Source organism: Ziziphus jujuba, chromosome 4, assembly GCF_031755915.1.
Source record: "Ziziphus jujuba cultivar Dongzao chromosome 4, ASM3175591v1".
Classification (NCBI taxonomy): domain Eukaryota; kingdom Viridiplantae; phylum Streptophyta; class Magnoliopsida; order Rosales; family Rhamnaceae; genus Ziziphus; species Ziziphus jujuba.
Window position 1 is genome coordinate 3,563,094 of NC_083382.1, and position 136,242 is coordinate 3,699,335.

Sequence of the window (136,242 nt, forward strand, 5' to 3'; positions counted from 1 at the left end):
CTTATTCTAAAGCTAATGGTCACTCACTAGCCCCATGTGAATTGGGCTCTCTTTTTCTAACACTGTTAGAAATGATTAATGATATGTATGGTAAATAAGGTGGATTTATAATTTTTTGTTGAAGTGGTAAATAATTGGACATATCTATATTTTATATGATAAATCCATTCTGCTAAATAATTTTTCATCAATGTACAGACAATAAAAGTATCATAGTCAACAAGAATAGCTTCCAAATGTAGCACATAACTAAAGTCCTTTGGATTATAATCATTCTATAAGTAGATAGAATTAGGGCTCCCAAAGAACCATGAAAGTACTAATGAATTTGTTAATGTTGCCTAGTTTTCATTACCCAAGATATACAAAATACATACACGTATAGAGATCTCAAATATGGAATGATTGTACTGTTAGAATGCCTATGAAATGGATTCTGATAGGGCTATATTTGGAAGGGAATGCTAAGCAACATTATTCAACTCCAACTCAACCTAAACACTAGAAAACGTAACCATTTAACAAATCTTGCATGCTTATGTATTTTCATGTTGTTTGGGGACAACCAAATCCAAAATCACTATTTCTTAAACATTAATTTTAAATTCAAATTTTAATATAAATACATATATAATTTTACTATAGGATATGTACACATCTATACACGTGATTATCAAATTACATTTAATGTAATATATATTCCATAAGTTATATATAATCAAGTAATATATCTAATAAATCACATATATTTTAATATTTACATCAGAATAAAGTGGACATATACAATACATACGCATCTATTATAACAAAACTATATATATTAGTCCTACCTAAGTAAAGATATCTTTTTATTTTTAAATTGAAAATATATAAGTTTAACTATCTACAATATTTAATTATATATCACATCAAATATATATAATTTAACAATAATGAAATCTACTAATATTCAACTTAAAAAGTTGAGAAAGTTTTTTAAAGTCTTTATCTCAACAATAATATTTTTTGGTAAATATTATTTTAATAATAATATATATTTATATATATATATATATATATAGATAGATGTTCACATCAACAATATTTGATGGGTTTAATATTAATTATTTTTTTATTATCATTTTAATCACAATAAACATTAAAATTTAAAATTTATTTAATAAATTTTTTTTAATTCGGATGATATGCTAAAAATCTAATTATAAAAAATAAAATTTATTAAAATTTAATAATTAATAAAAATATTTTTAAATTTAAATTTTGATCCAGTTTAAAAATTGAAAAAAGAAAGTTTTAATGTTCAAACCATTAAATTAATCTGATGTGAACTGATGGTGACTAGTGTAGTATCAATTAAATTAAAGTACGGATTGATGGAAAATGGAGTCGAACTCTTCTTATACTCAATCAACACTTGTTCGGCCATAATAGAAGAGATAGGCGAAGCTGCCAATAGTAGTCTGTTCTCGCCTATCCGTAGATAGTCGGTGGTTTCCAATCAAAATTTTAATGATCAATAAGTGATGACAATGTGTAAGGGTGTGTATAAAGATTTGCAAATTAAAAGGGCTGTATAAAGATTTTATGATCCGAAAAGAAACGCCAATCCAACATGTAGATTCGAAAGTTAATGGATCACTTACTAGCCTCATCTGTCTTGGGCTCGCTTTTCTAATCAAGTTTAAATGGGCTATTAAAACTGTAAAGCTGGTTCAAATTAAAATAACAATACAATTTTGGTTAATATTTTTCTACTTCAAATCAATAACTATCTAATTAATAAAAATCATTAAATCACGCCACAAGCGTGCACTAAACAGATAATAAAAATAGTTAATAAAACGTCATAACCGAAAATAGTCGTCTCACCTAAGAATACGAACGATCATCTCTAAGAACTAATCGAAATCTCATCAAATTCTTAATTGTCCAAAATTTTTTTTATAAAAAAATAAAAATAAATTAAAAAGTGAAAAAGACATGTCCATAAGTATTCGCTCATGGCAAACGCAGAGAAAAGTAACAAATTCAACAATAAACTTTCAACGGTTAGAAAAAATCAGTGTGCTTGTGTGAGAGAAAAAAGAAAAGAGTGAGTGACGTGGCAACGTTGCGTGAAAGAGGCGCCACTCTTTTCTCAGATTGGACGAGGCCACATCGCGTCATATTCCCCTGCATATTCTCTCTTCTCTTCCTAATTCTCTAAAAAAGCCTTCCAAAGCTCGAAGCTTCTATGGTTGAGCTGGCAGCTGTTATGGACTGCCACGTTTCATTATGGACCCGTACTATGCCACGTGTTTGACTGTTGATCTTTCCAGCACGTCCTTGAAAACTTTTCCTACCACACAAACAAAACCCAAACCCAAACCGGCCACCTGATCTGGTATCCGATGTTTCTTACCAATTTTTATTTTATTTTATTTATTTATTTATTCATTTTCAGTGGTGCAATTACTTAAATGGTATTAAAATTGGGAGTGTTCCAAAATCTGTTTTAACGTCCTCTCCATTCCTTCGCATTCGCAGAAGTGATTGTCATCATCGATATTTTATATATACACTCCCAAAAAAAAAAAAAAAAAACACTTTCTTTTTATATCTCGCATTCCATTTCTTTGTTTTCTCAGTTGAGGAACTCTCTCTTTCTCGCTCTCGATTTTCTTTCTCTCTCTCTATATTCAAGTTTTCTGTTCTCTGCAAGTTGAAAATGGCTGCTGCCGCTGCTGCTCTTAGCCCTGCGGATGCCGAGAAGCTCTCCAATCTCAAATCTTCTGTGGCTGGACTTAACCAAATCAGGCATTCGTTCATCTTATTCTTCTTCTTCTTATACTACTAGTGCTTTCTGTCAATTATAATTACTTCGGTTTGTTATCGTTGTGTTCTAGAGTTCGATTCTCTACTCTGTGTTTGAGATTCGAATCAGTTTGTTCGATCGGAGTTTTTGGTGTCTGGATCGTTTCTTTACCGTGTTTTCTGCTCCATCCGGAGATCTGAGATCTGATTTCGATTCTTTTTTGATGTTTCTCTTTTGCAGTGAGGATGAGAAGAAGGGATTCATCAACCTCGTTTCTCGCTATCTCAGGTTGATCGAAAATCCTTTCATCTCTTTTACTGATTTCTTTTTCTTGTTGTTGTTTGTTTGCTGAGAAACTGGCGAAAAAGGGGAAGAAAATGACGACGTTTTATTTACTGGTTTATCATTTTATGGATTTGAGACTTGGAACTTTCGTCAAGGATGATATTTGCTGATTAGTTGATTTTTTTTTTTAAATTTTTTATTTGGTCGTGATCTTGTATATTAAAGCGGCGAAGCGCAGCATGTTGAATGGAGTAAGATCCAGACACCTACTGATGAGGTAGTCGTTCCTTATGACAGCCTGGCACCCGTTTCTGATGGTAATAAATCGAAATTTTTTGAGCAGATTTGTGTTCTTCTACTGTGTATTGCATCGTATTTCAATCTGATGATCCAAGTTTTTATAATTCTGTTCATTTTAACCAGTTTCTGTGGTAAATGACGAAATGTTGTAATCAAAAGAAAAATTTAAGAGTGTAACTGTAAAAAATTGAAACTTTGGAATCAATTGAAATATAATTCAAAATGCATTGACCTTTTTTTTAAAAAAAAAAAAAAAAAAAATTCCTGTTATTGTGCTGAGCTTAAAATCTTGATCAATACAGATCCTGCTGAAATCAAGAAGCTGTTGGACAAGCTTGTTGTGCTAAAGCTTAATGGAGGTTTGGGGACAACAATGGGTTGCACTGGTCCCAAGTATGCATGATATAATTTTCAAGACATTTCTAATTTGTTGTTTATTTTATTACATTAGAAGCGTCTATTAAAAAAATGATTGCTGGTCTGTCTGTGTAATATGACTTCCATTCTAGGAGTATCTTCTTCCTATGATTTCATTGATTATTGTATAAAATATTTTTGATGTGCAGGTCGGTCATTGAAGTTCGTAATGGATTGACTTTTCTTGACTTGATTGTCATTCAAATTGAGGTTTTGACTCTTGATCCTCTCTCTCTCTCTCTCTCGCTATCTCTTTCTCATTTTATATTTGCTTAACCTTCCATTTTTGTTGCAGAATCTCAATTCTAAATATGGTTCCAATGTTCCCTTGCTTCTAATGAACTCGTTCAACACTCATGATGATACATTGAAGGTGAATGTTAAATTTATGTACTAGCTTTCAACCATTGTTATCCTCCAATCAACGAATCTAAAATCTTATTGGTTTTTTCATAATCCATCTTTTGTTAAATATGTTTTAATATATCTGTTACATGGTGAAATCTTAAAAGTTGCCTACTTATTGTTCTATTAGAATCTTTAGAATCATGTACTTAACTTCGTATTTTACTGTTCGATTAAATATTGCAATATTATTGTTGAACTAATTAGTTCTTTCTTACTGTAGATTGTTGAGAAGTACTCACAGTCAAGTGTTGAGATTCATACTTTCAACCAGGTCTGCAGTACTATATGTAATTAGCTCTTTTAGGATCTGCATTTTGATAGAGTGAGAATGAGAATTAGAAAAAATGAACTTATTCTTCTTCCCAATTTTATGAATTCATTTAGAGCCAGTATCCTCGTCTGGTTGTTGAAGATTTTTCACCACTTGCATCCAAAGGAGTGACTGGCAAGGATGGATGGTATGATTTAATTTTAGTATTTTTCTTTGACAAGTCATTTCGTTGATGCTTGTAACCTCTTGCTGTTCTGTACCTGGATGACACATAATTTCTGCCTCATGCTTTGTGGTTTTATTTTGATGGCACACCACTTTGGTATTAATGCGTATATTTTTTATTCTCTTGGTGTCTACTTTCGTTTTTGGTTGTTTATGTCTCTATGTTCTATTGAGTTTGTGCCTTTTTACATGTATCTTAAATAATGCCTATGTTTTATATGGTGGAAAGCATTCTCCAGTTGTTGGATTTTGCAAATTTTCAATGCTAATTGTTGTCAGTATAAGTGGTTATAAACTTTGGGTGGATTTGTTACTTGTACAACACAGATCTTTAAGGCTCTTACATTTGCCTTTTCAAATTATTTTTTATAACTTATGGTTTGTGATTTTCTGTATTTATGATGGCAAATGAGTACTGTATCTTGCTAGTGGTGCTTGCTCAGAATGGCAAATGGAAATATATATTTGTCTGTTACACTACTGTGTTTCTTAAAGGTAGGAACCATTGGCAGGTGCCCTGAAGTTGTTATTAACTATTAAAGAGTAGTATGAATGAATAACCATATCCACCATCTTTATAGAAGACTTGTAATTGACTCTTAACAATCTTAGTTTTGCACAATATTTTATTTCTTTCAACTCATGGTTATGGTATGTAATGAAGGTATCCTCCTGGCCATGGTGATGTATTCCCCTCCTTGAAGAACAGTGGCAAACTCGATGCCTTATTGTCCAAGGTTGGTGCTATGATGCATTTATGAGCATTATAATGTTTGCCCATGTCCCAAATTGTGATAATGCTTTTATCTGTTACCCTATATTTTTGGGTCCTTTGCAGGGAAAGGAGTATGTGTTTGTAGCCAACTCGGATAACTTGGGTGCCATCGTCGACTTGAGTATCCTTGTTTTCTTTCTTGTTGACTCTGATTTCTAGCCTATAGTTATTAAGTGCTGATCATATCCTACTGTGTTACTTGTGACAATGCTGCATGAAAAACTACTATTTTTAGCAGTTGTTATACTTGACCGGATGCAACAGAAATATTAAATCATTTGATTCGAAACAAGAATGAATATTGCATGGAGGTAAAGGAAGATGATTCTTAATATTAATATTTGTTGCCATCAAAGTTGTTTCTAAATTTTTTGTTCTCATTTATACAGGTTACACCAAAAACCTTGGCTGATGTGAAGGGTGGCACTCTTATTTCTTATGAAGGAAGGGTTCAGGTACATAATTTTTATTAGAATTTATTGTTATTATTATTATTATTATTATTATTATTATAAGGGGTATGCTGCAAATTTTCTTGAGACACTCTAACTGATAGACTAAATTTTCTAATCAGCATGAACAGAAATAGTGCTTTAGATTTTAGAATGATGCTGGCTGTGTGCATGGCATATGAAATGTGAGATGTGTTGTTAATTGCATTATAGGAGAAACGAGCCGGTATGTTGTTTATAAGAGCGAATGCTGAAGTAGGTATCATCCATTCTTTAGGGTGCGCACGTTTTTAATAATTTGACATTATTTAGCTTTGCAAAGGAACTTTTGGATCAGAAGTGGCCTTAGTTGATATGTGGAATAAGTTAGAACTTTTGGATCAGAAGTGGCCTTAGTTGATATGTGGAATAAGTTAGAACTTTTGGATCAGAAGTGGCCTTAGTTGATATGTGGAATAAGTTAGAACTTTTGGATCAGAAGTGGCCTTAGTTGATATGTGGAATAAGTTATTATGAAATATTGAAGTTCTATCCACATAATGAGTAGTCATGGTCGGGATTAATTACAGCAGTTTGTCTCTGTATTTGCCAAATTAGGTGAAAAGGAAACATAGTTGTTTAGCATTCCTGCCACAAGAAGCCTAAAGTTCTGATATAAAGCTTGGTTATCAGATTACGTTAGTGTAAATTTTTAGTATTTCAGATCGGATAATAGCATAGACAGAATATTGTTGAAATGTAACAGTTGAGCACTGCATAAATGATTAGTGGTGGACAACCTGATGTGGTTTTACGTGAGGTGAAAGTTGCATTAATTTGTTTTAGTCTGGATGATTTGACTTTTTGCATCTTGTTCTTGATATTTTGCTCTCTGGGGAATGCTAATTTCTGTTATGATTGTAAGAAAATATTCTGGAGGTGAGACATAATTTTATCTTCCTGGCTAACAGACAACCTTGATTCTCCTTCCTTTTCTTGTAAGCAACACCTTTGACAATTGTGACAACTAATAACATTATTTTCTTTTGCCCCTTTGGATGATCTTTTGCAGCTTCTGGAAATTGCTCAAGTCCCTGATGAACATGTAAGTTATGACAGAGTAAATGATTGTTTTGGTGGGGGGGAGGGGTGAAAAAAACATTAGAAAATGGGTGTAGTTCCAGATGAACATGTGCTGTACCCAAGCGCATTGCTAATTGATACAAGCAGACTGCCCTTGACAGAAATGGGTTGTCATACATGCATGCAATATATTTTGAGAATACTCTTGGTTAGTTTGTAGCTGATGTGCCGTGTTCCCTTTGAAATAGGTCGGTGAATTCAAGTCAATAGAGAAGTTCAAAATTTTTAACACAAACAACTTGTGAGTCAATACTGCCTTAAAAAGTGTTTGGGAACATACTGCGGTTTTGTAGTAGTACTAATCTATGATAACATATTACTCAGGTGGGTGAACTTGAATGCAATTAAAAGGCTTGTGGAAGCTGATGGACTTAAGATGGAGATTATCCCAAATCCAAAGGTTTGCGTTTTTCTTTGAGAAAGTTGCATCTTCTTGTTAAGTTAGTTTTCTGATGTTTAGACATTCTTATAGGAAGTGGAAGGATTCAAGGTACTTCAGCTAGAAACTGCAGCTGGTGCAGCAATACGGGTATTCATGCAGTACATAACTCAATTTTTTAAAGATACATTTAAAATTTGAAACTTTATCAATCTAATGTTTTAATTTAATTATCTGTGTTCTATCTCCTAGTTCTTTGATCATGCTATTGGTGTCAATGTGCCTCGATCTCGATTCCTTCCAGTGAAGGCTACTTCAGATTTGCTTCTTGTTCAGGTAACCTTTTTTTTGTGATATTTGGTGTAGGATTTTGTATATTGTTTATAACTTGTTTAACACTACTATAAATTCTTTTTTTTTTTGTCTTTTTTGCAGTCTGATCTTTATACCTTATCTGATGGCTTTGTCACCCGCAATCCGGCAAGAAAAAATCCTGCAAATCCTTCTATTGAACTGGGGCCTGAGTTCAAGAAGGTGAAAACTTTATTTTAGTGTATTGATCTGATGCTTTTCGGTGGTTGCTGCTTCTTGATGAAGATGATGATCTTTTATTATTCTACTTATAGGTTGGCAACTTCTTGAGCCGATTCAAGTCGATCCCTAGTATCATTGAGCTTGACAGCCTCAAGGTTGCTGGTGATGTGTGGTTTGGTTCTGGAGTTGTTCTCAAGGTACAGATTTGCTACATCACTGTACAACTATACATTGATGTTTTCAATAATGTTTCTGCTAATGAAGCGTGATATTTATTTACTTCTCAATGTAAATTATCAAAAATTTTAGAAGTGATAATCTCATAATTATTTTATATTTTTGTCTAATCATGCTGCGTATCTATCATGCAGCATACATGCACTAAATTGTTTTTTCTTTTGTTAACTTTGCTTGTTGTTCTGGTTTCTTTTGTCTGTGAAGGGGAAAGTAAACATCACAGCAAAATCTGGGGTGAAGGTGGAAATTCCTGATGGAGCTGTGCTTGAAAACAAGGTAAGACCATTGAAATATAGTTCCATCAAATATTGCAATGAGGTAACAGCTATGTATGGTGCTAAAATTATGTTTCTTCTTGTCCAGACCATTAATGGCCCTGAGGATCTGTGAGTTTCTCAACGAAAATATTTCAGAAGAACACGTATCCATTTTGAAGATCAGGTCTATTTGTCAATTATGTAATGCTCTGTGTATGCTGAGATGAGATGAGATGAGATGAGAGGAAAATAATACTGAAGGTTGTTTCGCATTGTGTCTAATTTTGGAATGCTTGTAGTGCAACTAAATACGCCCTTTTTGTCTAATGAAAATTTAATGCCAAAGTATAAATTAGACTTAACATTTTTTGCATTGTTTTATGCGGATTTTCAATTTTTAAATTTCAATGGACCTTTTACACATCCGTTGAGACAAGAGGCTTTTTTATTTTTGGTTTATTTATTGGATTGCTAAAGCACATGTTTGGTTGAGACCTATTGTGAGTCTCTAGTCGCTTCCGATGGACATCTAGGTTGCATTAAATTTTAATTAAGCTAGTATGATTTCAAGGATTTCAAGTTATTTCAAAGAGTCATTTCCAATGAGTTTCTATTTGAGTTGGTGTTTGCAGCAACAATTTTAGTTATATTTTACTTTTACTTTTTGGTCTATTAAAATGAAGTGTAAGCTCATAAGAGATCCTGATGATGCAAATAGAATCGAGATCAAAACATGAACCAATGTGAATTTATTGATCCATAAACTATATTTTCATTGGATCTAACATGATGGATGAAGTCATGGGGAGTTTTAAGAAAACCCCAATTCATCTTATATAATATTCTCGGACTTTCGAATTTTGATTTTGCGTGGACCATTGAATACGCAATTTCAGCTTGTGAACGCAACAGCTGGATCGATGAAGCTTATAGAAAGGTGTCACTGCCATTGGCCTACCTAACTCTCACAAGCACAATATACAAAAAATGTGATTTTTGCTTGGATACTTATTTCTAGACACATCTACGAAAGTTAAATCTCTAAAATTTCATGTTGTCTCTAAATTAGTAAAAATTTTAATTGTTGTTTTGAGTTGAACAGAACCTTTGGCATTGATGGTAATAATAATTGCCAAATTTGCTGAGACTGAAAGCAGTGTGATAAAAAAAATATTTGTTAAATTACTGAAGATAATATATACTCGATGAGTAGTGGTGCATGGCACATGGGGAATGTATGTATAAGTGGGGGTGGATAGAAAAAAAAGGGTAAGAAATTAAAAGAACCAAACAGCAAAATGATGGAAAGAAGATGACAAATTCAGCAATTGCGGATTCACGGGTCATCTTACTGTTCCCTCTACCAATCCAAATTATTAAATAAAAAAATAAAATAAAATAAAAGAATTAAAAAATTCTGCTCTGAGACGTCCCTGCCAACAAGAGCAGAGTAATTCAGGCACTCAGACTCCACCTCCAATCCCAGCTCTCCAAAATTTTCGTCTCTATTGGCAGTGAACACAGGGAAACAACTGTTTTTGGTGTTTGAAGAATAGTGAGAGCGGTTCGAATTTGTTGTTTTGTTTAGATAGCAGCATAGCATATATATATATATATATATATCTATGGCATTTTCTTATGTTATTTGTAACAATGGTGGTGGTGGTGGAATAGTAGTCAAAATCTTGTTGTTGGTGTTTTTGTTTGAGTTGATTGAAGGAGCTTCAACTCCGGCAGTGGAAGTGTTGGGGAACATATCCAAGGTGGAAGATGCAGTGTATTTCCATATATATTATGGACAGACCTTCAGAGTCATCAAGAACGCCATTGATGCCAATAGCTACCTTCTCATCCAGGTACCACTCACTCACTTACTTCAGCACATAATACATAATATTATCACACCACCTGATAAGAGTATTTCCTTTTCATAAGAAATTAATCCTCTTGTTTTACAGATAGACAGTGTGAATTTTACACCTCACTTTGGTTATGCTTAAAATCCTTGTAAAAACAGCGTTTGAAGAGACCGAGAAAAACCTTCTTTTTAAAAAAAAAAAGAAAAATTATAATTAGAAATATCAAAATGTTTTGGTTCCACAAAAGACCAATTATAAAATGTTTTTGAAAGAAATGTCAGTGTAATAAAATGCATTATTATTCGAATAAATGTGTTATCAAATTATATTGATGCATTAAAATGTACAGAGTGATTCAAGGATGGCAGGAAGGACAAAGTATTGCACCTCAAGAATCAAATCCTTTCTAATCCCACTTTCAAACTATTCAGTTGATACCCAGTTCTTTCCAGGTACTAATCACCACCTACCTAATTTCTATCATTTATATGCTGAAGTACATATTATTGAGTACTTCTTTATTATATAACTCTTTATGGGGTACTTCTTTATTATATATAACTCTTTATTTATCTATATATATTTTTTATTTGGATGAATTTTCAGTTTCCTTTTTTGAGGTGAGGAAGATCAGCAGCTTCTGTAAGATTTTACATTTTTTGTTCAAAAATTTCAGATGAAATTTATCATTTTATTCTTTTGCACAACCTTTGCCTTCTTATGTATATGCAGCTTCTAGGCTCACTACAGAGCATGAAGGGAATGACTTCGGATTCAGTGGCTTCTCAATGCGTAATAAAACTGTATGAAGCTGGAGAAATCCAAGTGATTGATAAAAGTGATCCACAACAATTTTCACAATTTGGAGCACATTTTATTAGTGACATCGATCAACCTCAAGCATGCAATTTCGCATCTTTTGTTCCTTTTTCGGAGGATACCCCTTTGCAGGTAATTAATTAATTAATTAAGCACATATAACCAATTGTTTTCAATATAACCAATTATTATTATTTGGTTGGGGTATCTTTGATCTAATTTTATCTTTGAATGATAGAGAGCTGAATGGATCAAGTACTTGGGAATTTTTGCAAACCTTGAAGATAGAGCAAATTGGGTCTATAATGCAGTATGTTACATGTATATATATTATTATATAATATAATATGATTGTACACTCAAACTATGCATCAAAGTCAAAGATTTATAAATTTTCCTGTTAATAAATGCAGGTTAAAGCGAATTATATATGCTTGAGTAATGCTTCTTCCAGCAGGACATCGTTCAGACCAAATGTAGCTTGGATGGAGTACTCGAATGTAAGTAATTTCTATACGCACAAATAAATAAATAAATAACAATAAAATGAAATGAACTGAAGGAAAGACATGATTTTCTTACCTAAAATATAGATTCTGTATTATTAGCAAAAGAGTAATTGAATCACATTGCATGTAAATTCCTCTTTGCAGGGTATATGGTTGTTTACCAAAGAAACATACAAGTTAAAGGTACTAATCAAATTTGTTTTTATTTTTATTTTTATTTTTTTAGTCATTACTAATCAAATTAGTTATAATTGTTTTTATTTCTTTTGAATTAAAAACCATACATAGTAAACATGTTAAATTGGACGTTTAGGTTTATGTGGTTGTTGATTATTTAATTAAACTTTGGAAAATGTACAGTATGTGGAAGATGCAGGGGGAGAAAACATCGACAAATCTATAAACAAAATCACCTATAATGTCTCCGATCCTGATGAATTGGAGGCATTCCATGCCATTCTATGTGTAAGTTTAATTACAATCACTTAATTAATGATGAAAGAAACTTACATGCTTAATTACATACAAAATAGGATTTACTTGTAGCCTAATCCTCTTTTCCTTTTTTTTGGGGGGGGAACTTTATCATGTATATAGACTGTGGAAGTGATTATTGATGAGACATACACTTCAGACCCAGCTGCATACAATCTATCAAACTTTCTCCAAAATGTAAAAGTGGAAGATCATTCTTGTTTTGGTTTTCTCTCAAACAATAGCTTATGGAGATACGATAAGAGAATTCAAAACTCTACTGCTTTGGGTAATTATTTACTACCTCATCTCTTTGCTACTCAATTCTATTTGTCATTCATTAATATTCCATGTTTTCCTTTAACCAATTAATCTTTTCGTTATTTCTGAATTTTTGCATGTGAAGACTGGTATAATGGAGCGGTTTCCCAACCACAACTAGTTCTAGCAGATCTTATTGAGGCATTGTTTCCTACAGGAAACTACACTACAACGTACTTTAGGAATATTGCAAAGGTAGGTTCATATCATATACATATTAGAAATAATATATTTTATACAAAGTTTTTAATTCATAGAATTCTAATACATTACATATATTATTTCTATCTCAATATGCAGAATGAAGGAGTTATAGCAATTGGTCCTGAAATGTGTGATAGGAATGTATCCTTGGCAATGGAGCCTACCATATTACCTTGTGCATAACTTGTTTTTATGAGCCAAAAATAATAATAATAAAAAAGGAAATTATGGTTCAAATTTTTTTTTTTTTTATATATATATATATTTTTCCCTCTATCTGGTTAAGTGTTGAAGTATTCATTCAAATATATGTACAATTCCATTGATTAATTGATTTTCTATAAGTTCCTCATGAGCTATGCAAAGAAGGCAAAACATTTATATATATATATATATATAATAATAATATTGTTGACATAAACTTATTAATATTATTTATATAAAATACTATTTTAATTAAAAGGTCCTATTGTTCTCTCTCTTTTGAGGAGTAACTTTCTATACTCATTGAAGGGAAACTCTAAAAGTAACTTAAGATGGTTATCTCTATCTTGTTCTATAAGGAGAGAGAACATCTACGAGTGTGTGTGTTTGTGTATATATATATATATATATATATTGTAATACAAAATACTGGAACCAGGAGACAGCTGCGGTGCTTTATAACACACAGTCGAGTTTGCAGTGGTTTCCATACAGAAAAGCCTCAATTTGGTTTGCCCAATGGTTAAAAAAAAAAAAAAAAAAAAAAAAAAAAAAAAAACTACATTTTCCGGACAAAAAAAGTAGGATGTAAGACAAAAATATCCCTAGCTCTTCAGTCCTGATGGATTCTTATTCCAAGACAAGTAGGATGGATCTCCAAGAGGCCTGCATTAAAACAATTACCCAAAAAAAAAAAAAAAAATAAAAAAATAAAATAAAAATCAAGCACATCATATTAAAACTTTCATATCTCTGTTTCTGGAAAACACTAAGAATAGATAACTGAAAATAGAGACATGCCTGCCTTTAGTGAAAGGAAAAATGGATGATATGATAATGAAAATTTGATACAACATTCAGTGGGACACTCTTATATGAATTTCACATAGACAACCAAATTTTCAGATGATTTTTTAGAAAGAAGTTCCTAATCAATAAATAAAACTTGCATATCTCTGTTTCTGGAAAACATTAAGAATGATAAATGAAATGTAGAGATGCCTTTAGTGAGAGGAAGAGTGAATGAATAGAGCTCGAAAATTTTGATACAGCATTCAACTAAATCCTTTTTCTTTTTTTTCTCGAAAACTTTTCCTTTTGTTCTGTTATTATGTGAATTTCATATAAGCAACAGAGTTTCAGATGATCACTTAATTAGAAAAAGAAATTGTCAATCTGCTCACCTTGGCCTGAAGACGTACACAAGTATGAAGAGTATAGCCAAGAACAAGTTCATTCCGCCAACAATAAGATATGCAATGCCTAGGAAATCATTCTTACCACCAATCCAACTAGTGGTTGAAAGTACCAGCGTTTTTTTGCCTCCAAAACTGTAAGTGTTATAATTATTCTGTATAGTAACTGTTATCACATCATTAGCCGAAAGGTCCACATTCAGCCTTCCATATAGCTTTCTGAATGTCGGCAATGCTGCAGTTCGCATCCAAACAATAAGATCTGATTGTTCACTCAACTGTCACATGCAAAACCAGTATCTATTTAGAAATTTTAACTTAAAGAAAAAAGGGATAAGGCAACAATATATACAAATGGAATATCACGAACAAGATAGAAAGGAGGTGCCGATTAATTACAGGTATGCTAGCGTTTAGTTTTGCACCACCGATCAAACCTGTAGTCTGGAAATTCTTAGGAAAAACATCAGAGCCAAATTTATGCTCCCGGTCACTTTTCCATGCAATATTTTTTTTGTCAACATCAAGTCCAATTGTTTTCACTGCAAATGAATAGGTGTCATTAAACAAACTCCAGGCAATGAGGCCACAGGGAACAATTGGACGGTTATTTGCAGAATCTTCAGGTTTACACTCATCGATCTCATCTTCATCCTCCTTGCTACGCAATTGTTTGTCGCTTCTATTTCTAACATATCTAGAAACAATATTTCACATTACAAATAAGGAAAATAGTCAACAAGTATGTAATATCTGGATTTAGGAGATACAGCAGTGCAAGAAGATAAAAATAAAATAAAAGAAAATTTTAACACCAACTAATTATGTCCCAAATCCTATGACAAAAGAATACACATTAATATGAGAGCTTTTTTACACAATAAGTTGTGAAATTTTGTGCTCTTAGAAAACAAATTATAAAATATGAGAAGCTGGGTAACCTGACAAATAACTTCAACCTGAAATCTATGCTAAACTACATATAAAAGGATAAATGGGAATCAAGGAAATAATACCAGACTTTCAAGCAGAAAGTTGAATTATCACTTTATTGTATTATCAAGGCAACGTTACATCCAAGCAATCATAAGACTGTGTGTGCCTTCCTAATTTTGTGGTGGACCTCATTTTTATGAATTGGACATCATCCTATCCTCAGGGACACCTTGGTGGATTGCTGCGGTGTGAGGGTGATTGTATGATTATATGGGTATCTTAAAAATTTCATTGACTGACCTACATGATTTTTGTAAAATGAAATTTGAGAAGTATGTCACCGGTTGCTCTCAAACCAGCTGCCAAAGTGATTGGCAATGTCCAATAGTACCATATTCATTCATCCATTTGTTATTCATTCATTCATCAAATGGCTTAATGGTAAAAAATTATGAGAAAATTAATTTTAAAGAGCGTAGAGGCCTTTGCTGATAAAAGAAGATTGGTCATTTGAAAGGATGTATGGAACAAGATATACATAAAGATAGAGGGAAACAAAAAAAAAAAAAAGTGCAGATAAGCCAGTCTGCTTGAAATTTTTATCTGCCTATTCCTCTAAATCAAACCCCCTGTCTTGCAGGACAGTTAAAAGGTCCACATTTCAGACATTCAATTTTCTTCATAAAGAGGACGCCTTAGCCCAAAAGCTAAACAGAGACCAACTGAGATCTTGCAATTCCAAGTGTATCATCTAAAAGTAACATCCAGTTTCAATATTGAAATAAAATACTATACACTTGACGGTGAAACAATCTGGCAGTCTAAGCTGTAAAATAACAGGTATACCAATAAAGTAACCCTGCCAGAATGTGCAAATCCACAGGTGACATGCACTACTGACTCTTCAATTACAAGTGGTCTTTTAGATTTTCACAAATTCGAAACTCCTAAATGCATAGCCAATATCACATGGTCAAACATGTTCAATAATAATCAAACTGAAGCACTTGGTCCAAGATTTTATCAGCATCATATATAGCTCTAAAAACACTAACAGGTCCAAAGTACCCTTGAGCAAAACAGAATGTTTTGCAATTCTAAATATCATATTGGCCCATCTTAAGCCAAGGATAGTATAAAACATGTGATTCACTAGCTCTAAAGACAAATAATTAACAGATACAAAATAATGTTGTCAAGGCACAAGAAAAGGAGGATATATATACCGGCGATGATTCTGATAGAAATTATCAAGTTGATAATAGATATAAATTGGACTTCTCATATCCTTTGGAACCTGAAAATAATAACCAATCCATGCACATTTTCAGAACTCCATATTTGGAACCTAGGTAGGCAACAGCGTTATAAAAATAAGAATGCAATCATCAAAAATGCTAAAGTCTCTGGACTAACAGTCAAGCTCCTAGTACATGACTTGTCAGATTGGTTGTTCTGAATAAATGAAATCTTCATACTTTTGGTAAAATTAGAAGGAACACAAGCTTCATCATAGCGGTCCACTATTTCCACCACCTACATGGTCCAAGAAAGGAACAAGCTAAATTTATTGATCAACAATAAAGAATTCCCAACTACCAAACAAACTTCAAAACAAGGAATTAGATACATCAAAGGAGAATAGATACATTACACGCTCAGATGCAAACAGGGAAGAAAGGCCAAGAGGGATGAATACAATGCCAATAGAGATAAATGATGATATTACCTGATACCCAGAAGAGAAATAACATTAAAAGATGAAACAAGAAATAGAATTCCTACAACTAAAAATTTAAAAAAAATAATAATAATAATAATAAGATGCGAAATAATCCACACCCATCCAGGAGTTAAAATTGGTTTGCAAGCAGGAAGCTCTTGCTGCGAGAATTTAGAATCTGCATGCAATTAAAAAATAAAAAGAATGAATTTTGGCATTCATGAAATCTGCCGAAACCCAAAACATACAAATAATAATTTAAAAATAAATAAATAAATAAATAACCAAGACTGTCATTAACACACCGTAGCAAAGTACTCAAACCAAAAACAAAAAACAAAAAACAAAACAAAACAGAAAATAGAAACAGAAAACAGAAAACAAGAAGAAAAAAAATTTGTAAGGAAGATCCGAAATATATTCATGACAAAAAAAAATTGAAAACAGAAGTAATAACTAAAAACAGGGAAAAATGAGGGGGAAAGATACAGACATTTGGGTTTCCTGGAATGATGCTTTTTGGAATGCGTTGATCCTTCTTTGCCACCTGAACTCGATGGTCCGCTCATTTCGTCCCACTCTCACAAAAACACAAAATGGATGGAAAAATGATTATACGAATTGTTTTGTGGGTTTAGTTTTATGAAATTAAATACACACCCACATTTCCAAAATCAAGAAGAAAAGAATAAGGATTTGTTAAAAACGAGTTGTTTGGTTGGTGAGAAAATGGAAGAAAAATCCTCAAAGAAACTTTTGGAAATATAAGTAATGCATAGCAATGCGGGTTTGTCTAGTTTGTACGACCGCATGGAGCGAAAAACACGAAAGCTCCATATGCGTAACGCCCGCTTTTTGCTTACTTTTGGTACACGTGTCATTTACGGGTACAAGTTTCAATCCATCGACTTGAGAAACCATTGGTTGACCAATTTTTTTTTTTTTTTTTTGGCCTTTTCAATAAAAAAACACATTGTTCACTAATTTTTTTTTTTTTTCCCCTCGTTCACAGTTATTTGTGGAGGTTAAAAATTTATTATGTTAAATTATTATTAAAAAAAAAAAAACAGTAATTTTTTATTTTATTATTTGAAAAATAGTGAATGCGTAAATAAATAGGTTCGTTTTTTGCACCAATATATTCGATAAATATTTTTGAAATACTATTTTTACTATCAAACAAATCCAACGGTAGATAATTGTTATTCACTGCTTAGTTTTTTTTTTATCATGGTTAATTTTAGTACATCGAATGCTCACCTAAGTATATTTAGTATCAAGTTGGCCATATGTTTATTATACACCGTTCTTTGTATGTGTTTGATTGTGTATCTATTACATATTTGTACACCCTTGGAACAATGTATAGATTTATTTCACACTTCATATTTCAAGGTTCATTGGGAATTTATATGTCAATCCTTAAGATAATGTCCAAATACATTTATGTTTTTTCATTAATTCATCCGAGCAATATCCAATTATTATTTTCCATATCCTGTTTCCTTAATAGCGGTAAGAACAATTTATATGTTTATTTATATATGCAAGCTATTGAACCAGAATATCCCATTAGCATTCATCAAAAGAAAAAAAGAAAAACATAATCCCATTAGCAAATATAATGCTTTATGATTAATAATGGAGGAGCACACTTATCATGGCGTGTGAATCTTTATTACAAGAAAACCCGAATCTCTGATTTTGGATCAGTTTAGTAAATATGTCTATATTGAATTCAGTTTACAAACATTAATATGTAGAAGAAACTTTTGAGCAAATGAGATGCAACTGTGCAGTGCTGGAAACCGCTGGTATGGCAGTCAAGATGCAATATAAACGATGCTGCCATTTTATATGGAAGTTTCTTAAGCTCCAAACAACCTGAGAAATATGATGGAAATTGCTTGAGTTTTGCATGGCTGCAGATTTTTCAAGTATAGAAAAGACCAACTTGGGATCTTAGCCAGTGATCTTACCTTTGCAATCGTGATTGTGTTCGTCTTGTGCTACATGAAATCAAAAATGTAAAATTAGCTTGAAAATTGAAATTTAAAATTTATGGCATGAAAGTTAAAAAGAATTCCAGTTGTTTCTGATGATAACCTGTCCTTTACAGGATAGTTTTTATTTCATGGATTCAAACTGAAAAGCACATGGTGAACGGAAATTAATATCCGTTTTTATTGTTCCATTGAAAGCACAATGAAGTAGAGGTATGCAACTGGAAGAACTTCATAAATGATTTCGGTTTGGATACATATATCAGCAGGGGTGGGGAGGTGTTTTTCTTCCTTATTTGATTCCCATAACTTGGGTTGCACTGTATAAAATTAATATTAAAGTGGTTTACGATATTAATTATTTGATTTATTCTTTCATTAATTAGGAGGCATATTGGACACTTGTAGTATCACCAAGTTATCCATGAAGGATCTCTGATCACTATATATTTTCAAGATCAGAAACATGCCTTGGTGTTTGCTTTGGTTTGGATTCTTGCTTTGGAGGCGGAGGTGGAGGTGGAGGCTGTAGAGGCTCATCACTTGCAAGAGGTACATTCTTCACCTGTAAAACATTATCATATAAATGAACAATTTGGAACTTATTAAGTCAAAGTAATTAAGCAGAAAATTGTTTTCTGAATCTAAGATGATATATATTTACATATATATATATATATACATACCAGGTTCCTGAATAGGAGATTATAAAACATGTGGATGTACTTTTGCTTTGCCTGCTTGGGCTCCTTGACCAGTTGCTTCCAGAATGTGTAAGTGCAGCCCATGTTCAAAACCTTGTTTGCGTAGATCTTCCAGGTATAGCTAACAAATTTGGGTGATAATATTTTAGATTATGATTGTTTAGTATTCCACAGAACAAAACAGAAAAATAAAAAATAAAAAAAATAATAACAATGATGAAAACGCTTGGAATCCTCTCCTGTTCTGAGCTTTATATTGGGATTTTAATGGCTGTGACGGAAATAAATAAAGTAGAACAGAAAGATATTAAATCATGATCAACCATTTCAAACAATTTTCTGTGTCCTAAGGATGTTTATAGCTCAGGTAAAAGGAGGGGATCCTAATTTGCTGAAGTTAATATATATGAAGTTGTCAAAACAAGTTTGAATTCATGGATTCGGGTAGTTACCATTCGTTTATGCGCTGCAAACCCGCTGCTGAAAACTTGTTCCAGTATGTTGCATCATTCTTGCACTTCTCAAAGAATTCAGCAATTTTGTTGCTTGCTTCATCTCCATTGTTGGGATCAATATGGAAACCGGAGACCCCATCAACAATGATTTCGGCTGGTCCACCTTGGTTGGTAGCAAAAGTGGGTAATCCACAGTTCATAGCCTCTATGACAGTAAGACCAAATGCTTCATACAGAGCAGGCTGCACAAAAGCTCCCTTGGAGTCAGCAATGAATCTATAGAGCTCTCCATTCCGACGCCTATCAGTCTGTGCTGCTATCCATCTGATCTGGCCCTTAAGTTGGTATTTCTCTATCAAAGCATGCATCTTTTTAATTTCTGCCATTTCTTCTCTGTCGTTTGATTTCGAAGGATCAAAGAAGCCCCCAACTATAACAAGATTAACCAAATTTCTCAGCTTTTTGTTTTTCCCATACCATTCAGTTAATCCAGTCATGTTCTTCACAGTATCTAGCCTTGCCATTGAGAATATGATGGGTTTCTTCCTGTCTGCAAGATATCCACTGTTTTCCAAAACAAGAAGTCAGGCAGAATTAGGTGGCTTAGACAAAGTAATGGGGGGTCTCATATGAAAGATTTTAAAAGCCAATACATACATGTGTTCATTGTTATCCTCCCTGCTATAGAGTAATTCTTCAATGGCAGGATTGAATACAGTGAATCGCTTTTGTCTCTCCGTGAAAGGGAAATAGACAGTTTGATCAGCCCCGGGTGCAGCAATATTGAACTTTGGATCAAATACATTGATTCCTGAAACCACTCTGCAGAGGCCTGGAAGGGTAAATGCAGAGTGGCTTTCATACTGTCCAGGTCTATCTTTGCTGCAAAGTAACAATATAAATTCATCAATGTGCATGAATCTCCATTCAATTAATTACCCTTTGTTCTCTTTTCCTCTGAGAAATCCTTAGGGTGTTGATTATCTTTCTATTTAGTTGATAAGTTAGGCCCAATTCGAGTCATGAAAATGAAAAAAAAAAAAAAAAAATGAATCGGTAAGCCTGCAGTATCAAGGTTCTAACCTCCCTGCAATTTCTTGGTATGTGCTTGCTATGATAAAATCTGTTGCATTCATGGAAATCATATCGGCCATGAATTGGCATGAGAAGTGATACTTTGGTTCTAGTTCTTTCCATTTGATGTCTGAATCTTCATACTTGGTTTTCTCTAAAGCATGTGCAATAGTTCCCTGGATTTCAAGCATCTTTTTATGTTAGAATATGAACTTAAAGCAAAGAACCATCGTAGTAAAAAATAAACCGGTGAATAATCAATCAACCTGAGTTATCTCAAGTTTGTTAGCCATGAGTGATGCTACCAAATTTCCATCAGTATAGTTTCCAATGATAAGATCTGGCTTCCCTTCCAAGATGTCAAGGATCTTGGTTATAGCATCCTAGTGAATCACAAGAAACATATAGAACTGTGTTAAGAACAAGATGCTAATAATGATGAATACTTATCTGGTTAGTGAAAAGTTGATTGAGAAAAATGGTAAACAAAAATTGAAGCCAAACTTGCCTGAGTAAATCTCTCAAGATAAGGATAGATATCGAAGCGAGAAACCCATTTCTTGAGGACCCCTTTTTCTGTCTTGAATGGCACCCTAAGGATGCTAGAGTACCTGGTGCCTACGACTTCTTCTAACTCTTGGTTGCACTTGGTGCCCCTTGCTTCAGGTATGAGTCTTGTAACCTGTTTTATTGAAAAATATGTCATTAGAACCGTCTTAATTAGGAAACCAGTACATTGCTTTCTTAATGAAAATTTATGTAACACTTACAATAAGAATTCTTGGTTTGACAGCAAGTCCTTGGTCCCTGATTCTGTTCACTAGTTCATCTTCAAGAGCTTTCACTTGATCCAGAATGTAAACTACCTGTTTCGATAAATTACTAGAAAATATCAGCTTATTCAATCTACATCAATGTTCTCTGCCACATATCTGTTTCCAAGTTTGGAATATACCTGTCCACCGGTGTCTGGCAAGCCGAGAACATCTGCTTGGCCAAAGTAGCCGTGAGGGGAGAAAATTACAATGTTGAAGATTGTTGGAACTCTGCTGAAAAAGTTCTCCATGTTGAAAGGATCAGGTGCTTGCAGTACTTCAGAGAGAGATTTTATTGTCTCTTGCACTCTTTCTGCAGTACTTCCCCATCCTTTTTCAAATCCCCACTCCTTAAATCTGTGAAATATTTTGGTGTTAATTCAAGTTTTAAAATAGGGTCTGCATAGGAAATATGAGAATCTAGATCTTTTTATTTTTTTTTTCCACCTTAAATCAAAATTTTGGTATGGAGTATCTTTGGGAAGAGCTGCTAGAAAAACTTCAGCAACAATCAGTGCCATCTGAAGCTTAGATGGTGTGTTGAGGGTTTCATTTATCATTAATTTCTGCAAATTTTAGAAAAACAGGAATTAGAAATCAAACAAATTTTATAAGAGTGAAGCTAAAAAATCAATATTTTTATAAGAATGAAACTAAATTTTTATTTTTTATTTTTTATTTTTTTATGTATATCATACCTCTCCTTGATGACTTAGTGATAATAAGTAATCCACAAGAGGCTGTGCATTTTCCAATCTTCCACTCAACTTGGAAGTTATGAACTTAGAAACAAAACTGAATCCATTTCCTACTGAAGATGACAGGGTTAAGTGAGGAACAGTGGGTTCAATTGCTGCAAAATCCACCTCCAATGCATTTTCATCACTTGCCCTGCAAATCAAAAGACAGAATATTGTCAACCAAAAACTTTTATATGCTCATTTGGTTTTCTTTTCAGCTACAAAGTATTTAGAAAATTTTATTCAACAGAAATCTAAAAGTTTTATGAAGAAGAAAACTAAAAGAACCCAGATGGAGCTGATTGAGAAACATGCATACCATTTATCATCATATAGCATTTCTTTGAATTTCAAGAACTCAGTGGTGGAGATGGCTTCCACTGAGAGATCCTCGGAGCTAACTTTAACAAATTCCCAATATCCAGGATTTGGTCTTACCGCAAAGGCTACATGGGGAGGAATAACAACAGCTTCCTGCAAAATTCATGCTCAAATTATCAATATGAAAAATCTTAAAAAGAGAAGAAAATGGTGAGTGAATTAAAGAAGTTTATGTATGGAAAAGAAAATGATGAGGACCTGAGTAGAACGAAGTATATAGCCAAGAACTCCCTCCAAGACATGGTTTCTTTCAATCTTGTCATCGATGACTTTCTCCATTTCAAGCATTAAATGCTGAAGTTTCATGATCCTTCTTCCTTGCTCAATGTACTTAGCAAAGCACCTCTTCATATGGTACCGGCTTTGCCTCAGGGCATCCGGCATACTCTCTGCTATCGATTCTGATCTCTTCAACGGCGTTGGTGTTGTACTCGTAGACATGGTTGATAACACAACTAGAATAAACACACAGAGGTTTTCGAATTCTTAAGAGGGAAGAGAATTCAAAAAAAGGAACCAAAAAAAAAAAAAAAAACTAGTGGTTTTGCTTTGCTAGATATCAAAATTTCAGGTCTAATTTATAAGGCTAAGGAATGTGACTGTAATTTGATGCATGGGTAAATTATGGAAACACTTGGCACCTTGCTTTTGGTTTGGTTTAAGCGTTTTCAGGATTCCAACTTTTCTTTTATTTTTGTATTGTTTTGGGTACAAATGGGACCAGAAAGAAGGTGCATGAAGAGGAAAAAGAACATTCCTAAAGTGATGGAAAAAAGAAGAAAATAATATCAAGAAGGTATTGATAAAAAACAATAAAAAGAAAATGATAATAAACCAAAGAAAAGAATCTGAAAGTTTATTTGAGAGAGATGAAGAAGATAATTTTATTGCTTGTTTGAGAAAAAAGCCAATAAGGATGGGGATTTAGCTATGTTCATGTTTGTGACGGAAATAGTTAGAACTAGTATAATTCTTTCCTTGTTTATATATTTTCTCAAGGTTGGAAAAACAAAAAGAATCTGCCATCTTCAAGGCAATAGAGATGGTTGGAATATTTGCTGGTTTGCGTCAACTCCTTCATCACGGCATTGTTTATGGCCACCTGCCAAAGTTAAAAGAACATGCAAGAGTCAGTAAAATCCACCGACCAGATTCACCTTGTAAAAGCACTTGTTTTATTATTAGAGTGCCAATTGGCATTCTACTTTCTTCTGCTTTCTTTTATTTCCTTGATTATAGCAGAATGGTGATTTTTTTGCTTGATTACTTAGGGTCGAAGATGATTGAACGGATATCCTCACCTTTGAATTTGAAAGTGGTAGTTGGATACATAGCATGTGGCGCATTGGTATTGGTTTATATGTTAGTTAGGATATACAAATTTATCAAGTTTAAGGTACCGACTTAATGAAATAACCTTTGGAGTATGATAACCTCTTTTTGGTCCAATCACATATATATATATATATATATATCGAAAATATATAAAGTGTTGTATATATATTTATATTTTTTTAAATTTCCAACTTTGCCATAACTTTAGTTCACTGTTAGGCTTCTCTAAATTTGTCTCTAGCGGTAGGTTGAATGTACCACTAAGCTAACACGCCAAGGCTGTGAAAAGAGAAAGAAAATAATATTCCAAACTAGTGGGTTATCAATTTGTTAATTGATTGGTCCTATTTCATCCGTGGGACAAATATTTTAGAGTTTTTCAAATTTCTAATGACCTTTGCTTCCTTCCTGCTTGTAAAAAGTATCATAGTTTTTATTTTTATTTTTAGGGAAATCCATAGGGTGTTGATCATTGCAAGATAGAAGATAGATTGATTTTCAATATTTATTTGTGAAAGCCATGCAGAAAATAAGATTACTATAACATTAACAAAAATCCAGAGCTTGTTAGAAATTTTAAAATTATCTTTAAAAAATCTAAACGTTTTTAATTAAAAAAAAAGAATTTTATGTCAAAAAAATTATATAATATTTTTAAAAATATTATAATAATTGATTAAAAAAAAAAAGAAGAGAGTATATATATTATATTATCTTTTGGGCCATTCAATTTTGGGTGTCCATGGGCCTGCCGAGCATGATAAGCTATCGTTGGGAATTAGGGTTTCGAAGAGGAAGCCGAGAGGAGAGATTTGGTGCCCATAAATAGCTATCTCTTTGGCCTAAACCCTCATTCCGCCATTATTCTTCCACTTCGTCGTCCTCTCAACTAGCCATTTGAGCTTAGGTTTTCAGCTTGCAATTTTCGCCTAAACGGAGCTTTTCGACCTTTGACAAGGCGTCGATTAAACTGATTACAGGCGCTCTTTGCATAGGCAGTGAGCGTTATGTATGAGCCGACGCCATAGCTGCTCCGTTTTCTGCGAAAATCTTGAGGCTTCATTAGGTTTCTTCTGAAACCCCAATGCCTCATGTATTTTTCACAGATTCGGGAAAATTCTAAAATCGTTGTCACGATTTTGTTGCGTTAGATTTAGGAGTTTTGAATAAGGAGATGGAAGTGAGGATTTTTTCCCCAGATGATCGACGCTGATTAAACTGCGCTTATTTTTATTTTCTCATTCTCTTGAGAATCCAAGCCAGAATTCTGATCCGTCTTCCTCCTAATTATTATTGTTAATTTTATTTATTTATTAATTTATAGTTTGAATCTGTTTGATTTTTTTATTTTTTTTATTTTGGAGTTGGAATAGAAATGAGGATCCTTTCCCCATATGATCGAAGCTGATTCAAACTGTGCTTTTTTTGAAAGTAAATGTCGGCCTCTGTTTCATGGGGGTTGATTTTTCAAGCCAGAACTCTGATCTTTTCGCAACTCATACTCTGTTTTTTATAGAAATTGTTTTTATTTGCCATTTATTTTTTGGATTTTTTTTTTAAATTTTAAATTGTTTGATGGTTTTAGTATTTTGAGATTGAAAAAAAATTGATGGAGGTGATGAATATTTCCCCAAATGATCGAAGCTGATTAAACTGTGCTACATTTTTCTCTCTTCAGAGAGACCAAGCCAGATTTCTGATCCATCTTTTTATATTTTCTTCTCAATTTTTTTTTTTTTTGGTTTTTTGTTAAATGTTTTTCTCTTACTTTTTTTTGAATAATACTAAATTGATTGAATTGACATGCAATTGTTCTTACTTTTTTGTTGTTTTTATTTTGTTGGTTTTTGATTTTTGAAAAATGAAACTAAACATACATATATATAGAAATAATTAAAAGGTTTGATATTATGGAGAAATAGCAACAATCATTGGGATGTAAATTGGAGGAAGAACGATTTATGAAAATGGAGGTTGTTGTGAGAGAGACAGAGGTATCAATTTCCACAAGCTTTTATGGATTTTATGGACATGAGAGGTGCCTTGGGAGCTTTATACCCAAAAGTATGATAAGACATTTACCTAAAAAATAATTGACCGTTCATCCCTTTGGGTAAAGTGATTATTTTAGATCGCCAGAAAAAAAGTAAGAATAAAAAAAAGATTTTTAAAAATAAATTTGATTTGCTAAATAGTTCGTAATACAATTAAGAAAAAAAAAAAGATTTTTAAGAATAAATTTGATTTGCTAAATAGTTCGTAATACAATTAAGAAAAAAAAAAGATTTTTAAGAATAAATTTGATTTGCTAAATAGTTCGTAATACAATTTTTTTTTTTTTTTTCGGTATATAAATAGTTCTTATACTTGGACATGAATATTTTATTATCATTTATGGTAAACGTATTGATAATAGTATTTTACATATAACCTCGTTCACCATAACATACTTAAATTTAGAAAAACTAAGTGCTTACACAACAGACCATAACATACTTCAATTTAGAAAAACTAAGTGCTTACACAACAGAAGAAATCAAGTTCCTTACACACCATACCAGCAAACAAGTTTATTATGCTTTTAACACACACACACACACACACAAAAAAGGCATTTGGCAAACTGATTAATTATCAAATGGATAATTAGATTTTAGTTAGAGAGACCAGAAATCTTCATGAGTTTCCTCCAAGAAGGTCGGCTTGAAATGTCCTTCCACCAAGCACAAACACTCTTCCTCTCAGTCACAAGGTGTCCCATTTTAGCATCATCAATGAGAAACCTTATCGCTGGAAGATGGCTCAGATCAGCGAGACTGAAACTATTCCCTGCAAGATAGGTGCTCTTTGACAGCCTCTCTTCATAAACATCCATCACCTTCTCCAGCTTCTGCTCGCATGTGTCAACCAAAGCCAGGTTGCTCTGCTCGCCCATTTGTGGTAGGACAAGCAGCTGAAGCACCAGAGTGTAAACCAAGTCATTGAAGTTGTGTGCTTCAACTTCTAGCCATTGATCTACCATGGCTTTCTCTTCTAGTGTGACTCCTAATAGATTGGGTCCGTTGGCAGCGTACTTGTTTGCATAGTACCTTGCAATTGCCCTGGACTCTGGGGAAAAAAAAAATTATGAAATTGATGAACATGAAAATTACATAGTGTTGATTTTATGTAAGTAGAATCTTATCATGAGTTTGTATACCTTATGATATGTTCTTGTTTTCTTGTCGTTATTGCCCCTCCTAATTCTATTATATTAGCTCTTTGTCTTTAAAATTTGAAATAATTTACAACAAAATCATATCAAGATTTACAATATCAATTCAAAATGTTAATATGTTTTAGCATGCATGATGATTCTATACAATCCTAGATTTCATACAACAAGTTCTTCTTTTTTATTAGGGCAGGGGGATTTGGACACAAAATTAACCGATTCATATTTTTTTGGATGTTTGAATTAATATTTGATACGTTTTAATTTACATAGTTATACATGATGTTTCTCTTGATTACCATAAAGCCTGAAATCTCCATCTTCGATGACTGGAACTTGTCCAAATGGCTGCAACAAAATTTCAAACACATAAGCATGAAAATTCAAGCTTATTTATATGACTAATATTTATGAAAATGAAAGTAATTAACCTGGAGTAAGAGGAATTCAGGTTGCTTTTGCTCTCCTGCCTGAAGATCAATATTAACAATTTCAAACTCCACTCCCTTCTCAAGAAAGCAAGCCAGAACTCTTTGTGTGCAGCCTGATTTCAGAGTGCCATATACTTTCACTGCCATATCTTATCTTATAATATTCAATCTCCAACACGTCCTTAATATATCAAAAATTAAACTATAGCTATAACGTTTATATGATGCCACCACACCACCTAGTGCACTTATATATATATATATATAATTTGGAATATTCTTCTATGTGATGTTTGATATAGTATGTTACTCAACCACCTTTTGATTCAATGTATTCTAGTCATGAATTGAAAGGCTGTTGGACAATATATCATACCCTATATTGTCCAGTAGAATATTTCTATATATACGGTGTAAATAATGAAATTCAAAAAAAGTTTATTATTTTTAATAAAGTAAAATTTATTTTTGATGATAATTGGATTTTTAAAAATAGAGTTTAATCAATTAATAGAATTTAATGATCATAAAAAATAGATTTTATTTTATTAAATAAAAATGAATTTTATTTGAAATTGAATGACTATGTAGATATATATATATATAAATATTATTTGATTTAATACTGTAATTAATATCTTGAAATTGGTACGTGGAATATGGTGACAGGTGAGTCTGTGGGGGTTGTCACATGCGCATGGGTGCTCTAATATGCTCATCTATCTTTCACTGGTGAGTAAGAGTAAGTCCATTCTAGTGGTTAATTAGCTGCAACACCTACATATATAAATATAACCAACCATTCTCTTCTTCAGTAATTGCTTGCTTTTTTTTTTTTTTTTGACTTTTATTTTATTTCTATTTATTTATTTATTTTTGTGTTGAATAATACACTTTCAAATAGAGAGAAAGTAAAAATCATGATAATCATGAGGAAGCTCATGCTTGTACCAAAAAAAAAAAGCTGTATGATTTAAATAATGCACATGATAAATAATGGAAACAACTCAACAAATTGTTGTTTCGTATTCAATTTGTTGTATTCTTTAATTTTCTAAATAGTAAATATATGCGAGTGTATTATTTATACATTATTTCCTGAATAAAATATTAAATCATTATTTTAATGCTTATATTTTGTGTTAATGGAGTTTGAATTGTAAGGTTTTTACTTTTTACTCTTTCTAGCCTTACAAATTTCTTCTTCCTTTGTTCTTCAATTGCCTAAGATTTTCTCTCTCTTTGGAACCTATGGATTGTGCACCGTTAGCCCTTTTCTTTTTTTTTCTTTTTTTTTTTTTTTTTTTTTTTTTTTTTTTTTTTTTTTTTTTTTTTTGGGTGGTTCCTCCAAAACTTAGAAGGTTTCTTTTGTTTACTAAGAAGTTAAATCTTTCTGATTTTATTTTTTTTTTTTTTGGGGCCAATATTGATTGCTATGAAGCACAAAAGCCTTTGAAGGAAGATTAGACAGCAACATTCAGAGCATCAACCAACACAGCTGAGCTACCGAATCAAAACAAATGTCATCAGGAAGAGAATCTAACGCTACAGAATCAAAACAAAAGCACATATGTGCATGGAATGGCTGTTCTTTTATAGGTCCGTGGGAACCACAGATAACATAAGGAGATGATTAAATATATTTACCTCTTTCTACTTAAATACAAGCAATTAACAATTACCAAATAAAATGCAGTGAAGGTTCAGTAAGAGTAACATTATTTATCTCTTCGAAAATTTAATCTACAACATTCATAAATAAGAGCTCTGACTACGCTCCCAACCCTTTAACCATGGTCAGTGGCAGAGCCACGTTATGCCCATGGCCTCTCTGAGCCTTTTGAAATTTTTTAATAGATTATATATACTTAAGTAAAAATACCTAATTAGTGTATTGAATTGGATAATTAACCCCCCCTCAAATATTCACTTATCTGTTATTCAAGAAAATGTATTGAGTCATCTACAGTTAAAAAAAATTACTAACTCTTCTAAAAAATTTTTATTCTTTTAAAATTTCTTACTCCAACTTTGAAACTTTTTTATTTTTTTAATTTTTAATTTTATATATTAATTCATATTTATAGCATAATTATGCACTAAATGATAAATATTTATTCTTAATATATATATTATTTCGGTTAATTAGTTTTTTGGCAATTCATTAGTTTGAATTTGTTTGTTTTAGTTTTTTTTTTTTTTTCATTAGTTTACTTTTTAAAAGTTGATTCTTCTTTTGCTTTTAATATCTTAGTTCGTAGGAATATATCCAATTTTGCTAGCTAAATACATTTTGTAACAATGTTATTTGTATTTCTATAATCAATGAGGAAATAGAAACCATCTAAACATGAATTTTCTTTTAAGATTATACAAAATTGTTTTAAAACTCAAATAACAGAAAAAACAAATGTATTACTTATTATTAACTGCAACTGAGTTTTTTTTTTTTCTTTTTTTTTCTTGTTTTTTCCCCTTAGGGTAAAAGCAAGTGCTTGAAACCGTAAAATGACCCTAGTATACTTTTCGAGCTTTGCCGTTGACCATGGTGATTATGAATATAATAAACATAACTCAGATGCTAACAAATAAGATGATAAGGTACTTGAGTTCTTACTAAGAAGACAAAGATTCAAATACCACCATTTTTAGGTTTGAAATTTGGTTATATTGGCGCAACAATAAACATAGACAAACCAAATCGTTAGGCTGATGCACATGAATTCACTGTTTGATATTGCAAGGGTAAAACTAACTTGTACCCTTCCTAACTTTTCTATTTGCCCAAAATAAAATAAAAAAAGGTATGGTAAACAAAGTCTCATAATCCACATGAGGATCAAAAAGTAAGGAATTGGATAAAGCCTCATTGCTTGCAACTTTGATTTGTAGTAGCAGTTATGCTGATATTTTTAGTGATTCTGTTTATTATTAGAATTTTATTACTACATTTGAAAAATATATAGCCAATAACAAAAATCTTTAATGGGTTTGTTTAAACATTTTGTAAAGCTAATGTGGTAAGGAAAAAATAGACACTATTAATATAATAATTCTATTTTTTGAAACTCTGTAAACTATTGTAAAGTCTATTTAAAAGTAAAATTTTTTTTAAAAATTTAATTTTTTTTAAAAATTTAATTTTTTTCAAAACAAAAAAACTTGATAAAACAGATATATAACTAATTGATAGCCTATGCATATATTACTATTAAATCATCTCCAATGGTTTAATCCATGAGAGTTTATATGGTATGGGTGTTGAAAGATGTAAATGCTAATGTGGTTCAATTTCTATTTATTAGATGTCTATTAAAAATTGTTCTACCATTATTTTATGTTTAAAATAAAATTCATTGATGACACATAATATTCTAAATGATTTGTTTTTTTACTTTGTTTTATTATTTTATTCTTTATTTTTGAAATTTTACGGTTCTTCTTCATTAAAATACAGCCATCATTACCGCCCTACCCTTGCTCTGAGCTTCAAACGATGTACTCAATTGTTCCATTTTGGTAGCTCTCCTCCTCTTGTTCACCACATGCTGCCTAACGATGTTCCCCATCTTGGGAAAATTCCACAATCTTTTTTTTTCTTATGTATTTGCTTTCCTTTGCTTTAAGATTTTTACGTGTATTATTTTCTGTTCATTTATATATATATATATATATATATATATATATATATATAAATATAATGAGATTCCAACGAAGGTATTCTTCATGAATAAGTGAGCTCAATTATTTAGAATATTTAAATTTGATAAATGGTAATATGTCACATCAAATATATAGACTCTAAATAATTAAATCCATTTTATCTTCAATTTAAAAAGTTAAAAACATTCTTATTGGAACCTTATTGATACACACACACACATATATATATATATATATATATATATATAAAAGTAATATTTAATTAAATGCCAAAAACCCAAATTCCCCAATTGAATTTCACTCATTTCCAATCAAGAACCAAAGAAGAAAAAAAAAATTCAGTGTTTGAGTTACTATTGTGTTTTTTTTTTTTTTTGGCTCGACAAAGCTTCATCGTACTCCACTTGAAGATTTTTGTGTGTATTATTCTCTCTTTGTTTATATATATATGTATATATATATATATATACTATCTAATTAAATGCCAAAATGCCAAAAACCCAAATCTCCCAAACGATACTTCATAATTCCCAATCCACGAACCTAAAAAGACAAAAAAATAAAAAAATAAAAAATAAATTAAAAAAAATAAAAAAATTAGTGTTTGCGTTACTGTTGTTTTGTTTGGTTGGGCATGGCTTCGTTGTATTTTAGAGAGAGAAAGTGGCATTTTGGAAGGGAATGAGAGGAGAGAGAGACTAAATTGCTAAATCATAATAACTAATAGATCTTCTACAAGTAAAAGGTTTAGATAGCTTCTATTTTCTTTTTCTGCCATATCAATTTGACATAGTTACTCTAGTTGTTTTTAAAGTCTATTTATTTTAGTTGATGTTGTAAAACGTTTTAGTAATGAATAAATCATTTGTGATGTTTTTAGAAGATAATTTTAAAATTGATTGTACATTTATACTATATAGATTTAAACAATATAAATTTTTATGCAACACAAATAACAATTCACATTAACCATTAAAGATAATCTAATAATCAAATCCATACATGCCACTAAGGTGGTTTGGAACTCCATTCCATAAACGGTTGAGATTTAAAGGCATTGTCAAATAATTTTCCCTTTAATTAGCCTTTTTTTTTTTTTTTCCTTTTATGAATTTATTTTTAAAATTTTTGGTGAGTTATTAGCCTTTCTTTCCTTTTCAACATGCATTATGCAACATACAGCCTCACATTGTAATTGATAAATAGATATATCTACTGGTAATTCTATAGGACCCTTCCAAACATTTTTAATAACTTTTTTTAATTTAATTTTTTTTTGGACAGAAAGGGTTGAATTCCAATAATAAGCAAAGGAAATAACGAGATTGTATTAATAAAATGAAGTGATATATCATAAAAATGAAGTGGTATATCATTCTTTTTAATAACTTATTTATTTATTTTGAAAAGAATTACTTTTATTTTGGCCAATTGAAAAGATTGCACATTGTGTAACGAAAATGAAAAAGAATTTAACTTAAAAAAAATTAAAGCTCTATCTAGAAAATATTAAAAAAATACATACAAATACTAGTAGTTGCTTATCCAAGGTAAGTCTAGGACTTTATGAAACTTTATGAAAATATGAAAAAGAGTGTTTTTGTAATTTGCAAAATAAAAATATATCTATACACATATATATTTTTTCTATAAAACTGACCAAAAAAAAAATGTTAATGCAAATTCTCATTGAAAAATTTGTTTAATTATATTCAAGTTTTGGTGGTCACCTTTCTTGAGCTCTCACAATAATTTAATGAAAATATTTATTTAATTTAATTGCAACATCCCTAATTTAAAATAAATAAAAAGGAAAATAATTATATTGCAACTACAAACAATGGCCATTTCGTGTCCAAAAAGAAAAAAAGAAAAAAGAAAAAAGAAAAAAAAAAAGAAGGTTCATTTTTATTTTTTACAAATATTTGTTTTTAAAAAAAAAATTGAATTTTTATTTCATACTGCACCAAAGAAAGCTCCAAGTAGTATAAATAAAAAGAAGTCGAGGTTTTAGGATCCAAAGTCAAGTCTTTTGAGGAGTCTCTCCAGTGGATGAGAAAAAGAAAAACAAACAGAGCCCTAATTCCCAATCAACAAAACCCGGCGAAGACGACGAGGACGAAGAAGATAAGCTCAGGAACAAAGCACGAACCAAGAAGAAGGCGAGCCGGCTTGGCTTTACCACAAAACGCCTATCGGATCGGAGCCTATTGGTATGTTCGCCGACCTATTTTCACCTCCTCAGGTTTTCCAATTAGGATTTTGTTGTAGAAATTGTACAACCTTGTAAAAATTTCATAACCATGTTTGTTTTAGTCTTTTTTTTTTTGGGGGGAATTTTCTTTCCCTATAATTGAGAATAATTAGTTTCAGCTAAACGTTTATTAAATAAAGTGTGCATTTTTTTTTTTTAAAAAATATTTGTTTTATTGTTTTATCGCTTGGATGATATTCATGGTCGTTTAGATGATGGTGTATACTGTGAAAACCGGGGGTTTTATGTTAATATCTGAGAGAGATGGAAGATGGGTGTTTCTGAATTTGTAGAAAGGATTTTGCTTTCTGAGGATTGCGGTTGTGAAATGGAGGCGAATGGGTATAAAGTCATGGGAATTATTGGTTCTTGGTTCATCATTGGGCGTAACTGTCTGTTTGTGCATATATTACAGGAAAAAAGGAAAGGTTTTCCAACGTTTCAATCTTCTGAAAGATCATCGGGAGCCTTGCAGGTGGTTAATGCTGACGGGTTTTGCTTGCAATAATGGATCCGGGTCGCTATGGTCTTCAGCAAGGATGGGATAATAACAGCGTAATTGTGGTTTCCTCCTTAATAATCACCTATATGGGATGATAAAACAGGAAATTATTAGGACCCCTTGAGATTGTCCATTTTTTAGTGGCATCTCATCCTTAAAGAAAATTGAGATAGAGAGAGGGAGAGAGTCGTGGGGCAGTGATGATATGGATTGGATTTGCCTAACCCCTCATATCATGATTGATTTGTTGCTGACATAGCTTATTCTCTTCAATCCACAGGCTCTGGAGGGGTATGGTGCTGTCCATGAGCCAAATTTTCGGTGAGTGCTGATTGTTGTTTTTCATTGCTGTGATAATGTGGTGCTGTGCATTCTTGGTCAAATTGGTTACTTAAATATTTATTATTGAATTTTCAGTTTTACCTTTTAACTTAAGTTTTGTAGTCAGCTTGCTTACAGTTTTGTGTGTTGATTTTTCTATTGATACTTCTTCTTTATCTTTAATTTGAATGTACAGTGGTTCTTTAATATGAATGCACAATATCACATTTTATCTTTTGTTTTTTTTCTCCCATTTTACGTTTTTTGGCAGGGCTGGTGGTTCATATGATGAAAGGAGGTTTTTAGATGAAAGATACTCGAGGGATAATGTCTACCCAAGAAATGCCTTCCACCACGACATTCTGGATAGGGATAACTACCCACCACCACCTCCTGTTGGTATCTGGACGCAGTCAAGAAGGAGAAGCTATGAAGAAGAATTTCCAATTGATAGGGACTCTAGACGACTTGAGAAACAGTATATTAATGCCTACCATGAGATGGATACTTTTCATGACCCTGAAATTGATACATTTCAGGGCTTTGATAAATTTCGGGATGGCTATCGCAATCTTGACAACTATCGTGATCATGGATTTGACAAGCCTGCTAGGTTTGGGGGACGCGATCGTGATGACTATGCATATGATGATTATGACTATAGATCCCGTGTTACCCATCAAAATAGGGAGGATAGCCGTGAAAGGGATTATGACAGACATAGTTATGATTCTGATTATGACAGAGGTAGCAGGAGAGATGGTAGTTGGAGGCGGCGTGGATCCCGTGATCGAGACCGTGATAAAAGATGTTTGAGTAGAGAAAGAGATCAGAGTCCATATAGGAGACATGAACGGTCTCGATCTCGTGGACGTGAGGATCACCCTAGGTCAAGGTCCCCTCGAGGTAGAAGTCATGGTCGTAGTCATCGAGAGGACAGCTTTGATGATGGTCGACATGAAAGGAGAAGGGACCGTGAAGAGAAACGCCAGCGTGAGCATTATTCTGTGGTATGTTTTATTGTGATTCTTTTACTTGCTATCTGCCTCATGTCTATTTGATATGCTAGAGGCCTTCATTAATCACACTACTCTTTTATAGGCCCCATCTGCCACTGTTGTTGTGAAGGGACTCTCTCAAAAAACAACCGAGGAAGATCTATACCAGATTCTTGTAAAGTGTTATTTGATGTTTTGCTCTGATCTTACTGCATTAACTTTTAGCATATTTTTGATAGATTTAATTTATATGTATGTCAGGCTGAATGGGGACCTCTTCGTCATGTTCGAGTAATAAAAGAAAGAAATTCTGGCATGTCAAGAGGATTTGCTTTTATTGACTTCCCTTCTGTGGTACCTGATTTTCTTTGGTTTGTTAATTTTATATTTTTGATTTAATGAATAGTTTACAAGTCTTATTTTGTGGAACAGGGAGCAGCACGAACTATGATGGAGAAACTTGGAGATGATGGTCTTGTTGTTGATAGCAGGAAGCTTTTCTTTGAGTACAGGTTTGTTTTCTCCCCAGCTCCATAATTTTTCCCTTTTTTTCCCTATGTATTTCTCTATGAATATGCTTATTATTAGTTGCACGTTTCTGACATTTACAAACGTGTGTTATACGTAAGAGTGTGAGAGGGAGGGAGGGAGGGAGGGAAGTGTCTCAGCTTAAATAAATGAATTGAAACTGTTATTTTGAATATTATCACTCATGGAAATGTAATTTATCTGTATGTCAATATTCTATATGCACGCTAAATAGAAGCTGGCTATAGCGAGTTAAATCTGAAGTTCAGGCAATGGATGGAATCTGGATAAAGTCTTGGCATAATTGTTAACAATTAAAAAGCGTTTAGATTTATAACTGCCATTGCTAGGCCAATATCTTCAAACTACTATAGAGACATGGTGTAATTATTTCCGCTTTCCATTGTCTTGTGTTACAGTAGTAAGCCAACTGGGGGGGCAGGTGGATCTTTTGGTCAAGAGGGTGCTCTGAAATCAGGTCTTAACCATAAAAGCATCACAGTCCCGTCTGATTGGATGTGCACTAGTTGTGGCTATGTTAATTTTGCACGGCGGACATCCTGCTTTCAGGTATGTTTGTTTTTCATAAGGATTTGTTTTTCATAAAATTTTAGTATCTGTGAACTATGCAACAAACTGGATCTCCAATAGAAATCTATGGCAAGGACAGTGGTAAGTCTACCTGCATGATGTGCTTGAGTGATTGTTTGCTTGCAACTTGCAACAATAGAAAGACATATAAAAAAAAAAAAAAAAAATGTTGGACAGCTTTTCCATGTTTCTTTTTTCTATAGCTGTTACTTTGTTAGTGTTTGGAGTTTGTGCAGATTGAGTTTTCTGCGTTGCACAGTTAGTAGGTCATTATTGTGCTTTGGTGATGAGTTTCTTTTGAACCAGACAAGTATATATCTACCATAAGACTGGAAGAAAGATGAAATTGTTTGAAATGTAGGGTTGAGGCTTCTGAAATGTATAATCAATTGTATTAAGTTGGTAGATTTTTCTTCTCCTTTATAGTGTAATGAGGCACGGACAGAAGATGCTCCCCCTGCGGATATTTCTATGTCAAATCCATCAAATTTGGGGAAAAAAGGATTGGAAGCAGGTAGGTTAATCTTGCTTCTTTCCGCTGGCTTTGTTAAGGAGTTTTGGGTGATGATGTAGTTTGATAAATTATTACGTGACTAGGTCCTACCCATGTACTGGTGGTTCGTGGACTGGATGAAAATGCTGATGAGGAAATGCTTCGTTATGAATTTTCCAAGCATGCTCCAATTAAGGTGCAAACTTCTGAATACTCCTTGAATCGTCATTATTTGATATTTTTAGGATATTCATTTTAGATTATATGGAGTTCAAGGGGAGGAAAGTTCAATTGATCTTATTGTGCAGGATCTTCGTCTTGTGAGAGACAAATTTACTCATGTTTCTAGGGGGTTTGCATTTGTACATTTCCATTCGGTAAGCCCACCTTCTTTGAGAGTTGTTGTCTTAAACAGTAACCTTTGATTTAGTTGGAAAAGGGCTGCTTGATAAGATGTTTTGGTTGAGCTTGAACCCTGTGTTTCATTCCTGTAGGTGGAGGATGCTACAAAGGCTTTGGAAGCTACAAATGGAACAGCCCTAGAGAAGAATGGGCAGATTTTGAGAGTAGCATATGCAAAAAGCATTCTTGGTCCAGGATCAGGGACATCAGGACACTCACAGTCAAGCAGCCTTGCAGCTGCTGCAATTGAAGCAGCAACATTTGCTCAACAGGTATTTTAATTCCTTAAACAAACTTTGCAGATTCTTTTTGTAGGATAATTTTTCTTTGTTCTCATGTTTGTTAAACTTAATACACTTTATTTGATAAATTGTATTGGATACATCTGGAGTTGCAAATTGCACTGTGCTCTTTTACAATGTTGTCATCTTTACAGCACTGTAATTAAACTGATCACTAGTTCAAGGATAGTATTTTAAGGGTGAAAATGACAAAAAAAGGCTCAAGGTCAATTATGGTTTCTAAGCTCTATCCAAATGCTAATGGTAACTTATGGGAGCTGGATGTGGTGAAGCATGAGAGTAAAATAGCAATTTGAGATAATATTAGGACATGGGAAACATATTTGTAATCAAAAAGTTGTAGGTTACCATTCATCACACTTCAGCATGGAGATTGGCAGATTATTTAAGGAGACATGTAATTGATGTGAGTTTTAGGAGTAGTTGTGTCTTACAAGCTTACTTTTTCGCCTCTTGTTTAACGAGAGGAAATTAATGGGGGAAGTTGATAAAATAAACTGGAAAATCATTGAATGCGTTTACTGTTTGTCATGTCTTATCACGTAATTGGTATGAACATTTGTTTGTTCTTGGGAGGTTGTATCTACAAGCTATTTAGAAAACCAGTTTAAGTGTTTAACCAAATGAGAGGGGATTTCAAACAATTCTATGCTAACCTAAAGTGAAATCTTATCATCTTATCTTTCTTTCCTTGCTAAAATATAATGTTGTGTTTGTACTGATTTCATTCTATTTTGTAGCATATGATGTTGTTTCTTGTACTTGTCTTCTTTTATGACTTATCCATCGCATGATAGAAGTTATGTTGTTTCCTTTTGAATTAGAAAGGGAATTAATCCGAGGGTAGATAATTAGCCTTCTCTATGCAAAGATGTTTACTGTTTTGTTTTCTATATGATTTCTTTACTCCATCCCATGGAATTCTTATGCTCCTTCACTCTTCCATTTTAGTATGATGCTGTTGGATGGGCACCAAAAGAATATAATCCAGATGACAAACAATCCACTGGAGGGCCAGAGCAAAGTGTTGCAGAGAGCGTCCAAAGAGATGGTTTGGCTCCACAATCGGGTTTCGTGTGGGATGAAGCATCTGGTTATTACTATGATGCTTCTTCTGGATTCTACTATGATGGAAATACAGGTTTTTTTTTATTTTTTTATTTTTTCCCTTCCCGTTTCACTACAATATCTGGATCAATCTGTGGAATTAAATCATTTTTCATGATTTGTAGTTGAAAAGATAATTGATTAGCTGAAACATTTAGTTTTAATTAATTTTCCTATTCAATGTTGGTGTTGTGCGGTGGGTGGGTTACGAGTGTCTAGTTGATTTTTTTATTTTTTATTTTTTTTTTAATTTTTAATTTTTTTCCCCATAGTGGTGTGGAAATGGTTTTTGTATATGCTTTTAAGATTCTGACAGAACCTGGATAGTCATGTCCACTGATTTAATGCTTTTCTATAGTTGTTGGCTTACTTGTTATGATAAGATATGCCTAATATTAGATGTACTTGCTGGTTGTGTGAACTAGTGTAGATAATATGCATTGCTGTTCATCTTTCTAAACTATAAATGATTGGGCCAGAAGGTAGCCTGATCCACAGATTCTTGTAATTTGATGTGGTCACTATAATTGGGGATTCGCTATGGTTGTCTCTCTTAAGAATTCACATCTCTTTTCTAAACAAAACATCTATTTTTATTGTGTGTCTGGTGGCCCAAAAATATTAGACAAGTGCAAAAGGCACACCAACCAGGATGGGGAAAATGCATCACTGTGCAATAATAGTATTTGTTAGAAAAACACATGCAAGTAAATTGTTCTGTAGGTCATTTGAAGAAAGAAAAATTTCCTACTTTCCATTTTTCCTTTTTCAATTACTTTGGGGGCCAAGGACCTCTAGCAGCTGAGGTTAATAGAAGTCAGTAGCTTTTTATAACATTAAGATAATTGAATGTAACAATTGGAGTTTTATGCATTTATTGGTGAAAATTCTCTATCAATGGCTGTATTACTGTCTTCCAACTCTCTTTTTCTCCCTTGCAAGGTTTTTGAAACCTTTTCTTTTGTACACTTTCTAAATATGCAGGTCTTTATTATGATAGTAATAGTGGAATTTGGTATTCTTATGATCAACAAACACAGCAGTACATCCCTTGCACTGATCAAAATGACAATAAAACGTCTACATCTCAAACTGAGCTTTCCAAGGTGTCGGATGGTTCTAACAATAGAAAAGTAGTGATCTCTGCACGAGCTACTACCTCATCATCCGTTGAGAAGGGGTCATCTTTACCAGATGCTGTACAGGCTGCTGCAACAGCAGCAATAGCAGCAGAGAAAAAAGAGAAAGAAAAGTTAAAGGAGATTAAGCTGGCATCAAAGAGCAGCATTCTGGCTAACAAGAAGAAAATGAATAATGTCCTGTCGTTGTGGAAGCAAAGGAGTAATGAAGGGCAAACAACCCGTGTGGCTTTAGATGACAATCAGCTAACCATATCAGCTGAAGAGAGACCTCTTTCTGTTGGCCAACCGGCCAAGATTAAGACAAAAACCGAAGTGATGACCGCAAAGGAAAACACTATCTCCAGTTCGGGAATTAATACAGCAATGATGTCTGCCCAGAATGTTGGTTTGGAGTCTCCGGTTAAGCCAAGGCCTGTGAGTAACAGTTTGGGTGGGACAGTGATGGGGGTCATAAGGGGCTCCGGAAGAGGTGTGGTGAAATCAGATGCTTCGTTTTCAGGATCAGCAACTGGAGTTTCTGGCCTTTCAGGTTCTTTTGCTAGTGCTGCTGGTTTGTCTTCATCGACAAATGCAGATATACCCACAGTCATGACGCCCTTCAGAACAGATGCATCTGCATTGGGGTCTTATGCATCGCCTGTACCAGCTGGGAGTGGAAAGAGGAGGTTCTCTGAGTTGCCTCCAGCTCCATCTTCTACTCACAAGGAACAACCTCAGACTGCCTACAGAGATCGTGCAGCCGAAAGGAGGAGTTTGTATGGCTCATCACCTTTCATAGGAGATGACTTGTCTGACGGTTTTGGGGATTCAAGTAAGCTCTCTTGACATCATGTTTTGGTGGTTGGCATGCCTTTTTGATTCTGTGTTCAAAAAAATTTTCCTTGACATTTTCTATTTTATACATAAAATTTGTGTACGCTGCACTGTTGCTGTTGGTACCTAAGCATGTCTTCATGGTTATCCTGGGGATATCCATCAATCTTGTTATTTGGTAGCTAGTTGGCTATCCAAGTTTATGGATCGAATTTTTTGTTTCTCAATTTGGTGTTGACTTGTGAGGTATCGTCTTTTGTTTACCATTCTTGAAACCTCCAAGATCGGGATTTTGCACTAAAGAAGGGATCTTTGGATTCAATGCCTTTTCCTCCTGGTGTTGGAGGAGGACGTGCTGTTGGAGATGCCTCTGCTAATAGCTATGAGGTGATTACAGCTGACAAAGCAATTGATGAGACCAATGTGGGCAACCGAATGCTCCGCAGCATGGGCTGGCAGGAAGGCCTGGTATCATTTTCTCCTTCCGCACTTGTAGATAGTCCCAAATTTGATTAGTTTCTCTCCTATTTGAATGGATTAAATTTCAATTTTATTCAAAAAATAACTTTGGCAGTATCTTATCTAAAGTGTAAATGGCCTTAACTTTGTTGTCCTGACTAGTTTGAATGATATACTTCCTGTTCAAATCTCCTCCGCAATCTCCTGTTGGGTAGATGATATTATTTGATATTTAACTTGATTGTAGTCTAGGCACTTAAAAAGGTAACACCAAGTTGGTTGTACGGGCAAATCTACATGTGTCTAATATTTGCTTTCTGGGTATTTTTTGTTTTTCTTGGTTTTATGTTTGGTTCGATGAGCAGGGATTAGGGAAAGATGGAAGTGGAATGATTGAACCAGTACAGGCACAAGCCATGGATAACAGAGCAGGACTTGGAAGCAAGCAGAAGAAGTTGGATCCAAGCCTAGAGGTTCAGGCTGGGGATAGCTACAAAACTCTCATTCAAAAGAAGGCGCTTGCCAGGTTCCGGGAAATGTCTTAGGTGCACCACTTATGAAGGATGATTGGGTCGATATTTAGAGTTGGCTTTAGAAAATTGATATCAAAATTGTAGATGCGTTTTTGGTGGGTCTCGATGTATCATAACTGCTTTGAAAACTAGCCTTCAAGCACTCAAAATTCCGATTTATAAAATTTTAGTTTCTATACCCGGCCATTCTATTTTGTTTTCATTATGTGGGAGTAAAGAGTTAAAAAAAAGTTGGGACTTTCTTTCAGCGCTTAGAACTCTTAAGCCCCATTTAAGCTTCAATTGCGGTCTTTGTTTTTGGGTTTTTGTTTTTGTTTTTATTTTTTATTTTGATAGAAGCTTCAATTGCGGTCTTGGGCATCAACTCTATAGGTTACAAGCATTATGAAGACAATTTAGCCACTAAAAAAAACTGAAAGTCCATAACAAGGTTATAACAAACTACAATACAAGCCTCAACTTAATATATAAGAAACTTCGTAAAAGTCTCAAAAGTTGAATCTTGGTGTTTGCAATTTATTCTTTAGTTTCACAAGAATATCAAATAAGTTGGCATATAAAATCTATGAGAAAAACATAAAACGACAATTAATCGAATAAGAAAGCTATTACAATTAAAAATTAACAGTGTCACATTCTGCATTGTGCTTTTTGCCAATTTTCATTTTGATAAAATAAGAGATTAGTGCCTTATGTACTCAATGTATCTTCTGTAAGTAATAATGACGAATTGTCTCCTTATTCCTCAGAAACCTTGAAAAAGGTGTACGACAATATAATGTTATTAATGCCGTCCATTCTAGGATCTGTCTCGAACTCAGGGTCAATGTAAAAGAACACCTGCAAAAAATAAGATGCAATTTAATAGGAATTTTTTTTCATCCATTTATTATTATCATTATAATTATTTTTTAAAACGTTTCGCTCAAATTCGATTGTAAGGACCAAAATACTTACGGGCATGTCAATCTGTTCCCCAGGAAGAAGACGCTGCTCCTCAAAGCAAAAGCACTGGATTTTATTGAAGTAAACTGCAGCCTTTGGAAAGAAAATAAACAGTAAAGTTTTGAAAAGCTACATAGGAAAAGGCAAATAGAAAGTTAATAGACAAAAATGAAATGAAATTCCAGCAAGCAAGATTTATGACACTATAATGGACCATTTACCGAACGAGTGATATGAGCTTGCATATTTATTTTAGGTATAGGCCTAAGAATTAGAATAAGCATTCAATATATATATATATATATATATTTTAAACATAAAAAAATACGAATTTTATCAAGATTAGAACATTCAGTATACCGATTTTTTATGTATAGAATGTCTCTTCGTGTATACTACATTTGTAGACACCCCAGTATACCATGCAGTCTATACGTAGTATATACTCATTCGTACCTTCATAGGAGTAACATTGTACGTGGAGACACCAGTTATTGGAGTTGAACACTGATTTTCAGCAGTGTAAAATGCGAGAGCACTTTCTCCAGGCTTGACCCTTACCTGCAGGAAAAATGAATGGAAAAACAGAACATTTATAGTGCTGCATTAGAATTAAAAAAAATAAACAAACAGATTTTATTTAAGCAAAAACCTCTCTTTGTGTAGGAATAAATTTCCATGGCATTCCATCAGCCACATCAGCATTGAACTGCACCACAATCTCCCTGCAAGGATAAAATAACTTAAAATTCACTTAACGAAAGTAGAATATTATATTCTTGAATAAATGTAACAAGCTGAACTGCAAGTAAGATGAGATATAACTTATTTAGAAGTGGGATAAACAATCCTGAGAGGAGGGACTATAATGAAGTAGTCATATAGTAGTAGCCAATTAGACGTTTGAATCAAATTTGTTTGTACCCTTTTTTTCTTTTTTCTTTTTTTTTTTTTAAATTTTTGCAGCCAATATCTACTTTTCCCTTCCTACTATCATACTATGTATAGACTCCATGGTATTGCAGCGTTGCAGAAAAATTGTGCGACTTAAATGGGGTGGAAGGAAATGGGAGAGGATATTGATATCTAAACAGGAAAGAAAATAAATATAAAATTATAAAAACAATTAAAATAAAATAATGAAATAGCTAAAAACCATAATTTTCTCCTAGCAAGCTAAGGAAAAAAAAAAGTTGAAAATAATTGTTACAAAAACAATGAATATGAGCTCCAAAACCACAAGAACACAGGATTGAGAAGACAGAAGATTAAATTATCCCATATAATTGAAAAGAGAACAATTAACTACTTGAAGCAAGAAACCACACCTAGAAGTGACTGTTCCATCTTTGGTATGCCGAGCAATCTTTTCTTCAACACTCTACAGACAGCAAGGTCTTTTTATAGTAACAAGCTTGAACAAAAGAATAGAAAAGAATATTACTAAAAGCAATCATATATAACAACATAAAAAAGGAAGCTAGACTACCTACTCCCCTATAGCCAAATGTTCTTGATGTCTCTATAGCACTTCCCTCTCTTTTCATGATTTCCTTTCTCAGAGAACAAAATGTTTTGAGACATTTTCTTATATTTTTAACAGTTAAACCCAGAAAGTTCTTTTTATTCAATATTCTCTCTATTAGTATGTATAGCTACTTTCTCTCAAGACCATGTTATACATCTAATATTCACGTCCATCTTCCCTAACTGGTAACCACAAAATCCCATGTTATTTTTTGGTCTGTTTTCATTCATTTATCACTCTTATCAACTTTGATCAATTCAGCTTCAATACCAGTACATATTTAGGTTTCAGTGCACATGAAGAAATCATTTGAAACAACTGTCCATCAACTTCTAACCATGTGACTTTTACTCATGGTTCTTTCTGCCAAACTAGTCATACTTGGTGTTATGATTTGTCATCTATTTTCCATTTGAACTTTTCTCTGCTTGCCAAATCCCATGCATTAAACAAGTTGAATACAACTTAACTGAAAAATAATTGAACACAAAACTAAGCCTTTCATACCTCACGACGTTGGACTGTGCCCCCATAGCCTGTAGCTTGGCAAAATCTTCTATACAAAGGAACAGCAGCATAACTACTTCCAACCATTACAAAAGTTAATGCAGTAAGGTACAGAAGCATCTTCTTTGATTTCTGTTCTCTTGAAGCAACAGATGCATAATGATGCTGAGCTCTGTACAAAGACGGAGACCTCCAAATATGTCGTGAAGGAGAGGAAAAAAGTTGACAATTTTTACCAAATGAACTTGTATTGAATTCACATATCAATTCCAAGCGCCACATATTATTGCCAAAACTGCTATTATATCCAGTATTACCTCTGATGAAATTGTAATTTGACCTTCTGAAGTCATTTGGTATACACCTGGATCAAAAAGAAAATCCATTCTTGTGAAATAAATTCAGTAAACAAGCTCAGGTTACAATAAATAACAATAACCTGTTAGCTGTGATGAACATTTTGGAAGAACTTCACTATTGACGTAAACAGCACTAATATTGGAAAACTAGTTTAACATATTCAGAAGTAAATTTGTGACATGTATTCTAGAAAGACTTCAGAATTCCCAAAAATACAAATCTCAGGTTTTCTATAAGAAAGAGTAAATACCAAGTTGATATCTAAATACAACAATTAGTTTCATAATATGCTTACCTGGATTCAATAGAGTCACTCCGTAAATTTTTAAGGTTAGGCAACAGATGTACTCTTCTACAAAACCTTGACAACATGTTGCTGAGACTTGATTCCAAGATATCACAGTAGATTCAATTGCATCAGCTAGGAAATCTATCAACCAAGAAAAGAATAAGAGCTACTGAGCTTTACCATTGACCATTTATATGATTATTAAGAAATTGAAAGGCACAGATAATAACACAATTTTCTTCTTAATCAAAGATGAAATGTATTTCTTCAATTACAAAAACAAAAGCTCCTTATGAATTTTTAGTTTCATCCAGTTGAATTATTTATTTTACAAAACTAAAAGCAGCACAAACCTTAAAATTAGAAATTGGAGAAAGAAAACAAACATTATCATCTTTCTCAGTAAACAAACAGACCACAGACAAGTATATGCAGAAAAATCAACAAATAAAAAGTTGCTAAAGAGAAAAGGGATAACTAAGAAAGAGACATCTTCCAGTTTATCATTCTAAAGAACATGTCATCAATTGCAACCACAAAAACGAATTGAATAGGATAGAGAAACACAGTTAGGGTGTCTGGTGTAAAATCACATTAATTCTTCTAAGAGCAGATATCAATCACTTAACATCCTAAAAGATTTATGATTTTCAATAAATTTAACAATTTGGTTCCTAAACGAATAATATATAGATTATATAAAAGTTGAATAGCTGATAGAAATATGGAGGATGAGCCGCCATTAGTGCTAATGAAGTAGAAAAAAACCTTAGCTTCGTAGGGAATAGAGTGGCGGAAAAACCCAAGTACGGAGAAGAAGAAGCACTAATCTCCGTCGGCGACGGTGAAGGGGTAAAGAAATTTTGCCGGAGGAAATCCGATGACGTGGCTGGAATGGGCAAGAGGCGACGGAACCTTTGTGAACTTGACTGGGACAGGGAAGCTTTATAGTTTATACACCAAATGGTGGGCCTTTTTTGTGGGTTTTTTTGCTTTTTTTTTTTTTTTAACCATTAATTTCTGTAAAAGAAAAGGGGTTTGATTTAAAATAATTAATATTCATAAGCATTAACTATTTATGAGATAAATTTCATAAACAAAACTTAAGGATAAATTTCAAAGTTGGTTCTTTTATTTTGCACAAATTTACATTTATTTTTCTTTTGGTAAAATTTTAAGTAGGTATAAATTTGATAAATTGATAAAAAAAAATTTATGTTTAGCCAATGACTACTTTAGTGTACAGGTTTCAAAAGTTTTAAAAATCACAAATTTAAACAATTAAATATTAATTTAACCAACAAAGAATCTTAAATCTCAAAAAACCCATGGACGTATATGCAAAGGTTGTAAAATATGATGGACTATTTTAAGATTTAACCAAAATATTATTTTAGGAGATAATATTAGGAGTTGGGGCACAAGTTTTTAATGAGGAAGATTGATTATTTACTTTTAGCCAAAAGAGACACACGTACAATATTAATAAAACCCCTTGAAAATCAATTTTCCTACCCCCAAAAAAAAAAAAATGTTAAAGCCCAAACAGTCCCTTAAAACAGGATCATTTTCCCGAGAAAACCCATGAATTTTTTCTAGACTAAAACCCAAACCCCTAAACATTTCTAGATGTTACTAGACCCTTCTTAGCTCACACCGTTTTATTCATTCTTTATACCTCCACACACTTTCGTTGAATCCTTACCAAATTATTCAGTGAAAAAGCTCATAACTGTCCGTACCATTTTCCCGCAAAACCCAGAAAAACACCATCGCAGCTAAAGGCCATGTTTGGCGTGGTGTTCCCCAACCGCAGCTTCCCAATGGACATCTCGGCCTTTACCCAGATCGACACCACCCATTGGGTCCTCGACATGAACACGTTCGTCGGTGAAGCCTATGATCAAATCCGCGAGGTTTGCATTTTCCTCATCAACAACTTCTCTCTCCCTCCCGACAAGGCCCTCGCCGTCTACATCCAGTCGCCGGGATCCCCTTTCCTCTTCTGCGGCGCCGTCACCGTTTCCCGTCCCTCCGCCGTCCTTACCCTCCCCTGGCCGGAGCCCGGCGGTCAGCTCCAGCTCACCGCCGACGCCGTCCCTCTTTCAGCAAAGATCGGGGTGTCCGTGGAGGATTTGGCCACTCTGCCGTCGCTGGATGTGGCCGCAGAGAAGAGGATCGAGAGGTTGGCGATGAAGGTGGGAGAGAACCTGTTCAATTTCATGCAGTCGTTTTGTGGGGTTGATGGGAGCAAATTGGTGGTTCCCATGGATATATTGGATAGATGGTTCAAGAAGTTTCAGGAGAGAGCCAAACGCGACCCTGAGTACTTGAAAGGCTTCACTTTGTAAGAATTTCCAATTTTTTTTTTTTTCCCCTTTTTATGGGCCGGGGTTGTTTATCAAATTTGTAAGATGTGGTATCTGAAAAGGGTTTCTGTTTCCTTTGAGAATTTGGTGAAGATACACAAAAATTGCTATTGAACATAATGGAAGAGAGCAAAAGAAAGTGTTGAAATTTTGTCTTTGAAGCAATTTGATAAAAGGTGGCTTAGCTTTTAATATTTGTTACTCAATCAAAGAAACAATTCTGTTTTTTCTCCAATTGCTTGCTGTGGAAAGGGTTTCTGCTTTTTCATATAGCAATTCTGTTTCCTTGAGAATTTGGTGAGGATTCAGAAAAATTGCGATTGAACATTATTGAAAGCAAAAACAATGTTTCTTTTAGTTCCTTTGAGGCAATTTGATAAAAGGGGGGTTAATATTTGTTACTCAACCAAAGCAAGAACTTTGCTTTCTAGAATTGCTTGGTGTGGAAAGAGAATGTGAGCTTAAAGCTGATTTTTAGTAGTTTTAGTTTGCTATTGGATTTTGCTTGTAAGTCCCATGTTTGGTTGAAAGATTTTGTGTTGCATTTTGGGTTTTGTATATAAAGCAGTCGAGCAGCTTCAGTAGTACTGATTCCTCTGTTTCTGTCCTAGTTTGTATTTAGAATATCTCTATGCCTTGTTTGTTTTTAAGGCTAGTGGGCCAATCTATTGCAATCTACATGGAATGTTGTTTCATAAATCCAATCTCTTTTATAGGGAGAGTTAAGCTCACTCATGGAAAAATTATGCACATATTCTTGACTACCTGTGTTGAGAGAAAACTATGCACATATAAAAAAACCTAGAGGTTTTCTGTTTTTGCACAGCCAGAAGATTGTCGAACTGATCTCTTTGACGGTCTGTGAAACATCTAAACAAACTAGCTTTGGAGAAGCTTTGAATGGAGAAGAAAGAGTTTTGGAAGAAGGATGATCATGGAGGATTGGATGGGAAATGATTTCAAAACCCACTTAATTTTTGCTCGGTTGGATAATTTCATAATGCTTTTCATTTATAATGATCGTGAAGTTTGGATTGAAAAAGGGATTTTATCTCCAAGATATCTATACAAAAATTCATGATGATGCGATGATGAATCATATTCATCGTTACCCAAATGTGGTTTTTCTATAAAGAAAGGCTCAGTAAAATTTATTGTTCACTAGCAAAAGCAAGTATTACTTTGGGCCTTTGGCAAATAATAGACCACAAACCCACCATGGGATGTTGTTCAATAGCTCTACCAAGTGCAATGGTCACTCATATTCGGACATTGAAATTAATTAACTTTACCACTTATTACCAAACAAAATGTATTCACTTTACCGCTAAACCCAATACTTGGTGATCTTGCTATGAGGAAGATAACACAGAAAAGTTTATAGTACAAAATTTGGAATAAATGGAGAGAGAATTTTACACGTAATTTGAAAGAGAAAACTTCTAGTAATGTCCGGGATATACACTTCTTCACTTATAAGCACATGTTATATACCTCTAAATTCACAAGTGAAATCCACTCGATTATGATTTATCAAAAAACTAAAAGGAAAATGCACTCTATTGTGAATGCGGAAGTACGTCTACACAATTGAATATTAGAATAAAAAAAACTATTATAAAATTTTCTCTAATTTTGGGAATGTAAAGATGCTACTCGAGGATGAAAATCTGGCTTTTCCAATGGTTAGAAAGGCCATGGAAAAGGTGGATTGGATTGAAAAAGTAAGTGAGAGTTAGAGACTTGCACCGGAATGGCAGACAATGATAGGAAAGGAATGCAATCAATACGAAGAAGAGTGGATATTTAAGACAAAAAAATATTTATTGAAAAATGTTGATTTGGATTAGAAAAAAACTAATCTTATTCTAGAGAACTTACTTACAGCAGCGTCTAAATTACCATTTTGTTTATCTACAACACCTAGTGACAATGACAACTAAACCAAAAGCTATCACAGCCTTCAAGGTTTTGCAACGGATTTGAACGACAATGACAACACTAAATATTGAGGTTAACTCAAAATTTTGAATTTACAATTATTAAATTTGAATAGAAATTGCACTTATTAATCTGTTTACAAGGATCTATGCATTGTTAATGGTTTATTGATTGATTTTTACTTAAAATTATTTTCACTTTATATTAGAGATTCATTACTACTAGTAGATTTACATTATTGATACATACTATTCTTTTTTCTTTGGTGAATAGATTATTGATACAAACTATTATTAGTGGTGAGAATTAAGTACATGAATTTCATATTATAAAAAAAGGATGAAAGTGACCCAAAGTTATCGTTATTACAAAAAAGAAAACCAGCTAATGCTTACAAAAAAGAAAACCGGCTAATGCTTATCAGTTTTCCTATTTAAATTATCCAATAGTAAAAATAAAATAAAAAATAAAAATAAAACAGTAAGACAGATTCCACGTAAGTGACATAACCAAACCACGTGTACACATATTCTTTAAGCTAACAATATAAATAAATAAATAAATGATAAATTATATGTCAAAGATTCAGAATAACAGTTTATTACTCTAAATCCGCACACGTCATCTCTAATCTATCTATTATCCAACAACCTCGTCTATAAATACTATTAACTTCCAACAAAACAACCCAAAAAATATGTATATATATATATATATATACATATATTAAAATATTAAAAAATAACAAAAATAATTAAAAATTTGTTTATTAGAGTAAAAAAGGGGTCGATTCCTTCTTATAAACCAGCACTCACACACTTCAACAGCAAAAACAGAAGAGAAATGGCGGAGAAGCCTAACGGCGGTGTCTACGTGGAGTTGATCGGAGACGATGAGAACTCCGACAAATCTAACCGTCGAGATGAGACCCTTTTGGGCGTTCTTCACCGTCTGATCTCTGATATCATCTCCCCTGATCCTTCCTCACTGGGTGATACTCCTTTCATCCACCGGGTCAAGACCTCTCTCGCCCACAACGTTCCACATCTTCATCAGGCTTCTAAGAACACAGCTCGGAATGTTCTTCTATGGACTCGCAGAGGAAGTCCTCTCCGAGCCCTCCTCGTTATCTCCGTGAGTCAATGATTGCTTTGACTAAATTTCAGTGTACCGCTGAAAAATTTTCAATTTTTTTTTTCTTTTTATGAGAAAAATTGGAAGGTCGTTTTTTGTTTGTTTGTTTTTTAGTTTTCTTAACTGGGTTTTCTTCGGAAATTATCCACAGAATGAAGATTTTGGTTGGATGTTGTATTTCTGTTGATAAATGAAGGGTTTTTGTAGTTTTGTTGGATTTGGGTTTTATTGCTTATTATAGATTGTGAATTTTGGTTGCTTAATATATCTGTTTTTTTAAAAAATAATTTTCTTATGTTTCTGTATTTGCTTCGTTTATTATATATAATAATATTTATATATAAGTTCTGATTTTAAGTAAACTAAGTTAAACACTTATTATTCAAGTTCAAACGAAACTGTCGAATTAACGTTAAGTTAACAACTTAATTTAATAAACATATATTGAATACACCAACATATAATTAACTGCTTTTACTTAATTTTGAAATTAATATGGCGGTATTATGAGGGAATTGCTTTAGATGGAGATGACTGGGGTTATGTAGAACGCATTTTGCTATCTGTTTCTTTATATTTGGTTTCTATTTGATTCAGGATCTTAATTGAAAATTAAAAAGAAAAAAATGACATACAAAGTGTCCCTCAATTTCTATCTGTTTACTCTTGCTTACTTCTGTTTCTCGTCCTCTTTCTCCGTCTTTCTTTCTCTGTTCTTGTCCTGCATTATAGGCTCTTGAATCCTCTAATTCTATTGAAGACCGGAATATAGTCTTACCATCCCAATTATACGTCCTTCATACTTTCCCATATAAAATTTTTGTAATGGAACTTTGTGATACGTTCTTGTTAGCTGGACTTGTAGATGTCAGGTGTTTTCCCAACCTCAACAGTTTTGTGCTTGTATGTTATTGAATTGTTGATGGTAAGCTTCTCTTTCATTTGATAAACTTTAAGGTATGGGTTTATCCAAGGTTTTGTAGTACTAAATATAAATTAGAAAGGATCAACTATTGGATCTTTGTAAATTAATGTAGATATTAATGTAGATTAATATAGTTCGTTTATTTTTTGGATACAAATTGTTCTTTTGTTGATTTTCTTTCTTGTTATAATTAATAATTGTTCTTTTACTGCAGGCTGGGACAATCACTCTTCTTGCCCTAACAGGATTGCTTGTCTTTAGTCTTTTCTTTGTGTCAGCAACTCTCAATGCCATTATTATCTCTCTTCTCATGTCTTTGGCTGCTGCTGGAGGATTCCTGGCCCTTTTCTTTGCCTGTGTGACAGCTATATATATTGGAGCATTGTCAGTTGCTGTTTTTGTTATTTCAGCAACTACAATTTCTACAATTATAGCGGTTCTAATAGCTACAGGTAGTGCCATTATAACTTTTATCTTGTTGCTCAAAACTGTATATGCTTTTGATTCTGTTTTAGTTGTATGAACCCCAAATGTTCTTTAAGCTGGTTGTAGAGATTTTTGGTTTTAGTGATGGTTTATTTATTGACTAGACGACAGAATAGTTTCACTAAGAAAAATAATTAATTAATGAATTCAAATTATTATATAATGAATTTAGTGAACCTTATTGATTTTTATGGTCTGAGGGGTTTTATTATATCTGTTTTATAAGAATACATGGATAACCTAGTTTCCCCAGTCGACCAAGGATGATTTCTTTCTGAATGCACTTGGCATGTGTGCGAATGATTACTTACTTTCCTTTAGCGTCCTACTATATTTAGTTAGACAACTTCTTGCATCTTTTAGCTTTTAGATTTCAGCCAGTATGCTTATGTGTATTCACTAGTGTGACCTTCAGCTTTGCCTATATTCTTTGTGTACAACTGCACTTAAGCTACCTGGTTCCAACCTCTCTGGACGAACTTGTTTCTCAAATAGATTACATGGGTTTGAGTTATTGCTGGGATATGTAGGACTGTAATGGAAATAGCTTTTCGTTTCGCATGTAACCATGGTCTCTAATAGTCTCATTGTACTTCTTATTGTAAAAATTAGGCTGGGTTGGATTCTTTTGGGCTGTGTGGTTGGCAACAAAGAAAAGTGTGGGGCTGGCTAAGCACTCTCTAGGCGTGACTGGTTCAGCATTTTCAGCATACTCTAACGCTAGACGTGCTCGCCGCCGTCATCAAGAGCATAACAATGTTGCAGATTGAAGGGTTTTATAAGCCCAAAATAAAGTCCCTGTATAAGCATATGCCTTGTACATGTTGCTCCGCTAGAGACGATATTGGCTTATATTTTTTTATATATATTTTTTTCTTTTGGATTTTGTTAAGCTGCTGTTTGGTTATGTGTGGCTTGGAAGCATAAGGTTGTCTACCACTTTTTGCGGGAGATTAAAAGGTTGTCGCTTCGTTTATGGTCGCACCTTATTGTATATATAGTGTCTGCTAGTTTATTATCTTCTTCGTTTATGGTCGCATCTGATTGTATATATAGTGTCTGCTAGTTTATTATCTTTCTCATACAGATTTACTTCTTTTGTTATGTTGTCATCTATATTGATGTTAAATTACTAGTTGCTTAAATACGAGTTAGAAAATTATAAGATTCAGTTGGTTTTAAGGTTATTATGATGAGTCTCCTGCTAATCCTCTTTAATTTATAGGATTCATTTGGTTTATGATCTATTCGATAGTAAGTTTTAATCTCATTTATTATTCTAGTTGCTTATCTGAATTAAGACATTCAGATGGGAATAATAATATGAAATTAGGATATCAAAATGGCATTTTGGTTTTAGTCAATTCCAATGGTATCTCTCTCAATGTGAAATCCATAAATATTATTTTTCCTAGTTCGACGCACAATTACTTTTTTTCTTGATCCAGTATTTGAGCATCTCCAACATTATTTATTTTAGCGAGCACAATTTTAAATAGAAAGAGCATTTTAAAGAATATTAAAAAATAAAGAGTAAAATTTTTTATGCAACAGAGATAACATTTTCTATGATTGTTCGTTGTTTTGAATTTCCCTGTAAGCAATTATAGTTTGCATTTTTTTTTTTTTGGGTTTTTCCTTAAACAAAATGGTATTACAATTAATAAATATAATTATAATAGTGCATAGAAACTTGTAGAACAATATTTATATACAAAATGTACTTGGCTTTCTATGGCAATAACGTGAATAATTGCGAATTATTTTTGGAAACAGCTTGCGGATCAGCGATAGGTTGTGAGGGTTGGGTAGAAGAAGAAGAGGAGGTCTCAGTCCCACATTTGGTAGTTTTTCCGGTAGCTACTAGAGGTTTGCTAGCTGAATAGATTCCAAAGTTTACCAGCTTATCTTCACTATCTCCTTCACCTCCATAAACCATCATGCCTGATGCTCCTCAGTAAACCATCGTGCCTCCTCCTCATGGTCTTCGTTGTCCTCCTCCATAATCCATCGTGCCAAATCCAAGAACTTCTTCATCTGTTCAGTTTACACAACCAAGTCCTCCATTAATTTGTTACCCAGAAAAAGGGAAAAAAAAGAAAGTGGATTTGATAATATATCTTACCAAAAAAATATATTTTATTTTTTATTTACCATATAATGATGTTACAATATTAACCACTGAATCAAATAAATTAATCGACCTAAAACATATAAGAAGTTATATATAAAGTTAATTTACAGCAGAACCAACAAAATTAATGTATTTCGACCAAAAAAAAAAAATTAATGTAGACTTTATATATATATATATATATATATAGTTATATATGTGTGTGTGTGTTTTTAATATTTATTTTCTTTCTTTCTTTCTTAATTCTTTTCTATGAAAAGACTATTATTTTCTAAAGATATAAATTCTATCCTCATGTAAGCTTAATTTATTAAATTCTCCACATGAAAAAGTGATTATATAAAAATATATATTATATATTATATATTATTTGTTTTGATAACAAAAATTAAAATGAAATGGTAACTAATAAGTTAACCTACCGTATCTATTACCCCATGAGCGCAGACAGCAGGCCGATGAGCAATTTATATTTTGATATCATAAACAACCTGAATGAATGAAACATGGCAATTAATAGTATAATTACAAAAAGTTACATAATTTGTATTTTGGGCTACATTTTAAATTTTTTTAAAAGGATTTTATCATGTCTAAATTATGACATAAAATCAAAATAAATATTTCTTTATTAAAATTTGATGTAATTGACTACTTTGTGTTCAAATAGAGATAGACTATGAATTTTCATTACCAGAAAAAGATAGACTATGAATTTCTCCCCAAAAAAAAAAAAAAAAAAAAAAAGACTAGGCAGATAAGTGAAATAATATAATTATGCCATTTTTGATTTCTTTTTATATATTTTTTTCACTTGCTTTAAATGTAAAATATATGTTTGTAGCTTATATATATTAATCTATCAAAGAAGATGGAAATTGTAAAAGCATAACTTAAAAACAGGATGTCATATTATTTGGAGAGATCAAAACTCGATACACAGATACATATAAACTATTCCTATGATTGAAAAAAAAAAAAAAGAACCAAAATAATTTATTATTAATGTTTTATCCAGCTAGGATAAAATTAATTTCAATTAAAAAATGGTTTTGACCCCTACATGAAGACCAGGTGGCTTCTTAATATATATGGTGACAGATGGCAATTAAGTATATTGGGTACGTATGAGATCCATTACGAAATGATTACGGAGAAGACAGGTGGCTCCTCATGTGACGTGTGAGGAGTACGAGAACAAATACTTCTTCAAAATTGCATTCAAAAATCTTTTATTTGAAATTCTCCAAGAAAACTAATTGAAAAAACACAATTAAAAAAACAAAAAAAAGTACTTTTCTTATCCCTGCGTTTCGTTTATTCAAGTCTCTCGCATTGCATTTTCAGTCAAATTTCTATTGAAAAAGGTTGTTGATCCAATATCATAGTTTAATGAGAAAAAAAAAAAAATTGCTTATATATAATATATATGTAATATCAAAATATATCTGTATATATATATATATATATGTATACAAGTATAGAACTTATCTTTTTTTTTTTTTTCCGGTTTTGACACTGGTTTATTAATTATTTATTTATACATTTTATTATTATTAATTTTATTATTTTTGTGACAAACATACCTCAAAAAGCGTTGTTTTAAATCTGCTTCTATTGGAACCAGCATTGCGTCTATGCCAGCTTTCTTGTCATCTACTGTTTTAGTATCAGAATTGGGTTTGCGTATCTTCAGCTCGTCTTCCATAGCTTCAAGTTATGTAGGATCTCCGAGATGATCACCATAATTTAAATATGTAAATGAAGAAATTAATAATGGATTCATATATATATATATATATATAATTGAAAATTTTCTTCTAACAAAATATATACTTTTGAAAAGAAAGAAAAAAATGCTTGTTTAATTTCTGCCCCTTATCAAGCAGAAAATACTCTTCCCTTCAAAATATATATTTCTTTATTTATTCCAAAGATTTTTTTTTTCTAGACATATTTTGATTATTCAAATTGCTTTTTGAGGATCGTTTAATTTCCATATATTTTTTGGGAAAATTGCATAAACATTTCACTACTACATGTTTAATAGTTTTTGAACATAAAGGAACACATAAGACTAACACCTTTTTTTATTTGTTCATGTTTTTGTTTTTTTGGATTTACAAAAATATATATATATTCTAGGAATTAATTACACCATTTTGATAATGCAAAAGCATAAATCTGAAAGCCTATGGCAAGCGTATGTTAAACCAACATGCTCACCGGAAATAGAAAGGACTACTGGTTCAGTCATGGCTATTTGATCATGATCTCCTAATGAATTCCCTTTCATGGCTAATTCAAATTAATATATGACAGCCTCTGTTGGTTTAGAGATTCTTGAGACTACATATAAGTTTGAACATATATATATTTATATAGTAATTTAGGGATATGAGTGGCAAACATTAATGTAAAATATATATATATAATAGGGAGGCATCGAGGAAGAAAAGAAAGTTAAAGAAAGTCATGGGTTAAATTATTGTTAACTACTATTCTGTAATTATGAATTAGGTTATCTTGATGGTGTACGATTTGATCAATTCACACTTTCACAGGATAAATTAATTTATCATTTTTCATAAATTATGATTTATTAAAAAGGTTTGGTGATATATAGTACTATGTATAAATTGCACACACATGTATCCCAGTGCAAGAAACTAACTCCACCACTTGGATTTGGTTTCTTCTTGCTTATGACTATGTTGGATGTTGTTCCCCCTTGAAATTCTTGTATAGTTTTGGTTTTTCTTTGGGCCTTTAGCCCTCGATTTCACCCAAAATAATAATAATAATAACAATAAAAACAACAACAACAAGGTGTTCTTGTGTATCAAGGTGTATTGACAAAAAAAAGAAAGAAATAATAATAATAATAATAAATAAATTGTGTTTCCGTAGGCTATTTTCCTTCTAGACGGTCTTCTTTCTGATAGTTCAAATTGAAAAGTATATATTAATGAAAGAAAAAAGAAAAGAAACAAAAGATTGGTTACGTGGTGAAGCAAACACCACGTAATGAAGGGAAAAAAACCCTTCATGATGAAGCATACAGGAACAGTCTTAAAAAGTTGGAGGGGAATTCAACACCATATATTATTATATATGTAAAAATCTCCTCCCCTTTTCATCAATTTCTTTTTCTTTTTCCAATTTTCCAAAGTCTACAATCACAACAAACACCTGTAGCTAGCTTTAGCAAGTAAAAAACAACCCAAAAATAGCTGTGCGTGTCTCTTCGAATTAAGACTTCACTTGGGCTTAGCCACAAACTATGGCTTTCCTCTCACAAAAAAGCATACCCTTCTATTAATCTATAACTCTTCTTATCACCATGACAAAATGAAACCAGGCAAGGAATGTAAATTATAAAATAATAATTAAAAAAAAAAAAGACAAACCTGAGAAAGGGGGAAAAAAGAAAAATAAAAAGATGAGATCTAGAATTAGTCAAGTTCTTTGCCCTGCCATCCTGGTCTGCCTAAGGTGAACTCCAAGCTTGGGTTTTTGCCTTCAAAATTTATCCCCAAGTAGGTCTTCAATCGAGTTGAATCGCATTCCTATAAGAAATGATTTCAGTTAATTAGCACTAGGCATGTGGTTATCATATCTAAGTGTATGATGGCATTGATAGGGATGTATTTTACATGTACATATTACATGTTTAATTGCAAACGTGTATTCCTATGTGTGTGTGTGTGTGCATGTGTGTGTATTATAAAGAGCTAGCATATTGTGTGGTTGTTTAGATGAAATACAATGCAGAAAAGAAAAGATGAAACATAGTAATGTTTGATTTTTATACCTGAAATTTGTGGCCAGATCTTTGCTGTGGTTGAGGGGATGCTGGTTTTAGTCCATCGACATCCCTAGAGTTAGTCTGCGGCCAGGCTTCTCTACCACTAAGATATTTCATTCAAAAGAGAAAAAGAGTTCATAATTAGTTGGCCTTAAACTTGATCATTTTTCAAACTGTATTGGTTTGATGCAATAGTGGATAAATTTGTTAAAGGAATTACAAATTTCTTGTACGAAAATGCATCCAATGTATGTTAATGCCTACAGAACTTAGCTATACTTTATTTAGTTCTACGTATCTTCTAATAATGGTTGCAAATGCAAGTCTCTGATATCTCATTGGTAATTACCAAAACCTGCATGCACTGTTTTATCTTGTTAATACCAAGGTTTCTAAAAATCTCAACAGTAAATAGGAGGTGGAGACACAGTGTTCATGATTTCTTAAACAGAAGAATATATTATAGGTTTTGACATTTATGCATTCCACATTATTCTAATTAAACAACTTTGTTTTCTTCTTGAACATGAAGCAGTTATAGGAATACTACCTTCCAACATCATGATATTTTATAAAGCCTTAAAGTGATTGTGCAAAAGTGTATACAAAAAAGCAATAAAATGTACATATAGGTCTTCATCTCAGATACATAACTGATAGAATTATACAATGTTTACAAATATATGTTACATGTTGTGTTGGCGAGTCTAGAAAATTGGAAAGGAGAAAAATTGTGTTTGGATAGGAAACTTGTTGTAATTTGACAATTGTGAGATAATCTGTATTTACTCCGAGGATACAAGTAGGAAAGTTACATAGTTGTAGCTAGTATAATGCCTTTCAATCAATTGGTTATAACAGCTAAAGACATCAGCTATAGTGTTTATTTTAACTACCTAAACTAAGACAAATAGAAATCCTTAACCACAATCAACAAAATCTTCTTATATTTTTCAGTCTTCATTAAACGCTTTATACCTTTTTGTTCCAAAAGTGTTTTATCAATGCATACATAGTATAATATTAGGAAGTAACAAACTCTAGAGTTCGATGTCAAAGGACAATCTTGTGGTAAGTTCAATCCGTTTTATGGGTGGGAACTACGAATATAATATCTCCAATCCCCTACTTCAAGTTGTCTCTAAGTTAAAAAAAAAAAAAAAAGGGAAAAACTTTTTGGTTTGTTTGCAAATATTTCTATCTCTAATTTTTCGTTTCAATATCGTGTAGTAATTTATAGGCTATGATGAATTCAGAATGAATATAACATTCAACTACATAGTGTATATATATATATATATATATATGAAGAAAATGATATCTCAATTTGTAGTAAAGTTTCATCAATGAGAAAAAGAAAAATTCATAAACTCCTTTATAGAATGTCCTACATATAATGTATTATAAGTGCAAAGCATATATTTATGTCAGCACAATGTGCACCTGTTAGATGGCCATTAGAGTCATTGCAAAAACTAAAGCAAATTTCATATTAAATAAAAAAAATCCTAAAATTAGAATGTGCTAATGATAAAGTCTCATGCAAGTATTTGACAATTAAATTAGGAAATTGGGCTAGCTACAAAATTGTGGAAATTTTCAAGGAATGCATAATGGCCATTTCGTGTAATTGGTTAAATTTTCACTAAGAAACATGACTAATCTAACAAATATGGAGTTCTGATTTTTCTTTTTCTTCTTCTTTTTTTTTTCTTTTTTTCCCCTTTTGATAGTATGGTATATTTTAAATTTAAATTGAACAAGAAACACGAGAGTAGATTCTAAACAATCTTAAGAGAGAAGATTGTTCAATATTCCAAAATCTAGTTAGAATATGTTTCATATGATATATGTATCTAAACTTTATCATTACACTGAAACTCCTCTTACTTTATTTATTCATTTTTTTTTCTCTCTCTTTGGAGGAATAATCGATCTTAATATAAATGAAAGGCATTCAAAAGAAGAATAAACATTTGCAGGTAGCATCTAAATACAATTAAATTAGCTACAAAATTGCAAACTATTAGTTAGTAAAAGAAATCCATATAGTATTAATTCTTCCCATATAGAGAATTAATTTGTTCCAATAAAAGCTTACGATTTGAAAGGAAATAATAATAAGAAAAAAGAAGAGGTGGGTAAGAAAGAAGAAAGAAATCAGACAAAAACAAAAAAAACAAAAAAAGGACTATAATGGAAGCAGGTTCCAAACAATATTGTAGAACACTTTGTAATATAAATATATTAATTGTTAGTAGGAACATGAAAAAGAGAAGAGCACTTAAAGTCAAAGAAGTGAGCTTTTTGGTCATATATGGAGCCTCCTCGTGGAGAGAATAAGAACCGGGAGTTTAATATATATGAACAAACAAACCAAGATAAACAAACATACTATGTATATATATTTATTAAGATATAGTTCCAAAGGCAAAAGAAAAAGTGAAGCCATTGCTTTCGAACTCTTATCCTAGTTAACGATTGGATTTCGTTTGCTTTTCTTTTTCTTTTATAACATCAAAGCTAGATATCTGATCCTCACTTGGAAAAAAAGAAAGAAGGAAACCAAACAGAAAATAAAGCAAAAGCTGCAGCTAGAGAACCCCTCTTTTATTCGCTTCAAAAAAAACAAAAAAATGATGGACGTGGGTTTGCATTTCTAAGCTAAGTACCATGCAAAAGCAAAAAAAAAAAAGAAAGCAGTTCATTTCCAGAGAGAGAGGGAGAGAGAGAGAGAGAAAGAGAGGTTAAGGCATACCTTGAAGAATTACTCCACAGAGTAGTGGATTGGTAGTCAATATCCTGTTGAGAAGTAGTAGACAGATCGGACGGTCCTCTTTGCTCCAAAAATTGACTACGTACACCACGATGATCACTCCCACTACCCATTGGTGATACATCTTCTTCTCCAGATCCATCAGATAGCCCTTTTAATTAATTTCAAAAAAAAAAAAAAATCAAATTTCTAATTTCAAATCCAAATCAATCATAATATCTATATATATATATACATTATGCATATGCATATGATGTATGTATGCATGAGTGCATGCATGGATGTATGACCATGACTCTGGTGTTCCCACATGGACGTTTTGTGTATGTGTGCTTTCTTTCTATTTATATATATATATATATATACACACACAATAAATAGGGTTTAGTTAAAAAGGATATATAGCATAAATACGTGCAGTGAAAAATGAATGGGAAAAGAGCAAAAATAAGAGAGAGTAACTGAGATAAAAACTGAAATAAAAAAGATAAGGCTGCTAAAAAGAAAAGAGGAGGTGAAGGCTAAACAATGCGAATTACCTGAAGAAGCTGCAGGTTTGTCAGTGGTCTTAACAGTTCGATACATCTGCCAAGTCATTGCAAAAGCATTTGCTTATTATTATTATTTGCTAGACATTTCAACGCTACTCTCTATCTATCCATCTATCTATCTACTTTCAAATTAATATACCATCATATATATAAATATATATATATTTATTTCTTTATTTCTTACCAAAACTCCAAACACACTATATATAATAATTAATTAATAATATAAATATAAATATAAGTACCCTCCATTTATTCAATTCAGATCTCTTCCTTGGAAGCTCATGGGGGTTTCGTCATTAATCACGAGGTTGATGTTTGATAAGGTAGTAAATGGTGCAAATATTATTGAAAAATGATGACTACTTTTGTCTCTTTATCATTTTTTTTTCCTATTTAATTTTAAAAAATAAAATTTTTTCTCTGAAAGCAGAAGTTGTCTGTGTGGTCTCAGAAGTTACAGTAGTCTCATAGCTCTCATCACTATACTACTCTCTCTTTAATTTCATTCATTCATTCACCCACTGCTTTTCCATTGGCAACCGTGCCCGCCGTGTCAAACACCAAAAACAACCGCCCCACATGAGAGAAAGAGATTGAGATAAGAGACAAAAAAAAAAAAAAAAAAAAAAAAAAAAAAGAATTATGCTTTTCTTTTCTTTTCTTTTTCTTTAATTTTGTAATATTGTTATACCTGTAAATGGCTTTTGACATGAGCTAGTGTTAGATCTTTAACATCCATGAGCTCAAGAACTGATTTTGGAGTAGCTCCTGAAATAATAATAATATAATAAGAACCCAAAATTCCAAAAATCAAACCCAATAAATGAAAAATTAAAGCAATGCAAAATAATAAAAGAGAAAAATTAGAAGTAGATCTTCTACTTTCATGGCCACCAAGAAGCTCAACAGCATGAACAAATCGAGCATGGAGAGTACTAGTCCATCTCATTCTTGGTGCTCTCATACTTCTCTTTGTTGGGAGCTTCGGCATAAATCTAGCTCTCATCATTCCTTGAGAACCCTCAGACGGACCGATTCCAACTCCGACGCCGACTCCGACTCCAAACTGGTTATGGTGGTGGTGGTGATGACTATGGTGCAATTGCTGATGAGATTTGAAAGAATCTCCATTAAATCTTGCACCTGCTGATAAACGGTGGTAAGCAGCCGCTGCGGCCATCGTTGACGAAGACCCATTCGGGCCCGCCGTCGAGTTCAAAATCGACATGGGATCCAAATAATTAGGTGAAGAAGAAGAAGAGCAAGTAGAAGGATAAGAAGGAAATTGGTAGAAACACATCTTGGGATCTTTGTCTCTTGTACTGTCCGTAATAGTAGCACTACTAGGCAAGAAGGGAAATGAACGGTTGTGATACACTGGAATCCCTTTGATCGGTCTCAAAGCAGCCGCTTCTGATGATGAAACATCCATAACCGAAAGGCCGCCAACTCGATTTATGTGATGATGATATTGTTGTTGTAGTTGATATCGATTTCTTGACGATTCTTCTTCGGCTCCGATGTCGGCGAAGCTTCTTCCTAAAGAAAGCTCAACATGTGCTTGAGAATCAGTTCTTGATGAAGAATAATTATTGGTTTGTTCTCTTCTTCGGCTCGGAAGATCGAAACAGCTGCTTCTTGTTGCTGTTGCTGTTGTTGTTGGTGTATTATCTGGAGGTGTGTTGTTAATGGAGTTGTTGTTACAGATTTTTGTGGAGGAAGAACATGAATTAGGTGGAAGACTAATGTGGAGTGAAAGATCAGGAAGTGGTGTTGAAGATGGTTCAATGAAATTCCCTTCCAAGGGCATTTTTTTTTTCTCTATTTTTCTAGGGATTCTTTGCCAAACAAATTAAAAGAAAGAAAATTATAAGTGGGTTTTTTTTTTTTCTTTCTTTTTTTGAGTTGAGTGAATTTGGGGTTTGTTTGAAGCAAAGGAATATTTAGAAAGCTATGGAAAGAGCATACAAGTTGGTATATATGGGGTTAGAGAAGAAGGATAGAGGGAGAGAGGAAAAAAAAAAAAAAAAAAAGAAACTCAAAAGGGAGAGAAAGATAGAGAGGGAAAAAAAAAAAAAAAGAAAATAATATCTTATGGAACAAACAGACATGCTCACGAGAGAAAAAAAGAAAACCAAGTTAGTAAAGATGTGTGGGTTTGTTAATTTAGCAGCAGTGGAAGAAGAAACAAAAAAGAAAAAAATAAATAATTTTTTTAAAAAAAAAGAAAGAAAGTCATGGAAAGGAAAGGAAAGGAAAAGAAAAGAGAAAGAGAGAGAGAGTTGGGTGGTGGCTGTATCTCTTTTCTGGAGAGTATATATCGGAAAATGACAGTAGAAGGGAGGCAGAGCACAAGGTTTCTCTCTCTCAAGTCAAAACCCAAAATAAGAATAATAATAATAAAATGCAAAAAATAAATAAAAAATGAATAATATTGTCACTTTGGATTTTCACTTCCCCGGAGACGACGGGTTAAAATTTTGCTAGACAGAGAATGACTCTCTCTTACTGTGATTCCTTTTCCCCCATCCTCTTCGCTAGCTCTTCTCCTGTACTTTTTTCCTTTTTTCTTTTTTCTTTTTCTTTTTTTTTTTTTAAACAATTGTATGCTTAAATTGGCAGGCTAGGCTACATGTAAGACGTACTATTGTAAAATTCTTTTTTTTGTTTTTTTTTTTAAATTCTCGGGAGATATTGAATTTTGTTTTTTTTTTTCTTTTTCTTTTTTGTATTATTGTTTTATAATAAACCCATGCATTGACCTGAAAGAGTGAGTAAGTGAGTGAGTGAGTGAGTCAGAGGGGGAGAGAGAGAGACCCACAAAGGGTTTTTTGTTTGCTTGCTTGTGTACGCATCGTAAACCCTAATTCCACATTATTACCTTCTAATTCCCCTCTTACATCCTCCAAAATATTCGCTTCTAATCTTTCAACAACCTTGTCTGGCGTCCTTGGGTTTTATTATGTCTTCCTCCCACATGATCCTCTCCCCCCCAAAAAAAAAAAAAAAAAATTAAAAAAAAAAATTAAAAAAAAAATTCCCATCTTCCTTATATGTTGACTACTTGATTTTCAAAGCCCTAGGCCAAATCATAGATAACTACATCATAATTATAATCTTACAATTTATAAGATATATTTATGTATGGGATTCTTAACCATTTTATATATATGTATTGGAATAATATATTCAAATTCAGAATCATTATATGACAAAACATGAAATAATAATAATAATAAGAAGAAGAAGAAGAAGAACAACAACAACAACATCATTCACTTAATTATAACAAACTAGCTAACTCTTTTTTAATTTTTGATATCAACAAACTAGCTCTTTTGGGGGGCAACCTAACACTACTTCATAGGTGGTGTTTGGATACATAGTGCATTTAATGCGAAATAGGATTATAGTAAATGCTGTTTCGTTTTACTTTTTCCAGGAACAGGTTTTCTACCCTGCTGTTCCCAAAATAAGAGTTTGAAGGGGGAAATATATATATATTTTTATATGGAAACTGTAAAAAGATAGAATTTAGATATTCAGTTTGTGTATTGTTTTTGGTGCGTTCCTTTTCCAACATGTACAGAAGAGAAAAGTATTCTTCCTACTAATGTTGCTTGGGTAAATACAGGAAGTATTGATATGTATATTACATTGTCTCTAATTCTTGGAGTATGTACCATTGACAATAACAACACCACCAATATCTTTAACACCTACTGCAAACGCTTATATAGACTGTATGTTATATGCAAACAAATGAGAGTCGTCTAGTTGAATCATAATTTCAAAATCTAAATAATATCTAGCTAGTTGAATCGTTAATAATCTCAAAAGCAGTCTGATATGAAATCTATTAATTATCAAACTTCTCAAGATGTATTATTAAGAGATAACTATTCTCATAATACTTCAAAACCATTTTGTTTTTCTTGTGAGACTAGGTTTCATAAAAGTTGTTTATTTAACTAAAACTTTTGTATTTTTATTGGGAAAGAATAAATGTCTTGCTTCTTGACATTATTGTCCCAACCTTCAATATATTGATAGGGAGACTGGTTATTTAATTTTAAGAGTAAAAACCAAGACAAGATGTGAAGAGGGTGTACTATAGAGGGCAAGTCTTGCAGGAGCGGCAACCATGTCTAATTCTTGTTGCATATATATGCTTCATACTGGTTTGACTAAAAGGCCTAGCATTGGGCCTCGAGCTTTGGTTGATTTATTTGCTTTTGTTGGTTTTGGCCTTTATTGCTTATATAGTACATTACTTTGAACTTTGAAGGTTTTGCTCCGAATGTGTCTTTTAGTAACGTAGAGAAAGCAAACGAAATCCTTGGTTTTTTTATTAAGTGAGAATTTTTGGAACGACCAGGAATACCAAACTTTCTAAAAGAATAATATTAATGGTCAACAAAAGGATATTTGTTTTCAACCGGAAAAGCCCATTTATAGCTCCGAAAACCTTGAACCCAAAGCAAAAATATTCTTAAACCCACCTTTACCAATACAAGAACCACTCACGGTGACTTTTTACTATTTAAATATCTAAAACTTTTAAAGCAATCAAGGAAGAAAACTGAAAAAAATGTATAAGAACAATAGAAGATTTTACTCTTTGAAAATATCGTCTAATAATGTCATACTGTATGTAGGCTAAGGTCATCGGTTGAACCTATCATTTGTGATCCTAAAAAAAATAAAATTGGTGAAAAAGTAAAAAGCTAGTTTGTTTTTTGTTTTTGTTTTTTTTTTCTTTATAATTGGTCCATTCATCTTATTCATTTTTTTGCTGTGATTGGCGGAACATTATACTAAAGCATCAAATTCCTCAAAAGTTTAAGTTAAGCATTACTTTTTCCAAAAACTTAAATTAAAAAAATTAAACTCAAATTTAAGATTGATGTACTTAATTGAAAAATACTGAAAATGGATGGCCTCAATTTAGACAACCTAGAGGGTCTAAAAATATAGTTATCTTGTAATTTATGGGTTTTTTTCCCCCTTTTGATAGAGGCCGTTGTTAATATAAAACTTAAAGGGATATTAAAACTTGGGATAAATTTAAAGAAATTTTTGTAATTAATCATTTTGCAAATTTAAGTTCATAATATTATGATATATAATCTCCCAATTAACAACATTTTGTGTTTGGTATACTGAATTGATGTAGGTAAATAGCTATTTTATAAATTTAGCTTTTTCCATGTTTGATATATTTTCAAATAGCAATATAGCTATTAAACAAGAATAGATATGCATTCAGTTTAAAAAAATTGCTATTCTTATTATTAGTATTATTTTTAGTATTTGGGATAGGAGAATCAAAACCCAATAATTACCTATAAAATAGTGGCTTTTTACCACGTAGTTGTTTCTGGAGGGCTCCTCCTTTTTTCTAATTAGATAAGCTTTTCAAAGTATCCTTACCATATTTCAATAACTTTATATTTGGATGGATTATCATATAATAAAATACATAAATAAATATAAAACTTAATTACACTAAAAAAAATATAAAACTTACCTATTAATGAATTTATACCAAATTTGACTAAATTCTATTTCTAATTTATTATTATTACCAAGATGTAAACATGAATGATTTTTTTTTTCAAAAAACCAAATGAATGATTATTCCTTTTCGGCTTTTATTATTCTCATGAATATTAATTCTTATTTTTATGAGGAATAAACTAATTTGTATATCAAATATTATGTTATTTGTTTTAGCAATATATATATATATATATATATAAAGAGAGAGAGAGAGAGAGAGAGAGAGAAAACTAAAATTTATCTAACATAACATGAAAATATGAAAATGCATCAGCATATCAAATATTAAAGATGTCAACTCAATTAATAATTTAATATTTAAATTTTAATTAAATAAATTATAATTTTTAACATTTGCCATGCATATGATATGGGATAAAAGTTATATATATATGTCCAAGTTAAAAAATTAATGCAACATGAAATTTATAAATTTATATGGGGAAAAGAAAAATAAAAGGAAGAGAAAAAAAAATAGTTTAAAAAAAAGAAGAAGGTAATATCCTTTAGAAATGGGCAAAATGGTGAATGGAGATGGAGGGGTAGATGGGATGAGTGAAAGTCGGCAACACAGAAGAAGCGCGTCTCAGAGATTCCGTTCAGGCTCATCATCATCATCATCATAAGGTTATCATTATCTGAGCAAAAGATCTTTCCCACATGTGCGTCATTTATTGGTCGTCAGTTTGACAAGAATGTATGGTGCAGAATATGGAAGCAATACCCTGCTCCTGTTTTTATTCTCTTCCCTAGTTCCCCTTCTAATCACAGCCACTTGATCACCTGGTCGGTCCCACAATTACTCTAGCTCTCTCTCTCTTAAAAAAAAATAAAAAATAAAAAGGGATTTAAAAAAAAAAAACCAACAGAAGAATAATTTTATAACATTTTTTTATTTTTATTCCGACAACCATTAAAAAAGAAAATAATTTATCAAAAAGTAGAACCACTAATTAATAGAGTTTTCCTATTCCCATACGGCTGGATTTTGTTGTAAATGGGGTCCAAAAATGCACTGTATTTTCCTTTTCCTTTTCCTTTTCCTTTTTCTTTTTTTTTTTTAAAAAAAAAGGAAAAAAACAGAAATTGTGAGCATATGTACAAGGGTTCTCTTTTAGTAAAATTATTCTGATTTTACTAAAAATCTGAAGGACACTCAGAAATTAGCTAGAGTCTAATAGGTTTTATATTTTTGATCTAATTGACAAACATTCTTTAAACCTTTTTTTTTTTTCCGACAAATTGGTAGGAAAAATAGTTTGTGTAAACACAAGAAATTGTGGAGAATTTTAGTAATTGCATTCCTAGCTGATATCCCGTAATAAAAGATGTTAATCGCTCAGCAAAAAATAATAATAATAATAATAATTTTTGAATATATAAATATTTCTGATGCGCTTTTTCCATCATTAATAGATCACAAGTTCTGTAAATAATTAATTTCTAAGAAAAATATGAAAAAGACAATGAATCTATTTTCTGATTAAATGTCCCTCTAAAAGTTGTTCATGCATAAATTAATTAATTAATTAATTACTCAGGATTTGAATTCAAGCTATATATGATTCCAATTAAGTAAAGCAGGGAGAAATCAACGCATAGATGAACCACAAAAAATCATTACAATTAGTGAAATTAAAAGAAGAATTCATGTCTTTAGCATTTACTGCCATGTTAGTTAGGACCGCATTTCGTTTTTATGGTGGATTTACTCCTTTTACAGTCGGACTCATTAATGGACATTTGCATTTAATGATATTGAGAGCTACAAAATGGTATTCTTTTAGATTTTAATGTGTTCATTCTTTGTTTCTCTCTCTCTTTTTTTTTTAATATTTATTGTATTTTATTTAATTTTTATTGTTAAACCATTATATATATATATATATATATATATATCTTGTCTGATGACAGCTCAAAATGAAAAGAAATAAGGAAAAGGCTCGCTTTCCAAGCAAAGTCTGATTAAAAATACATAAAATGGAAGCAGAAGTATGGTCATCTGCTGACCCTCATGCTCTCTCTCTCTCTCTCTCTCTCTCATATTAATTTGATGTACATTCTCCACCCAACTAAGACTTTCAAAAGGGTATTTTAGCCCCAAAAATAAAATAAATAAATAAATAAATGAAAAAGTGTGTGAGGTAAAACTAAAAGATCACCTCCTTTTTGAAGATTAATCCGAAGCAACCAAGCCCATAACACACACACATACACACCAAAAAAAAAAAAAAAAAAAAAAAAAAAAAAAAAAACCTTTTTCTTGAAAAGTTTCACAAGGAAACGTTTTCCCTTGTGAGTATTTAATGTTTATTATTATTATTATTATTTTCTTTTACATTATTTCATAATCCTTTCATTTGGGGCTTCTTTAAAATATGTGTTTGCCTTGTTGCTGAGAATGGCAAGCAATTGCCTTTTGGAAGTGATTGGACACTGCTTCTATGAAAGTTGATTGTAACAGTTACTTTTAAGGAGTTTAAGATAGTTTTGGAAACTTGTTTTTGGAGTAAAAGAAAAATATCTTTACTCTTTGCTATACAAGTACTTTAGGTATGCAAATTGTTAGTACCCTGCTGTCAAAATTAACATAAAATTATGGAAAGAGATCACGGGTTCATTGAAAAGTAAACATACAAAGGAAATGGTAACGTAGCGATTAGATGGAAATTTTCATGGGTTTTTGTACCTCCTCAAACAATGTGACAAGAACCTAATCCAAAAGGGAAGGGAAGGGTGACATGAACCTAGCCAATCTGGTTATATAAATTTAACATGGACACTATATGTGGCCAATTTGGAATGTGAGATTAGACTATATTTTATATATATATATATATATATATATCTATATATAGTTCAGTTCAACTAAATTTGGCTAACTTTAAAATAATACAATTTGATTTGATCAAAATTTTTTTTCCCTGAAATTTAAATTAATTTAGTCAATTTTGACCAATTCTGCATTTCAAACTGGTCTAGCAAAGCATATAAAGACTATGAGACTGGTATGCCAGATACATGATTTTAAATTAATAAAAAGGAAATTTATACTTTAGTATCGTATAAAACCACATTATTCTGTTTAAGGGTTGTAAAATTTTTGTTGACACCTAATATCCTCTATTTTTAAAATTATTATAAATTGGTCAAAATCTGTTAAAAATAATAGAAACTGTAAAAATGTATCACTTGTGATTCATATCACCGTGGAAATTGGACTTTCGTACTTTATAAATTGTTTTTAATTTTTGCAATTAAATTCATTAAAAATAGGTTATTAAACTAAAACAATTAAAACTAAAATAAAATCTAAAAACTCACTATCTAATCCAACCAAACAAACAGATATATATTTTTTTATAAAATTTTTCTCTTTTCCTAAAATATTATTATTTTTATAAAAATTACTTGATCAATTTTTTTTTATATAGGTCTTTATGGTTTTTTATTTTATTTTGATTCTCGATAATATGTATAGATTATTATTTTTATTTTTATTTTTTATATTTTTCTAATTTATTAAAAGAATAATAGTTCAGCATTTAATCCAACCAAACAACACATATGCATTTTTTTTTATAAAATATTTTTTTAATAAAATTTTTACTTTTTTTAAAAAAACTATTATTTTAAAAAAATTAGTTGATCACTTTTTTTTTTTATATAGGTCTGTATGTTTTTTATTTTATTTTTAATTTCTATAATATGTATGGATTATTATTTTTATTTTTTTGAAATAGTATATTCATATTTTTTTAATATTTTGCTAATTTATTAAAGAATACATTTCTCTCTTAAAAAGTTTATAACATTTTTTAATCCTAAAATTTGGAAAAAAAACTTAAAATTTTATAAACTATTTTAAGAGAGAACTGTTATTTTTATAAAAAATTATTAAGGTATTAAAAAATACAAATATAATTTTTAAAAAATAAAAATTATAATTTGTACATATTATAGATATTCAAAATAAAATAATAATGTAATTTTCTTTAGAAACATGAAAATTTTATGTAAAAAATACATATGTGATGTTTGGTTGGATTAAATGGTGAGTTATTAGATTTTATTTTGGTTTTAAGCTTTTGATATTACTAATTTTTTTCATTACTGATTTAATTGTGAAAATTGAGAAACATAAAAACCAAAAAAAAAAAAAAAAAAGGGTACTAATGTACAATTTCAAGGGCATGTAAGTTTTTTTTAATCTATTTTCACTGTTTCTCTTAATTTTAATATATTTGAACCAATTTATAATAATTTTGAAAGTACGTGATATTAGATGTAAAAGAGGGGGGGGGGGGGGGGGGGGGGGGAACTGTACGGCCTCTTAATGAAATAACATGATTGTTCATGATACTAAAGTTTAATCTTCCCTAAATAAAATATTGACTTCAGTCTATTCTCTATAATTCCATTATTGGTTAGTTTTTTTTTTTTTTTTTTCTTTTTGTTTTCTCAAATGTATGAGTTAGAGGCTTTATATAATTTTCACATTACACCAATAATTGAGAATATTATAAAGTACACACACTCTCTCTCTCTCTCTCTCTCTTCTAGGAATAATGGAATTCCCTAAGAAGCTGAAATTTAACCTTCTTCCAAGACTCGAAGACAAGGACTTCTCAATTGAAGCTATAGAGTTGAGAGTTACACATCCCAACCACCACTTTTGTGCCATTTAATTTTTGAACGAGATGAGGATGTTTGGATTATAGCTTTTCAGGAGTCTTATTGTTTTCTCTCTAGAAAGCAGATCGACTTCCTAATTTCAGTAACTTAGATAATTAAAATAGCTGGTTTATTGTTTTAATTGAGAAAGATATTTCCTCGTCACGACATTCGGTTATATTCCTACTAAGTGTAAGGTTTAGTCCAATCCCATCTAGCTACGACTAGGGGCAAAAGGTATTTCCTTCTTCAATGGGGCATCAAACAGGGTCCCATCCTCTATGTAACGTCTTAAAACTTAATTACGTGACATGTCAAGGCCGTCCAAGCCAATTGAATGACAGTGAAGCCTCATACACCTTCACTGTATATATAAATACGTATACATATAAATACACACATACATACAATATAATATGAATATTGTGCTTTGGGGTTATTTTTTTGGTGAATAATTGATAGTGTTTTGGTGTGTGTGCGTGTATACACACACACATATCTATATATATATATATATATATATATAATTGAATGTATTTATTACAATATCCTAGGCCATAATATAACCTTTCATATAGTTTACATTATTAAGAATCCACACTAATTTCCATATGAATTTGCATCACTTTTTTTGGTTATATTAATTCACTTGTCATTTTATTTTATTTTTGAAAGATTGTGAGGGGAATATTTTAGCTACCTAGATTGATCTATTTATTTGGAAATTAAAAGATATCATCAGTGGTCATTATTTTTAAAATTGTCTTAAAAGAAAAATTTTTAGTATTATAAAAAATATCAACTCCCAACTCACAAAAATATGGGATTTACATGTAGGTCCACATCATTATGTTTAAGGAGGTTATATTACTGGGAGATAATCTATTTTTCAATCGTCCTACAAGGATATTTCCCTTGTCATCTAAAGAAAATAAAATATTTGTTCAATATGCTAGATTAGAGTGTGTTAGAGAAAAATATAAATGAAATGAAAGTCCACTTTCTATTAGCTTAAGCTTTTGGAATTAGTGGTATTTCAATATGGTATCAGAGTCAGAGATCCAAGAGGTTCTAGATTCGAAACTCAACAACTCCATTCAAAATGAAAAAACAAATGTAAGGATCCAGATAGAAGCCCAAAAGAGACGGGCCTACATTTGAAGGGAAATGTTAGAGAAAAATATAAATGAAATGAAAGTCCACCTTCTAGAAAAATATAAATGAAATGAAAGACTATCTTCTATAAACTTAAACTTATGGAATCAGTGGTATTTTAACAGACTGAACAATTTAAAATCTAACCCAATTTGAATGGATTACAATTAAAAAAGTTCAACTTAATACCAAATACCAAACATGTCCGGCTTGTTTTCCCCTCCACTTGCTTTTGTTTGACTTTTAATCTAACCCATTCATCCTCTTCATCACTCAATCTAAGGATATATGGACCATTTTATCATTTAATCTAATTGAATAAACTAGGGATACCAACTAAATATATAAAGATATGTTTTGGGTCACAATTAAAAAAGTTCAACTTAACACCAAATACCAAATAGGTCCTGCTTGTTTTCCCCTCCACTTGCTTTTGTTTGACTTTTAATCTGACCCATTCATCCTCTTAATCACTCAATCTAAGGATATCTCTAGACCATTTAATCTAAGTGAATAAACTAAGGATACCAGCTAAATATATAAAGATGTGTATCAAAAGTTGCCTGTTAATATTTTTATTGATTAAAATATTATTATAATCTAATTATAGATAAGTGAACCCTTAAACAACCAATCAAATATTGACATATGATTCTTGGTACATATTTTTGTATATTGATTTGGTATCTTTAGTATTATTCATAAATAAGTAATTGAAACCTAAAGTAATGTAATAACACGTCATGTTAACTAATGGATTTTGCACCAAAATGAGGATTTTGCACCAAAATGAAGATTTTGATTTGGTGATTATTATATTGTTGTCAGAAGAGAACTTACTTAGAAGAGCGAGCTTGGAGTTCAATTTATGAAGATCAGCAGTTGAGGCGGGCGGTGGGTGGGTTTTGGGGTTTAATTTTAATTGGAGCTGAGAAAATTAAGGAGAAGAAGAAGAGAAAAATGCAATTGAGCCTGAAGAAGAAATCAATTGCAGTAACAGTGAAAGAGTACTGCCATGAGAGGCAGTGAGAAAGAGACGTGAGCGAATAAAGATGAGAGAGGAGGTGAGTGGATTGAGATAGCAAATGGGAGAGACAGAGGAAGACTTTAGTTTAATTTCAAATTAAAACAAGCATACGTGGTAATATTTTATTGGTTTTTTCTATACAACTGTCATTAAAAATTGCAAACAACAACTCATGGTTAGAACATTATGATATATGGAGAATGACAAAAGCCACTAATATTTTTTTCTAATGACTTGGGTCTTCAAAAAAATTGGATTTCTTAATTTATATTGCTTTTATGCTTAAATGAATGCCCATCACATTTCTTATTTTTAAACGTGAATCAAGTGTATTCAAAACGTGCAAAATTTCAAAAGATCAAATCATAGAGAGGTGTCTATTATATTAATCTTTATTTTTTGGTTAAATTAAATTCTTGGGTGACAGCTAGTTTATAGATGTAAAAAGTAATCATTCATTTAAAAGATGGGACATATATATATATATATACATATATATATAATCACCAAACATCAAAGTCGCAGGAGCAAAGGATGAAAGGGACCCCAATTGGACGTACATTGAAAGGAAAACTAAAGCCAGCTGTGGAGGAGTAAGTCCATTAACAACTGTATATCTACACACACACACACACACACACACATATATATATATATATATATATCCCTATTCTCTTAAGAAAAAAAAAATTAAAACACACACACAAAGAAAAGAAAAAGTAGAAGCTAGCTCTTGTTGTATTTTGGTTCAGAAATTGGGTCTATATCACTATGATTAAACCGAGTCAATATTAGCGGCCATATACATGTGGTAGAGTGAAAAAATTGCACACACACACACACACACACACACACAAGTTAGAAGAAAATGCATTGCATATCTATAGGGAGGGAATAAGAAAAGGAGATTTGGAAGATATGTTAAAAAGCGTGGCATTGTCAATTGGGATCCAAAACATGACAATATACCATTCCCCATATACCCGTACACCTACCTCATGTGTCATTCTGTCAATGGGGTCATTGTTTTGTCCCCATAATTGACCTATGTCAAATCCAATCACACATACATTGCTTAATTATTATTACAGATTTTGTGGTGGAAATTTCAGTCTCATATATCCATTATGCTATATTTTATACATTCATTCACATCAAAGGAATAGGACTTTATAACTCTACTATCTTTCTTCTCTAAGGGATTGCTTGCTAGCTACAATCTCAAAACCCTTTTTAATTAGCCGTACCTGCAATATTTTAATTGCTGATTATACTCTCTATGAGTTACCCCAAAAAAAAAAAATTTCCTATCCTAAGGGTATTTCAAGCTTTTTTTTATCCTCTTTTTCCCTTCTTTTATACACAATTATAATATATATAATATGTTAAACTATTATATAATAGATTAAAATATTTTTGTATGAATGTATAGCTCCAAATTTCTGTAATTATGCAAGCATGTCGTAGAATTAGGCTTTTTTCCTTGTTACATATACAAAGATTAGGATGGAATAGAAAACAATCCCGAAGCACCAAAACTAGAAAGAATATTATACGAAAGGGACTTCTGAAAGGATAGAACTGCAGGCCATCCCTCTCATCCTTTCAAACAAATATTGATTTTTTTTTTAAGTAAAAATATATATATATATATATATATATATATTTTATATTAATTAGTAAATATCTTAACCACTTGGTCCCCTAATTGGAAGCACCAAATGCAGGAAGGAAATTGTAAGACGCAACTACTCGCTGAAACAAGGCCTTTCTTTATTCTAAATTTTATCAAACACATAAAATAATTTTTTTCCTAAAAAATGTAAATGAAATTAATACAAATAATTTGTACCAAAAAAAAAAAAAAAGAATAAATATATGATCAGGAAAGGAGCCCCGCGGGGAGGATATAAAAAAAGCAAGCAAAGCAAAAAGAAGACTAAAACATGGTAGGTAACAGTGAGTACGTAAAGTGAGCAGCATTATCCAATGCCATCATGCCACGTGTTCCATTGAGACATTTGAACTACGGTTTACAGAAATTATTGAAGTAATGATGGGTGATGAGAGTCAAAAGAAAGATAAAAATAATAATAATAATAATAATTGATTTTTTTAGAGAGAGAGAGAGAGAGAGAGAGAGAGAGAGAGAGGAACACAGTGAAATGTGATGTGAAAGTTGAAAAGTACGAGAATTGAAATATTATTTATTTTTTTCTTTTTGTTTTAAAAAACTATTTTTCAGGATAATTTTCCGGGAAAGTTTAAGGTGAAGATTGAGGAAGCTAGATTCCCGGAGACCATGTGAACTGTGAAAGGGGATATTGTCAGAAATGTAAATGAGTTAATATTATTATTATTATTATTATTTTTTTTTTGTAATATTCCAAATCCAAAGGAATTGAAGAGAGAAACATTCATCAAATAAAACATAATATTGCACGGGCATAAATATAAATATACACATATATATAAATATAACAAAATAAAATAAATATTATATATATATATATATAAAAAATTTTTTTTCTTCCTTGTCAATATATAGAATTCTTTTGAAGTGAAAACTTCTCAAAGGAATATTTTGGAGAATGAAAGTCTCCGATGATTCTGCCCCCACCCTTTGACTCTCTTTTCTCTCTGATCTGATCAACATTCTTGTGGGTCCAACCGATAGCCAACATTTCAGATCTTCAACAGCTGTCCGGCTTTATATATATATATATATATTTTTTTTTTTTTTTACTTATTATATAAAATAATATATATATATACAAATATTCATGTTCCTTTAGGTTTTGGACCCCATTGGTTTCCTGTATAGTTGCACACTTGGGGAAAAATGTAGTAGCACAGAATTCTTCTCCCAAAGAAAATAAAAAAAGAAGAAAGAGATAGGAAAAGAGCAAATCAGCTTTCACGATTCCCAAAACTAAAGAGAAAATAAAACACTTTATGGGAAGGTCCTGTTTCTGTTTCTGCTTCATTTTGGTCACTTGTAAATTACTGCCATTTTCATCAAAATTTTGTAATTTAAAAAAGCAAATATGTAATAATAATATTATATTAAATTTATATCCTTTCCATAAAGTGATATTCATGCATATCTTTCTTTTTACTACTCTATATGCTTGTAGCTCTCTTTTTTTTTTTTTACTTTATTAATTCTCATATTGCATGGAGGAATATTTTCAATCTGTCCTTTTTTTTGTGTCATGCCGGCATATACCAACATGCAGGTCCATCAATGAATAATATTTTATTTTTTATTTTTTAAACCAATGCTTACCTTTTTATTTTTGGTTGACATGACCCTACTTTATAAAAATCTCCATTAAACTATTGTATATGGTTCTTCTGAAATCATATCTTAGAGATTTGGAAGGATTTTCTTAGAATTGTGGTTGTTTCTCTAAGAGAGATATAAAATTTGTTACAAGTCCACATCCCAGGTGGGATTTTATTCTATTTTATTTTATTTTATTTTATTTTATTTTATTTTTTGCCACCACTATGAAATATGTCTATCAAGAAAATAAAGAGGACTTTGGGGAAACAATGCAATTTGGAACCAACGTTGACAAGAACATGGCTAATTTGGCCTCAAGAAGTTGGGGATTGATGTCCATTAATTATCATGGACAAAGGAAACGAGTATAATTTTATGCATATATAAACATATGGAAAAAGATCAAAAGGCTAACTCGTAATGTTTCTAATCAAGTTGATAAACAGAACTATCAAATAAGTAATTAAGATTAGAGGTTAAATAAGACATGTCTCACCCTATGGTTTTATTGAAATAGTATTATCTTGGAAAAGTACATAAAAAATGTGCTCTAGCTACTGATGATTAGTCTCACTCGGCTTACTAGTTTACCCAAAAAAAAGAAAAAAAAAAAAACCACTATGCTTAAAGATAAATATATATAGCTAGCTTTCTTCAAGCTATATATAAAATGACTATTTATAGATAAAAAAAAAAGTAAATTATTAATATTGAAGCATCTCTAATGATGAATGTGGCCATAGAAATTGATACTGTTGACATCTAAGTGGCAAAAGTATACTGCTAATTCAAAAATTATTCTCTAATAGTATTGTGTAGTTTTTACCATTATACCGCAAAAGAAAAAAAAAATCATATGTTAAAAAAGCGATTCATTATTAAATGCTAAAGAATTCAATTAACATTTATATGTGGATGCTATATATATTTTACTTATTATTAATTAATTAGCACTCATAAGTATTAAATTTAATGATTGATGAGAAGTTTTTAAAACATTTACACTTTTTTTCTTCTTCTTTTTATCATTAGGTTATTCAAACCAAAAACTTGATATATGAAGGAGTGTGAATATTACTAGTAGGGTTCTTCCTGCATGCATAAAGATGGTAGCTAGAGCTTGCAAACTAGGTTGTTCCTAGTTTGCAATAAGTGCTTCAATTTCATTAATTCTTAAAAGGGATATGACCTAAATAAACTTGCATCTATATATATATATATATAAATTAATTTAAGTGCTTAAGGTATAGAATGTACCTTAAAAAAAAAAAATGGTACAGAATATGGCTAGGGCTTCAAATTCTTGGGGTCCAAAAAGTACTTGTATAGCCTTGGAATCTGGCAGTAAAGAGATTATGCCTTAAGTTTTCATAATTTTTTGTAGGGTAAACTCAAAGGACCTATATATATATATATATATATATACACACACTATGCGCTCCAGATTTCTTTTATTATATGTCTCCAGAACTAAATACAAATCAGCTGGAGATGCAGTTATCTAATCAAACTTATAGGTCCCATGGTCAGCCTTGTTTTCTCATTATATACTGTATTTTGACCAGCCACGTGGAATTAATTCTTCAACCAAGTTGTTAATATTTTCAAAGAAAATTTAAATGCTAAAAGCCAAAGCAAACCAATTAATAATTACTTGGGGTAGCAGCTGGGGTGCCACACAAAATCAGTACTAAAAATAAAATGCTTATGCTTTTTTTAATTTGTATATATATGTATTTTTTTGGATGAAAGTGCCTATTCTGAATAAATAAAATTTCACCTTAGGGAGAAATCCTAGATCCTTTAAAAGACCCTCAAAATATTGGAAAACAAAATTAAAGTGCCTATCCCATTTGTTCAAATTTTATGGAAGTTTGTCCAAGAAATAGCTCTATGACAAAATCCACTATTTTCAAAGTTAAAAACAAAGAAAAAAGAAAATTAATCTTCCGCATTTAATATTAAAATTTTTAAATAATAATAATAATAATAATAACTTTGTCCTTTCTATAGTTCTTTAGCAGTAGTATTGTCCTGCAAGTAACAGTAATGTTGTCCTGCAAGTAATTAATTTCCCCATTGAAAATATACAGGAATTGAACTAATCCAACAAAAACATTCAGGATGGAAGATAATAAAAGAGAAATCAAAATGTAGAATATGGGGCAATTGTGTCTGTGAAATATGTGACACTAATTCTGATCTTCACATGGAGTTTTGTTTGCATTAATAGTTTTGACTATTTCCGATAATGTGAGAGATTTTGTGTGGTGGCATATCATTCGACGGAAGCATGGATGTCGAGATTGAAATAATTTTTGTAAAGAAAAAAAAAATGAAAGTAGTAATTATATATATATATATATATATATATATATATATATATACTAATTTGAAAAATATAAATAGTGCCTGGGAAAATTAACAAGTTTGCACGGATTATATTTGCTTCTTGTAGGGTTAAATAACGTACGGCCTGGGAAACAAGACCTTGTCTATTGTCTAACATAATTTTCTTTGAAACTTGGAAAACCACTGTCCTATACGTGATGAAAATTAAATTGGTGCCAGTTTTTCAATGCATACAAAACTATGCTACTTGGAACTGGAAAGTAAAATAAAAGGTTAAAAGTTAAAAAAAAAAAAAAAAAAAAAACTGTAGAGTTAGCATGCAATATTTTCATATATATGGGGATGCATGTATATATACATTGATTTAACTCAAAATGCTTGCATATTTGTTGAACGGGGATTTGGCTATTTTAAATGTAGTTCAATCAGTTTCAATTGTCCAGTCCAATTAAACACACGGATGGTATATCCAATAAAATAAGATTAATTAGGGTTTTCTCATAAAATAAAATAAAATAAAAAATAATTAGGATAGATCACTTAATCGTTAGTTGGAATTATTCTTTAATTCCTCTTTAATATGTTAATGATGAATTAAGTCCAAATCCTTGGCGAAATTAAATTATATATGAATTGAAATGATGTTATATACCCTCATAATTTAACATAAAACTCTTTCTAAATTGACATGATATCTGAATTGTCACATCAATCCTATAATATATATATCCTTCTCTATTCATAATTTGGCGGCCTCACTAAGACAAAGGATTTCAGTAATGTGTATATCAATTGGCTAAACATAGCATGATCACGTGGTTTCATTTTCTTATTGTTTGAAAAATATATGTTGCGAAGCCTAGTAGACATATGTATGATGTAATGATGAAAATTATTTTTTATTTCCTTTGTGGAATGTAAATTGACCTTATACATGTAATTAATATTGATCCCCATGTTGACCATATGCATTGTATAAAACATATGAATTGTGACATTGCATAACTTCTCAATGAAGTTCCTAATTTCATTATGATGGTTATTATTTATTTCATTTATGGAAAGATCATAACTAAACAAAAATAATATCTATATTATTTTAGACCAATTTGGAGGCCAAAATAAATTATATTCTTAGAATAAAAACTCAAAGGATAAAAATCAAAATACATACAAAGGATAAAAATCAAAATACATACTTTAAGTTCTACTACTGACAGTCTAATAATCAAATTAACTTTCATAGGCTTTGTCCAGCAATAAAGTCAATAACAGAACACCTCAAGGTCTTGAATTCAACCATATCCGGATAAAATCCCTCGATCAAATACAAAGTGATCAATAACACATTAGTTGCTATCGAAATTTTATATATTATTTGGTGTTTATGGTATTTCCGATATCTATTGAATGTGAAATAACTTATAATTTGTAATATTACTGATATTTTTTGATTGTGAAAGATCTTATTATTTTGTTAAGAAGGGTGATCGTGAAAGTTCGTCTTATTTTGTTAAGAAGGAAAAGAATGGTGAAACATCTCATCACAACCTTTTTCTATTATATAAATATGAGTAAGATGTAAATTACCCTTAACCAAATAAGTGGCATATGTATATATATATATATATATAAAGCCAAATTATATATAGTAGGATATGGGTAGTTTCACGTGTAGTGAGATGGATATGGTGGTTGTTATGGCAGTGAAAGTTTTGATGATGAGTCGCGTGGTGTTTACAGAAGAGGACTCCCATTTTCATATAACCTAAATCAATATGGACCACAACACAACCAGTTGAATTGAATACGACGTGTCATTCTTATCAACACTCCTTTTTTTTTTTTTTTTTTTTTTTTTTCCTATTCCTACTCTATAATCAATTTTCAACGCCCAGAGAAAAAAACAAATGTTTGAGCCTTTAAAATTGAAAATGTCAATATCCCTAGCAATATTTTCCTAACCCTAAATTTTACCCCTAAGTATCTACAAATACTCTACCATAATGAAATATATCCTTCTTTAGAGTTTCTTTTGATCAAACCCAGAATCTGAAGTTATCACCCATTGGTCAGTGGCATTGAGAGAAAATCAATTGGTCTTAAAGATGGTATCTTATTAGATGCTACAGAAATCATATCTTTTCGCTAGGAAATTCAAAATAGTTTATAGTTTAGATATTTTCATTGAAGGCACATAAGTTTTTATCTTCGCACTTATGTACCATGCTCACATGTAGGTTACCTAGCTTTCAACCCTACACAAGGAAACACATATGGTTTGGAGTAGGGTTAGTAGTTGTTTCATTAATAAATATGAGAGATAGATGGGGGGGAAGGGGGAGAGAGAGAGAGAGAGAGAGAGATGAGTCTAGAATCTACTTTTATGCAATGTGAGGATTTGAAGAAAAGAAAGTGGGGTCCATCATTTTCATCCTCTTTGACGAGCGAATATATTGAAGGTGAAAGACCAGCAACAAGAGAATGTACTCTACACCACCCCATAAACCGACATTGCGAACCCTACCACCCCATCAACTTGATCGACTGTGTTTTACTTTCATTTTTCTGTACCTTCTTGGCGCCTCCATGCAGCCTACGACCTTTTGCTTCTTGAAAACTCTATCTACATTCAACTTATAATTACACAAGAATAGAGAAAAGTAAATCTTTGATATTATGATAAATTACTACGATTTCTAAAAGTTTAAGCTATTAAAATATGGGTTCATTATATTAATATTTTTGTTAACAGTATCCACCTAAGTATGAAAAATGAGATGGCTTTATTTGAATTGCATAGCTAGTTATTAAAATTCCTAGCATGGAATGGAACATCAAAAAGGTTGAGGATGGTCAAGAGAATCTGAAAATTCATCATATTGCAATAGGCTAGTTACTATAAGATACTATTAGACTCTTAAGGTATATACCTGAAGTTCAAATGAAGAAGATGATTTTGACTTTTTATTCAATGCACAACCTTGTACAATGGTCTTTTGTTTTGCTTTGCTCCATGGAGAATTAATTCCTTCTTGAATTATTTGAGACTTTTTATAATTTAACATATAGAGACAAACCTACCCAAGTTATTCTCTAACTTTTTTTGTGCTATAATTTCCCATAATTTATCGAAGATTAAAGTGCAATAGTTTTTCTTCTTTCTATTATTTCCTAGTTAATTTTGGTTTTAATTAAAACCTAAGATAGAGATTGTAAATGATTGACTACTATACAAAAGAGGCAATAATTTTTCGCTTTCTAAACAGGCTCTAGGGGGGACAAGAGGTAAAGAGAAATGGTTTTCATGCATATGAGTTTATTTTTTCCAAGTAATGGTGAAGAAAAGTCCAGAAGGCACTATCTCTTATTATGGATTGACACATGGAACAAAGTTGTACGCTTTGAAGTTGACAAATGAGAGAGAGAGAGAGAGAATGGTGCATGGTGGTGTGGGGTAGCCCTGGAAGGCCCATTCCTCGAAATAAGAGTAATAAATGGAGAAGAGGCAGAAGGATACAGGACTTTTTTGGCAGAGGAGAAAAGATAGTATGATGTGAGAGGTGAGGAAATGATTTTGTAATCGATTGCTTTATGATTGATGAAAAATAAAATATAATAGAGAGTTGTGCATGGAATAGAAAGAGAAAGAGCAAGAGAGAGATACTTTCCTACATATAAAATAACAAAGTAGAGTGACTAAGAAAGTAGGAGGCTAGAAATAATAAAAAAGAAAAAAAAAGTCATTCCTTTTCTCAAAAGCACTTTTTAACTTTTCTTTAAATTTCTCTTTCTGACAACAACAAAAGTGAAAAAGAAGAAACTATTATGAGGGTATGATGACCATATGATATTCATGCATTAATGCAAATGGGATGCATATATGTCTTTGTGGATTAGACTGCTGGTTTTCCTTCCCACTTTTTATTTTTTATTTTTTATTTTTGACTTATGTACCTCTACTGGTAAGGCAGTGAAAATGAGGCAAAGTGAGAGAGAGAGAGAGAGAGAGAGAGAGAGAAGAAAAAGAATAAAAAATAATAAAAGGAAAGAAAGAAATAGTTTTTTGGAAATAATAAACAGGAGCGGGTTTTATGCAAATGTGTGTGACTGAGCGTTCACATCACAAGGGCCTGAAGATAGAGGCTGACATTGTCCTTCACAAAAGTTGCTGACCATATTGTCTGCCTCGCATTTAAAGCCCTCTCTCTATTTACTATATTATATAATATAATGTATATACTTATTTATTTATAATAGCAAACAAATATTGTATCATGTGGACCCTGATTCAAATTCTGCCCTAGAGTTTTCTATGGTGAATAAATTATGCCTCAGTTTTACCTATAACCAAATACATCACAATATTCACAACTAATTATCAATTAAAAGGAATTACGAAGAATATTTGGCAGCTTGTACTTAATAAATTTGTGTTCCTCCTCCAAACTATTTAAGGTGGTGCTACAGAAAGGTTAATTTCACCTAAGGGATATATATTCCAAACTTTGCTTATGATTTTTACAAAAATATACACAAAAAATATGCACTTCAAAGTATCATAATCATATTCATTAAGAGTAGAGTATGTAAATAGTATGATGCCACACACACACACACACACACATATATATATATATATATATATATAGGGTAATTAAGCCCAAAACTTGGAGCAAACATATATGGTGTACTACTAGAAAGGAAAGTTGTATTCCCAGTGTTTTTTCACCTTAATTTCATCATCCAGACACTTTTATTTTCTTCCTCTTGTTCTTTGAATTTGCAGCATCTAATGATACGGGAAAGAATGTTGTCATATATATACAAATTAGCAGAAATATAACAAAATCCACATTCTAATCCACATAGAAATTAAACAACTAAACACAGAAATATGGCATGCGAAAATACACCTTATATATGGGCCTCTTCAAAAGCCCATATATTTTATTTGATGGGCTTTTGTAAATTTTGCATGCAAAAAAGTACAAAAATTTACAGACATACCAAACTATATGACTCTCATCTTCCCTTCTTCCTTTTGAATCTCTAATTATTATTATTATTATTTTTTTGAGTAAATCTAGACTAATCAAATTATTTTACCAAAATTTTGATATCCAATGATTTGGTAGCCTTTTAGTAGTAATTAATTCCCATGAATATAGGATAGTAGCAGTTGAATAATCATTTAAAAACTATCATATAATTGATTAATAAAATTTTGATGAAAAAATTTGATACTTAGTATTGCCCATTACTTGTCTCTCATCAAACTTCTATCTAGCGAGAGAATCTTGCATGACTCTCGATGGTACCAGGTCAATTGGTACCACTTCAAGTTATTTAATGCCATGTTTAAAGAAATTGCCATGTCATTAAGAATTAAACATTCCAAATAATTAAATAATTTTTTACACCATTTTTTTTTTTTTTAATGGACAACAAGAGCAAAAGAAAGATATAGTAGAAAGGAAAGGAACGAAGCACTCTTTGGATTTTTTATTTTTTTTTCCCATTCTTTTTAAAGCTTTAAGTTTAGTTTCTTGGTTTCGTTTTCAAAATTTCTTTATAATGAGATTATGGATGTTTTGGGGAACAAGCAATAATTTTTTAAGCTTCCATGTATTTTCTTTCTCTCTCTAAGTTTGAATTGTTGTGTCTATCACTTTCTACAAATTGATATTTTTCTTTTAATGGGCTTGGTAAGGCCCAAAAGAAAATCGTGGATTATGGGCAAAGTTTTCTTGGTTTTGGGTTTCCTTATCCAATGTCTACAATTTATGGAAATTTCCCTCCAACCATTTTCAGAATGTAAGACAATTTTACAAGCTTAACATTTGAAAGGGTCTCTAGGAAAAATAACAATAAAGATAAGAAATAAACCTTCAAAAGGCAGAGAGCTTTTTGTTCTCATGAAGATGGATAAGCCCAGAACCACAACCATGGAAGAAGAAACAAACCTATAAAAAGTTCGTAGTACAAAAGGAGCCTTTAGATGTTTAATTTTTTTCTAAAATAATAATAATAAATAACTAATATAACACGGTTTTAGAAAGAGTTTTTCTAGATTGAGTTCAACGTTTTATGAGATTAAGAATTTTGTGCAATGGCAAGAGAGAAAAAAAAAAATAGTTGAGAAAATAAAAATAAACTGGAGTGAAATTTCAAGAGTATTGGCCATGAAAAAAAAAAAAACAAAAAAAAAAAAAAACAAAAACCCATTGGGTTATAGCCCAAACCGAGAACCTGACCCATTATCCATTTTTAAAACACGAAAATCATATTATCTCATGAAAAACAACGCGTTTTTCTACACTCGCAGATAACAAGAGCGTGATGTTACACCTTGGCGCCCGCGCGTGGTACACCTCGTTCAGAAGCGGAAGCTCAGTCAGTCTTCACGCGCATGGAAACCTCAACCCTGAACATCGTAATCTTCTCGAGAGGGTGCGCGTGCTAGCCACGTGCGGCCACCTGAAAGAAGCACTTTCCCTCTTCTACACTCTCGAAACTCCTCATTGCCAACAAACCTACGCCACTCTCTTCCATGAATGTGCCCGCCATGGTTTCTTCCATGAAGGTCGGTCTCTTCACAGGTTCATGGTTGCCCACAACGCCGCCAATTCAACTGACCTCTTTATCACCAACCATATTATCAACATGTACTGTAAATCTGGTTACTTGGACTATGCCCATCGGTTGTTTGACGAAATGCCCACGAGAAACCTTGTTTCTTGGACTGCTCTCATCTCGGGGTATGCACAACGTGGGCAAGGTGGGGATTGTTTTCGTTTGTTTTCCAGCATGCTGGGCCACTTCCGTCCGAATGAGTTCTCTTTTGCCAGCGTGCTTAGTTCGTGTGGTGGCCGTGATGGCCGGCAGGTACATGCACTTGCTTTGAAAATGTCTTGGGATGCTTCTGTTTTTGTTGCAAATGCTCTTATTACAATGTATAGCAAAGGTGGTGGTTATGAGGATGAACTAGGTGATCGTATAGATGAAGCTTGGACTATGTTTAAGGCCATGGAGTTTCAGAATCTTGTATCTTGGAATTCCATGATTGCAGTGTTTCAGTTTCATGGACTTGGAGCTCAAGCTATGGATCTATTTATGCAAATGCGCTATGAAAGAATCGGTTTTGACAGTAGCACACTACTCAGTGTTCTTTCAGCCTTCTGTGGAAGCAGTGAAAATGGTAGTAATTTGTGTTTGAGGTTATGTTCTCAATTGCATTGTCTCACTGTGAAAACTGGGTTTATATCAGACGTCAAAGTGGCAACTGCATTGGTTAGAGCTTATTCAGATCTTGGAGGGCATGTTGATGACTGTTACAAGCTCTTCTTGGAGACAAATTGTTATGGAGATATTGTTTCATGGACCAGCATCATAACTACATTTGCAGAGCGTGATCCAGAAGAAGCGTTCTTCCTTTATTCTCAGCTGTACCATGGGGACCTTGCTCCTGATCGGTATACTTTCTCGATTGTCTTAAAAGCTTGTGCAGGCCTTATAACAGAGAGAAATACATCAGCAGTCCATTCACAAGTAATTAAAGCTGGGTTTGAGAGCGACACAGTACTTTCAAATTCCTTGATCCATGCTTATGCTAGGAGTCCTTCAATTTCTCTGTCCAAACGAGTATTTGATGAAATTAGAAATCGTGATGTGATTTCTTGGAATTCTATGCTCAAGGCTTATGCCTTGCATGGACAAGCTAAAGAGGCATTGCATCTCTTTTCTCGAATGAACGTCCAACCTGATCACGCTTCCTTTGTTGCTCTTCTCTTTGCTTGTAGTCATGCTGGACTGGTGGAAGAAGGAGTTGAAATATTTGAAAGCATGTCTGAAAATTATGGTATTGTTCCTCATCTTGATCACTATGCCTGCATGGTTGACATTCTTGGGCGAGCAGGACGAATCCGTGAGGCTGAGAAACTTATAAGTAAAATGCCAATGGAGCCAGACTCTGTGGTCTGGAGTGCACTGCTTGGATCTTGTAGGAAACATGGGAAGACAGAGCTAGCCAAGTTAGCTGCAGATAAGCTAAAGGAGCTGGAGCCAGGGAAATCATTGGGTTATGTGCAAATGTCAAATGTATTTAGCTCTGGCGGTAACTTCGATGAAGCTGGCCTAATCTGGAAGGAAATGAAAGGATATGGAGTGAGAAAGGAACCAGGATTAAGTTGGATTGAGATTGGTAACCAGGTTCATGAGTTTGCCTCTGGAGGTCGGTCTCATCCAGAAAGGGAGGTTATATCCAGAAAGATCGAAGGACTAATTGGACAATTAAAGGAGATGGGATATGTGCCTGAAACAAGCTTGGCCTTGCATGATGTAGAAGAGGAGCAAAAAGAGGAGCATTTGTATCATCACAGTGAGAAACTAGCTTTGATCTTTGCCATTATGAATCAAGACAGTTTGTCTCGGGGTGGGAGTGTGATAAGAATTATAAAGAACATCCGAATATGCGTAGATTGCCATAATTTCATGAAACTAGCCTCAAAGTTATTTCAGAAGGAGATTGTTGTGAGAGACTCAAACCGCTTCCACCGTTTCAGCAATGGCGTCTGCTCTTGCAATGACTATTGGTAACAAAGAGCATCATCCAAATCTAATTGCCCTCGATGGAGATGAAACATACTGTCAGCTATCGGATCTTCGAGTGCTTGATTCTCCCTGAAACTCAGCAACAGCAGCAATGATGAAGATAATTTGTTGTTGAAAAAGGTTCTTTTTGAGCAATGGTAAGGTCACTTCACAAGAGCTGCCATCTAGATTGCAACAAGCGTCCTTGGTTTTAAACTGGACTAGATGCAATCAAAGCAAATCACTTTGACAGAATTGGCTGCATTGCAGTACAGATAACATAGTTTTCACTCGGAGATGCACAAATTTTCCTAAATATGTCGATCAAAATTGATATGGTCGCATAGCAAAATTTTGTGATCAGAATCAAATTTTAGAATACACAGAATTGAATGGAGATGAGAAACATTAGACTTGCTGACTTATGTGAACATGTCATTTGAAATTGATGGGAAAGAAAACGACTCTTGGGAAAAGACTGCATGCAGGGGAATTTGGAGCAACTTCAGAGGCTATTCCATTGAAAACCTTTATCATTAGTTAACAGATGAGCTGTTCTCATTGAAAAGTCATTTCCCATTACGATATAATGGTATAGTTTTTATTTTTTATTTTTTTATTATTTTTATTATTTTTTCAAAAAATATTGGAATAAGGGGTTAAAATCTAGGCTACCGAAGATTTATCTAGAACTGTAAAAGATAAGGTGATTAAAGACATAAAAATGACATTTTCTTAAAAGTTGAAACTAACGGTCAGAAATGAAGCCACGCATCGTTTTGTCATTTGTTTTACTGTCTAATTTTGATCATCTTTTTTCTCCCAAAAACAAAACCTAAACAAAACCCCAAAAAAAAAAAAAAAAAAAAATCTTTTTGTTTTTTTGTCTTTCTCGTCTATATCTCCGAACTGAACTTCAAGTCCTAGAGCAAAGCAAAAGAGAAATGGCAGAGTCCCAAACAAAAACGATTCGTTTTGGTATAATAGGATGTGCCCAGATTGCTAGGAAAGTGATCCGAGCTATAAGTCTAGCTTCCAGAGCCACCCTCCACGCCATTGGAAGCCGGTCCATTGAAAAGGCCCAGAAATTTGCAGCCCTCTGTGGACTATCCGAGACTCTGGTCAAGGTCTACGGGAGCTATGATCAGGTGCTGGACGACCCATGTGTGGATGCGGTTTATGTTCCACTACCAACCAGCCTTCACTTGCAGTGGGCAATCTTGGCCGCCCGTAAGAAGAAGCATTTGCTGTTGGAGAAACCGACGGCTCTTGATGTGCATGAACTTGATCGGATCTTGGAAGCATGCCAATCTAACGGTGTGCAGTTCATGGATGGAAGTATGTGGCTGCATCACCCTAGGACTGCCAGAATGAAGGAGTTGATTTTTGATTCCAAGCTCCTTGGTCAAGTTAATTTTGTAAGTGCCAAAAGTCATATGACACTGGGTTATGAACTTTATTTGCAGACATGGTTTACTCTCTTTTGATTTTTTTATTTTATTTTTTATATTTGAAGATATCTATGTTTTCAATTTTAAAATCCATTAAATAAAGAAAAAAATAGAAGCGAAAGTGAATTCTTAAGCTGCTTTTATATGGTAACATAAAGTACATGGAACAGATGCAAATTTTCCTTTTCTACATAATTTTTATTGGATTAAAATAAAATGATTTATGAAATGATTTGGGTTTTTTTCTCCCTTTCAAGGGATTTTTTTTTCTTTCTTGGTGAAACCCTTTTAAGGGATTTATATAATGATTTTAGTTTTAGGGGCTTATCTAGTTATATTTCATATAGCATTATTATTATTATTATTATTTTAATGTGTATATGATGGTTTTAGGGCAAATAATAGGGGGAAAAAAAATGAAAAAGAAAAAGATAAGAAAAGATGCTGTCCTAAATTAACATATTCATATGTTTAGTTTTGAACCAAAAAGAAAAAGGTAAATTTCATGTGTTCATAAGTAGAGCTTTATTAGTTCCATATGATTTTTCACAACGTCTCTTATTAGTATTAATGGTTTTATTCTCTTGTGGCTTAAGATTCATAGCACATCAACAACTTTAATGCCCCCAGAATTCTTTGAAAGCAACATCAGAGTAAAGCCAGACTTAGACTCTCTTGGTGCAGTTGGGGACCTTGCTTGGTATTGCATAGGAGCTTTCTTATGGGCAAAAGACTATAAATTACCATCTATAGTCACTGCTTTACCAGGTACCATAAAAAACTCAGCAGGGGTCACATTGACATGCACTGCTTCCTTCCATTGGGAAGACAACACGGTTGCAATAATCCACTGCTCTTTCCTCTCCGAATCCTCCATGGACTTGGCAGTATCGGGGTCTAATGGCAACCTCCATCTCGCCGACTTCATCATCCCATTCCGGGAGGATTCTGCTTCATTCGAATTTGTTTCTGGTGCTAAGTATTCAGAACTCCAGATTGGGTGGACTGCAAAACCTGAGGAACTCATAGTGGATTCTAAGCTGCCTCAGGAGGTTTTGATGGTTGAAGAGCTTGCAGGGCTTGTTGAAGGCATTAGAGATTATGGGAATTCACCAAATGGGAAATGGCCTGAGATTAGTAGGAAGACACAACTGGTGTTAGATGCTGTCATGAAATCTATTGATCTTGGTTGTAAACCTGTAAACTTGTAATTTTTTTTGTTTTTTTGAAATTAGAATTTGACATTGAATATTTGACACTTACTAAGGTAATTATTATGTTGTTGGTGGTGTTGGTGATGATAAATACGCTCCATGATTTTACAAACAATTTCCTGTGTTTTTTTAAAACATAATTTTGGTTTTGACATCAAAATCAAATGACTTATAGGGAGGGAGTTGAACCCATATTTGCAATTTTTTTCCATGATTTGATATTCAAGGACACCAAAATCAAGGAAAATTCAATTGTACCAAACTCGAATTGCAACTGGAACTGGATCAAATAAAAACTATCAAGACCAAAAAGTTTAGATGTAAAAGAGAGTATGTAAAATTAGGAATTCAATTATGATCCACCAAATAAAACTTTTTACTTTATTTTTCTTTTTAAAGAAGATGTTAAAGAGTAAAGAGAAATACTACTGAAGTGAAGATTATAAATTTATAAATATTTCTAAAATAATCATTTTTCTTATTTAGTCATATATAGTACTTTCAAAATCTGTAAGGTACCTGAATTTGTTTGAGCACTAAAAATATTTTCTTTTCCGATAATTTTTTTAAACACAAAAATAGTTATTCAAGAATAATTTTTTAAAAATTTAGAAAAAAAAAATTATTAAACGAATAAATAAATTCTGCCTTTTGCTTATCCTATAATGGATAATTTATATAGGAGAGTGAAAGCCCAACCAACCTGAGAGATAAAAGAGAGAGAAATGATTCCCGCCATTTCTCTATCAACGAACATAGCTATCTCAACTAACTTAACTGCAACCTCGGGTCCGAATGTCTCTCAGAGGCACCGAAACTCCAACACTCCAAACTCCCTTCTCAAATCTCTCGCGAAATCTGGAAAACTTGATGACGCTCTTCGCCTGATCGAATCCTGGCCGTCCAAGTTTCCGGCCACCGAACCGGATGTCGAGGCATACTCCGTCTTCCTCCATGCCTGTATCTCCAGAAGGTCCTTAGAACATGGTCAAAGACTCTACCGTCAGCTTCTTCTCCACAGAAACGGAGGAAATCTACGCCTCCTCAACAACCCCACCTTGAAAAGCAAGCTCATTACACTCTTCTCCATTTGTGGCCGAGTCGATGATGCTTTCGGTGTTTTTGAAGATGGGATTGACGACGAGCATGTTCCTGGACAGGTTTGGGTGGCTATGGCTATTGGGTGTTCGAGAAATGGGCAACCTGAACGAGCTTTGCTTCTCTACTGTGAGATGTTGTGCCGGTTCGTCCAGCCTGGTAACTTTGCGTTTTCGGCCGCCTTGAAGGCGTCGGTGGACTTGTTAAATTTGCGGTTCGGTATATCTGTTCATGCCCAGATTGTAAAGTCTAAAGAAGAACCTGATCAAGTGGTGAATAATGCTCTTTTAAGACTGTATGCGGAGTTGGGTTGTTCCGATGAAGTCTTGAAGGTGTTTGACGGAATGCCTCAACGAAATCTTGTTTCATGGAACACTTTGATTGCAGGTTTTATTAGTCAAGATCAAATTTTTGATTCACTGCATACTTTTAGGAGGATGCAAATTGAAGGAATGGGGTTTAGTTGGGTAACCCTTACTACAATATTACCGGTTTGTGGTCGAGTGACTGCACTTCACAGCGGCAAAGAAATACATGCCCAGATTTTAAAGTCAGTGAATAGACCTGATATTTTTGTACTTAACTCACTTATGGACATGTATGCGAAATGCGGAACAATTGATTACTGTAGAAGAGTGTTCTATAGGATGCAGAGTAAAGATTTGACATCTTGGAATACCATGCTCACAGGGTATGCACTCAATGGGTTCATGGAAAAAGCACAGGAATTGTTCTATGAGATGGTTGAGTCTGATATGAAACCAGATGGCATAACCTTTATTGCTTTGTTGTCTGGTTGTAGCCATGCAGGTCTTACTGATGAAGGACAGAGATTTTTCAGTAAGATGAAGCTGGATTATGGGGTATCACCAACTGCTGAGCATTATGCTTGTTTGATAGACATCTTGGGAAGAGCTGGGAGAATCAAGGAAGCATTACAGGTAATGGAAAACATGCCTATGAAGCCGAGTAGTACCATATGGGGATCATTACTCAATTCATGTCGGCTCCATGGCAATGTTTCTCTTGCGGAGCTCATTGCGGAGCAGTTGTTTGAACTTGAACCTAATAATCCTGGGAATTATATCATGCTCTCAAACATTTATGCAAATGCAGAGATGTGGGAGGGTGTGAAGATGGTAAGAGACATGATGGAGGAAAGGGGAATCAAGAAAGAGGCTGGATGTAGTTGGATACAAATAAAAAACAGAGTTCACACGTTTGTGGCAGGTGGTGGGTTTGAACTCCGTAACTCACCTGAATTTAAGAAGGTTTGGAGTGAATTAATGAAAGCTACACAAGACAATGGATATATCCCAAGCACAAGTGTTGTGCTTCATGATGTAAACGAAGATCTGAAAACATCTTGGGTATGTGGGCACAGTGAGCGACTTGCAACTTCTTTTGCACTCATTCACACTGCTGATGAAATGCCAATAAGGATTACAAAGAATCTTCGTGTTTGTGTAGATTGCCATACTTGGTTGAAACATGTTTCCTGCATAACAGGTAGGTTGATTGTCTTGAGGGATACAAATCGCTTCCACCATTTTAAAGGAGGAGCATGCTCTTGTAAGGACTACTGGTGATATTACCTACATAGAGAAATAATTCTTTGCAATTTTTCTCAATTCCAGTTCTCCTTTATTTCATTAATTGTCAAAACGTTAGCTTTCTATTATAAGAAAACATGAAAAGGTTATCAACAAGGTAGACATAAAACCTTACGAAACTGTTGCTTTATTTTTCAGGGTAAGGTTCTTGTTATTACAATTGGCATAAAATTTCTATTTAATGCTATTGTTACTGTATATAGGGGATTCAGAAGCTTAAAAACTGAAATCCCAGGATAGACTAAAGCTATATTCAAACATACGGTTAAAACACTCAAAATTTGATCAGAAAATCGGTTTTACAAGAATTTTCTCAATGACGAAGACGGTTTCGGAGGTTGTATTTTCTTCTTGTTGAAGTGGTTGTGATGGAATTCTCTGCAACTTCTTCTTGAGCGACATAGTCAGGATCCTCGATTGTATTTACATCTTCTGGTAAGTCGAAATCTATCCAAGAAGACCAGTTTACATCGCTATCCATGTCCCATGACAACTCCTCTCTTTGCATGCCATTAACCTTCTCAATCAATGTCTGTAGCATCTGATGGTTCAGCACTTCATAATCTCTGCATAATTTGAAGACATTCATTAATATGCCCAATTTCTGATGTCTGTTTAAAATTAAAATTTCAATTTGGTCTGGATATTGTTTTACCTGTATGTGCAAATAGCATGTATAAGCTGAGCGGAAGCTAGCAGTGCAAAGATTGATCTGACAAGATTTATCATCCATGTTTGTTGTTCAATGTCATTTGTTGCGAACCGAAGTATAGCAACTTCTACTGTAAATGTGACACACAGTCCTGTAAATGAAAATTAGTTCATAAGAGATATTGTTAAGTAAATTGAATCTATAACAGTTTATGAATCTAATTCTGATAAGATATGATAATATGCATACCAATATATAGCCAGGGCCTGACAGTGTACGTTTGCTTTGTACTAGTGAACATATAGATGACAAAGATTGATATACAATAAACGAAGAAAGCTTTGATCAACCTTGATTCGAGCAAGATTGCATTATGCAAAGCGAATAGCTTGTCTAATGCAACAAACATGCTTGCTTGCTTCGATTCAAAGGATTCCTGTAAGCAGAAATGGAAATTCAAAATGAGAACGTTGTAATCCCAGCCACCAATTAAATCAAACAAGTATAGTCTAAAAGAAAAAAGAAAACACGGGCAAGAAAGTAACCTGAGCTGCCAAGATTGATTTGGAATTGTCCATCAAGTGATCGTGAACTTGCTGAAGCTGTTTTTGCCGCTGAAGAAGCTCTTCTTGTTGCCTATGGCCATATTCAGCTAACCGTTGCAGAGTAGTCCTGTAATTGATAATGAATTCGTGACATTTTACTGATATTTCTGTGTTAATATCAACAAATGTTTTTGAAATTTTACCTGCTCTCTTCTAGTGCTTCAGATTGAAATCTTGTTAAAAACTCAAGATCTTTGAGTGCTGTGGTTTGTCCATCTAGAAGTTGCTGTTGCTTATCCAAGGACGCCCCAGCCATATTCCCAATATCATCAGCTTTGCTTTGCAGGTATTTCATTTTTGATGACATTAGGTCTCCAACTTTAGTTATCTTCTTCTCTATTTCGACAGCCTCATTTCTTAAATTGCCAATTTCTTCGCCCAAATCTCTGTACGAATCTTGAAGCATTTCCATCCCTTCTTTTATATTTTTCTTCATTTCTACTTGCCCTTCTTGCAGCTCTTCCTGAGAAGTTGTGATTTTCTTGGATTGCTCATAGAGTGCTTCTGACAGCTTGGACAAAACATCTATATGATCTTCCACTTTCTTTGTTGTTTGAGCAACTTGCTGTGTTTGAAAATCAATCCAATTCAAAGAATCGTGTATTTGCTCTGAGCCTTTCAAAAGATTTCCTGTCTTCTCTTCAATGGTTTCCAATTTCTCTTCTGCATACTGCGCTGAAGTTCTCAGATCATTCACCAGTCTCTCTGTTTCATGCTTGAAAACATGAACCCTGACCATGGCATTAAAAATAAAAAAATAAAAAACTTATTAGTTTCTTTTTAAGAGGTAAAAGAAAATTATAAATTTCATGTATATGAATTATATATATATATATATATATGCTATACTTAACTGTAACTGATGACAGATAGAGTTGGTTTCAAGGTAGAATTCCAGATAAACCTTATGCTCAAAATCATTCAAATTTTTTAGGCACTTAGCCATTGCAGATTTTTGGTCGCAAGAAGGAAAAGGAGGCCTGCCAGAGTCCTTTTGAAAGCAATTACTAAGATGCCAAGCAAACCTCGACCGCTTCTCATCGGCTGCAAAAATCTCCGAACACCCAGAAAACAGATGCCGGTAAGCATTTTGCCAGCAAGAGCTCAAGCTCGCCAATTTCTTCTTAGTATTGTCTACCAGCCTGGTTCCCTTGGGGTCGTTGAAACCTTCCAGGGAGAATTCAGCAACTGAACCGCCAATAGAACTCTCAGAACCAGAAGGGTTATCCGTGGAGTGTGCCTCCTGGAAATATGAGAACCAACTCCATGATTGGCACTTTGATGAAGCAAACATCAAAATTATGAGAAAGAGAAGACGGTGCTGATAACCCATTTGAGATTCTTAATTGAATGTTTCTCTTTCCTGCTTCAATTTTCACTATATAATCGGAAAAACCTGCATCATATATTTCAGAGTTACTAGTTATCAATATATATAGGCAGAAAGACATTGAAAGAGAAAGTGCAAGACTTGGAGTTCAAGAAACGGAACTAGGAGTGAGTCTAAAAAGATTTTACAAAACAAAACAAAACAAGGCAAGGAAAAAAAAACAAAAAAAAAAGCGATAACTTTAAAAAATTATAGAGATTGCGACATTTATCAGTAAATATAATAATATATAATATACAAGGAAAATGACGTTTTGAATTTCATTTTGCTCTGCATAGAGAAAAAGACATGCTTTTTTCTCTGCTATTCAAGTAGTAGTTTTACAAACTAAACTAATTCTAAAACATAATTAACAGGTTGATGTAATAATATTAATTTACTACGTCAAAACCAAAAAGCTGAAAGAAAATCAGCCAAAAACATTTCCTTGCCGTGACAAAGATGGAAAACCATTAATAAAAAAATAATAATAATAATATTATTAATTCTAACTTAGTGAAGTCTAGAAGAAAACCATTGCTGTCTAACCAAAAATTATAATTTAGAGGTTTTGCATAAACAATAAAAAAAATGGAAAAAACATAGACAAAACAGAGAGTGAGAGAAACCTTAGCGGGTTGAAAATTTGTTGCTCGGTGAGAGAGGAGAGACGAGTGAGTTTATATACTTGAGACGTGCCTTGTCTGGAAAATGGAAATAAGATGCGAAACGGTGCGTTTCTCTCATCCAGCGAGGCGCGTATGCTCTGGCTTCTGCAGACGAAAACGGAAAGTCGTAATCTTTTTTGTTGTATTACCACTTTGCCCCTTTGATTCTTGTTGAAGATATTGGTGGGCCCAGGTTTATTGGGGCTCAAACTACCGATTCAACCGTCAACATCACCGGCCCAAAGTTCTTTGTCAATTTATTTATTTTTGTTAAATATCCATGTAGCACCTCCTAATTTGCCATATTTTGAATACATCTTTATTATCAAAATTGTTATTAAAAAAAAAAAAATTTGTTGTAATGAAAATTCAGTATAGCCCTCTCACCTCATATCTGGCTTTGTTTTAATAGAGTTCAATTTTTTGAAACTTTTACTCAAAGAATTAAAATTTTATTCATTTACCTTTTTTTAATCAATTATTTATTATTTATTTTTTTATTTCTAAGAACTTAAGAAAAACAAAAATAACAATAACACACAAACACATATACACACTTCTTCTAAAATTCCCATATATTTAAAATAATGATGCTAAAATTTTCTTTTTCGATTTATTAAAAAAATAATAAGTTATATATAATAATCATAAGTATTTTAAATACAATTTCAAGAATTAAGTTTATCCACATTGAATATATTTAAATTTATTTTTTTAAAAAGAAAAATAACTTAATTATGGGTTTGAGAATTTCATTAAATGAAGAATAAATTTGTTAATTTCTATATTTATTGTTAAAAGTTTTAAAAATTGGTAATATATTATAATATTTTTCATAATATTGATGTAGTATTAAAAAAAAAAGAAAAAAAGAAGCAAAATAGGGGCCTATAATGATCTTTACCTTCTTTTTTTTTTTTTTTTCTTTTCGTTTTTTTTTTTGTCTTTTGTTTTTATTTTGTGTCATAAATTTGATAATATATATATATATATATATATATATATAGTTTACTTGGAACATCAATTAAAAAAGAAAGATTTGATAATACTTTTCCCCAACAATGATACCATAATTATCCAATTTTTTTTTTCCCTCTAATTTCTCATTTGGAGAATTGTAAGAGTTGACCATCAGTTATAAGTAATCTTTTTTTTTTTTTTTTAATCTGTTAATTTTTGCTGTTCTTTAATTAGCTTTCTAGTTCTTCGTTAACTAGTATTTGTTGTTCTTTAATTAGTTCTTTAACTATATTTTTATTTATAAGTAAATCATAAATAGTTTTAGTTTTCCATGATTTTATTAATTGTTACATTAGCTTTCTGTTCTAAGAAAATATATGTATCTGATAAATTAATAAAAAAAGTCATCAAACATACAACCTTATGGTACGAGTTTCAACTTGTGCTAAAGCAAAAAATTACTTAACAGAGTAAAATAACAAACATGATTAGTTAAAAAAAAAATTTTAAAAAGAAAAAAGAAAAAAGAGAGTATAAAATAAAAGAAAGTAATAAAAGAAAATATCTCAAAAAAAAAAAAAAAAGGTTGTTGTTATTACAATTGGCATAAAGCTATATGTTGTTGAAGACGGCTAAAATCTATATGATAGACTAGAAGCTGTATGTTCAAACACTACCAAGATTTTTCTGAATGATGAAGACGGCTGCGGAGGTCGTAATTTATTCTTGTTGAAGTGGTTGTGATGGAATTCTTGGCAACTTGGTTGTGAAGGAGTTCTCTTTGCACGCCATTAACCTTCTCAATCAAGTTCTCTATTCCATTAACCTTCGCAGTCAATGTCACAATCGATGTCTGTATGCCATCAACCTTGTCATTCAATTTCTCTGGCTTCTGATGTTTTTTTCTCTAGCGTCTGATGGTTCAGCTCTTTATAGTCTCTGCATAATTCGAAAGACATTCATTCATTAATATGCAGAATTTATGATGTCCCTTTAAACTTAAAATTTCAATTTTGTATGAATATTGTTTCACCTGTATGTGCAACTAGCATGTTCATACAGAACCAAAGCTAGCAGCCCAAAGATTAACCTGACCTGATTTACCATCCAATTCTATTTTTCATTGCCATATGTTGCCAACTAACGGACAGCAACTTCTATGGAAATTGAGAGACATAGTACTGTAAATGAAAATTAGTTTGAAATTTCAGCAATATTATTAAAGTTAATAGAACCTATCATAATAATTTCTATTGTAACATCCATACCAAGGTATAGCCAGGGCCTGACAGTGTATGTCTTCTTTGTACTAGTGAGTATGTAAATGATAATGATTAATATACAGTAAATGACGAAAGCTCAGATCCACCGCAATCCTTGCCAGTTTGCATTATAAAAAACGAGTAGCCTGTCTAATGCAACAAACATGCTTGCCTGCTTTGATTCAAATGATTCCTGTAAGCAGAAAACCGAAAATTCAAAATGAGAATGTCAGTAATCCCAGCCACCAATTGAATTAAACAACTAAAAAGTCTCAGGGAGAGGGAAAAAAAAAAAAAAAAAACCATGGGAAAGAAATTAAAGTAACCTGAGATGCCAATAGTGATTTTAAATTGTGCAACGTTTTAAACGTTTTCTTTATTGAATGATTTGGGTTAGTGGGGTTAGTGGGGAGTTAATGGGCTTTAAGTGGTTTTTACGTTTTGGAAAAAGTGAAAAAGAAAAAGAAAACAAAGGGTTTTCATTTTTTTTAATTAATTTTTGAAAAACCTCTCACTCTCCCTCATGTTTTTTGAGAAAAAATAAGAAAAAGGTGTTTTTCTTGCATATTGTTTTTTCCTGGTATATTTTACATAGGAAGAGTGGAAAAGTTCTAGTACACTAAAATGTTCGAAAAGAAAGCTTCGGAGGTGCTAAATCCGAGAGTTTTTCGATTCTGTTGTATCCTGGAAGACAACCGTCGGGAAAACATCTGCATCGGTGGGACGGAAATTGTCTTAAGGACACTGTGGTACCACACAGGCCTCGGATCAATTTATTCTTCATACACAGATCAAAGCTAAAGGACTTTCAGGTTGTATTTGTATTTATTTTGTTAATTTTTCATACTTTATTTGTGTTTTATTCCACACATATATTCATATATTATGCATATTCTAATATTTTTGTATTACATTCTTAAGACAATTTTCCCGTTTAATATATATGTTTATATATGTGGAATTGTGAATAATTGAATATTTTTGTTTTGATGATGCTTGTTGATGGAAATATATATATATATATACATGTTTTTATTCTTTTTGCCTTCAAACCCGTATACTTTTTGTTGATGGGTTTTTATTTTTAATTTATAATTATTTTGTATTTAATTCTATGTTTAAAAAAAATTATATATATATATATGTATATAATGTATATAGATATATATATATATATATTTGTTTGGTCCCATGGGTTTGAGAATTCTTGGGTAATTCTTTATTATTTTTTAAACTATTTTTTTTTTCTAAAATCGAATTACCCATGAATTTCTAATTTTTTTTTATATTTTTTTGGTATTTTTTGGGTACTGGAACAGTGCAGAAAGTAAGAAAAATGGTGAACTGGGTCAAAAAACCCGTTTACCAGTGAAACGGGCTGGAAACACCCGGTTGGAGGTTGAAGACGGGTCAGAAAACGGGCTACTGGGTCGGAAAAAGGGTTTGGATAGGTTTCTGGGTCAATGGGCCTAAATTTTAAATTTTGATGGATCTGGCCCAGCTACACAGCCCAACCCACGGTTAGAACAGATTACTGTTCAGACAAGGCCCAAGCCCAAACAAAACAAGGCCCAAGAGAATTCAGCCTGTTTTGCTTGCCATGTGTCTCATCCAGAGACAGCCACGTATCGCCGGCAAGTGAGGCCACGTGTCTATCTGATTCAGGTGACACGTGTCAGACTCTGATGCCGCCGTGTGTCACAAAAAGAAAGAGCCACATGTCTACCTGTTACATATGACACATGGCAAACAGATATAACGATACATGGCAGTGAACAGTAACTATACGGAAATGTACAGATGAACAGTCTCGTAAATAGTAATCATGAACAGTACATTGTGGTGTATACAGAAATCACATTTTTTGTGTATTTTCCTTTTGGAAATTGGTTATAATTAGTTTGTTAAAGATTGAATATAACAGCTAATTGAATTTCTAGGTTACTTTTAGATTCAGAAATGGCTAGTGGAGATGTGCCTGCTGCACAAGTGCCTTCAGAGACTCCTGTTTTCAGGTGCCTCCTCCTGCAGGTCATGCAGAGAGACCGGAGAAGTTTGATGGAGCAAACTTTAAGAGGTGGCAGCAGAAAATGCTGTTCTACTTGACTACGCTGGGCCTTGCGAGGTTCCTGACTGAGGATGCACCACCAAGCAATGACAAGAGTGATAAGGAGACTCTAATGGCGGTGGATGCGTGGAAGAATTCCGATTATTTACGTCGGAATTATGTCCTGAATGGCTTATCTGATGCGTTGTACGGAGTGTACTGCGGCACGAATTCAGCAAAAGAGCTGTGGGAAACTTTGGACCGAAAGTACAAGACTGAGAATGCAAGGTCCGGAAAGTTTGTGGTAGGTCGATTTTTGGACTACATGATGGTGGATACCAAGCCACTGATGAGTCAAGTACATGAGTTGCAAGTGCTCATCCAAGAACTTCTTGCAGAAGGGATGTTCATTAATGAAGCCTTTCAAGTTGCTGTAATGATTGAGAAGTTACCTCCTAGTTGGGGAGATTTCAGGAACTATCTCAAGCACAAGAGAAAGGAAATGGATATGGAGGCTCTTATCGGAAAGCTTCGAATTGAAGATAACAATAGGAGGTCTGACAGAAGAGCCATGAAGGCCGGGATGAAGGCTAATATTGTGGAGCATGGAAGTAGCTCCAAGAACAAGAAGAAACCTGGAAAAATTCCAAGGTGGGGCCTAAAGGAGGCATCTCCAAGAAGGCTAAGTACCAAGGGAAATGTTTCAATTGTGACAAGATGGGTTACAGAGCGGCAGATTGTTAGGAGCCGTCCAAAATTCCTCACCGGAATCCTAGACAAGCCCTGATCCCAGGGAAACCCTACCGGACCCTCTGATGGAAAATCCGGCAGAACCTCCCCTAAGGGTGGACTTACCAAAAATTTCCTGCACTGAAAACACACTTCTATATCGTCCCCTTATTCCTCCCACATTACTACAATTTGATTCCACAAATTTACAGCACTCCAAAAGAATAACAGTAACTCAGTTCATAATTAATACATAAATGTTCGAGACAGTATACAGAGCTTCATGAATTACTATTAAACATAGAATACAACAAGAGTGAAAGAAGTATTACAACTGCAATAAAAGAAGGCAAAGGTTATTCTCGAACTAAGACAGCGATGAAGATCAAGTCCGCTCCGGATGAATACCGACAAACTTGGTACCTAGAGGAACGAAATTTAAAAATATGAGATGCTAATCATCTCAATGAGTGACCCTATCTACTATACAATTATAATACCATGATAATTAAGTAGATAAATAATAATTAATTGAAAATAATATTTTCTCTCAAAAACCCTTACAATTCTTTCGGTTGGAAAAGTTCCCCTTTTAAAACATTTTCACAAAACCCTTTACTCGTATTCCCCGAAAACCAAGACATCAATTCATTCAAATAAATATCAGATAAAATATAATAAGTCAAACATCACAAAATTTATAATTTAAAGGAAATTAATTTATTGAATAATTATGTAAAGGGAAAATTAAATCAATTTAAAATCCCCATTCAAATAAATAATAAAAACATTATTAATTATATTCTTAATTCCAATACAATTTCAAAATATTTATTTTAAAATCTCAGTTCTGAAAATCACTTGATGCACCCACTATATACCAGTGGCGCCAACAGTACCCAGCGTCCCAAGGTACCGCCAGACAGGAGGTTATAAAGAGAAACCGGCATACGGTTGCGTGGCGTCCCATCGTGCCGCTGCAAACAGGTGTCCCGGCCATGGAGGGCTGGCCTACCCTCATCCGATGGCAAACACAAGACAACCCCATAAATCACCTGCGCGCTACTCACACCCACCCACGCGCTAATCACATCCGTGTGCACACTAACCATATCACATATAAACAAAACACCAGTACGTGTATGGTGCATATAAAAATCATAAATCAATACATCTCAAAATTTCAAATTTTTCATAAATATACCGGGTTTATTCCATCCAATTAAACCCGTAAATTTTCCACAATTTCTTTATAATCAACGTCATAAATTCCATGATTTTCAATTCCACCAACTCCCAAATCCACCAATTTAAATATTCAAATTTTTCCAATGGCATAAATATTTTTGAAATATAATAAATTAAATCACATAATATTCCATGGGCATACTTATAAAAATTGAAGCCACCAACATAAACAAATATTTTCCTAGAAATATTTGAAAATCAAATCATGCCCAAAATAATATTAAAACCACAAGAATTTCATATATAATTGAATTCCACAATCCTCAGTACCATAAAATAATTTTCACATTGCATAAATTTATATAATGCATATTTTCTTTAATCAAAATAAATCTACCAATAATTTCCACAATAAATCAATTAAATATTTGACACATAGAATATAAATTTCAAATATTCAAATCACACATAATATTCACAAATTTAATTCCCGAAATTAATTTGAAGGTGGGTCACTCACCTTAAGCACACAATTAAACCACGATCCACCATAGGATCGATTCCACAATTCACACGTGCTCCTAAATTAAGAATTTTACACAGTCAAATAAAATAATATTTTATTCGGGTAAATAATACCCGGTACCCGAGGGGTCTAACACAAACATTAATCAAAATTGTCGAATAATATACCGAATCGAAGCTTGTGGAACGAGGATCGCATTACCAGTCTCCATTGACCCCAATTCCGCCGGTGGTGGCCGGAATTTGGCCGGAAAGCTTCGGCCGATCTTGATCTCCTCGTATCTCGCAAACCGCTTCGAATTTTGGAAATTGGAGGCCATATTTGAACTCAGAGGACCCAAAATAGGGGGAAAGGGGTGGCAATTTGGATTGGGCTGGCCGGAAAACACAAGAAAAGAGGAGAGAGAAATTTTCCGGCCGGAGAAGCTGGGCGCGTCCGGCGGCCGGTGACCGTGAAATTTTGCGGCCGAGCTTGCCTCCGTCCCCCGCTCATCTCTGGCTGGCGCGTGTAGCAAGGTGGTGGCCGGAAATGGTGAAGGCCGATGGACCCGAGGGAGAGAAGAAAAGAAAAGAGAAGAAGAAGAAGAAGGAAGAAGAAGAGGGATCGGGGCTGGGTCCCCTTTTTTCCCACGTGGGGGAAAAGAAAAAAAGAAAAAAGAAAAGAAAAAGAAATAAAAAGAAATAAATTAAAAATAATATTATTACATAAAATAACAATAAAATAATATGATATTAAACACGGTTGACATGTGGCATCTCAACATGGTGATACATGGTCACATTTATTAAGTCACAAGTGGTACATCGTTACACGTTTAAAAATAATATTAAAATAATACAGTATTTGAAAAACTCTACAGGTCCATAACTTTCAACCCACATGTCCAAATCGGACGCGCCGCTAGTCTACGAACTCGTATCGATTAGTACTTCACAACCATGCATGAGTCAAAGCTCAACTTTGCATGAATAAAAAGTCAACTCTGGCACCCCTTGGACAGTTTGGACCTCAACTTGTTTTGCTCATAACTTTCAAACCGTAGCTCCGTTTTCAACGTGCTACTAGTCTACGAACTCGTGCCAACGTGTACTTTGTAACGCTAACTCAGTCAACCTAGAATTCCATCCGAGTCAAAAAGTCAACTTTTGACCCTTCGGTCAACGATCAAAGTTAAAGTCAACGGTCAACGGTCAACCTCCGTCAAAGTTGGAAAATTTCCGCTGTACTTTGGGACAGGGTGTTACACGGAGGCAACGATGATGGAGCACATCACAAGAGAGGTTGATGATATTGACCTAAGTGCTGTTGTCTTTGAGGTGAACTTAGTGGGTTCTAACCCAAGAGAGTGGTGGATAGATACAGGTGCAACCCGCCACGTGTGTGCAGATAGGAGCATGTTCACCTCCTCCGAACCAAAGGCAAATTGGGAGAAGTTGTTCATGGGTAACTCTGCCACATCGGAAATCCAAGGGGAGGGCAAGATTGTCCTGAAGATGACCTCTGGGAAGGATCTGACTCTAAATAGTGTATTGTATGTACCAGAAATTTGAAAGAATTTGGTGTCTGGATCGCTGCTAATCAAACATGGTTTTAGATTAGTGTTTGAGTCAGACAAGGTTATCTTGTCCAAATATGGGATGTTTGTGAGAAAGGGCTATGAAGTCAATGGTATGTTCAAATTGAATATAATGACTGTAAAGCCAAAGTTCATTAATAATAAAGCTAGTACTTCTTCCGTTTACTTGCTTGAGTCTTCCATTTTGTGGCATGGTAGACTAGGTCATGTTAATTTTAATTCTCTATGGAGGTTAATTAACTTGAATCATATTCCTACGTTTGATGTTGATACCAAACATGAGTGTGAAACTTATGTAGAAGCGAAATTAACGAGGTTATCATATCAAACAATTGAAAGAAATAATGAACCTCTGGATTTAATACATAGTGATGTATGTGATTTAAAGTTTGCACCGACTAGAGGTGGTATATTTTATCACCTTTATTGATGATAGCACGAAATATTGCTATGTGTACTTGCTTAAGAGCAATGATGAGGCTATAGAGAAATTTATTCTCTATAAAACAGAAGTTGAGAATCAACTCACCCGCAAAATTAAAGTGATTAGAAGTGATCGTGGTGGAGAGTATGTAACTCCATTTGGAGAGTATTGTGCTCAACATGGCATAATACATGAAGTTACTCCACCATATTCACTGCAATCGAATGGTGTGGCTAAATGGAAAAATAGAACTTTGAAAGAAATGATGAATGCAATGCTGTTAAGTTCTGGAGTACCTCAGAACTTGTGGGGGGAAGCCATTTTATTAGCAAACGACTTTTTAAATAAGGTGCCCCATAAAGATCAGGTGAAAACACCTTATGAACTTTGGAAAGGAAGACAACTTACCTATAAATATTTACGAGTGTGGGGGTGTCTTGCCAAAGTTGTGGTACCTACTCCTAAAAAGGTAAAAATAGGTCCCAAGACAGTAGATTGCATCTTTATAGGATATGCACAAAATAGTAGTGCATATCGGTTTCTCGTGTATAAGCTAGAGATTCTTGATATACACAAGAATACAATAATGGAATCGAGAAATGCATTATTTTTCGAACATATTTTTCCGTATAAAATTGAAGTAGGACCGAGTACGTCTAAACGAACTTATGATGCTATTAGTGATGATGATCATGATAGTGATCAAGATCAGGAGATCGAAGTTGAGACTGAGGTTGAATTAAGACGAAGCAAAAGAGTAAGAACCAAAAAATCCTACGGTCCGAATTTTCTTACTTATATGCTAGAAAGTGAACCTCAAAGCTTCCAAGAAGCTGTTAGTTCTCCTGAAGGAAATTTATGGAAAGAAGCCATAAAAAGTGAAATTGATTCCATCTTGCAAAATCATACCTGGGAACTAGTATATCTTCCTCCAGGTTGTAAACCGTTAGGTTACAAATCGATATTTAAAAGGAAGATGAAAGCAGATAGAACAATAGATAAGTACAAGGCAAGACTTGTAATTAAAGGATACAAATAACAAGAAGGCCTTGATTATTTTGATACTTATTCTCCGGTAACGAGAATAAATTCCATAAGGATGGTACTGGCGATTGCTGCATTGCAGAATCTTGAAGTACATCAAATGGATGTGAAAACAGCCTTTCTTAATGGAGATCTCGATGAAGAGATCAACATGGAGCAACCTGAGGGTTTCTCCGCACCAGGACAAGAAAAGAAAATCTGTAGATTGGTAAAGTCCTTGTATGGACTTAAACAAGCTCCAAAGCAATGGCATCAAAAATTTGATAGTGCCATGCTTAGTGATGGATTTAAGATAAATGAGTGTGATAAGTGCATCTATGTAAAAGATACAAAGAATGGATATGTCATTCTTTGTCTGTATGTAGATGACATACTCATAGTAGGTAGTGACGACAATATAGTCCAAACTACAAAAGCGATGTTGAAATCCAAATTTGATATGAAAGATATGGGGCTTGCAAATGTGATTTTAGGGATGAAAATCACGAGGACTTCGAATGGTATCATTCTTAGTCAAACGTATTATGTAGATAAAATACATGCTAATTTTAGTAAAGATGATACTAATATAGCCAGAACACCCATTGATGTGAGTTTACATTTATCTAAGAATAAAGAAGAGAGTGTAGCTCAAGTGGAATATGCAAGGGTGATTGGAAGTCTGATGTACTTAATGAATTATACAAGACCAGACTTAGCATATGCTATAAGTAGACTAAGTAGATACACGAGTAATTCAAATGATGAACATTGGAAAGGAATCGTTAGAGTATTAAGATACTTACGATATACTCGTGAATACGGACTGCACTATACGAGATATCCTGCTGTATTAGAAAGATACAGTGATGCTAACTAGATATCAGATATTAAGGATTCAAAATCCACTAGTGATTATGTATTTACATTAGCGAGTGCAGCTGTAATGTGGAAGTCCTCAAAACAAACAGTGATAGCTCGATCCACGATGGAATCAGAGTTCATCACATTAGATAAATGTGGAGAAGAGGCAGAATGGTTACGCCAATTCTTAGAGGACATTCCAAGGTGGCCTAAACCTGTGCCAGCTATAAGTATACATTGTGATAGTCAATCTGCGACTTGGCAGGGCACAAAATATTATGTATAATCGAAAGTCTAGACATATTCGTCGCAGACACAATTCTATTAGACAGTTAATCTCAACTGGAGTTATCTCGATAGACTATGTAAAGTCAAAGGATAACATTGCGGATCCGCTAACCAAAGGGTTATATAGAGAACTAGTTGAGAAGTCATCGAGGGGAATGGGATTGAAGCCCGTGAGTAAAGTCGATACAATGGAAACCCAACCTAGTTGACTGAAGATCCCAAGATCTAGGTTCAATGGGACAACGCAATTGTAAAGACTGGTATGTATCACTGTGGGGGTTAATCTTCTGCCCATTCTTATGATGAAATAGTGATAGATAGAGGTTAAGCATGAATTATGCTTTTAATGATTCCTAAAAGTGTGTGTTTAGTAATCTATGCATAGTTATGCTGATTACATTGGAAATATGAATCACCTATGTGAGAGGGAAGAGTGGCCGCTTCAAAGGAGAATTGATAAGGACACAATTCTTTAGAAACTCTCGCAGAACCAGGTAGGTGTTCAAGGCCAAAATGAACACAACAGTGAGAACTGAAGTGTACCAGGAAGGAATCTGTGTGAACTATGTTGTCATTTACTCAAACGATGAAATGGTTCAAAGATATCTCATCGATCATTAGTAGGTAAAGAAGATATAGTTTCACAAGGGAAGGTTCAAAGAGTAACATCTACCTATCCCATGCAGGTTCCAACTGCAGAGCTTTACCACCAGAGTCTTGCATAGTCCTTAGAAGTCAAATCATTCATGTGGGGGATTGTAACATTTTAAACATTTTCTTTATTGAATGATTTGGGTTAGTGGGGTTAATGGGGAGTTAATGGGCTCTAAGTGGTTTTTACGTTTTGGAAAAAGTGAAAAAGAAAAAGAAAACAAAGGGTTTTCATTTTTTTTAATTAATTTTTGAAAAACCTCTCACTCTCCCTCATGTTTTTGAGAAAAAATAAGAAAAAAGTGTTTTTCTTGCATATTGTTTTTTCCTGGCATATTTTACATAGGAAGAGTGGAAAAGTTCTAGTACACTAAAAGGTTCGAAGAGAAAGCTTCGGAGGTGCTAAATCCGAGAGTTTTTCGATTCCGTTGTATCCTGGGAGACAACCGTCGGAAAAACATCTGCACCGGTGGGACGGAAATTGTCTTAAGGACAATGTGGTACCACACAAGCCTCGGATCAATTTATTCTTCATACACAGATCAAAGCTAAAGGACTTTCAGGTTGTATTTGTATTTATTTTGTTAATTTTTCATACTTTATTTGTGTTTTATTCCACACATATGTTCATATATTATGCATATTCTAATATTTTTGTATTACAAATTGTCCATCAATTGACAATGAACTTGCTGAAGCTGCTTTTGTTGTTGAAAGAAGCTCTTCTTGTTGGCCGTGGACATATTCAGCTAAACATTGTAGAGTAGTCCTGTAATTAAATAATGAATTCATCATTAATATTTATGTAATATTTTGTTTTTAGTTAATTTCAACAACTATGTTTTTTTGAAATTTTACCTGCTCTCAGGTGCTTCAGATTGAAAATTTGTTAAAAGCTCAAGGTCTTGGAGTGCTGTGGTTTATGTTGGATTTATGCTCCAGAAGCAATCTAAATCGTTGATCAAGAACCTTAATTAATAATGGGCCGTAGGATCCCCAAACTAGCTCATTAAATGACAGAACCCATTTAACTGATTATTAAGATACAAGAAAGAGTCCATTAACTTGGCCCAGTGTGTTATGAAATCCTAGGAGGATCAGGATTAGCAGTGTATAAATACACTGCTTACTAGTGTCCAAAAAAAGAGTTTTACATATTATTTTCTAGAGATTGGGAATTTCAGTAAAAAATTAAAAACACCTTAAGAGAAAAATAAAAACTGTGAGTTTCAGAGTATTTTTCAGATTAACCTTCTTGTTTCTTTTCTGATCAGGTGTGCCCACACGCAGATCTGTCATTAGAGAATAGTTTGGAAGTTTTTCAGATTAACCTTTTTGTTTCTTTTGTAATTAGGTGCGCCCACATGCAAATCTGTCATTAGAGAATAGTTTGGAAGGTCCTGCACATAAAGGTTAGTAAAATAATAGATAGTGACATTATTTATCACATGCTTTATTCAGTCTCAATCAGGCTTCCGCTGTGTATATGTTACCAGCAATTGGTATCATAGCCGTGATTGAATCGGTGTGTGATAAATCGAATCCATTTTTTCACAGTTTTATTTTTCATGTATATATGAGGTATATTAGATATATGGCACCTAGGATTCTATTATTCATGTTATTTATAATTTTTTGTATTATGAATGAATGATTTGGTTTTGGCTTTAATCTATGGTAGATTTTTGCTTGTATTTTTTTTTTTTTTTTTGGATGTAACAAGGAGGCTAATCATAAGATTAGGGTTTCCTCCTTGATTAATTTACCTATTTATTTTTCCTGCAATTTTTATTTGAATTTTTATATGTAAATTTGGATTTATTGGAAAAATATGTAAAAGTACCCGGAAAAACTGTATACACGTTGCTCTTCGTCTTTTTTCGTGCAGATTGGAACTGCTTCTTGACAAACCAACACCATAAGAAGTTGAAGGACACGAAGGAGGATCAATGGGAAGATAATAGTCACCGGAAACACTGTCACGCTCCCCCATGTGCCACCCAATATGTCTGAGAGTGGTATTCACGGGCCTGTATTCATAAGGCGCGTGGAGGCGCATGAAGACTCAGAATTTGATGATTTTTGGTGGAAAGATTCCTCCTTTGGGTGTTTACTTTCCTATAAAATTTCATGATGATCCAAGGTTTTTTTGGGCGGTTGGTGGCGGTTTTGGTGCTTGAGATCAATAAGGGATATATTAGGATTTTGTGTTATTTGGGCTAAAAACCCTAGAAACCGATTCTAACTTGGCTCACACTCCATAGACTTGCAAGACCTGAAGAAAAAAAGAAGTACGGGTCAGATATCAAGTTGGGCTTCTTGGCCCTTTTAGGCTTGTAATTTTTTTTTCTAGGAAACCATGGATTGTAGCCTATTAATTATTCTATGTTTATAATTGTTTAAATTATATGGATATAACATGTGATATGTGCTTAACATGCCATTTAGAATAGGTGATGCCATATAATTGCTTCATTTGATATATACATGTGCATAATAATATTTGTTTTATCTATAAAATATTATTATGGAAAATCCTAATTAATTAATGTAAAATATTAAATGGGTGAAGGTTAAAAATTAATTCAATTAATTTGAAACATGCAGACTCCATTAAGGGTCTAATAATAAAATGGTTATGTAATGCCCCAACAGATAAGCATGACCAGATTTTATTGGATTGGATCTAAAATAATTTCAAAATTTTAATAAGGTTGTATGGCCTAATGTCAACAATACTTAGATATTAAAGATAATTTTGAAATTAAAATTAATGGTTATTATATTCAATTTTAGTGACAGTAATAATCCTCCCAACGAAGCTCTATTAGTGTTATTAAAAGCCCAAAGATTATTGAAACAATGGTTGATTTTTAAAATTAATTTTGAATAATGTGTGTTTGTGTTATCTGAGAAGGCTCTATATAAGGAGATAGGTTTTTAAGGAGTCTTTGACCCACCTCACATTTTCTGGGAGTTGACTTGGTAGGACACTATACATATCGGGTTCAAAAAGTTTTAATTTTTTAAATCAATTTTGAGTGGTATGTGTTGGTGTTATCTAAGAAGACTCTGTCTAAGGAGGTAGGTTTTTAAGGAGTCTGAGACCCACCTCACCTTTCCTGGGAGCTAACTTAGTAGGACATTAAAGTATACCATGTTCAAAATTTAATTTATTACCAATGTCTTGCCCAACGTAAGTATTTATAATGGAAATTAAATTATTGTTGCAATAAACATTAATAATAAGTAGTTTAAGGGATCTACATATTTGTATGTTTGTTGTATTGATTACGTGTTAATATGTGTACATTTTAATTTTCAGAAAATGGCATCCTTCAATCCTCTAGCTACAATTTTGAATAAAAAACCATTGGATGGAAATAACTACGACCTATGGAAAACCAATCTCTACATTGTATTTGATTTTGAGAGAATAAAATTCATTACAACAACTCTGAAACCCCAGGAGCTCGCTGCTAATGCTTCAGAGGAAACTAAGAAGCAATTTGTAGATTAGCAATGGGCGAATACAACGGCTCGCTGTTATATTCTTGCCAACGTTGCAGAACATTTGCAGAAGCAACTTGACAGCCTGGAGTGTGTATCAGAAATGATTCAGACTCTAGATGGGATATTTCCTAAAAGTAGCAGTACTGCTAGACAAGCAGCTATAGAGGCATTAATGAATACTCATATGATTGGAGGAAGTGTACGAGACCATTGTCTAAAGATGATGGCGCACATCAGAACTGTGGAAGTGATGGGGGCTAAGCTGGAATAAGAGATGAAGATAGACATGATGTTGGAATCTCTACCAGATAGCTTTAGTCAGTTCAAAATGAACTATAATATGAACAAATAGAAGCTTACTCCTGTTGAACTGATGCATGAGCTTGAGAGTGCTGAAGGGTCTTTCAGGAAGCAAGGAAGTGCTTATCATGCTGAAAGTTTCTCAAAACCTAAAAGAAAACCTAAAGGTGGAAAAAAGAACAAGAAGCAGAAGGGAACAGGTCCAGCTGTCAAACCGGCTGCAATGAAGAAGCCAAAAAGCAAGTGCTTCAAGTGCGGACAAAAAGGTCACTAGAAAAAGGATTGCCCTAAATCAGGTATGGGTAGTCTAAATGTTGTTAAGGTTTGTTTAGTGAAGAATTACAATGATAAATGGATCATTGATTCAGGAGCCACTAACAATATTTGTTACTCTTTGCAATAGTTCAAACAAAACAGCCTACTTAGTAAATGACAAAGACGCTTGAAGTTGGAAAATGGGGAATATATCTTCATAATGGCAGTAAGACTAGTAGAGTTATGTTTTGATAATAAAATTTTAAGTTTATCAGACTATTTATTTGTTCTGGATTTTAAGAGGAATTTGGTTTTTGTTAGTTGTTTAGTTGAATATGTTTTAACAGTGCAGTTTAATTCCTCAGTTTCAATAACGATTAATAATACTTTTATTTGTTCCGGATTATTGATGAATGGTCTACATTTTTAACTCCTTTGTCTTATAGTATAAATGTCATTGAATATACTGATGATGAGCAACCTCCCTTATCTAAGAAAATGAAGGTTTCAAATTAAACCTATCTATGGCATTTGCAACTGGGTCATATTAATTCTAGCAGAATTCATGTGAATTATATTTAGAAGGTAAAATGACAAAGAGGCCTTTCAAGGCCAAAGGAAATTATGCCACCATACAATTAGAATTGGTACATACTGATGTATGTGGACCAATGAGCATTCAAGCCAGAGGCGGGTATGAATATTTCATCACATTTACCGATAACTACTCAAGATATGGTTATGTTTACCTAATGCGCCATAAGTTTGAAACTTTTGATAAATTTTGAGAATATAAGGGTGAGGCAGAAAAGCAATTGGGTGTCCATATCAAGCAATTTCAATCTGACTGAGGTGGTGAATACATGTTTAGAGAATTCAAGTCTTACTTAGCTAAAGAGGGGATAGTTTCTCAATTATCATCTCCGCGAATGCTCTAGGAAAATGGAGTCTCTGAAAGGAGAAATAGAATCCTTTTAGATATGGTGAGGTCAATGCTTAGTTATTCATCATTACCTAAATCGTTCTGGGGATATGCCTTAGAAACAGCTGCATACATACTAAACTAGGTTCCATCTAGATCTGTTTGAAAGACACCCACAGAATTATGGGAAGGGCACAAACCCAGTTTAAACCATATTCGAATTTGGGGTGCCCTGGCACATGTCTTAGCACAGAAATCTCAAATATTGGAATCTCATACAGAAATGTGTATGTTTATTGGCTACCCCAAGAGAGCGAGAGGTGGAATATTTTATAATCCAAAGGAAAAGAAGTTGATAATGAGTACTCATGCTACTTTCTTAGAAGAGGATTATATGAATAATTTTAAACCTAAGAGTAAAATGGTTCTTGAAGAGCTTGGTTCAATTCAAGATCCTTCAAGAACTACCAGAAACTCCTAGTTTTCTACCCCTGTTTCCTATTGATGTTTAAAGAGAAAAAAATGTACAAATGTACTCGAAGGTGAACAAACATAGGAAACAGCTCAGGACCAAATTCAAAAAACTCAAGAACAAAAATATAATGAAGAGATTGGTAATCCACCTGAACCACAAAACTTGGATCCTCCTGTACATGTACAACAACCAGTGCAGCAAACTCGTAGTGGGAGAATGATATGTAAACCTGCAAGGTATGCCTTGTTAGGAGAAACTTATCAAGTCGTTCTGGATAATCCTGATGACAACCCTACCACATACAAAGAGGCATTGGAGGATGTTAATGTGCAAGAGTGGAGAAAAACCATGGATTGTGAGATGGAATCTATGGATTCTAACTCAGTCTGGTCTCTTGTAGAAGCACCTAAAGGGGTAAAACCAATTGGGTGTAAGTGGATCTACAAGAGAAAGAGAGGACCAGATGGGAAGGTTGAAACCTTCAAAGCTGTATTGGTGGTAAAAGGTTATACCCAGAAAGAGGGTATAGATTATGATGAAACCTTTTCGCCAGTAGTCATGCTTAAATCTATCCGGATTCTCTTAGCTCTAGCAGCTTTTCTAAATTGGGAGTTGGAAGATGACATCTATATGCCACAACTAGAAGGGTTCATAACAAAAAGTCAATAACACATGGTTTGCTAGTTGCATAGGTTAATTTATAGATTTAAGCAAGCATCCAGATCATGGAACATCACGTTTGATCAAGTTATCAAATCATACGGTTTTGAGAAAAATCCTGATGAACCATGTGTGTATAAAAAGATTCAAGGTATAGTGGTAGTTTTTCTGGTTCTTTGCGTAGATAACATTCTGTTAATAGGAAACAATGTAAAAGTGTTGTCAGATGTAAAAAGTTACCTAAAAAAGTAGTTTGATAAGAAGGATTTAGGTGAAGCTAACTATATTCTAAGAATCAAACTTTTACAAAACCGAACGAATAAGTTGTTAGCTCTATCTCAAGCTTCCTACATTGATAAAATAGTGACCAGGTTTGGCATGGAAAATTCCAAAAGGGGACTTCTACCCTTTAGACATGGAATTCATCTTTCTAAGGAGCAATCACTGAAAACTCTCGAAGATAAAGAACTCGTTAGTAAGAAACCTTATGTTTCAGCTGTTGGTAGTCTCATGTATGTTATGCTATGTACTATGCCAGATATCTGCTATGCAGTGGGAGTAGTAAGCTGGTACCAATCAAATCCTGGAGTAGAACACTGTATTGTAGTAAAGCATACACTCAAGTATTTAAAGAGAACGAGGGATTATATGTTGGTGTATTCCAGTGGGAATCTTGAAACCCTTGGTTATACAGACTCTGATTTTCAAGGAGATATTGATTCTAGTAAGTCAACATCAGGATATGTGTTTAACCTAAATGGTGAAGCCATTTGTTGGAGGAGTGTTAAACAAACTTGTGTTGCTGACTCCACAACTGAAGCTGAATATGTGGCTGGATCTGAAGCTACAAAGGAAGCTGTATGACTTAAAAAATTCCTTTTGGATCTTCATGTGATACCGGGTGCAGATCGGCCCATTACCCTTTACTGTAATAATGGTGGGGCCGTAGCACAGTCCAAAGAACCTAGGTCTCATAAAAAGTAGAAACACATATTAAAAAAATACCACTTGATCCGTGATTTCATTGAAATAGGGGATACAGTGGTTACTAAAATAGCATTTGAGGAGAACCTAGTAGATCCTTTTACTAAGACTATTCTTGAACATGTGTTTGAGAAGCATGTAAATTGTATGAATCTTAAGTGGATCCCAGGCTTACTTTAAAGTAAGTGGGAGTTAATTACATTTGTGTTTTGAAGCAAGACAAGTTGTAATTTCATTTTCTGATTCAATAATATTAAATTCTTTTGCACATAATATTTTACGTATAAGGTCCAGATTAATTATATAGTATATGATCATATGAATAAGTCCATAGAAGACATGATTATAGGTTCTCATAATTAATGATGTGTCTCACAGTTGTTAAACAAAGCTTGGCACTTTATTTAGACTATAATATTTTATGAAATAATTTGTCTTGATTATTATAAAATATTGGAATGAACTATGGTCATTCTAAGAGGATCGAGAGAGATTTAATTAAGGATAAATTTTTGTGAAAGGAATTGAATCTCAGGCAATATTTGATATGTTATTTTTTTTTAATCTTGAGTATATTGTAAATAGGTAATTAAGTGATTATGGTTCTTTGAGTTATCAATAAGTGAGGTCTATTATGAACGGCCAATATCTTGATGATTTGGGAATTATAATCTTTTGATTACTAAGTATTTATGAAATATATAAAATGGAATTTGTATGAAATATCCTTTTGACATGTTTCGGTACTTGGATATTGAAAGTCACTGGCCAGTGCATTGGATCCGTTAGAGAAACTGATAAGTTAAGAGAATAAATAATTAATTGATCGACAGAAATTATTATCGATTAATTATTGATATTTTACAAAGGAAAAATACAATTAATATATACATTATTAGTTTTGGAGTTCAAATCTGGGCTTTTAGTATAGTAGCACCGGATAGGATCACGGTCCTAGACTTGCTTCTAAGCAAGTGGAAGATTGTTGGATTTATGCTCCATAAACAATCTAAACCATTGATCAAGAGCCTTAATTAATAATGGGCCGTAGGATCCCCAAACTAGTTCATTAAATGACAGAATCTATTTAACTAATTATTAAGATACAAGAAAAAGACCATTAACTGGGCCTAAGATGTTATGAAATCCTAGGAGGATTAGGGTTAGCAGTGTATAAATACACTGCTTACTAGCCTCCAAAAACAGGTCTTTACGTATTATTTTCTAGAGATTGAGAATCTCAGTAGAGAATTAAAAACACCTTAAGAGAAAAACAGAAACTGTGAGTTTCAGAGTGTTTTTCAGATTAACCTTCTTGTTTTTTTTGTGATCAGGTGCATCCACACACAGATTTGTCACTAGAGAATAGTTTAGAAGGTCCTACGCATAAAGGTTAGTAAAAGAATAGATAGTGACATTATTTATCACATGCTTCATTTAGTCTCGATCAGGCTTCTGCTGTGTATATGATACCAGCAGTTTATCCATCTAGAAGTTGCTGCTGCTTATTCGAGGACACACCAGCCATATTATCAATATCATCAGCTTTGCTTTCCAGGTATTTCATCTTCAATTACATTATGTCTCCAACTTTAGTAATCTCCTTCTCTATTTCAATAGTCTCATTTCTTAAATTCCCAATTTCTTTGCCAAGATCGCTGTACAAATCTTGAACCATTTCCATCCGTTCTTTTTATGTTTTTCTTCATTTCGACTTGCCCTTCTTGCTGTTCTTCCTGAGAAGTTGCGATTTTCCTAGACTGCTCATAGAGTGCTTCTGACTGCTTGGACAGAACATCTATATGATCTTCCACTCTTTTTGTTGTTTGAGCAACTTGCTGTGTTCCATTATCAATCCGATTCAAAGAATTGTGTATTTGATCTGAGCCCTTCAAAAGATTTCTTGATATCTCTTTCAGTGGTTTCCAATTTGTCCTCAGCATACTGTGCTGAAGTTCTCGGATCATTCACCAGTTTCTCTGTTTCATGCTTGAAAAAATGAACCCTATGTAAAAAAAGGAATCAAAATTCATGTTGGTAGGTTTTTAATCTAGCTAAAGAGCAAAAAAGGAACTATATATACTAAACTGTAACTGATAAAAGATAGAGTTGGTTTCGAGGTAGAATTCCAAATAAACCTCGTGCACATATTCATTCATCCTTTTGAAAGCAATCACTAAGATGCCAAGCAAGCCTCTTCTTCTTCTCATCGGCTGCAAAAATCTCGGAGCACTCGGAAAAAAGATGCCAGAAAGCCTCTTTCCAGCAAGGGTTCAAGTACCCAATTTCAGTTTGCTCTTAGCATCTTCTACTAGCTTAGTTCCTTTGGGTTCATTGAACCTTCCAAGGAGAATTCAGCAAACTGCACCAGTAAAAGAAGTCTCGGAACCAGAAGGGTTATAAGTGGAGTGAGCTCCCTGTAAAAAAGGGAACCAAATCGATGGCATATACCAACTACATGACTGGCATTTTGATGGAGCAAACATCAAAATTAAGATCAAGAGACAACGGTGGTGATAACCCATTTGATATTTTTCTTAATTGTATGTTTCTCTCTTCTTCTGCTTCAATATTCTCTGAATAATCTAATATTAAAAATTAAAAAAAAAAAAAAAACCTGCATCACACATTACAGAGTTTGAGGCAGTGTAAAAGTTAAAAAAATAAATAAATAAAAAGGACAACTTTATAAAATTATAGAAATTGTGACTTTTTATCATAAAATGTAATATGTGGGAAAATAAAGTTTTGAAATTCATCTTGCTTTTGCTTTGCGTCAAGAAAAAAGGCATGCTTTTTCTCTGCAATTCAAAAAACTAGTTTTACAAACTAAACTAATTTTATTACAGGTTGATGTGATAAAATTAATTATTACGTGAAACCAAAGCTCGGAAAAAAAAAAAAAATTCCTTGGCAGTCCTGCACTTTGTTTGTTACAATATAAATTATATATGTATATATTTATATATACAAGGTTCAGAGTTTATGCCTTGCTTGAGCTAAAAGCTTGGTTTGTGATTCTTGTTGAATTACATGATTTAGGAACAGGTTTATTTCAGTATATATAGCTAAGCTAACTAATTGGAAAGATGGTAATCTCCAGCTAATAAACATCCATGCATTAGCAAATATTAGAATATATAAAAACCTTTAAAATTAAGACATGATGTCAAGCTAAATCGAACTAAAGGCTTTTAACATATTTGAGAAGTATGATAAAACTCTTAGAATATTATATATTTCATGAAATAATCAAGGGTTTTAATTTGTATTCGAGAAAGAAAATAAGAGAGTGAGAGACCTTAGTGGGTTGAAAAATTGTTGCTTGAAGGCAGAGGAATATAAAACACACAGGGCTGTCTATAGAACACTGTTTCGCAATGTTGAATGAGTTTGTTATTTATATATATTATACGGTGTATTACCCCCAAAAAAATAAAAAAAATAAAAAAGTTATAATTTATATGGTTTTATGGTCCTAAAGTTTGATGGGTTTAAGAAAGGAACCGATACGACATTGGATGTGCCTTGTCTGAAAAAGGAAATAAAAAGCCATCGAAACGGTGCGTTTGTTTTTTCATCGGGAGCTGTAGAGGCGAAAACGGAAAGTCGGAAAGTCACAATCTTTTTGTTGTATTACCACTTTGCCCCACTTTGTTACTTGTAAAAGATGCTGTGGGCTCCGGTTTATTCGGGGCCCAAGTTAAAAAGAATTCGGACATAATTTTGAAATTATCCCAATATATATTTACATATATGTATATATATATATATATATAAAAATACATTTATATTTTTATAATTTCTCATTTGAGATTACTATAGAATTGACCATCAGTTATAAATAATCTTAACTTTTTTGGTCTTTTTACCTGTTAAATTGTTGTTGGTGTTCTTTAATTAGCTTTCTATTATTTGCAGTATTGTCAACCAAAAAGAGAAATTAGAAATACAAAAAAGAAAGATTGATCAAAATATTCAACATGGACTATTTTAGTACTGCAAATTAAACTAGAAACATGATTTGTGTCACAAAAATAAGCAAAGGGCTCCAATATAATCCAGAGAGATAGAGCTCTTATACAATGACAATCATAAAAACAAGCACCAAATTAGAGTCAGGATTACATGACGAAAAAGAAAGGCAGAGAACAATACAACAATGTAAGAATAACAGCTTGCAGCCTTGGCTCATGTGTATCTCATCACTGTACAGAAAGAGAACAACAAGTTGGCCAAAAGTGCCATAGCCAGATCCAAAAACCAAGCAAACTAACCTTGTCAAAGTTTCAGCGTAAGATCTGGTGTAGAGTCGTCTATGTCCGCAGTTGGTGTGACCTCTACAAAATTTAAGTTTGAACTACCGGTCAGTACAAAACCAGGTAGAGTATTGGTACTATTCGTCTCAGCAACCTGACGAAAACTGCCAGGCCATAATAGTTCTGCCTCATCATCCTCCAAGAATATTGGTACACCAAGATAACCCTGTTCAAATCTTGCACTAGTTCTAATATCAGAAGGCCTAACCAGCGGTGCTATCCCATCGTGCACTGAAGAGTGCGCTTTGATTCCTAAGGACCTGAATGATGATCCATGAATAGGCAGAGATGCAAGCCCTGCATACTTCTCCGAGAAAATACTCATTCGCATAGCGCGTTTTGCTAGTGTCCTTTCTCTCTTATGTGCATTTTGGTGACCACCAAGTGCTTGAGAGCTGAAGAATTTTCGCTGACAGTAATTGCATGAAAAAACTCTTGGTATGGCTGCTGCAGTGTTGTGGGATGATGGTTCATTGCTGCTCTCGCTTGTGCTTGACAACGAGAGTCCAATTGAGTCTCTTCCCCCGAAATCCTCATTATTGAATTGAAGAGTTAAGTCGAGGCAAACCTGCTCCAATCCTGGTTGAGCTGTTGTCAGATTTGCAAGATGGGAAGAATTAGTGAGGCTCTCATTGGATGATCCAGCAGATGTTTCTTGGATCGATACATTGGAAGCAACTTGGCTGCTGACATCAGAATCATTGGCTAAGGATGCCTCCACTTCAAGGTCAAAGGTTGCTTTCATGATTTTTGGTCGTAGACTAATAAGTGAACTAATTATTAGACTGTTTGCATTTGAAACAGGAAACAAACAGATCCAACCAGGTTAATGGACGATAAGTGAAGACTATCCTGCAGTAATAGGAGCAAAGAACAATTGGCATGACAGAAATGGTTGTCCTGAAATACCTGAAGGAAAAAAATGTAAAATGGAAGCACAAATTTGAACGGACAAATGTACTAAAGTCATTAGGAAGTTAAAAGAATTGAAAGAAAATATATATGTTACTCATGAGCATTGATATTGTCATTACCTCTAAGTAACACGTCAGCGATAAGTTAGAAGTATCCCAAGGCTCGTAACCTATGCTTTGCCTGCGTTTCATGTTAGTTTTAGCAAATTGTTTACGAACTAACATACAAATTCAAAGTATGCAGCAATCCAAAATGCTGTACTGCAAATTAGTTCAGCTGATCATCCAATTGTATCTAAAGAATTTAATAAATTCAGTTGGCCAGATGAACAGCAACATAACTTAAATAAATTGGCATATAGAAGCTCGGAATCATAAAGAAGATATAATTGGGATGAAGATGCACAAATCTAGGAAAAGCTAAAAACATGTAGGTTACCAAGATGAATTTGAGGAGGTATTGGAGAGGTTTAGCAGGCTTAAAGCTAAACTTAAGAAGACTTCTTAAGCAGTATACTTCCAAACATCTTTGGAGCTATTCCTTATAACAGAGAATAAGGTAGAGTATTAAGTTCCATAAGAAAGTATAATAGGGTATCTTATGTATGTAATGACATGTATGCAACTTCACCTAAATAAAACTGGTGTTGATAGTGTGTGTGTGTGTGTGTGTGTGTGTGTGTGTGTGTGTGGAGTATCAATAAGAAACATTCGAATGCTATATTACCAGTATGGTTGACATAGTCTCTAATATGAAAATGAATATGTTTAGGGTAGATTGTCAGGATCTTGATAACGAAAGATACATGACTGCAATTGTTTTTAGCTCTAATTGCAGATTCAGTTATAAGAAGTAGGTCATGTGCTATTGCTTTCCATCACAGGAGAAGCATAATAAATTAGAAGCTATAATGACACCAAAGATTTCAACATGGCTGAAGGAATTGGTTGAAAACTTGGTTTTAAGACAATGTTATTTATTTAGCAAATAATCAGGTTTACTATGCAAGAGCAAGACACGTAGCACAGCAAGTTGATTTCCTGGGCAGGGATATCTTTATATAAGGCAATTAATCTTTCGTTTGAGGAAAGGTATAAAAGACAAGTATATTTTAGAAATTTTAGTTGGAGTACGAAACTATTGTCTTGAGTTTGAGCCATAGAAACCTATGGTATTTGGAAAAAAGACAGTAACTGTGTTGCTCACGATCGCATATATGGTATTTCCCATATTAAGAATGAAGAGTTTTTCCTTCTAAATTGGTAGTATGAGAAAAGCTCATGAATTATAATTTTTGAACTTAGCATATTGGTAGAGCTTCAAAGAACTTGTGATCTCACAAATTTCCATTGACAGTGGATTTGGTCCCTCTTTCTTCCATAGAAATAGACAATTCCATTTCAAGTTTTTCTCCTATCATTTCTTGTAAAATCATTCTTGTGCGATAGTCCTTGTGTCTTCTTAAGTCCATTCATTGAAACCTTTTTTTTTTTTTTTTTTTTTTTTCCTCTTTTTATTTCTTATTTCTGGAGGAAGTGTATGTAGGTAAAGCAGGATTGTTCTCACAGTCACAGATAAACAGTTTCCTTTAAAAGGCATTAGACTCTGAATCTAATAGCTAGAGAACTTTGTAGGCAATTCCATTTTAAGTTTCTTTCTTTCTATCATTATATTGTTCTCACATATATAAGTTCAATGAGTGTAAACGATAGAGAATCTTGTTACACAGTAACAAAAACTCCGTTAACAGGTGCTCAAGGATAAGAAAAAATATTAACAACAAACAGATGAAGAATTTAGAGCAAAACACAAACTTGATACTTAACAGAAGGCAATCCATTAAACCAATACAAACACAAAAGGACAAAAGTTGCAGCCTTGAAAAAGATACTAGGACGTAGAACAAATAAGGCCCCTAAATTGAGCAGGGACAGGAATAACATTAAGAAAATAAGACAGCTTAAAATCTTAAGCAGTTGAACAGCAGAGAAAGCTAGCATAAAAATACCATTTCAAAGATTCAACATCATAGTATCATGTTAGTTACCCTGTTTTAGAAATTTCAATTAAATAAAGATGAGAGCTGTTATAACCATTTATAACCATGTATAACTTAAATACTCAAGTAACATATTAAGCAAGAGAGTAAGGTTTTTCTTAGGATAGAACTTTAATTAAGAATTAAAATATAAATTGAATATGAGAGTGTGTTACTATATAAGACATCAGCAAAGAACACTATAAAGCATGTTTAAGAAAAGGAACAAGCAAAGCATAAAGAAATGACAGTCTAATCTGTCATAAGTTACCAAGAAGAAGAATGCAATTTTACCTAACTATATCTCATTCAATCTCAAATAAACCAAAATTATCAAAAAACACTCATAAAATTGTGGAACTCTAGAAGTGAATAAATTTTAAGATCCATATATATAATTCTCACAATCTTGAAATTACTAGTTATTGGTCATGTAAGGGAGTGAAGGAAATAAAGAAAAGACGAGAAAAATGACAAGCAAGACCTTGTCAAGAACTAGACCAGAAAACCAAGAAATTAAATACAGATAACTCATGCATAAACATAACATTTTTCATCCTCATCTGCAATGAAAAATACATGAGAAATCCCATCTTAACCTTCATCATTTATACAAGAAAAGGACAAATTCATAAGCAGTATAAAATCAGAATTAATTAACCAAAAAATTCATTATTCAAGAGGAAGGATGAGGCATTCAACAAATTCACAGACAAAAATAGTGAAGCCCTGGTAGAAAATCCACAACCATTGGAGTAGAAAGAAAAATTTTGATAATCACAAACCTCAAAAAAGCCACAGAAAAACCAAAACAAAGAAAACAAAATAGCACCAAAAAAGCAATAGAAACAGATCATCAGAGAGACAGCTAGAAAGACAAACAAGAAAAGTTGGAAAGACAAACAAGAAAATAGATAGAAGAATATATAGCATACCATGATGAAGATCAAGAAGTGAAACTGGGTTCATAGGCTCCATTCAAACTGCTTGTGAATTAGCAGACATAAGTTGGAAGTGAAGGGGTTAATTTGCTGATCATATTAGGGCTGTTAGCTATTATGATCATCCGAAGACAAAAACAGTTGTAGTAGTGTTTTTGAGGTTTGTTGGCAGAGAGAAACAAATGGAGGCAGGTAAGCTGAGCTGAAAAGAGAGAGAAAGAGAGAGAATGAGAAAGCAAGGGAGTTAGGAAAGAAAAGAAAGAGGATTAGTACTAAAAAACAAAGAAAAAAGGGAAATGGACAAAGGGGAAGGGAGAGGGAGGTGGAGGGTATTTGATGTTTAATTATGGGAAAGCAAAGGTAAGAGAGCAAGGAAGGGAGTGGTGGGGTGGGGGGGACAATGGTGGGACGTCAGAGAAGTCAGAGAAAAGGTGGTGTTTTTGTTGCGATAAATTTAACAAAAAATTAAAATAAATAAGGATATGTTTATATAAAATATATATGACACAATAATTCATTCCCTCTCAAATTCTCTCCCAGCCAATCTATATATATACACATATATATATATATATATATACAAAATGCTTCTCTGTTTTTGTTCTCATTTTATTTTTTTGATATTTTTTTCTTTTTGGGGGGTGTCTTTTCCACATAGAAAACTAACTGCTTGTACATAGAACTTTCAATTACAAGTACTACATTGAAAGAGAAAGAGAGAGAGAGAGAGAGAGAGAAGGGGGGAAAGAGAAATTTAGTGACAGGAAAATAATATATAGATGGACAGAAATGTAAGTAACATATAGTACAATAGTCGCTTATAAGATATATGATGAGACCCACAAAAGATTCTTTCTCTGTTTCACTCCCCACTTGTAAAGTGTCTTTGAGTTTGTTTCAGATAAGTCCACAGTGCATGGGTCATGGTTTCATTCATCAGATTCACCGTCGCCTTTCCTTTTCCTCTGCACGTCCAACGTTACATATGTATAACGACGCTTTTTCATTCATCATATCCAATAAAATAGCATAGCATATTTATATATACGGGCAACCAATAATGCCATCATAACCATATATTATATATCTTTTATATATATATATTATATGATATTTATATAATTATAACAACTCCATCCCACTATGTATATAAATCAAAGAGTATAATGTTCTTTGCACTTATATATATATATATATGCATCATTTTGGATTACAATTGTTAGCATTACATCATTATGTACTCATAAGCTAAATTTTATTTTATTTACCATAAAAAAAAAACTAAATTTTATTTTTGAGTTTTGTTTTAATGAGGTTAATTTGTTAGGCTTTTTTCCACTCCTAATTACTTGAATCTACATTTTAGGAAAGAGATTGTTTGTCAACAAATTACAAGAATGCCCTTGTGAAGTATAACCTAACTCATTAACTCTAGTATACATTATAAAACACTTAAATCAAATCCCCCTCAAAGTGGGGATACGTATTTAATAGACCAAACTTGGAACACAAAAAGATTTTTAAGTTTTTGTTTGCTCAAAGCTTTATGGTATATATGTTTCCAATCTGGTCTTCAAACTTAAAAACATATATGGAGTGACCATTAATATTGTAGGAATATTAATAAAGTTTTGGCATTAATTATAAAAAGTTCATAGTGGTTGCATGCCTGAAAATAATGAATAGGGCAAAGGACTTCATAGAGACTTATATGATGAGTGTTTTCTCCTTTTTACATATCCACTCGTTATTCATTTTTATGGTAGGGTGACAAGATGCTCACAACATTATTTTAAGATAAATATAACGTCAAAACACGCTAGTGTATAGTAATATATCATATAGATGAAGATCTTATATTATATCTCCTGGTTTTTAACTCCTGTCAATCAATAATTAAATCTCATCTTTTATAAAAAGTAATTCTTTTTCATGTAGCTTTTTTTTTATTATTTACTAAAATTTTTAAATAAAGTTGCAGTACATCAATGGTGAACTGAAAATAAGATATTTTATTTTGAAAACTTAATGACATATGAAATATTAATAAGAACATCTAGTAATGTCTGTTTGACCCAATTATGATATTAAAAAATAATATCTTTTTTTAGAAAAACTCTGGATCCTAAGGAGAGTTGAAGATGGTGCAACATCGAATCATGTTACATTACTCCAATCATAATATACTAACATATGAAATATGAATGGTAACATCTAATAATGTTTGTTTGATTCAATTATAATATTGAAAAATAAGATTTTTTTCTAGAAAAACTCTGGATCCCAAGGAGAATTAAAGATGGTGCAACATCGAATCATGTTACATTACTTCAATCATAATATACTAAAGGAGACATATAGTTCCTTTTTTTTTATTAATTTACTACATTTTTTAAATAAATTGGCAATATATCAATAGTGGATAAAAAAAAAGAAAAAAAAACATTTCATTTTGAAAAACATACTAACATATCAAATGTTATTGGTGATATCTAATAATGTCTGCTTAACCCAATCTTGATAGTGAAGGATGAGACATTTTCTCCTAAAACTCTGAATCTAAAGAAGAGTTGAAGATGGTGTAACATCGAATCTTGTTACGTTACTTCAAATGGAATCTAATTAGCCCTCCTCACTTACTTTATTGCATAAATGCATAAACAAAGTCAAGAAGTTCCTTTCTAACTAACGGCTGAGAATAGCTACCTTCACTCAACAGATTTATGGTTGAGTCAATAGCATGCTCTAGGTAGAGAATATTTGCTCTTACTATGTCTTCTTAGAACATCAATATTAATAATATATACGTATAAAACTCTTATAAGGGAATTTATAATTCAATTAGATTAAAGATGCTTTACATGAATAAAATAATAATTAATATTTAAATTCAAATTTAAAATTTAAGATGGAATAAACTTTGCTTTTATTGCATAAGAATTTCCTAATTTTATAAAATCTTAACAATTTTAAATTCTTGATTTATGTACACATAAAGAGAGAATGAGAGAGGCTTTTGTAACCATTTGGACTGCAACATGTTCTCTCTCTCTCTCTCTCTCTCTCTCTCTCTCTCTCTCTCTCTCTCTCTCTCTCTCTCTCTCTCTCTCTCTCTCTCTCTCTCTCTCTCTCTCTCTCTCTCTCTCTCTCTCTCTCTCTCTCTCTCTCTCTTTTTTTGGTAATATACCTCTCTCTCTTATTTCGTTTCCTGCATGTGTTTTGGGAAATTTCTTTAGCCTGCAAGAATTAATTTCATGGCATGATTCTAATATGTCTGCTGTCCATAGATATACATACAAAATATATATATAACATGTTTGATGGGAATACAATTAGAAGCACAAATTTCCATTATCCTGAACTAATTTCAAGACCTATCTGCACAATCTGATTGGTAGAATGGATATGTCTGAAAATTTTGGGTAGGATCAGTACTATCCTTAATTAAACTAATGCTTGAATTTCGTGTTATGTTTCGAAAAACCAGCCAAACAACATTAACGATATGTATACACCCCAATGGCCAATGCATGCGATAATGGGATTGTACCAAAAGAAAGTCATTGATCTCCAAATCTTAAACAAATAAAATGACTGATTAAAAAAGGACATGTTTTGCCTCACCATTGGAACTGGAAAGCAATTCTTTTTTGCTAAACACAACTCGAACTGAAAAGCAATTCAAGTACACACAACTCGAACAAAACAAATTTTGCTTTATTAATTAATTAATTAATTAATTAATGGAGTTGGAGGTTCTTACTTATCCTCTCTGCTGACTTAGCCTACGAAAACATACCTATAACCTTAGCTTCCAGTCTAAGCACATGTTTAAAGATAGATGATAAATTCTTTAATTTGTTTAATTAATCTCTTCGTATTAATTTCCACTTAATAATTTAAAAAAAAAAAAAAAGACAGTTTTTTTGGTTTGTGATAAACCAATGCAATTTTGACGTATCAACAAGCTCACGTGAGCTTTCAGCTTCAGCTTTTGTCTAATTGCAAAAAAGAATATAAAATAAAATAAAATTACAGAAAGAAAGGGGAAGTCTTTGTATTATCTCGATGCATTGAAAAACAAAACAAACATGGGAAAGAACCAATTACTCTTTCTCTTTGTCTACTCACTTACTTGAAGTCTTGACGCTTGGAGAAAAACCAAACCCATTAATTTCAATGTGTCTTTTTTATTTGGTTAACTTTTTCTCCACAGCTTGAAAGGTTCAACTAGACTACTTAATTAGTAGTACAAACCAAGATTAAAAAAATACAAAAAGAAAATTACGAGGTTAACCTCTCTTTCTTTTAGTTTCTGTAATTACCGACAGCTTCACATTTGCGCCGCTCGGAGTGTTTTCCCAGACGCCGCTTCACCTTTGTTCCCAACCCCTAAGGCCTAATCTCTATACTCTTTGAAAATTTTATATATATTTATAGAATTTCATATTTATATGTTTATATATATATATATATATACATATGTGGTCCTACAACGACCACCAGCCCTCCTCCACGCCATCTTCATCAACCTCAATTATCATCCTCTTTGTTAATTATAATTCACCACTAGAGTCACTATAGTACTTGAGTGAGCATTTTGTTGGGATTTTTTATGTCTAATTTTTTATAATTATTGATATTTATAATATATACACCCTTTTTATTTTTCAAAATTTATATTTATAATATATTCTTCCACCATCGAAGTGACTCTTTTCTTTATTCTCATGCTGCTTTCATTTGCTTTAGGGTTTAATTAATGTAAACATGTGGCATATATGCAGATTATATATGATCCAATGTAAAGTAGTATATGCTCCTAAAATTAATTAGTATATGTACTAAATATCAACATGCTTTATTATTACTTCTCAAATTTTCATGTAATAGGTTTTAATAAAGGAAAGAAGTGGCAAATCTTTCTTGAATCTCCATCTTTTATCGTTTTTTTTTTTTTTTTTTTAGGATTTGGGTAATGGGCTGCCATGTTTTGTTCAAGCTTTTTAATTTTTTAATTTATATTGAGATTAATTAGGAATAAAGTTATGGTTTTATATTTTTCTTTTGGTAAATGATTACAGCTATTGGGATCCATGGGCTTCCACTTTTTGACTTTTAGATAAAACATGTATTCTCAGTTTTGAATTTAACATTTTTCAACACTACAGGGCCAAACTCTTTGGGAGAATTATAAAAACTCCTTAATTTTTATTTATATTTCAAATTTCTATTAATTTTCTGTTATCTAATTTTTATGGCGAGGAAATGCATGAATTAATGGATAATGACGAATCACCATTATAATTCTCCCATATAATAACCTTCTTAGAGTAAATGATTTCTGACTAGGCATCAAGAAAGGGTTAAAGAGGTTGCATTACAAATATTCAGTCCAAAAAACATAGAGAATCGATGTTATATTTAATAATATTTGACCTATATCTTTAGGTCACGTTAAAAAAAATAAAAATCAAGACCTCTCTTGATTTGTATTTTATTTTAAGACGAGCTATATTGAATTCTCGGGTCTTGCTTTCTTTCTTTGAGATACTGACGAGAGAGAGAGAGAGAGAGAGAGAGAGAGAGAGAGAGAGAGAGAGAGAGAGAGAGAGAGAGAGAGGTTATTTTTATAAACCTGAATCCTACGCTTGCTTTCCTTTTGAATTTATTTTTATGGATGTGGATTCTTTTCTTTTTTCTTTTTTCTTTTTTTCAGTATTTGTGAGTGCTTATTGTTTTTTAGCACTTGGATATAGATTAAATAATGTAAATTGAGTTTAATTATGTTATTTTATTTTATTTTATTTCATGAAATGGTGTTATATTATCTATTGGATTGTTAATCAACTGTTGGGACTGAAAAAAATGCTTAGTCAATGATGGAAAGAAACAAGCATAAGATCCTACTTCTATTTTATATTAATTGTGGGATTAGTTTCACAAGATTCTTGCTTTATAAGCCACTGATGAAAAATTTCAATGAGAAATCTTGACCCGGATTGGGTTTGTCACTTTGTCTATTCATGGACATATAGTCATTGATAAAGACCAATATTTTTTTTCGGGACCAAAAAAAAAAAATGAAAAAGCAATATTTTTGTTCCAATTTTAGACCATATTTTATATATATACACACACACACATGATTATGCAATGTTCCAAATGTAATTATACATGCGTGAAGAAAAACAATTCTCCAATCTGCATGGTCTCCAAAAGTGGGCAGAATTTGATATTATGCAAAGGTGAACACAATCCAAAAGTTCCACATCCTAAGAAAGAAAAATGCTGTATAGCCTAATTTGTGAAAATTTATGGGTTAGAGTTGACACCATTGAGGAACTGACATGTAAATGGGAGGGAACCATACACTACAAAAGTGGCCATACTTAACTGGTGTGCTAGCTCAACTATAAAAAGTAAAGGAATATTAACTCAAACTAAAAATCTACACCCATAGTCACTCCAATATATTAAAAGGACTATCATATTCTCCACTTCTTCATAAAACTATTTCAGTCAGTGTGATATTAAAAAGTTGGAGGATTAGAACTCAATTTTCTATATATTAAACAATAATTTTGTCATTAAACTCTTCTAAAATGATAAAATAAAATATAATTGGATATACATTTAATCAAAATCAACAAAAACCTGGATGGTTGATAAGAAAAAAAATCACATATAACATCTTTATGTAAATTAATTAACTAAAATAAAATATTCGAAAATATTAAAATAAAAAGAAAAAATAATGAAAATGAAAGCATCTTTGTGCCCGTTTGCGCTTTTGCTTTTCAAATATTGAATGCGGTAACCGCATCAGCTATATTATTTAACCAAATTAAGAATTTGGTCTTATTTTAAAAGGAGGTTTGTAGAATTAATATGAATATAATGATCCAACCGGAGCACTGAAGGAAAAAATAAAAAATAAAATCATTACAGGACAAGACAATGAGCACCATATGTATATTTATATATATTATAAAGCATGGAGGCTCCCACAGTTTTGTATTTTCTTTTTTTTTATTTGAAGTACTTGACAATATGGGTTTTTCACGTAAATTATTCTTTTTCTTTTTTCTTTTTTTTTTTTAAGTAATTTAGTAGTATTATGCCTTGAAACTTGCAATAATTTGATCTTTTTTTATTTTTGAAAATATTAAATTAGAGTGTGAGATTTTCTAAAGAAATATCGATTGTCCAAACTAGAACTGGGTATTAAGCATGCCAAATATGACTTGGATTGATTAGTCCTATTAAAAGAATTAAAGAATATGTGTATGTGTGGCTTTGATGGTTAAATAGAGTTAGGAAGATGCTAATGGTTTTGTGTTCAGTTTTCAGTTTGGAATAAAGCGATAAGTTGAAAGGCAAACTTGCAAGTTGCAGCCTAGACATGGTTACACTTTTCAACAGAGAGTATTATTGCATGATGAATTACAATTAAAAGATTCAAATTTGTAATTATAATGATGTAGATGTTTAGAGGTTTATCTCCATCAAAGAAATGAAATTACTTATCTCTTGCATTTTTATAAAGGAATTAGCATTCCAATAAAAAAACATGCGGGGTATTGGTGTAGCTAATCCTAATAGTATAGTTTTAACATTTTTTTTCTCCCATTTGGATTTCTGTAAATCAAATATTGGTTCCCATATTTATTTTTTAGGTAAATTTCAAACAACCGGTCCATATATCTGTTTTGCATTTTATTTATTTATTTATTTATTTATATATACAAAATACACTTATATTTTAGAAATTGTATTTATTTTTGTAACAATCCTATAACACAATCTTAACTATACTTAATATTAACTAATCATATCAAATCATGTTCCTAAATCCCTGACCATCCCCCCCCGGCCCAAAAAAGAGTCATAATTGGGCCTTCAACTGAATGGGCCATTGTTTTGATCGAGAACACTGTTATAATAGGCATTTTACTCATAAATATATCATGTATAACCTAACTAAAATTTAACTTTGCTCATAAATATATATATTAAAAAAAGAACTTATATTTCTAAGTATTTTTTAAAATAAAATATTAAGCTTAATAATTTTATATAAAAGATTTGTAAGATGTAGCTTACCGTTAAAAATTTTTACCAATTGTAAATGAAAATTAATAAAATGAAATATACAATTTGGGCCTTCAAAATCTAGGGGCCCTGGAACTTATTGGGCTATGGTATAAATCTAGCCCGAGAAATGAAATAAAATAAATTTAAAATAAAAGAAATTAACCTTTCTTTTATTATTATTTAAAAATAATAAAATTAAAAATTAAAAAAAAAACTTAAAAAAAAAACTAAAACCTAGAAAGCTAAAGAACTTAAAAAAAAAAAGAAAAAAAGAAAAAAACTAAAAGAAAGGCAAAAGCAAAGAAAAAAAGAAAAAGGCTAAAAACCTAAAACCTATAGACCTAAAAAACCTAAAAAACCTTCAAAAAAATAAAAATAAAAATAAAAATTAACTTCGAAAACCTTAAAAAAAAAAAAAAAAAAAAAAAAAAAAACTACAACAGCTAGAAAAACTAGAAAACTAGGAAACAAAAAAAAATTTATAAAAAAAAAAAAAAAAAAAAAAGGGCAAATCAAAGTGGATCTCCTTCCTGAACAAAATTCTTGGAAGTTGTTTAATTAAGAAGAGCATTGGGCACAATGGTATTCTTTCACCTCAAATTGTAGGAATTCCAAAGTCTCCGCAAAAGAATGTGCAAGTTTGTCATTTGCGATAATTGTGGAAGCGAGAAGCATGGGGTAGATGACATGCACGAGTGGAGTGATGCTTTGGAGAAAATGAAATAATCAGATGAATTAATGAAGGGCAAGATGATGTTGAATTTGGTAAGGTATTTCAAATATTGAAACATAGCTACGACAAGTTAAAACTCAACTGTGTGCAAAACTGTTTGTTATACTGCTCGTTACACCCAGAAGACTTCTGAATTGCGAGGAAAGATTTTATGAGAGAGATTTATTGAATGACAGGCTTACCAATAAAATGAAGAGTAGAGAGGCAAGAGTTTAACAGAGGCCATACAATATTGAATAAAGTTGTAAATTCTTGCATAGTGGAAGGTAATGAGGAATATATGAAAATGCATGCTTTGGTAAGAGACATGGCCGTCCAAATTGCAAGTATGAGTATCTCCAATTTTGGTAAAATCTGGGGCTATAGATATACCAGAAGATGAAGAGTGGACTGAGAATCTATTCAGGGTGTCTTTGTTGTGCAGCTTAATATCGAAAATTCCTCCAACTACATCACCAAAATGTCCTATACTTTCCACACTGTTACTATGTAACAACTTCAATCTACCTAGCATTCCAGATTGTTTTTTTACACATTTGAAGTGTCCCTCTTGTCATGATCCCCCAATTACAGAAATCGAATATTTACTAGATTCTGTCTACTAACTTTAAGGGTCTCACCGCCTTGTTGCTTCAATTTGTTCCAAAATTGAGTTTTTTATGTAATCCGTAGAAAATCTCAAGGCTTTAAGAAGGTTGAACCTTATGGCGTCAGGAATAAGTAACGCCCCGAGGCACTGAGACATTGGTCAACCACAGATACTTTCAATCTTGAAGTGAGCACTCTAGTAATGGTGCCTGAAGGTATTTTATCAAAACTATATGGACTTCGATACCTTGTACTTCACGAGTTCATGAGCTCTAGATCACAATTAAGAAGAGTGGAGATTGCAAGCTTGACAAAACTGGAAACTATGCAGGTGCATTTTTATGACATCAACGACATAAGTACATATGTGAGATCCTTGGAGGATCAAACCCCAGTTGCTTACTTACTTGTAGGGGGAAATGTTAGGAAGATGTACCATAATATGCTTTTCAATCGAAATGTGAATGTGATATAAATGCCCATGCGCAATATAATTAAAAAAAGTGATATTGGAGATTACTCACTTGTGCTCCCTATAGGCACCCATTTCCAAGTGATTGAAGGGAGCTATAGTGTAATAGGAACAAGTTTATGTGAAGTTGTCTCATTAAAGAACACAACGGACTTGTAAAGACTTCGGATTGGTGAGTGCAATGGGATGAAGCACTTGCTTTGTTCTTCCTGTTGCAATATTCCTGCTTTCCAAGCTCTTAAATCGCTATATCTTATGGATATGTGCAGCTTAAAATGACATAATTTGATACGAATCTAGGATAATCTGCGTCAAAACCTGTATTATATTACCCTGGATCTAAGTATGTTCAAATTCTAATAGTGACCTTAACCTCTAACCAACCTATGATTAAAAACTTTGGTATATTAAAGACGCCACAGGTGATGGATATCCTATTTATAAGTTAAAACTAAAACACTCACTCTTTAATGATGTTTTAGGTGTTCAAAAGAGCAAAGAGAAATTCAATCTCATAAAATAAATTCTGAATATTATTAATGGTGTGTTCTTCCTAAAAAACAAACTTTTTTATAGCCTAAAAGAAAACAAAATAAAACCCTAAAAGCTAAAGGAAAAACCGGCCAATAGAATTGGGAAACTAAGCATAGCCGAATTTTCTCTCTCATTTCTTAAAATAATTTGGATTAATTAATTCCTTTATTTTGAATTAGAAATTAATTAATTTACAATAAAAATAATAAATAATAACTTTTCTAAACTTATTTGTCCAACAAATAAATACATAAAAAACCAAAAAATAAAGGTAATTTTCTAAAACAAAAAGTTGAAACCAAATTAGAAAATTAAAATACTATTTTTTTGACTAAGTTGACTTTGACAAATTTAAGTTCTAAATCAGCTTCCACATGCTTTGTAGGATGCCAAATAGATTGATCATGAAGTCCCACACGTCGCCCTTGCTTGGAGGAAAAAGAAAAAGCCAACTCAGCAAAATACAGTAAAATTGGCCAAATTGTCATGTTATGCGCACAACCCCTTTTTGGATGCCTTTGAAGCTGCCTTAACTTGATTCCATGACCTCTTAGATATATGTATTGAATCCATGAAGCATTAGAACCATTTCATGCTGTCCGGACTCCATAAATGCCCCAAAACCTTTAGCCGGGTTCATATCGACTTCCACCACTTGTATGTTCAAAACAGGTCTTGGATCTTCGGATATGGATAAGCCCTCTTGAGAATGAATTACTCCCTGGATAAAGGCAGCAATGTTGTCCCTAAACCTCCTAGCTTGAACCCTAATGATCGGTCTGATTTTTATTCATATTGGATCAGCACCCCAGTAGGTTGTCAGTTGTGCGGGTTTGGACGGATTCGTATCATGACTGGTAGTGGCAGAGGTGTATCATCATCAACATTTCCTACTTCAAATTTTTTATCCTTCTCAAAGAATTTCATATAGAAGGGTGTACAAACATGAGTAAGGTTATTCCAGCCTGCATTGGTTCTTAATCTCCAAAACCTGGAATCCTTACACGTTGAATCATGTGATTGGATGGTGGAAATAATAGCAGAAGAAGAAACATTAGCATCCTTTGACAGTGAAGGCCAAGAAGCAACAACTACTGCTTATGCTACCACCATAACCATTCTTCCCAAATGAACTAATTTGTGTTTTTGTGCAGATTATCAGAATTGAAGAGCATTTGCAACAACAATGAAAAGTGGTGCTTCATAGTCATATTTTGAACTTGTAACTATATTGTTTTGTCCTAAGATGAAGATGATTCCTCCACTTTATCCAACCGGTCATTTTCGTTTTTAGATGTGTGGACTTAAATTTTGGGTTTAGCTTGTTGGCTCATGTTATTTGCTTTGGGATTTGCAAAAGACAATTAGAGAGTTTGGATCTTATTTTATAGGGTAAGAAAAAAAGAGAAAGCTAAGACTACAAGAGAGGAGTTCTTCCTTGTGAGATCTTACTTGTAATTTGCATTTTGAGATACTTGTGGAGCTTTTTGTTGAGTGATTTGTTTTTAGAAAAATTATTATCCGAAGTAATATCTGTATTTTAATAAAATACGAATGCCTAAATAAAAAAATATATATAAAAATGTTCAAAAATTAATGTGCTTGGTGGTTTTATTATAATTATACATATATATAATTAAAATGATTAATATTAACACAAAATTACACCTCAATGTTTAGAAATCAAGAACCCGAACCAGCGAAGACAAATATTTTGAAGTAGTAAATTTGTGATCAATTAAGATGGCTTGACTTTTTTTTTTTTTTTTTGGGGGGGTGTTATGGCTTGACTTTTAAAACATTAAAAAAAATATAATCAAATTATTCTTAATGAAATTAACATGAAGAAAACTGTTGTTCGAATAACTAAATGTTGAGAAACTGACAGTAATTAAAGAAACTAATTTATCAACAAATCAA

General features: G+C 32.7%; 15 protein-coding genes, 3 non-coding genes and 1 pseudogene across 30 annotated transcripts; 11 read left to right on the forward strand and 8 right to left on the reverse strand.

Annotated features, from left to right (window-relative positions):
* Positions 1-2,406: 2,406 nt before the first annotated feature.
* On the forward strand, positions 2,407-8,693 carry LOC107416186 (UTP--glucose-1-phosphate uridylyltransferase). Its single transcript, XM_016024646.4, has 21 exons — positions 2,407-2,796; positions 3,035-3,082; positions 3,305-3,396; positions 3,682-3,772; positions 3,946-4,006; positions 4,092-4,169; positions 4,425-4,475; positions 4,589-4,662; positions 5,365-5,437; positions 5,539-5,596; positions 5,740-5,786; positions 5,865-5,930; positions 6,979-7,011; positions 7,238-7,290; positions 7,374-7,449; positions 7,522-7,578; positions 7,681-7,764; positions 7,864-7,962; positions 8,055-8,159; positions 8,404-8,475; positions 8,563-8,693. The coding sequence occupies exons 1-21, from the start codon at positions 2,708-2,710 to the stop codon at positions 8,587-8,589; spliced, it is 1,434 nt and encodes a 477-aa protein (XP_015880132.2). The 5' UTR covers positions 2,407-2,707; the 3' UTR covers positions 8,590-8,693.
* Positions 8,694-8,960: 267 nt separating this feature from the next.
* LOC107416187 (uncharacterized) lies at positions 8,961-12,867 on the forward strand. 5 transcript variants are annotated; one of them, XM_016024647.4, is made up of 11 exons: positions 8,961-10,312; positions 10,665-10,767; positions 10,922-10,935; positions 11,048-11,266; positions 11,373-11,444; positions 11,548-11,634; positions 11,788-11,826; positions 12,004-12,108; positions 12,241-12,406; positions 12,524-12,633; positions 12,739-12,867. In XM_016024647.4, the coding sequence occupies exons 1-11, from the start codon at positions 10,082-10,084 to the stop codon at positions 12,823-12,825; spliced, it is 1,233 nt and encodes a 410-aa protein (XP_015880133.1). In that variant the 5' UTR covers positions 8,961-10,081; the 3' UTR covers positions 12,826-12,867. The 5 variants fall into 5 exon arrangements, with proteins under 5 accessions (XP_015880133.1, XP_024928585.1, XP_024928586.1 ...); XM_025072817.3 differs by having other exon boundaries at positions 11,373-11,432; XM_025072820.3 differs by having other exon boundaries at positions 10,227-10,312; positions 10,676-10,767.
* A 140-nt stretch (positions 12,868-13,007) lies between these two features.
* Positions 13,008-17,525, reverse strand: LOC107416183 (ALA-interacting subunit 1). Its single transcript, XM_016024642.4, has 8 exons — positions 17,195-17,525; positions 16,821-16,879; positions 16,633-16,707; positions 16,395-16,514; positions 16,205-16,275; positions 14,442-14,739; positions 14,031-14,320; positions 13,008-13,512 (listed from the first exon to the last, which is right to left on the reverse strand). The coding sequence occupies exons 1-8, from the start codon at positions 17,268-17,270 to the stop codon at positions 13,452-13,454; spliced, it is 1,050 nt and encodes a 349-aa protein (XP_015880128.3). The 5' UTR covers positions 17,271-17,525; the 3' UTR covers positions 13,008-13,451.
* A 788-nt stretch (positions 17,526-18,313) lies between these two features.
* On the reverse strand, positions 18,314-23,735 carry LOC107416188 (sucrose synthase 5). Its single transcript, XM_016024649.4, has 15 exons — positions 23,072-23,735; positions 22,812-22,966; positions 22,451-22,643; positions 22,200-22,318; positions 21,893-22,109; positions 21,708-21,803; positions 21,446-21,619; positions 21,204-21,320; positions 20,947-21,113; positions 20,521-20,745; positions 19,861-20,427; positions 19,391-19,529; positions 19,175-19,269; positions 18,681-18,710; positions 18,314-18,585 (listed from the first exon to the last, which is right to left on the reverse strand). The coding sequence occupies exons 1-15, from the start codon at positions 23,312-23,314 to the stop codon at positions 18,570-18,572; spliced, it is 2,553 nt and encodes an 850-aa protein (XP_015880135.2). The 5' UTR covers positions 23,315-23,735; the 3' UTR covers positions 18,314-18,569.
* Positions 23,736-25,382: 1,647 nt separating this feature from the next.
* Positions 25,383-25,484, forward strand: LOC112491481 (small nucleolar RNA Z103). Its single transcript, XR_003055765.3, has one exon. It is a non-coding gene; the product is annotated as a small nucleolar RNA Z103 (small nucleolar RNA).
* A 14-nt stretch (positions 25,485-25,498) lies between these two features.
* On the reverse strand, positions 25,499-28,134 carry LOC107416184 (glutathione S-transferase F12). Its single transcript, XM_016024643.4, has 3 exons — positions 27,854-28,134; positions 27,722-27,770; positions 25,499-27,316 (listed from the first exon to the last, which is right to left on the reverse strand). The coding sequence occupies exons 1-3, from the start codon at positions 27,998-28,000 to the stop codon at positions 26,862-26,864; spliced, it is 651 nt and encodes a 216-aa protein (XP_015880129.3). The 5' UTR covers positions 28,001-28,134; the 3' UTR covers positions 25,499-26,861.
* On the forward strand, positions 25,578-25,697 carry LOC112491482 (small nucleolar RNA Z103). Its single transcript, XR_003055766.3, has one exon. It is a non-coding gene; the product is annotated as a small nucleolar RNA Z103 (small nucleolar RNA).
* LOC112491480 (small nucleolar RNA Z103) lies at positions 25,818-25,913 on the forward strand. Its single transcript, XR_003055764.1, has one exon. It is a non-coding gene; the product is annotated as a small nucleolar RNA Z103 (small nucleolar RNA).
* A 5,389-nt stretch (positions 28,135-33,523) lies between the features above and the next one.
* On the forward strand, positions 33,524-42,139 carry LOC107416185 (SUPPRESSOR OF ABI3-5). 3 transcript variants are annotated; one of them, XM_016024645.4, is made up of 16 exons: positions 33,524-33,729; positions 34,186-34,325; positions 34,553-34,593; positions 34,865-35,603; positions 35,695-35,766; positions 35,853-35,945; positions 36,024-36,103; positions 36,542-36,689; positions 37,137-37,224; positions 37,308-37,399; positions 37,512-37,580; positions 37,698-37,877; positions 38,859-39,048; positions 39,999-40,967; positions 41,253-41,437; positions 41,794-42,139. In XM_016024645.4, the coding sequence occupies exons 2-16, from the start codon at positions 34,278-34,280 to the stop codon at positions 41,971-41,973; spliced, it is 3,174 nt and encodes a 1,057-aa protein (XP_015880131.3). In that variant the 5' UTR covers positions 33,524-33,729; positions 34,186-34,277; the 3' UTR covers positions 41,974-42,139. The 3 variants fall into 3 exon arrangements, with proteins under 3 accessions (XP_015880131.3, XP_024928089.3, XP_015880130.3); XM_016024644.4 differs by having other exon boundaries at positions 33,525-33,729; positions 36,539-36,689; XM_025072321.3 differs by lacking the exon at positions 41,253-41,437 and having other exon boundaries at positions 36,539-36,689; positions 41,794-41,950.
* Positions 42,140-42,441: 302 nt separating this feature from the next.
* Positions 42,442-46,599, reverse strand: LOC107416182 (cytochrome c oxidase assembly protein COX11, mitochondrial). Of its 2 annotated transcripts, none has more exons than XM_016024641.4 (8): positions 46,359-46,599; positions 45,597-45,731; positions 44,942-45,305; positions 44,235-44,287; positions 43,559-43,631; positions 43,363-43,467; positions 42,919-42,999; positions 42,442-42,801 (listed from the first exon to the last, which is right to left on the reverse strand). In XM_016024641.4, exons 2-8 carry the CDS (start codon positions 45,671-45,673, stop codon positions 42,700-42,702), a joined length of 855 nt encoding a protein of 284 aa, XP_015880127.3. In that variant the 5' UTR covers positions 45,674-45,731; positions 46,359-46,599; the 3' UTR covers positions 42,442-42,699. The 2 variants fall into 2 exon arrangements, with proteins under 2 accessions (XP_015880127.3, XP_048328015.2); XM_048472058.2 differs by lacking the exon at positions 46,359-46,599 and having other exon boundaries at positions 44,942-45,113; positions 45,259-45,305; positions 45,597-45,611.
* Positions 46,600-47,094: 495 nt separating this feature from the next.
* On the forward strand, positions 47,095-48,164 carry LOC107416180 (protein OPI10 homolog). The gene has a single exon (XM_016024638.4). It carries the CDS (start codon positions 47,378-47,380, stop codon positions 47,939-47,941), a length of 564 nt encoding a protein of 187 aa, XP_015880124.1. The 5' UTR covers positions 47,095-47,377; the 3' UTR covers positions 47,942-48,164.
* Positions 48,165-50,647: 2,483 nt separating this feature from the next.
* LOC107416176 (uncharacterized) lies at positions 50,648-53,632 on the forward strand. The gene is made up of 3 exons (XM_016024634.4): positions 50,648-51,034; positions 52,174-52,411; positions 53,058-53,632. Exons 1-3 carry the CDS (start codon positions 50,744-50,746, stop codon positions 53,213-53,215), a joined length of 687 nt encoding a protein of 228 aa, XP_015880120.3. The 5' UTR covers positions 50,648-50,743; the 3' UTR covers positions 53,216-53,632.
* A 3,816-nt stretch (positions 53,633-57,448) lies between these two features.
* On the reverse strand, positions 57,449-64,163 carry LOC125421888 (transcription repressor KAN1). The gene is made up of 6 exons (XM_048471835.2): positions 62,600-64,163; positions 62,409-62,485; positions 61,703-61,748; positions 61,146-61,314; positions 58,394-58,490; positions 57,449-58,148 (listed from the first exon to the last, which is right to left on the reverse strand). The coding sequence occupies exons 1-6, from the start codon at positions 63,525-63,527 to the stop codon at positions 58,035-58,037; spliced, it is 1,431 nt and encodes a 476-aa protein (XP_048327792.2). The 5' UTR covers positions 63,528-64,163; the 3' UTR covers positions 57,449-58,034.
* Positions 64,164-85,972: 21,809 nt separating this feature from the next.
* Positions 85,973-88,384, forward strand: LOC107407153 (pentatricopeptide repeat-containing protein At1g71420). The gene has a single exon (XM_016014384.4). It carries the CDS (start codon positions 86,119-86,121, stop codon positions 88,372-88,374), a length of 2,256 nt encoding a protein of 751 aa, XP_015869870.3. The 5' UTR covers positions 85,973-86,118; the 3' UTR covers positions 88,375-88,384.
* Positions 88,385-89,305: 921 nt separating this feature from the next.
* LOC107405945 (uncharacterized oxidoreductase At4g09670) lies at positions 89,306-91,124 on the forward strand. Its single transcript, XM_016013036.4, has 2 exons — positions 89,306-89,786; positions 90,416-91,124. The coding sequence occupies exons 1-2, from the start codon at positions 89,313-89,315 to the stop codon at positions 91,028-91,030; spliced, it is 1,089 nt and encodes a 362-aa protein (XP_015868522.3). The 5' UTR covers positions 89,306-89,312; the 3' UTR covers positions 91,031-91,124.
* A 572-nt stretch (positions 91,125-91,696) lies between these two features.
* LOC107416164 (pentatricopeptide repeat-containing protein At3g14330) lies at positions 91,697-93,840 on the forward strand. The gene has a single exon (XM_016024619.4). The coding sequence runs from the start codon at positions 91,759-91,761 to the stop codon at positions 93,718-93,720; it is 1,962 nt and encodes a 653-aa protein (XP_015880105.4). The 5' UTR covers positions 91,697-91,758; the 3' UTR covers positions 93,721-93,840.
* A 15-nt stretch (positions 93,841-93,855) lies between these two features.
* On the reverse strand, positions 93,856-97,108 carry LOC107416168 (protein GAMETE EXPRESSED 1). The gene is made up of 7 exons (XM_016024628.4): positions 97,000-97,108; positions 95,856-96,397; positions 95,145-95,732; positions 94,942-95,068; positions 94,646-94,832; positions 94,400-94,547; positions 93,856-94,310 (listed from the first exon to the last, which is right to left on the reverse strand). Exons 2-7 carry the CDS (start codon positions 96,332-96,334, stop codon positions 94,058-94,060), a joined length of 1,782 nt encoding a protein of 593 aa, XP_015880114.3. The 5' UTR covers positions 96,335-96,397; positions 97,000-97,108; the 3' UTR covers positions 93,856-94,057.
* A 1,812-nt stretch (positions 97,109-98,920) lies between these two features.
* Positions 98,921-118,210, reverse strand: LOC112491355 (protein GAMETE EXPRESSED 1-like; annotated as a pseudogene).
* Positions 118,211-119,660: 1,450 nt separating this feature from the next.
* Positions 119,661-124,321, reverse strand: LOC107416167 (zinc finger protein 4). 6 transcript variants are annotated; one of them, XM_048472659.2, is made up of 4 exons: positions 123,893-124,321; positions 121,358-121,459; positions 121,039-121,099; positions 119,661-120,856 (listed from the first exon to the last, which is right to left on the reverse strand). In XM_048472659.2, the coding sequence occupies exon 4, from the start codon at positions 120,747-120,749 to the stop codon at positions 119,967-119,969; it is 783 nt and encodes a 260-aa protein (XP_048328616.1). In that variant the 5' UTR covers positions 120,750-120,856; positions 121,039-121,099; positions 121,358-121,459; positions 123,893-124,321; the 3' UTR covers positions 119,661-119,966. The 6 variants fall into 6 exon arrangements, with proteins under 6 accessions (XP_048328616.1, XP_060672622.1, XP_048328615.1 ...); XM_060816639.1 differs by having other exon boundaries at positions 119,661-120,913; positions 121,358-121,453; positions 123,893-124,320; XM_048472658.2 differs by having other exon boundaries at positions 119,661-120,913; positions 123,893-124,320.
* Between the last annotated feature and the right edge of the window lie 11,921 nt (positions 124,322-136,242).

Excerpts from the sequence above, each read along its gene's own strand:
- LOC107407153 (XM_016014384.4), top strand. The coding sequence starts at position 86,119 with ATGTTACACCTTGGCGCCCGCGCGTGGTACACCTCGTTCAGAAGCGGA.
- LOC107416164 (XM_016024619.4), top strand. The coding sequence starts at position 91,759 with ATGATTCCCGCCATTTCTCTATCAACGAACATAGCTATCTCAACTAAC.
- LOC125421888 (XM_048471835.2), bottom strand. The coding sequence starts at position 63,527 with ATGCCCTTGGAAGGGAATTTCATTGAACCATCTTCAACACCACTTCCT. Across the intron at positions 61,749-62,408 it reads ATGTCAAAAGCCATTTACAG|ATGTATCGAACTGTTAAGAC; the intron begins GTATAACAATAT and ends ATGACTTGGCAG. Across the intron at positions 61,315-61,702 it reads CAAACCTGCAGCTTCTTCAG|GGCTATCTGATGGATCTGGA; the intron begins GTAATTCGCATT and ends ATTAATTAAAAG.
- LOC107416180 (XM_016024638.4), top strand. The coding sequence starts at position 47,378 with ATGTTTGGCGTGGTGTTCCCCAACCGCAGCTTCCCAATGGACATCTCG.
- LOC107416185 (XM_016024644.4), top strand. The coding sequence starts at position 34,278 with ATGGATCCGGGTCGCTATGGTCTTCAGCAAGGATGGGATAATAACAGC. Across the intron at positions 35,604-35,694 it reads AGCGTGAGCATTATTCTGTG|GCCCCATCTGCCACTGTTGT; the intron begins GTATGTTTTATT and ends ACTCTTTTATAG. Across the intron at positions 40,968-41,252 it reads TGACGGTTTTGGGGATTCAA|ATCGGGATTTTGCACTAAAG; the intron begins GTAAGCTCTCTT and ends GAAACCTCCAAG.
- LOC107416168 (XM_016024628.4), bottom strand. The coding sequence starts at position 96,334 with ATGGGTTATCAGCACCGTCTTCTCTTTCTCATAATTTTGATGTTTGCT. Across the intron at positions 95,069-95,144 it reads GAAGCACTAGAAGAGAGCAG|GACTACTCTGCAACGGTTAG; the intron begins GTAAAATTTCAA and ends TATCAATTACAG. Across the intron at positions 94,548-94,645 it reads CAGGCCCTGGCTATATATTG|GACTGTGTGTCACATTTACA; the intron begins GTATGCATATTA and ends TTTCATTTACAG.
- LOC107416186 (XM_016024646.4), top strand. The coding sequence starts at position 2,708 with ATGGCTGCTGCCGCTGCTGCTCTTAGCCCTGCGGATGCCGAGAAGCTC. Across the intron at positions 5,787-5,864 it reads AGAATGAATATTGCATGGAG|GTTACACCAAAAACCTTGGC; the intron begins GTAAAGGAAGAT and ends TCATTTATACAG. Across the intron at positions 7,450-7,521 it reads AGATTATCCCAAATCCAAAG|GAAGTGGAAGGATTCAAGGT; the intron begins GTTTGCGTTTTT and ends ACATTCTTATAG.
- LOC107416187 (XM_016024647.4), top strand. The coding sequence starts at position 10,082 with ATGGCATTTTCTTATGTTATTTGTAACAATGGTGGTGGTGGTGGAATA. Across the intron at positions 11,267-11,372 it reads CGGAGGATACCCCTTTGCAG|AGAGCTGAATGGATCAAGTA; the intron begins GTAATTAATTAA and ends TTTGAATGATAG. Across the intron at positions 11,445-11,547 it reads CAAATTGGGTCTATAATGCA|GTTAAAGCGAATTATATATG; the intron begins GTATGTTACATG and ends TAATAAATGCAG.
- LOC107416182 (XM_016024641.4), bottom strand. The coding sequence starts at position 45,673 with ATGTTGTCAAGGTTTTGTAGAAGAGTACATCTGTTGCCTAACCTTAAA. Across the intron at positions 45,306-45,596 it reads AGTGACTCTATTGAATCCAG|GTGTATACCAAATGACTTCA; the intron begins GTAAGCATATTA and ends TTTTTGATCCAG. Across the intron at positions 43,000-43,362 it reads ACAATGTTACTCCTATGAAG|GCTGCAGTTTACTTCAATAA; the intron begins GTACGAATGAGT and ends TTCTTTCCAAAG.
- LOC107405945 (XM_016013036.4), top strand. The coding sequence starts at position 89,313 with ATGGCAGAGTCCCAAACAAAAACGATTCGTTTTGGTATAATAGGATGT. Across the intron at positions 89,787-90,415 it reads TCCTTGGTCAAGTTAATTTT|ATTCATAGCACATCAACAAC; the intron begins GTAAGTGCCAAA and ends TTGTGGCTTAAG.
- LOC107416183 (XM_016024642.4), bottom strand. The coding sequence starts at position 17,270 with ATGAGCGGACCATCGAGTTCAGGTGGCAAAGAAGGATCAACGCATTCC. Across the intron at positions 16,708-16,820 it reads CAATTTTAACTCCTGGATGG|GTAATATCATCATTTATCTC; the intron begins GTGTGGATTATT and ends TCTGGGTATCAG. Across the intron at positions 13,513-14,030 it reads GTGTACGTCTTCAGGCCAAG|GCCTCTTGGAGATCCATCCT; the intron begins GTGAGCAGATTG and ends GTTTTAATGCAG.
- LOC107416188 (XM_016024649.4), bottom strand. The coding sequence starts at position 23,314 with ATGTCTACGAGTACAACACCAACGCCGTTGAAGAGATCAGAATCGATA. Across the intron at positions 21,321-21,445 it reads ATCTTGAGAGATTTACTCAG|GATGCTATAACCAAGATCCT; the intron begins GCAAGTTTGGCT and ends GTGATTCACTAG. Across the intron at positions 20,746-20,946 it reads TACCAAGAAATTGCAGGGAG|CAAAGATAGACCTGGACAGT; the intron begins GTTAGAACCTTG and ends GTTACTTTGCAG.
- LOC107416176 (XM_016024634.4), top strand. The coding sequence starts at position 50,744 with ATGGCGGAGAAGCCTAACGGCGGTGTCTACGTGGAGTTGATCGGAGAC. Across the intron at positions 51,035-52,173 it reads GAGCCCTCCTCGTTATCTCC|GCTGGGACAATCACTCTTCT; the intron begins GTGAGTCAATGA and ends CTTTTACTGCAG. Across the intron at positions 52,412-53,057 it reads AGCGGTTCTAATAGCTACAG|GCTGGGTTGGATTCTTTTGG; the intron begins GTAGTGCCATTA and ends TGTAAAAATTAG.
- LOC107416167 (XM_060816640.1), bottom strand. The coding sequence starts at position 120,749 with ATGAAAGCAACCTTTGACCTTGAAGTGGAGGCATCCTTAGCCAATGAT.
- LOC107416184 (XM_016024643.4), bottom strand. The coding sequence starts at position 28,000 with ATGGCAGTGAAAGTATATGGCACTCTGAAATCAGGCTGCACACAAAGA. Across the intron at positions 27,771-27,853 it reads CTGAATTCCTCTTACTCCAG|CCATTTGGACAAGTTCCAGT; the intron begins GTTAATTACTTT and ends ATTTTGTTGCAG. Across the intron at positions 27,317-27,721 it reads TGGAGATTTCAGGCTTTATG|AGTCCAGGGCAATTGCAAGG; the intron begins GTAATCAAGAGA and ends TTTTTTCCCCAG.